Source organism: Hetaerina americana, unplaced genomic scaffold, assembly GCF_022747635.1.
Source record: "Hetaerina americana unplaced genomic scaffold, ioHetAmer1.1.p SCAF_8, whole genome shotgun sequence".
Classification (NCBI taxonomy): domain Eukaryota; kingdom Metazoa; phylum Arthropoda; class Insecta; order Odonata; family Calopterygidae; genus Hetaerina; species Hetaerina americana.
This window is the reverse complement of record NW_027287427.1, coordinates 63,095,329-63,239,507: the sequence shown is the minus strand read 5'-3', so window position 1 is coordinate 63,239,507 and position 144,179 is coordinate 63,095,329. Positions and strand designations below refer to the sequence as shown.

The 144,179-nt window shown below is 37.7% G+C and overlaps 1 protein-coding gene across 2 annotated transcripts; it reads left to right on the top strand.

The window, feature by feature from the left end:
- The first annotated feature begins 35,713 nt into the window (after positions 1–35,713).
- On the top strand, positions 35,714–111,955 carry LOC139698029 (uncharacterized). Of its 2 annotated transcripts, XM_071596886.1 has the most exons (7): positions 35,714–35,831; positions 36,627–36,786; positions 93,710–93,814; positions 98,678–98,902; positions 104,067–104,366; positions 109,658–109,915; positions 111,167–111,955. In XM_071596886.1, the coding sequence occupies exons 2-7, from the start codon at positions 36,679–36,681 to the stop codon at positions 111,230–111,232; spliced, it is 1,062 nt and encodes a 353-aa protein (XP_071452987.1). In that variant the 5' UTR covers positions 35,714–35,831; positions 36,627–36,678; the 3' UTR covers positions 111,233–111,955. The 2 variants fall into 2 exon arrangements, with proteins under 2 accessions (XP_071452987.1, XP_071452989.1); XM_071596888.1 differs by lacking the exon at positions 98,678–98,902.
- The last annotated feature ends 32,224 nt before the right edge of the window (positions 111,956–144,179 follow it).

The window sequence follows — 144,179 nt, the reverse complement described above, 5'->3', positions numbered from 1 at the left end:
ATAACTAAGTTCGTCGGTTCTGCTTTTATCTCCACTAGTAGTATTCTATCCGTTACCTGCTCTATGTTGACTACGCTTCTTCCTACCTCTTCATTTAATACTATGGCAACCCCTCGTTGGCTCTCGTCCCCACCGCTGTATATTATTCTATACTTATCACTCCAGTAACCCCCGCTATCTTTCCATCTCACCTCGCATAGACCTAAAATATCTATATTTCCCCTTTCCATCTCTCGCTTAACATTCTCCAATTTCCCTGTCCTCATTATTGTCCTAACATTCCACGTTCCTATTCTAACTAATTTTGTCTTCTTCTCCTGCGTCTTCTGTCCTGCTGCTGCTGGTTTTCCCTTGCAAGGGTTTCGTGGGATGACGACCGCGGAAGCCTTGCCTCCCCCGCTGCCGAGCACGACACACGGCCGATTGGGCCGAGCCCCGTGGTTGCCAGGACTCAAAATATCTCTATTGTCCATCATATTTTTCTAGGGAATGATAATTGAGGTGGTTTCCCGTTGCCTTCCTCAATAGTGTTTTTAACGTGACACCATCACTTACTGGCCGCCCCACTGGGGTCAGACGCCATTGCAGCCGCCTCACTGAGGAACAGACGCTGCGTGGACTACCTTTCGTCTGGCTCCTAACCTTCGACCTATCTGGCATGGGTGACCCTACCAGGAGCAATAATTATTACTCCCGCCAGCACAGCTCTAGGGGTCATCGGAACGCACAAGCCCTTCCACCACGTCAAGGTTGTAGTCCGGGGAGGGATATATATATATATATATATATATATATATATATATATATATATATTCATCGGTAGGTTCGATCACCGAGATAAAAGAAGAAGTGATAGACACCGTCCATTCTTCTGTTGAAAAATACCCAGTCGTAGCAATATCGAATTCAAACACCCGAATATATTTACTCGAGCACAAACATTTTATGATTTGATCAATTATTGCATGATGTATAATGCATTTATGTGTACGAATGATTTGTGTATCGGGCTGCGTATAAAGTCAGTGCCAGGAACTTTGTGCTGCAATTGCAGGGAACATACTCAAAGCACAAAAGATGGCCTAGGTTTCCTTTGAAAAGTAATAACTGGGGTTGATTTATGGGTATACATACTTCCATGACCCTGAAACAAAGTAGGTTCACGAAATAAAGGAGAATAAATGAGCTGATGACCATTCCGAAAAAGAACTTTTCCAACTGTTTTGAAAAGGTGAAGAGATGCTGGAATAGAGGCACGAGGCCCGAAGTAGTTCTTCCGAGGGGACTAAGACCTTTTTGCACTAGGGAGATTATTTTTCTCTCAACATATAGATACTTTTCGGACAGACCTCGTCTCTTATGTGACTATATATATATATATATATATATATATATATATATATATATATATATATATATATACTATATATATATATATATATATATATATATTATATATATATACACACACCCTGTATATACTTATGTAATATATACGGGTCACGGAAGTCTAGGGGTATCATTGGACTACTGACCGGAGGGCTCGAGTTCGATTCCTGGGCAAGTCTCTGGGCACCTGAAGCTCCACTCAAGCTATGTGATTTTTTGGGTACCAGATCTTCCTGGGAAACCATAACGGGGGCAGGAAAAAGAACTGTGCCCCCTACCCTGATGTGTAAATTTCACCCTCCGTATAGGGCTTAGTACTGAACTCTACCACCACCTCCCAAACCGACCTTAGGGTTGATCACTGTGTTCATGGCCACATACATGGATTCCGGATTAGAGTTTTTAAATAGGAATAATAATGTGCAATCATATTTAAATAGAATAAAATTTGCTAGAAATGACTATAGTGTTCATAATAGTTAGTTGGAAGATTAATTAATTTCAATAAAAGCAAGAGCTAAGAAAGTATTAAACATTTTTGAATAAAATTTCTATAATAATGATAAAGTAAGACAAAATTAAAAATTGAGTGAATAATGCACAATATATAAATATTTACAATTATATAAACAATTCAAATTGATAAATTCAATGTATGAATGCATAACATTAGTAAAATAATGACTGTAAGTCACATTTACGCAAAATGGAATTTTTACAATCATATGCACGATACTGTTATTTAATTAATAAGGGATGGAAGCATTTGCTTATTTAATTACCCTGCTCGTATGTTCCAAAAGTACTGATGATGTCGTAAGTTCTGAGTTACGTTGGCTCATTTTCAATTAAAATCTGAGGTGCTTTAATGTGCATATAGTTTTGATTGGTAAATTTAATTAAATGTTTTTCGGGTTTCCGTCAGGATGGAGAAAAAAACATTTGCGAGTAGTAACACACCACTCTCTCTGTCGGGAGCATTTCGAACAAGGCAGGACACGTGGAATCCGAGAATACTGATAGACGATGGGATGCTATAGATGGCAAAAGAGGGGAGAACGTTGATAGAGCGAGGCAAAGGGAGGAAAGAATACGCATTTTTTGATGGGACCAAGGAAGGTACAAAGTATTCAAAGCTAAATAATGAGTTATTGTAGCATGCATTATTCCATTTAAGAATACAGTAGAATGGATTTCAAGGGTCCATCATAAACCTATCACAACCCGGAAATGCTAACAGCAATAATTACTTGAACTAGTTCAGAGAGTCACATCATGAAAGTCTCAGCTATATGACGACACTGCATCTACATCTACATATCTACATAATACCCCGCAAGCCGCCGCAAAGGCGTGTGGCGGGGGTTGTTAGGTCACTACCCGTAAAAAGGAACAAAACCACATGTAAAAACAACACATACATGGAAAACTAAAATCCCTTTATCCCACACGCATGCAAACATATACACCATAAACCAACAAACAATTGAACTCCAGGATGCAACATGAAATCCATCCAACAACGCGCAAACCAGAATATGAAAAGTAACAAAGCCAATTTCCACTACCACAAGAACATGCAACATAAACACTGAATCTAGGCAACACTGATGCCTAGATTCAGTCTTGCCAGTAGATACCTGGATAAACTTGGGGTTATTGTCCTAGGATCCGTCGTTTATGGTTACTCGTACTTGCACCGAGTTACCGGTGCCTGGGTTTCGCATAATAGGCATCGGTACCCGAGATACGTATCGATGCCTAACAATTCTTTCCCTAGGTACCGTACCCTTTTCTTTCACAAGGTCCCCTTCCGTGACTTCAACTGCCGCTCTAAGCAAATGGAACCAAACGCACTGCCTTCAATCTGAATCCAAAAGGGGACATCCAAAGAGACAAATGAATGTTCTTACGTGAAAAACACGCGCATGGCACGCGGAAGTCAGAACTGATGAGTTTCCGCAGACTGATTATATATTTTCTCAACCAGTTTTGAACTCATATTCATCTGCTAATACTACGAGGTAGGTACGAGGTGAAAGGATGCCGTTTTATAAATTACCTATGTGAAAAACGAGTTAAAAAACGACTCGGTACGAGAAAAAATCCAGGTGAATGCGCGACGAGAAACAAAAAGGTTTAATATCTAATGCTGACCGCAATGTACTCGTAATTTCTGGGAAAAACATTTCGCTTCAATTTTTTTTACTCAAAGAAAGTCTTCTATGGCTTTCAAGTAATGTGTATGTGCACTTTACCGTGAACGTACCCATTAGGGAAACTAATAAATATATGTACCTTAAGTATAACATTGGAGAAGAAAAAATTATCGTTCCCGCGTTCATTAAATCAACCGTTTAATTCCTATAGATTTGAAATGAAAGCGAAATGCGTGGACAGAGATGGTGAAGTCACCAACCAATGATGGATAATTGCCGCATTGCCGAATGATGCATGCCGGTGCTCGTTATACAGAGTCAAGTTTAAGTTTATTCATATCATTCGATGTTCACTCAAACAGTAAAAGTCCATTCGAAAAATCGTCCTCACGATTCGTGCTGCAAAATTGCTGCAAAGAAGAGATTACCAAAATATGATAGGCACGTACTATATGATTAGCATGGGAACATTTGGAAACTAAAGCACTTCGAGAAAATTAAAGTTTATTTGTAGAGGAATAATGTAATTAATAAGGTAATGATGCAGCCATCGATATGTGTTCTTCGTGACATCTAGGATACCAGTATAATAAAAATCTCGTATATCGGCAGACCAGACAACTGCTGAAAAAGTATATTTTACTAATTAGAACAGGTCTGCCCTTACAAACTGCTTCCTTTCCTTTGATCTTCTAATTCAATCTGCCGCACGCTATAACAAGTCTGAGGCTTATGTTTAGATGTAGCTGAACCGCGTTTAAATTTATATTAATTGGTTTACCTAATGTTGAAAAGAGGCTACCGGTCAAGTTTCAATATTTCTCGGACTCGCGGACGAAACACAGTTTCATACCTTCGACCTGTCTTAACACGAATCCAAATACAAAAAATATCGCACAAAACACCATCATATTTTTATTATTAAATCGATGACAGGTATACGAGATTTCTACAAGATTCCCTTACGGGTTTTAGAAATTAATTTGGACGGGAGAGAGATTATTATTATTATTTTAACTAACGTATTTTTTATTAATTTTTTGAAGTACCCTACAAGCCACTGCCAGGGTGTATGGTAGAAGGGTCTACATCAGACTACACATCAGACTAATTTGGACCCGAATATGAACCTACCGCGGTCAGACAACGTTATTCTGATCCCTTATCGCTCGTGTTAAATATAATATCTTAAAACTATCTGTTCTACGCTTAATATCTCTAAAATTTCATCTCTTACCGCAGTACGACGGGGATAATTATATATTTTCTACATCACAGAAAAAGAGAGGTCCTTCCAATTTATCCAAGAGATTTGATCAGTAGTTTAACATTCACTCCGTGAGTAATTATGAGTAGTATGAGTAAGTGAATGTACTGGATAAGGTAAGTTTTGGATGGGCATAGGCTATACAACTGGGAAAATCAAAATATTATTCGGATTCGCTTAAGGAAGAAAAATGAAATATACATACATACCGAGGTATGGAAACTAATTCCTCGATGTCCAATCGCACCAACACAAGGTACGAGGTATTTGAACTTCAATCTCCAACGATTGGAATACATTTCTACAGAAATGTATTTCTTTAGTGTCATGTTTGCGGAGGCTCGTATAGAATGTTTAAGCCACTGTTTCTCAAAAAAAATGGATTTACCAACGCAGTTATAGGACTCTAAGAAATACTCTACTCTAAAAATAAGCTTATTTATCAAAAAGCGATCTCACCAATCCGCGACATAGTAACGTGGGTATTGTCAAAAAAATTATTTTTATCACAATACATTTTTGGGAATTTTCATATTTCATTATATAAATTTCTTACGTTAAAACTCGTATAACCACTTTCCGGCTGTCATTAGGAACAAACATTACGCCTTCTGGAAAATTGCGATCGTTCAATGAAAGAAATCAAAAATCCAAACTTCGACCAAGATGAAACCGGAAGCGTTAGAGTGTAAATAAAGGAGGTGACGTGATGCGTCCTTGGGTCACGTCAAAGAGTTGAAACAACCATTCTTCAATCCGTACAACTTAATTATTTTTTATTTAATTTAATGACAATACAGCAGAAGAAGAATCGAATATTCACGGGGTTCAAAGAAAGTGACTCTAGCTGAATATGTCCGTTTTTTCTCCGTAAGTATAGCCTTGAAAGGTGACAGGGAGGACTTTATTGCTGTGGGAAGAGCCACGAATCCCTTTCAATTCCTCGCGAAGAAACACTCTCGGGATTGCTAATTTAAGTATCTTGCATCACGAGGCCGTTTTGAGGGACATATCAAGGGATGATGAACGATTCCGATACTGTAGGGAAGCAGCAAACCACGCTCACGCTGGCAACGGCCCGCCGCTTAAGCTCACGTCGCGCGTGGAAACAATGCCAATTAAAATTTCAACGACATAGTTTAAATGGAAGGAATTCCGGGAGAAAAGTTGATCACCGATGGACGGAAATGATAATTTCATTTCCATATTCCTGCTATAATATCACTTCCTATCCCCATTGGGAAATACATAGAACTACTACACTTCCTCGGGCGGAAATGAATGGTGAGAACGGTCATGCTTCCAAGCGGTAATTAACTCGCGGCTATTTCCGTGGTCAAAACATAGGAAGATGTTTTCCGTCGATCGAGAAGACAAGAGCTTTGAATTCAAGCGTCTACGTCCACATTCTAAAACTTACCTGAAGCTCTGTACTTGGATAGTTTCATATCCGCAAAGTTTTTTGAAATTTAAAGCGAATCAGGTTGAGCTATCCAACATTTTTTTTGAAGAAATTATGTGAATGAATTGAGAAGAAAGGTCATAAAATTAGACATGCTAACTTTCAAAGCGCTCTCGATCCGTGCAATTTTATTATCAAGTTTCTTTTCCCATCGAACATACTCGTAAAATTTCCTACACTTGTGGGAATGCGTGCCTACGAGTATCGTATAAGAGAGAGTTCTGCAAACATTATTCGAGAAGAACTGGGTTCTGGAGTCGTTCATTGCTCATTATTTCATTCGTAGTTCATTGCATATGTTCATACGATTATTTGTACATTTATATGGTAAAATGATATATATAAATAAATAAATATATATATATATATATATATATATATATATATATATATATATATATATGCGGGATTTCGTGTTTGAATGTGTATGGCCAATGTGGCTCGTCTCTTCTTCTGGCTATGTGTGCCACGAAACGCACTGTTCTTATCCTATATGATGTTGTATGATCGCTATTCTACCACCTTTCTTCTTGTGTGTTTTCTATTTCTCCTTTGGTAGATAAAACAGCTCCCTAACGCCATCTCTTGGCCAAAGAATCGGGGCACTTGGTTGCATAAAGCATTGCAGATCTCAGTGTAAATTACGTTTCCTGGATAGTTCAAGTGGTTAAGAGCCACCGCCCGGCCATTGAACTCCGGAAAGATCCGAAATTCAAATCCCGGTCTAGGCAATATTTTTACATTCGTGATCTGCTTCATTCCGCCGTCCCCACCTCTCCTGTGTTCGTCCTTTATAGATCCCTATCCCTTTTCCTTATATCTGTTTCTATATAAATGAGTATTTGCTCGCCGTTTGGCGGGATTTCGTGTTTGAATGTGTGTGTGTGTATGTATGTATGTATGTATGTATGTATGTTTGTATGTGTATATATATATATATATATATATATATATATATATATATATATATATATATATATACATACATAATATATATATACATATATTTTTTTATATATACATACTTACATACATATATATATATATATATATATATATCATTTTACCATATAAATGTACAAATAATCGTCCTGGTCTCACAAAGCCAAAGACTTGTCCGACGATGCCAATTTATAGCAATGCACTTGCAAAATTGTTTCATGTGTTTTTGTGACCCGTCCAAAAATTAATTAAATAGATTACATATTTTAGCGCAAAATGGGATTGGAATTTTTGAATAAATTAATTTTGAGGAAAATTAATGATCGTTTTAATATGAGTTACGGAAAAAGTTTGAAAATCCATTGTCTTGAAAATAAGGTGGAAGGAAAATGAGTACTATGTATGTTTATACAAGACATACTCAATGGAAGCACATAATAAGAAGCGCAGTGGGAGTTTGAGGCATCGATGATCATCATTTTTGTTTTACTTTTGAAACATATAAGCATAAGAAGCCATTAAAAATAATTTTCCACACATGAATTAAATTATAGATAACGGTAAATGCCTCAAGGATAAAAACAACTTCACACTTTCAACAGCTCAAGTAAATTTTATACTCAGTGCATGTTATTCAAATAAATTCCCGAGTTTTACAGCAGTGGTAGTTGGGTGGCAACTGTCAATTTGGACAGTATAAGTGTACAAGTCATCCAGTCACCCGGTCATAGAAATGACCTTTTTCAAAATCAAACGCTTTCCGTTTAGAACACCTATTACGATTTCTATGATCTGGTACTTTCATGTCCCTTTTCATTACTGAGATTAGTAAGCATGCCTGCACGCGTATCGTTGATAGTTTAAACCCACCGCTTTAAAAATTGAAAATAATCAGAGAATATGCCATTCTTACTCTAATTCAATCAATCTTCGCTTTTAACTTCGTTCGGCAACGTCTTCACTTAAGCAAACATCTTGGTGGATTATGAAGTGATCGATCTGCATGCTAAGACAAAACATAGACGTGTGTCAAGTTGAGATTTGACGAACGCTTCGCGCGACGTTCTTTATTACGTGAAATCTCAGATTCTGATTCAAGAGAGGCATGTTGCCCTGTTAACTGCTAATTACTCCACTTCGCAGCATATTTATAAACCGTAGTTTGTCGATCCACCAATTAGTATCCACTCCAAATGCCAATCTTACGGCGGGGTAACATCCTCGCCTGGTAACCTAGAGGTCGCGGCTTCCATTCCCACCTCAATGGATCTTTCTTCGTGTAGGTCTTGGGATTTTTCCATTCTCCTTTTTCCTATTTCATGTAAACAGTCACATGTGCGAGACCAGCACTCAGCTATTTTAGGGTTAGCGCCCTCTTAAAAGGACAATTCTCTGCACTTGCTCCAGAAGGACAACACTTTGTAACTACAGGTATGTACGAGTACTCTTACGGCCTACTCGTAGTATTCCTTCTTGTGGTACTCCTATTGCTGATAGCAGTATTAACTAATTGGAGTACTGTCAGAGAAGCAATAAACTCAAAAATAATTAAACCCTATACATCGTGCTTCAGGTTATTCTGAATTCTTTAACGTACTCTGTGAGTGACATGTGGGCGCGTGGCAGAGGGTGATTTCGCATTATGTACGATGGTTAGTTTCTTAGTTAGGTCTGTATGTTCATGAAAAGATATATATTCGTTGGGAACAAGTTTCATTGAGGCTTTGAAGTTAACTGCAAACCTACTTAACTTTTCTAAAAAATAGACGTTCAAGTCTTAAGCACTTTTCTCAACGCTACACCAGCTTATTTAATCCCTAAGCATACATGTTCGACGCCTAGGAATTGGATTAGTTGACTACGTCGGTCTTGAGTGCGTCGCTTTCTTCAAACGTTTGTTCAACAAGTCATTTTTTCAGATGCAAGGTGAGGAAAGAGTCTCTAATGGTCATCGCCGTCTTGTTGATAGCGATCCAACAACGGTCGTCCTTTTCACATTGTTCGCTCTTTTTACTGATCACTAAGTATTTTCGGTACCCACCATTCACACATTTTGCGATATCCGAGAGTTTCGGTAACAATCGCATTAATAATGAAGGATATTTATCACCCAGAGTCATAATTGTCAATCATCGAGCAGGTGACAGTGCTTGGTCCACTTGTTGAACGATTTCGTTGGCCTGGATACTGGATCTACCACTCCGATCTGCGTCATGAACGTTTGGGCGGCCATTTGAAGTAACCACATAACTGTTTAACCTTTACTTTACTCATTATTGAAACGCCCATAAACTAGGGAAAGCTCCCGATGAATATGTGCAGCTGATGATCCTTTTGCACACAAAAATTGAACTACAGCACCCACTTTGCAACTCGCTGAAGAATCGATTTTCTTGGACATTGTTAGTTGAATTCACCAGCAAGCAAGTGACTACTCAATCAAAACATTGATTTCAACGACTTAGGAACAATGGACAGATGGTGCTGCATGCGTACAACTTTGACCAGACCAGATCCCCTATTGTCTGGGCAATTGCCCTCCGTTTAAACACTGCTTCGGTGTGACAACGTCCACCCCTTCAGCGGCAGTGTGTGTGCATTTTGCACAGGAAAAACAATGGCGAACGAAAGTGTAAATGACGAACGTGTACCTTTCCAGTGTTAATGAAGGAGAAACTGAAAGAAAGACCACTAGTGGGTTGGCAATTGGCCATTAACCTACAGGAAGAACTAAAATTACCTTGATTTTAAGGGCGGGAACATTTTGCCCAAAAACTCGTCAACAGGACGGAATAATATTTCTTAATATTAAACTAAAAATTATTTTTTTAACTCTGGTCAAACTATATATATATATATATATATATATATATATATATATATATATATATATATATATCACTTCTGTACTTTACCTACCATTACTTCTATATCTTCAGAGGAAGACGGATTGTTTCCGTCGAAATATCAAGAAAATACGTGTGTGTTCTCTTTTTTTGTGTTTCTATATTGTGTGTAACTGTGAATTGTACTATTCGGCACTTCCGTGTTACGTCTATGAAAGCATACATATATATATATACTACCTTGATCAAAAAGTTCCCGAAATAACCACCGTGTGGCGCTCCCATCGTTCCGATTTGAGTTCTGTTTTTTTTGTTAAATTGGTACATCTGTTGTTGATATTCCCTTTAAATCTTAGTGTCATAACTTGACATTTGCAAAAGTTACGTAGCCAAGAGTACATCTATCTCTGTGTGTGTTGGCGATTTTTTACAATTGCAGAAATGGATTTAAATTTGCAACAACGAACTTGTATTAAATTTTGCGTAAAAAACGGATTTAGTGGCGCACGGACGTTGGAAATGTTGGAAAAGTGTTTCGGCAACGATTCTCTAAAAAAAACGGTCGTTTACCAGTGGCACGAGCGGTTCAGAAGTGGTCGTGAGTCAATCGAAGATGATGAACGCAGTGGCAGACCATCGACATCGAAAGTCGGTGAAAAAATTGATAAAGTAAAAGAAATGTTGGTCAATAACCGCAAATTAACCATCAGAGAAATAGCGGAGGACTTGAACATTGCCTATGGATCCGCCCAAGACATTGTGGTTAATGATTTGGGTTTCCGTCGTGTAGCAGCAAAGTTGGTGCCAAGAGACCTCAATTTCATGCAAAAAAGAGACCGTGTTGACGTCGCAAAAGACATTATTTGCGAGGCTGAATCCGATCCCACATTCATCAAAAGGATCATTACTGGAGACGAGACGTGGGTTTATGAGTACGACACGCAATCCAGACATCAGGCAAGTGAATGGCGTTCACCAAATGAGCCGAGACCAAAAAAACCACGTCGTTTTCAGTCAAAAAAGAAGGCAATGCTGACGGTTTTCATGGATTACAACGGTGTAGTGCATCATGAATTTTTGCCAGAAGGCCAGACAGTAAACAAAGAGTATTATTTGGGCGTTATGAGACGTTTGCGTGAAGCAATTCGCCGAAAGAGACCAGAAATGTGGGCAGAAAACTCGTGGATTTTGCACCATGATAACGCACCGTCGCACAGTGCTATCATTATTCGTAATTTTTTGACGAAAAATGCAACAAATACCATCCAACAGCCACCGAATTCACCTGATTTGGCTCCCTGTGACTTCTTTCTGTTCAATCGAGTTAAAAAACCATTACGGGGAACGCGTTTTAGCAGCCGAGAGGAAGTAATGGAAAAATCGCAGGAAGCACTGATGGACATACCGAAAACCGAATATAAAAAATGTTTCGAGGATTGGATCAAGCGCTGGCATAAGTGTGTTGCAGTCGATGGGGATTACTTTGAAGGGGACAATATAGATTTAGATGAATAAACTTGTATTTTTAATTTTCTGAATAAATTCCGGGAAATTTTTGATCAAGGTAGTATATACATATATATATATATATATATATATATATATATATATATATATATATATATATATATATATGTTTATATATATATTTATATATATATATATATATATATATATATATATATATATATATATATGTATATATATGTATATATATATATATATATATATATATATATGTTTATATATATATTTATATATATATATATATATATATATGTATATATATGTATGTATGTATATATATATATATATATATATATATATATATATATATATATATATATATATATATATATATATATATATGTTTATATATATATTTATATATATATATATATATATATATATATATATGTATATATATGTATGTATATATATATATATATATATATATATATATATATATATATATATATATATATATATATATATATATATATATATATGTATATATATATGGAAGGAATGGAAGGAGGCTGCTCATAAGAGACAGTCGCAATGTCGGCTTTAATTGGGTAATGATCACTGGAGAGATCGGGAAGTGCAGTTGGAGTGCGTACAACTTTGGTCTGACCCGCAAACATTTACTAAGTATAGTAAATAAACGACAACGGCCTTTACTTTTCAAATGTGCCTCGTATCTCTGACGCTGTTCTATTTTCTATTTTTCCTATTCCTAATAATGGACACGTTTCACACAGTTAAGCCTCTGAGTGGGTTTTCCCTCTAATAAAAAGATAAAAATCTAATTTTTACAGTAGTGTCAACTACTTGGACGATGTCATAAATAGGTTGATGGTTGAAGGATTCTGCATTCTCGGGTTTCACCGCGTTGTTGTTTAATGCTGACAACAGTTTTGCCGAAGTTGCATTCGGCGTCTTCAGGTCGAAGATGAGGGACTGGGATTTTGGTCACCCTTATACGGGTGGTCCCGTCTAGTGGCTGCTCGCTGATTGGTCCGTTTCCGGAGAACTCTCTTCCACGCGTTGTGGAGATGGTAGCCTTCATCTCTGTTGATATTCTCTGGGTTTTTGGCGATCTCAATTGCTTCTCTAATGAGTCGTGGGTAATATCTACTCTCCTTTGCTATGACGTTTGCTTCTTGCAATAAGATGTCGTGACCGGGTTCACTCCATTTGTGTTTGGAGATTGCCGACAGGTGAAACTGCTTATTCGTTGTTGCCCGGTGGTGTTCCTTCATCCGAACTTTCATCGATCGGCATATTTCCCCGATGCAGGCTTTCCCACATGAACAGGGTAATTGGTAGACCCCTTCGTAGAGGTCTTTCGGGATTTTGTCTTTCGGTCCAGGGAGAGCGTCCGCTATTTTCTGTGTGCAGTTAAATCTTGTCACCACGTCATGCTTTTTCAGGACTCTGGCTATCTTCTCGGATGTTCCCGATACGAAGAGATAGTAGCGTATGCCTTTGGGTCCGGTTCCGTCTGCTTGATGGACTTGTCACAATCACGCAGCCATAGGTTGATGGTTGTTGCTGTTATTATTAAAACATCGTAATACTTATTAAATAGGGTAGGATATAAGTGATCGTAAATATTTCGTAACCTTCCATAATAATAGCCTTAGAGTGAAACCTGGCAAGCCCCAAGCGGAGGTAGCCTAAAGAGAAGTTTGCAGTAGTGCCATGTTCGCCATCATTCGTAATCTACAATTTAAGGTCTTCAGAATGAATGTTTCCCTGCGTCTTTCATGAAGTCGTCTCAGCTTTGGACAATACATTTAAATATAGGTAGCAAATTATTTGCTTGGAGCGCAGCGTTGCATGGATGGCGGTCGTTTTTTGCAATTTCTGCCTTCAGATTGTCCGGTGATGAGGTTTATTCGTTCTTTAGATATGCATATAGTCTCTGCTATCACTCTAATTTTGATTCGACGGTCGTCCAGGACCATTTAAGGAACTTTTTCGATGCTATCGGTGGTTGTCGCAGTTTTTGGTCGTTTCGCACGCTCATCTAGAGCCAAGCTGGTAGTCATTTGCGTATGATATTTTCTTTCATAAATAAATATTGAATGACAGCTCGATACTCAGTTTTTATCATTTTCACATAAACCAACGACTCACTCAAACGATTATCAAACAAAAACTCACTGTCCAAACTGGCTGAATGTACCTTTCAACACATGCGCAAACGACTACCCCAACTTCTATTGAACAGTGATACCATCTCATTTTGAGATCGGAAACCTTTTAGACAGCCCTTGTATTAAAAGGTAGTGGTATGCTGCAGATAGTGCTAGAAGGAAGAATGACGAGTAAGCTAGGTAGACGAGGGAAGATAATGAGCTTTTTAGACCGAATAAAGGAAGGTGGAAGTCTCGAATGATTGAGGAAGGAAATAATGTATGCATATGATTGGAAGTTCTCACGATACTTTGAAAGCTTATATATTATATTAGATAATAGGCGGTTGGGACCGTTCAAAAGTTGTCTTTCATTAGGTAGGAAACGTAGAATGGAATCAAATGGAACTTTTTGCCTTAAAAATCCACATTTCTCTTTCATGAAACATGGTATCATCCAGAGTTGGATCCAAATTAAAATAATGGCGAGTGAATTTCGCTATTTACTCTCATTAAATTTCACGTACGCCGTTGGCATTTAAAACGCACTAGGGCCAACAAAGCCGATGAATAATCCCTCGCCCATGATTGATGAATGAATACCAACAAGTCCAAACTGATTCGGCAGATTTTATCACCGACGTACTTTCTACAGGCCACGAGGAACGGAGAAGAGTGTTGTCTTGGGGTTGGGTGGGTAAGGGTGAGTGCGATCTTGGGACGAGAGGAAGAGTAGGGGATGGGGAAATTAAAGTACTGAAACTATCCCGTCCGCAAAATCCGTTTCACTCTCACATTTGCACCGTTTTTACCCCGAACACTTTGATTTCAATGGAGACTTCGGATGTATATATTTTTTTCTCTCTCTCTTTCTCTTGCTTCCCGGGGGAGTCGAGGGATGGTGCGGAATTTTCTCCGGCGGCCGGGGAGGGGAAGAATAGCCCACTCTCACCTTAGGCGACAGGACGGACGGGAATTGAATTCTCCGACCAGTGCGTTCGTTCCCGAGGAAAATTTCCGACCACTAGGGCACGCCATGCCTTGTGACCGGTGTAAATGACGTCCGGCTGGCTCCGCGTATTCATCAAAACGTTGTCTCGGAAAGTAAGTGGGCGGTTATCTTGGGAATTCAACCGACACAATACCTTATCCCCTCCTCCCCCCCCCGTGGAGACTTTCGAGTTGAGTAGATACTTAATTGTAAATAGGCTGCGAACCGTTTCATGGTCTTTAGTATGCCAGAGCGTTTATTGAGCCCTGCTTCCTATCTGCTTCCGGAATCCAAAATAGGCAGGCTAGTGGTTACAAGGCATTACAAAACTAAGATGCACGGAAATAATTTTATTTAAAAGATGAAATGGCAATGTGCTCGTGGTTGTGCTTCGCTGTAAGCTGCATTCAACCTGAATTTATTTCTCCCTTCCAAAATTCCACGTCATTTGTGTATGTCAGTGTAGCCATCTATTTCTTGCCTTGGTCCTCACTCATTTTGCACCTTACTCACCTCAATTCTCTCCGATCTTGGGCGAGGTAATTTACATGTTTATCACACTCAATTCTGATTATGAAGCAGGAATGGAAATCTTACAAAATTGTACGATTTATGCGCAGAAATTGGGCTCTTTATTTTCAAAAGAGATTTTCTTAAACTGAATGTTACACTGAACGAAAAGTACCCAAAGATCCACTTGAGAAATTTGACAGCAAATCTAATGGGAATAATAATCTCTTGCGTGAATTAAAGGAGATTTATTCAGGGATGATTTTGGAAATACATAAATACCCCAATAGTACTACGGTAGGGGATTTTATATCAATAAACTTTAAGATATTAAGTGTAGAACAGTTATATTTAAGATTTAATTTTTCTTATGGGTGATAATCAGAATAATAACAGAGACGAACCCTCTTGCAATTTTACTATTATCCAACCGCACTAGGGGGAAATTCCTTAATGTGCCAAAAGTAGTAGGGTGAGTAATCCTCACACCATAGCGGTAGCATTCAGGGTATCATGTAGATAGATAGATAGAAAACTCCGGGGGGGGGGGTATATATTTAGCCTGTGTTAACCCCGTTTAAGTTTGCTCATAGCTATTCGATTTTAGTCGGATCAAATATTTAGCCGAGTTAACTTGGAACTTAATAGTTGCACGCATAAGTTCACTCGTATACCTAAGAGTACACCTATTCATATCGAACTTTACAGATAACCAATTCCTATTTGGTTCTATAGAGTTCGCTATCTTCTACGACAATTTTTGATACTTAATTGGAGTAGGTATTGTGTGGAGTAGATTGTATCGTGAGTCGCGAAAAAAGTTTTGAAAAAATATATCCTACAGAGGGAATTAGGGTTTTTGGCATCGGAAACGATATGGCGCGAGAAGCCCTGAGGTTAAGCCTGAGGCTCTGATCACGTGATGGCTTGGAAAACATACTATGACAAGTACGTAAAGGGAAAACAATTATGATAGATGGTTCGACATATAAAAAACATGTTAAACTTGTTTTGGTGAACACCTTCAATGCGAAGAAAATGATCATTTTAACCGTTCATTCAGGTAATAAATTATTACTTTTTGACCAAGTGGGGTAATCCACAGAAAAAATGTTGGAAGACGAGGTATGTTTTAAGCTACGTCCAGACTCGTTAGGAATTAGGGATCATGGATTTACGTACGTGCCTAAATGTGAGGCGCCTAATGAAAATGCAGCTTGAGTTTGGACACCCTTTGCAGTAAGTAGTACTGCCATCTACGTAGCAAATAATAAGGAATAAACAAATTATGGCCGAGTGTAAATTTTAAATATTTGAGATAGCTTTTGCACACATTTGTGTAGTTGCAAAACCGCATATTGGTTTTTGCGTGCTTCTGATTTCACTTTACTATTCATTCGGCAGTCTTTTGTTAAAGTTTACCATTTCTTTCTTTTAATTTAGCAACTTGGGCTGTTTTTGGTATAAGTTTCGTATTCTTTTTGTCCTTGTCGGGCTATATTTAATAATAGATTATCAGTTTTCTATCTTGTGCTTTAATTATTAGGTTCGATAAAATTATATTTCAATAATTTAAAACTTTTTTCTGATCATATGGTATTTTACTGCAGGGTAATTTTTCGGTCATTAATCCTTGTAAATAACTGTTTTAAGATATGCTTTGTGTTGCCTGTAGTTAATTCATATTTATGCTCATTTTCTTGCTAAATGTTTCATTTTATTTCAATTAAGCTTGATATCAATTAAATATTTATCCTACAATTAGCCTCTGTCGGCGCTTTTTCATTTTTGTTGGCTTTATTACGATGTGAGCTTAAGTAGTGAAACGGTGACTCCTTTTGCAAAGGTTTTGCGATCGACCTATGATTGCCCAGTTGCATTCATGCATTTTAAGACATGCATTTTAAGCATGTCCGTTAATTATCTAATGCATTCTAGCATATTCTAAATTTACAGAAACTAAAACACCGGCGCACCTCAATCTTCAATACAATACCCGAGTATCTATAAAATACATCCCCTTAACACTGATGAAATGGTGACCTAGAAACAGGATTGAATGGGAGTAGAGATTTACTGTGTAACAAGATCTGGATCACTATGTCATAAAAGTAACTGATATTTAGAACAATGTCGTAATTAATATCTCTTCTACATGACACAGCACTAAATATGAGGGTATTAGTTCATTAATCAGCGTGAGGCCGCAATATCAACATAGATTGACATTCAATACTCCTTTACTCCCTATTTTTCTCTAAGTCTGTAAGCGAAAGGTTTTTAAGGAAATGATTCGAGAAAGAGAAAGGGAAATTGAAATAATGGAGAATGTTGTTAACCATCGCCGTTTCAAGGAGAAATTTCGAGTCTACATAGCAATTCTGAAAGAAACTCACCGTTCTTCCCAGCGGCAGAATGGCTTGGTGGAACGCATGGTCCATCGTCTCGGAGGACCCAAATAAATACAGCTGAAAAGAAACCAGGAGATAACTGAAGTTACTGTTCCTGGGAACTTACATGGAAATCAACACGAAAATCATGGTCACCGAGTGTTTTTCATTCGTTCCCGATACGCCGCACCGATCAAGAAGATTATTCTTCCAAACTTGTCGCAAGTGAACTTTCAAGACACACTGAACGAACTTGTGAATTTACTCCTCCGAAAAAGCAAAGATATAAATGCATGAAGCATCCATCGCCTACTCATTATTGATATCTCACGTTTTTAATATTTTTCAACAAAATTTACTCCTTCCATAGAACTTGCTGTGGCAAATTCTTCCCTCATTCCCGATTTTGCGACATACACTTTAAATAATGATTCGAGATCAATCCCATTGTAATTTTTCCTCAAAAAAAATGAAGCCTAATGAAGTAATATTATTGAAAATAGCTAAATTATGAGATTTTTTAATTTTGGTTGGAATATTTTTTTTTAACCCACAACTCTGTACAAGAGCATCTCTACGATAGAAAAATGCCATTATGGCAAACATAACAATAGAATTCTTGTGCAAAAGAATCTCCTAGTAGCCACTTTTCCATATAAGGATGTAAATGAGAGGAAAACACGATTACTTAATTACATAAAAGTATTTTGTTGTTCAAATGACCTTATCTGTAATTAAAACATTTCCCATTAATGGGGTTAAATTACCAAAAATAAATTTGAATGAACTGTGCCAGTGATGACGTCATTTTACTTTCCCAAAAATGTTTTTTCGTATATTCAGTACTATCTTCGAATTTATTTAGAAAACGATCAAATGATACCCTTTTGTTCATGACCGTTACCTTAAGGTTGGTTATAGCAATAATAATAGTGTTTGTTTAATTGTAAAAATGGAAGTTGGTAGACTCAAGTACGTGTAGTTTTATTAAGTTTAAATAAAGGAATCCATGCTCCAGATACGGATTAACTTTTTGAAGTGGGATTCGAGCCCACGACCTCCCGATTAGAAACCAAGAACTCTCCCACGGCGCCACCGAGACCGGCCATTTGAAAGTTATGATAAGATGTCAACCCTACGAGCTTAACATGATAATATACCAAAGTTCCCACTGAGGTCAGTGTGCCACTGCCCATACCATCTTATAAACATCATCATTTATTGGTCTAGCAGTAGTAACGCTTCAAGTTCTTGCATTTTCTTGGGGTTTTACGCGCCGGTGTAAATTGATACCTTAAATGGAAGGGAGCAATGGCGATGTTAAATTGAATTCAAACGCATATGAACGTAAGGGAAGGGACGTTATGCATTTGACCCAGTGGGAGTAGTAGATAGACTTACCTACTAAAAAAACTTCACTGGAGAAGATTTTCTACACGGTTCATGCATAGTTCAGCTTTACTTCATGAGGTCCGGTAATAAAAAGATTGGGGTCAGCTCAATATCATTCTAATGCCAATGCGTATTCTTCTATGCCTTCTATTCTTCTCTTATTTCCTAACTCTTTCTTTATTTGGTCCATGACCTTCCATTGGGAGCGTAGTTATCAAGTGAACAGAGCGTTTGGTGGCGGATCGTAGGGTCTGGGTTTGATTCCAGGTTAATATCAAGTATTTTGTCTTCATCCAAGCTGTGTTTTTTCAGTTCGGGGAAGTAACAGAGTAAAAGGAACCGATTGACTGGTAATGCTTTCTTTTTATTTATTCTTTACTGGTGATGCGATGCATTAAAATTTATAAATATTGATTTTTATATGAGCGTGGGTTTCATAGAGTATTCGTTTCATTAATTTGAGAATTTATTTGCTATTTCAACGCCGGACGATGTATTGCACATAACTTTCGGTATATTTCTTTCCTTCTTTTGGAGTTCTTGGAGCATGAATATCGAAGCCAAAAGTTTCAAAACGAGCTCTCTCCGAAACCTTGAATAAAAAAATATCTGTAGCATACATGTGAATAACACTTTCATCTTTTGGTCTGTGAATTCAGTTCAATATTTATGCTAGCACATTTCCTGTTAATCAATATTGAAATGTATTGTACCCTTTTAAAATACTATATTTGTGTCAAACGAGTACAGCTATGTCCTCTACCATCAAAACCCATCATCTTCGTCTGCTTTTAAAACATTATCAAGAGTAACAGCGACCTTTTCGCAAACAGTAATCTATGACTTTTCCGAAAAGTAGTGGATATGAGCAACTGATACAAAATCCGGATAAGTATCCACAACTGAGGCGAGGTACTTTTTTTTGGTACTCTCCTCATCTTTGGTTATTTTCCACTTAACATACATTCCTGGGAAACCGCAAGCGGATAGTCTAAGGTACTTATCCACGTAATACCTCGATTTGTGAGTGCCACGCATTGTTTAGGACTTAATACTTGGTTAGTTCTACCCTAAACAGGTCAAACTAAACTTTTGTTTAAACGCCATGGTTCGTTTGGTACTTTTTCATGTCCTTCAGCTTCTTACCTCCTATATTCCCTCCTGTTTTGTTCCCTTTCAAAAAGGAAAAATAGCTAAGAAGCATGGAGACAGATGGCAAAATTAGAGAGAAAGATCTCCGAACAGATACGGAGATCCAAGGATTCGTTTTCCCCCACCTAATTTATCGGACACAACAGAGAGAGGAAGATATTTAACACATTCAAACTCCTCCTCACCTTACAAACTTCTCACCCATAATTTCAGCGGCAGGTGTCCTAGCACCGACCGCAAAAGCATTTGCGGTAAATCTCGGCGGATCGCATGGAAGAAACAAATGCGTTGCGTGTCATAATGCGTGCTAACTCCAAAACTTCTGATTAAGTACCGGACAGTTTAAATTACTACCTGAAAACTGTGACCATATGCAAGCGCAAACAGGCTTTCAAGATTTTTTTAAATTTTATATGGTCATCAAATTTTACATGGCCATTTTCCTTTAATTCTTATGGGTAAAAAATAACAATGGAGATTAAAACGCATTTCTTTCCGCTTTTAAATGTTCGGTTGAAGGACAGAGGTATTCATGGAATCAAAATTTATTTTGAAATGTTTTCATTTATTCTTTCGTGCATTTATTTTCACCTTGAAAATACTATTTGGGTTTAATCTTGATGAAACTAAAGATACCGTGAAACCATAAATAAATAAAACTTTCCTATATAATTATTCTCAAGTATATTTTTTTACAGTGTTCCCATTACCTTTCATTGTGCCCAGTAGCAAAAAATGATCCGAGTAGAACAGAAATCGAAGAATGAGACAACTATCAATGTGCCAAAGACATTTCCTAAGCACCTTGACTTACAGAATTGAAAATCTGATACACTTAAATGTCATAGACGCTCTTTCCTCATTATTTTCAGAATTGAGGACTTTAATTCAATGCTTTAAATTTCATCACTGTTCTATTACAACGCGTCATTTAACAGAACCCGATGATATACTTGTCTTGCGCCATGTCAACAGCGATTTCTAAACGCTTATTGCCGGCATCGAGGCCAACTTGAGGCCCTCTCCGCAATTACCGATCGCCTCAAGTGATGAAGATCACGGTCTCATTAAAAACGATTCGTAAACGATAGACGTGTCAACAATTCCCATTTACTTTCATCGGGGCAATGAAGACCGCGGTTTGTATCTTTTAATTCGCTTTTCATCTTGAATTACCTCACTTTATTTCCCAATATATGGGGCTGACTTCAGTTACTTAATTTATTTATTTTTTCAGCACCAATTTTTCATATTACGACAGCATTTAACAAAACTGCATGGTTATTTTTCTTAAACACAAAATTCTTCCGAAAAATTCATCCAAATTCCTGAATGAATGAATCCCAAATTCCTCCTGGAATGCATGTGAGTCGGTAAGAAAATTACTTCAACCAATTTAATCACTGCGTGCAAATTTAACGAATAATTGATCGGACGAATTGACAGAGCGAAAATGTTTTTCAATCGTGATAGTTTCTTTGAATGTTTTTGTGGGTAATAATACTTCTCTATTAATAAATGATATCAAATTGCCAACTCCTTTCACCAAAAAGGGAGAGCATATGAATGGCCATTTGTTACGGACAAATAAAATTCGCGATTATATTGTATGCCAGTGACGGTGTAGCAAAAAGCTTCGGTGTCGTGTAATGGAAAAAGTATTACCAGATTTAGCGCTAAATATATTTCTGATTTTATGACATAGAAACTTTCTCTCTGAAGACATATCATGCACAAGAAATAAATATTGTTAATGACATTGGTTGGCGTTATGGGTCATTTTATGGCGTTACGAATTTCGTTATTAGATTAAAATGCTTTGGTTTCCGCACCATTGTCTCTATAGAAGAAAAATTAATTTGATTGAAAACTACAGAAGTCTCCCTCTAATTATATTAATTATTAATGTTTGCATTGCGGCCATGATATAATTAGAAGACAACATCGTAAAACATTTGGTTTCTAAAACTACATCAACCTTTGGTTCCCAAAGGTTTTGATTTCAAATCAATGAGAGGTTAAATTAGGTTAATAGCGACATTTTATTCAAATGGCTTTAAGAATAACGTAACCGTGCAATTTAACTGATAATTTCGGATCCGCGCATTCCGCATGGATTTGAAAATACGATTATTTTCGTCAATCGAGACTACAAGGTTTATATGAATAGTATCAGAAAAAATTATTTTCAAAAGTGACTGTACGTCGCAGCGCGTAGGCTCGGTGGTGGGGTGTCTAACTTTCAACCAATCGCCAATCGCCAATGAATAATATTATTATTCAGCATAGTAACTCAAATTTCGAAGAAATCTATTTTACATGCTAGTTAAAATAAAAAAAAATATCCGGTGTATTTCATCTACATTAGCATGCAAGGTGAAGAAAAGCAAGGTATATTCAATTCTCTGATGTACATAGTTTTACAATATGAGCTTTAAGCTCTTATATATAGAATTTGTTTCTCATTTTCATTTAATAATACCCGTTTTTGAGGACTTCGCACATCGTTTTTTTCCACCGAAAATTCGCCAAAGGAGGGAAGCGAGAAGCAGGGTTGTCGATATAGACAACTCGTAACATAAGTAGGAGAGGAAACCCTCGGGGGATTTTTCGAAGGGATTTTCGGAAATTGCGGTACTGAGTAGATTGAGCGGGAGGCTAAGATAAGTTTAGAGAGGAAGAAAGATAGGGTGGGAAAAATAACAGCTCGAACCCGAGTTTGGAAGAAGAAATGAGCACGAGTAAAGTATCTCACAGTAGGGGCTTATAGAGTTACATCTCCATATATCTCCATATAGGTTCCATCTCCATATAGGTTACATCCCCATTTATGGCTGGAGAATATCACCGTGCAGAAAAATTGACCGAGGCATTTATGGCGGCGTAGGATGTTTTTGCGAAAAATTGAACCGGCATCTTGACCTATTGTTAGTTTTTCCTACTTAAATGGCCAAAAATGTCGATGGTTTTTTCATTTAAAAGTTAAGTGAATCACAAGTATAATGATATTATTGAATTGAATGAAGATCCCAAGAACTACTCGGCACTCGGTCGTAATCAAATATCCATCTTTTCACCAGCGTCCACTGAATATTTATGCGCTCATAAAATATGCGAAATTCTGAACAAAATCAGGTTTTCTCAAAATTAAACGTTTTTTTCCGTGCTCAACGACCTTTAATCGATAATTTGAGGCTCTGACACTGCGATGACATTGGATATAATGACTCATTCCTACGTAATTACGTGAATTCATTGAAGAAATTAACATATGGAACATATTAAAAGAAACTTGAGAGTCCATTGAAACATATTTAGTATTTCGATAAGCTTTTTTTTCATTTTTCTTTTTCCCTTCGTAACATAGGTTCTCTGTAGTCTGCAGATTTTGTTTTATCAGAACTCAGTACAATTTTTAAAATTCCATTCACAAATCTAGGTTGTCGGCCTTGAAAACTTTCGCTAATTTCAAAAGCCAAATATAACTTCAATACATAAAGGAGATAGCTTCAGGCGTCACTTTGTGGAAACGATACATATTGCAAAGGAAACACTTGGTTTTTCCACATAAAATATTTATTCACGACCTAGGTTTCGACGCTCAGCGTCCTAGGTCGTGAATAAATATTTTATGTGGAAAAACCAAGTGTTTCCTTTGCAATAACTTCAATACTCCAAAAACCCACAATCCCACGCTTTCTGCATTAAAGAACTCTGGAGAAGTTTCCAAAACGTTTCCATAAACTGGCTGTTTCCAAAAATCATTACGTGCATATGAGAAATAAAATTCATAAATCAAATTGTTTATTCTGATATACAAATGTCGGCCATACACCGAACATTTTATCTCTTCCGCTGTTTTGCAACAACTTAAGCCAATAAAATTAGCAACCACCTCATACATCTCCTCATCAGCTGTTTCCACAAGAAGGTTTCTAGCGACCGGTGCAAACCTCAACATTCAAATCACTGTGATTCGATCGAAGAAAAAACGGACCGTAGAGTATGAAGTTATTTGAAAATCCTACAAAAACTATGGCATTTCTTAAGGTAAGTTTTTAAGCAAAATATTAATCATTTATCAAATTTTAGATCAGTACCAGAGTCCTGCAAAGGCGGTCCACGGCCTGCCCAAGCCCAGCCCACTCGCCTGAGCTGTGAGTATAGGTTAGACTCAACTCAGCCTACGGTACGGGCTCGGTATTGTTCGGCCCGCCCGCTCCGTGCGAGGGCTTAAGAACTCACGTATGCCCATTTCACATCATATTCTGGCCCACTCCAGCACACCGACGACTGTACAGGCATGTGAGCTATGTGAGCCTGTCGCGGGCCTACAGCTGCGCAGGCATGAGCTATATGCGGACCGCCGTGGACCTTAAATCCGAGTCCTTTACCGATGGTGCCTGAGGTGAGCATCAGGCCTGCGACATACTCCAATAGAATCCCTGTACAGTCGTCGGTGGGCCAGTATCGGCGCGCACGCAAAACCCTAGGCTCATAGTCGAAACACGGTCGATATTCAAAATTGGCCCACCCAGCTAAGGCCCACTCATCAGACGGCCCATGGGCCGGCTCGGGCCGCCCTGGGCCGGGCGGACTGTGAACTCGGGCGGACTCTTTAGTCCCGCGCAGGACTCTGAACAGAATTGGTAAGGATTCTGATGGATTCTTGCACGACATAATACTTTACTCGTAAGCTTTATCATGACACCAAACACATCAGCATTAATATTAATTATAATATTCGTGCCATAAGATAGAATTGAGTTTATCCTTAGACTCCACACTACATATTGCATCAACTGATTGATTACCTCGGCATTCTCTTTAAACTTCCTTAATTTCATTCCAAATACCTATTACTACCATCCGTCTACCTCAGTTTCTCCAAATTCTCCCCTCCATCTCCGCCTGCAACATCCCATTGCCTCATTATCACCTGCATTCCCTTCTCTTGCCTCCTCCTCCTTCGTCTAATTTCTCCCAACAGTTGTCTCTCTGACCCTAATATGAGCCTAGAACTTTCGATTTTGATTCATCTTACTATATTTATTCTTCTCCACTCTCGCATCTCAAAAAGTTTTCAATATACACTCATCCTATTTCCAATTCAACCAAGCCAAGCAAAACCAGCATTCATATTTATTTAGCTTCTAGTATTTTTTATATAAGGTGACTATAATTGGATTCCCACCCTCCTCCAAAATACAACCTGTACAAAATAGTAATAATTCTATTATAAATAGTGCCCTGTTTCCATTTCGGTCGTACTGTTTGGCTCAAATTGGGTTTGAAAATCAAAATGCTACATAAAGTGCGCCTCACCTTCAAAGCTTGCTATTAAGTGTGTGAAGAGATAATTTTTATCGTTTTGTTTAAATTTCAAGTGAATCGAGAGGAAAAATAATCGTTGACTGTATTTCCGAAACTGGCTTCTTTTAGCAAAATTCTCAAATACTGAATACTTACGACAGGAAAAATTATAAATGGCGACCATGTTTGCTTACAGTAGGAATAAGGTAGGAGTTTGACTGAGTAACTAATATGGTAATTTCATGGCACCAATTATTTAATTCCAGAATAGCAGCTCATTCCTTAAATTCATAGTGTGACAAACAAAATGTAAATTATTTAAAAAAATAGGACCTAGTTTAATGGATAATAGGCTGATTCGATTCGTTACTTCTTCATAAATTGAGATATAATTTATGTTTAATTCGTTGAAAAAAATCCGCTTCGCACTTTCATATTAATTAGGCTAATTACCAATTACTATTATTTTAGCATAATGTTTATTGTTAATGAAAAATGTATCAGCATTACTGTTAATAGTATTATTTATTGCAATAAACTTAGTTTAATTTATAGCTCAGGGTGGGTGTTCAGGTTTAATAGGGATATGTGAGTTTTTCTTGGGTGGTGAGTATCCATTCCAAAATTAAAATGTTTAAATACTGTATTTATTATAAAATAATTACAGCGACCGTTTGTAATCATTCGTCTCATCAATCAAGCACAATAAAAACGTAATTTTTCTCCACTAGAAAATTGTGACTTTCGTGAGAATTTGAAAACAAGCTGACAATTAAAAGCAATTAATTTCTGAATTAACATCCATTGTAGCAATGTCACATCCAATTAAAACTTGTTTATTAGATCGTAAATTTGGTGCTATTAATTTTATTTGGAGTAAATATTCCAAAGTTCCATATGCTATACTAATGAAATATCAATATATGTTAACCATATTAAGAGACATGTTGGAATTTCACAAGCGTGGAAGACGAAAAAGTGAGAAAAATGTCAATTGGCTAGAGATTGATGAGCCAAACTCACAAAAATTAATTTTTTAATAGTTGCATTCGATTCGCCTACCATTCTTGGTCGTTATCAATCATTGTTTATAATATTCAATAGATTATAGACCGATAGAATTCCCTTCAGATGAATTGCACTACCAATCGACAATGGTAGAGTGAAACTTTGGATTGCTGATGTTACTAAGAACGTGGCTTTGCAGTCCCAGATTTCATTCTTTGGAAGGCCACCTATTATTCCACTTCGCCGAGATTTTCCACCACTCAGCGTTTTTCCATTGCTCTTTTCTTCTGTTTATAGCTCAAACTGGCATTTAATCATTGACAAATTGTGACCGTTGCCGTATCTTGGCACGATAGATATTGCCGTTTTTTTTTTACAAGATTTCGAAATTTCTCTTTCAAAAGAAGATAATCCATTTTGAATCGTCCTAATACCTACTGACAAGAAGAAGATCTCTTCATCCCTTGTGAAACCTCAAAAACAATGGTTTCCAAAGAAAAAACAGCCACATGGGTTAAATGGTAGCCCAAAAGCTTGCCTAAGTACGTGCGAAGCAATTTTAGAAGTATTAAGCGAGCAGTCTTATTGCTCTTTCATATCGTTTGCCCAATCAGATTTTCTCCAACTTCTCTCCTTATCGAGCCTCTCAGAAAACCGCGCTCCCGTCTCATAACTATTTATTTCCCTACCACATAAATATTCTATCGCTTTTACTTTGCACGCACTTCAACTTCCCTGTCACCATAAATAGATCCAGAGGTGTACCACCGATGCTTCTCTTTGTATTCCATCATAGTTACGATGGCTGCAATTTAGATATCTCAGCACTTTCATCCCGACACTCTTCCAAACCATTATTTTCGCGTCTTCATTAATAATAGTTGTGCATGCATGCATAAAGTATAAATCCAAATCAATTCTACTTCAGATTATTACGCTTCGCTCTACTTAAAATGTCCCTACCCCTCCGGATTTTTCACTTCCCGTTTTGGAAGTGAACGCAAGCATTCATCGCATTTTCACTTTGTATATTTTTATCATCATCCAAATTATCGTGAGTTGAGGGTGCATACATTGTATTCATGCTCTCTTTAAATAATAAATCACTAAACACACGCACACATACTATATACGAGGTCTGTTCGCAAATTATCGAGACTTTCGTGTTTTTTCAAAAATTATTTATTTATTCATTAATATCTATTTTTTCCCCTTCAAAGTAATCCACATTAGATATTTTAAACTTGTGCCAACGTTTTATTTAACCTCGAAGCACTTTAAAAAAATCATTTTTTGTGATCTTGTTCAGCTCCTTCTTCGATGCAGTCTTTACCTCGTTAATCGTAGCGTAGCGTCGTCCTTTCATGGACCTCTTCAGTTTCAGCAACAAGAAAAAGTCACTTGGGGGCCAGTTCTGGGGAATACGGTGGCTGCGGCATCATTGCTGTGTTGTTTTTGGGCAAAAATTCGCGCACAAGTAATTATGTGTGAGCAGGGGAGTTATCATGGTGCAAAAGCCAATTTTTGTTCTTCCGAAATTCCGGGCTTTTACGGCGGATTTCTTCGTGCAAATGGCGCATAACTTGCACGTAATATTCCTTATTTTCGTTATACCATGTGATAAGAACTCAAGATGCACCACGCCCTAGCAATTGAAGAAAACTGTGAGCACAACTTTCACATTCGACCAAACTTGGCGTGCTGTTTTCGGTCTTGACTCGTGCTGCAGCTTCCATTGGGATGGTTGGGAATTTGGGAGTCCCCACGTCATAACCATAAACCCATGATATTTCACCAGTTATGACCCACTGGAGCAAATTTGGATCGTCGCGGACAGAGTTCAACACCTCATTAGCAATGTTAATGCGTTGCTGTTTTTGGTCGAAATTGAGCGATTTTGGAACGAATTTCACGGCGACCCGTTTCATGTCCGATTCATTGGTATAAATCGATTGACACGAGTCAATCGCTTAGATCCTCAGCAACTTCTCTAACGGTTATTCGACAATTGGACAATACTATTTTCTTCACTTTATCATTGTTTTCATCTATTGTTGACTTGCTCGGGCGTCCGGCACGCCCGAGCAAGTCAACAATTCGTCGTTCACATCTTCTCGGCCCTCTGAGAACATTTTGTACCACCGACAAACGTTGCTTTGGTCTGAGGTATCTTCTCCATATGCCACAGTTAACATTTGGAATGCTACCGCACACTTAATTTCGTTTTTCACACCAAATATGGTATATATTAATTGATCCATTTTTTGGAATAGGAAAAAATCGAAGACAGGCTATCAACAAGACAGGTGACACGACTATCAACAATTAACCAGTCATTTAAAATGGCCGATCTTTTCGGCATACGTGAGAGACATAAGTAACAACATAACGCCAGAAAAAAAATCTAAAATCAATAATATGTTACCCGCGAAAATTTAAAATTCGCTATACTTTTTTAACAAACCTCGTTTATATTATACATGTATTATTATACTATATGCAAAAAATTGAGTTTTCAAAAAAAAGCTTTTTCGAAATTAAATTATCTCTCTTTACTATCCTTCCCTCTATATTTATCAGAGTTGATTAGCGATTGCATGCGGATTTTATTTCTTAGTACTGGAAACCTTTGATAATTGCTCGAAATTCGCTATACTTTTTTAACAGACCTCGTTTATATTATACATGTATTATTATATGCAAAAAATTGAGTTTCCAAAAAAAAGCTTTTTCGAAATTAAATTATCTCTCTTTACTATCCTTCCCTCTATATTTATCAGAGTTGATTAGCGAGTGCATACGGATTTTATTTCTTAGTACTGGAAACCTTTGATAATTTCTCGAAATTTGTCCACAGTGAAAGCTAAAAAGCAACTTTTTTCCATTTAAGTGTCTCTAAAATTCAATTTAAATAACTCATTTGTTTTTACACTGGCCTTACTAGTTTTACTTCCATCAGACGAGTTTTAGGCATAATATTCATATCAGAAGCCTAAATTAGGCTTAACCCTTGAGCAACCTTAAGATGCCTTCCCTCCCTTCCACAATACTACTCTTATTTCACGTACGTAAACTTTATTTATAAAGTATGAGTCAACTCTTATTGACAGACAATTCACTCAGGTACTACGAGGTAAAATAGAAATACATTATAAATGGCCGTTTACAGGCCAAATTAGAGAAACTCCTTCAGGATTCTAGTGAGATCAAATGATGCTTAGCGTTTCCGTACAAAACTATTTACTATACGACCAAGTTCCGTCACAGAGCAACATCCGGTTCGGTGAAAAATTTAAAAGACCTGATGGACCACCAAAAAGAATCTGAGATGTGTATTAAATAGTTACTTTAGCAAAAAGTATTTATTTTAACTTACAATAAGTGCCTGAACTATGTGATGAATGATCTAGATTTCATCCAACTGAATCTGCAAATGATATATATATATATATATATATATATATATATATATATATATATATATATTGTAATCCTGAAATGGACTGAATTGCTTTCTTGTCCAATTCACTTGTTTGTGGAGGAAGGGAAATTAAATCTTGAAGCAAATTTCTCAAAAGAGGCTTCATTTCAAGAATAACTTCTTTCCTTTGGCGAATTGGATTCAAGAATCTGGCTGAAACGATATGTCCAAATTTGCATTGAACACTCCTGCGAACTACCCTAATGACAACCACACATACGACATTTTCCAACGGGTGCAATCGAGTTTTCCGTTAACAATGAGTACATTCTAGTACCCTGTCGTTCGCTGCAGGAAAACGATCGTACCTTCATGCGGTCGCGTTTGTTTTTGAAAAAACTATGCACCACAACTGTTGCGGTTCTACCGAACTGACGTTCTGGATTGCGAAACAGAGAAAACCTCTGCCAAACTGCGATAAAAGTTTTTGTTTTTGGGGATAACGGACTCCCTCTCCATTAAATTCTTCTAGAGACGTTCACTGGTTCATGGATATGACTTTCTAGTATCAGGCAGGAAAAAACTGCAATCAAATTCGGCATAGGTAATAAATTTTGCAACAAAATATTGATACCATTATCGACTTCCAAGGCATAGATGCAAATTATTCCCGAAAAATATACAGGAAATGTTGATTTTCAATCAAAAATGAACTAACAAATTGTTTAAAAGGTTGACATCAACGCACAGACCTAATCTTATGGCTCATTTTTATTAATAACTATAGCATTTTTCGAGCCAACATTTGTATTAAAATCAATTAATAAGGAGTAGCTGTTTTTTTTTAATATCACACTATAATAATGGGCATTTAATAATTAATAGCCATATAAGACTTTCATATAAGCTTCAAAGAAACCTCTTTTTTATCGAAACGACGAAGGAAAATCATTTCGCTCTCAACTGCCTTCATTATAACGAAGCTTTTTCAGATGGTAGTTCTACTAACACAACGCGTCGCGTCGACCTAAATGCCTGTGAAGCCAAAGGGCATGACAACACAAAGTGCTGACGATGAAAGGCAAAGATTTACGAAATCATAAATGCAAAAACAACCAACTATAAAAAAATTAGCCGTGTTTCTTAATGGGAATGTCGTAGTAGGTAAAACTGTGAACAAATGAAGTTTCGATCACTGAAATATCCTATGCAAGTCTTCTCTTTTATAAGATTGATAATACTTCCGTATAATTTTCTAACGCATTCAACTAACAAAAATCTCAAGGTAAATATTTCGGCATGGGAAAAGGAAAAATCCGTTGATTTAAAATATAAGAAATGAGATCACTTGTTGGCTGCCATTTATTGAAAACAGAAAATACCTCCCTCTAACACATCAAGAAAATATAAATAAAGTGAAATAGATGCAAATAAAAGATTACAGTATGAATGATATTTTCCAGGTTTTGCATGTTTTTCGCGATGTACTTTTAATCACTTTCCAACAGTAGAAATTTTCCTAAGTTTAATTTGAAATTTGAATTTAATGCTAAATTTGAAACTAATATATTGATTTAGAGACCTCAAAGCACCCTAAATTAGACAACGTTATACTCCAGAGAGAACAAGTATTTAAAATTAGTTTCGAATATACCCATTTTTTTATTTTTGATTCTCCTAAAACCAAAATGTACCCTAAGAGGTAGGAAAGGGTCATTTTTCCTCATGGTCCCCCTCATATTCTCCTCTTCGTCCAAGTAAACCAAATGAACCAGTCATAGTTGTCATCCAAAAATTCATTTTGGGATCAGTAACATGGTACACCCCTATTGAGAAAACCTCTTGAAATACCAACGTATTTATATTTATTAGGAAGCACCATTTACTTTTCGACCATCGTACATAGATTCCTATATGCCTCTTATAACCACAGCTATCGACAAAAATGCATTAGGTATGTAAGAATAACCGCCAAGTCGTAGGTGGAGGAAAATGCACGTATTCAGGGAAGTATTTCTAACAGTCCCTTCCTCGCAACGCCTGTGGGTTTTCGTAAATAACCACTATCCAGAAATGTCACGCATTCCGGGTTTAGATTTGAAGTGTTCACGGGCACCACTCGAATTTTACTGTTTATTCGGCTAGTACTATGAAAAGATCAACAGCTTGACACGTACTAAAAACCATGATGATCCTGGTAGCAGAGGATTGACCTAGTCATTGCGGATTAGCTCTGTTCAGAAAAATAATGAAAATGGAGTTTACGTTTTATTACGTACACATTAATTTAACCTTAGTTTGTTACTAACTTGAAATTAATCTTTTGCGAGACTGATAACATAATACTCTTTCCTATGATAACATTTTAAATGGTTTAATCGGCGATGGTCAATAAGATAAAAAGCCCTTCTCCGTCAAATCAAGTGAATGGTGCAAGCAGTGGATGATTTAGTCAACAGTAAAATGGTTGGTTAGCAGAAGTAAACAAGCCAGGTCATGCTGAGTGCAACTCTTTATAAATAACAGAGACAAGGAAAATAAAAAAAACGTTTCAAAGGACTTTAAAATCCATTAGGATAATTTTACTAACCTATCTTTTAATGTATCCTTCTAAATCTAAATATGAAGCTTAATGGCCAAGGTTTCGCCAAATTTTTTAATTAAATGTATAATTGTTGAATCACTGAGTTTTTTTAAAATAATAACCCATAAATAAGATATATATGTGTATATATATATGTACATATTTATTTATATAATATGTATGTATGCATGTACATATGTATCCATCTCCTTTATATTAGTAATATAAGTATTCAAAAGGTGCATATCGCTAAATCACTAGAGAAATCATGTCAATAAAAATTCAGAAACTATGTCTCGTTATGTTTTTACATATAACTACATCTTACCTAACAGCTTCGCGCATTCTCTAATGTAAACAAAAAAAATAATTCTGTGGCTAAAGGCAGGCATTGCCTGAAACGAGGGAGGGAATCGAAAAAAAATGTTTTTCTATTTGCTGCAATAAAAATTTTAGTTCAGTTAAAATATAATTATGAATAGAAAAGTCACAGAAAGTTAGAACTTTAAAATGGTCGGGTTAAAGATTCTATTGACAACTTGCCATATGAGAGCATTTTTTGACTCTACCTAAAGAAGAAAAGTATTGCAAGAGAAGCAGTAGGAATAAAATTGACAATAAAATAATTAACGCGTAAAAATTATTCGTCTTTGGGTACATATGATTAATGGAAGAGGTGAAAATTTTGATGTATCTAATAGTAGTGGATTTGATATAATTGATATCGCTTGTCTCTTAGCTAATCTTATCTTATCTTTAAATCTTGGCTAACCTCTTTCGGCTAAATCAAACATTCGGTGTAATATGTAAATTCCAAAATTAGGACAAAAAATAAATTTATAATTAGGCGCTGTGATGGGATAGGATATTGTAAGGAGCTGCTCGGGACCATACACATAATTCGTCTAATCTTATAATGAAGAAGTTAGGACAATTCCTTAAATTTATTTTTTGCTTTCCTAATTAGTCCGCGATGTATTATCACCTGAAAAATATAACAACCAGGAGAAATGGATTATTATCCATCAGCATTCTTCTATTACGAAACTTCCAATTGCCGTATTATACACATAGGGATATAAGTTATACAGATAAATGACTATGCAATAAATGTTAAATTATTTGGTAAAATTAGTGTAGATTAGTCTGGGTAATGCTACGCAATCTGCAATACGCAAAATGTTTGTCATGCTATTGTTCATTTAATTTCATCATAAATTTTGAGCCATAAATATCACAAAAATTGCGATATTATGGTACCTATAATTGCTAAACAAAGAGGTAATCCCGGTGGTATATCTATAATTTAAATATCCGCCATAACATGAATAACTGCTCCCTGGAAAATCTAATCCTATTTTTTGAACTGGTCCACTTAATTTAATCGAAATCATTTACGGTCACAGGCAGCAATACAGTGAATATTTATTATAAGAATATCACCGAGAAAAATATAATACGCAATCAATATTTTAACTACTACGATATAGCAATATGTTTTTTGTACCAAAGTCTAAGTGTCAAAACGAGAGAATCTTTCGTAGAAACCTACTAATGAAAGAACATCTTTGCGGAGGACCATGGCATATATCTAGCCCGATCCACTTTTCGCTGTAAACGTGCGATATTAGTAACATTCTGGTAGTTAGCATATGCCATTAGTTTAAATAAAAATGTAATCAGTCCACTTGATTGACAAGCCCGGGAGTAGGTAACATTTTACCAGGTGAAAGTCAATTGGCGGAGTAATCCGGCGGAAGGACAGAATGCCACTCTCTAATACGTGCACCTATCACTTTTCACATCAAAATTACAAAACACACTGACACAACCATTTCTTAGAAAGGCGCAACATCGTAGAGGTCAAAAGTATTCATTTCCGTGCAGACATTTCCCTGATATTTAAGAAACTCTGAATATGCATCGGATGACATTTTCGGGAGTTATTAATATCAACAGATTACTCTTTATTCAATTGATTATAATATTATTTTCCCGAAGTAAAATTTATTTATACTCGAGCATGAAAAAACGGAAAAGATCAATTCGTTGTCTTATTTCATATTTTAATTTTATTTGACACAATTGTCTGCTGCCAAAGCTTGCACATGTTTCAAAATATTTCCTAGTGCAACTGAAATTCACCCATGAGGTTCCGTACCATGAACTCATTCCTGGCATCCAGAGACAAATCATCATCATTTTTTCAATCCTTGAAAGATCACTCTATCAAGCTGAGTCTGTGAGTAACACTGAAGAGATGGAAGAATATTTGTTTCTGAAATTTTTCTTGAAAGCTAACATTCACACTGAGCTGATTCATTGCCGCCTCGTGTATTGCAAAAAAACATGAATTTCACTTGAGTTGACTTTTCTTAAGGTTTTATGAATTCAAATTAAAATTAATGGTTCTCAATTAGATACATTTTTATTTTTCATTGAGACGGTTCTGCGGTCACGAGTGACATTAGTTGATGGAGTCCACAGTCAAAATTTAATTCATACCAGATTAATACGTGTGAATAAAATATTAACGACTTCGTAAATGCGTAGTTGTATGATTCAAGTCTTTTAAAATACCTTGACTCAAAGATAGATGATGCTTGCAAATTTAATTCCTTTATTTTACAGAAAAATCACAATTTGGGAAACATTCCGTTTTTCAATGCAGATCTCCCTGCGTTCCATACAGTTTGCGGAAAATAGCGTATTGCACACTTTTGGGCTCACAAATAGTGAAATCGTGCGTTGCCTCGAAATATTTTACGCTATTTGTATAACAGCTGAGTATTACGCGCAGACGGCCTAAACCAAGAGTTTAAATTAAATTATATAATTCCAAGAGTGCAGAACGAAGTTTTGTTTAAAAGACATGCGTGGTTCTTCCATATTTTCCAAGGTTTATGACCCTAATGACCGTTTAAATTGCTCATACTGTTTAATTGAAGAACTTTAGTCAATGGGCTCATCACTTATGTCCGTTTACACCCCCGATGATACCTGCATCATTCTTCCCATCACCTCCTCCCGATTGAGTCGGCTTGTACTTTCATTTAGTCCTCATCTCTCCCCATCTCCCACTTCCCCTCGTAACCGCTCCCACACCTCCTCCTTCGCACCCCCTTTCCCGCCATCCCTTCACTCTCGCTTCCCCTCCCTCCCCCTCCCAAGCTCTCCCTCTCTTGACTACACTTCGAATAAAAGCGAGAGCGGCCCGAGCGGCCTCTTACTATCCAACAGGCGACTCTAAATACTCGCTCGCCCCGTCCAGCGTCCTCCAAGGGGAACTTCTAAGACTGTAAAAGCCCGGACAGACAGCGAGAGAGAAAGACTGAGAGGAAACCCCGTGAATCGGAAGGAGGTAAGAAACGCGTTTTTGGGGATTCAAGTGCAAAGCGTTGAGAAAACCTGCGCATACCGAGGATGGGAGTACCTGTGTGCGTCGATACATGGCCCATAAGTGGTTCGACTTGACGATGAGGATTATTTCTTGTGGTGCAACAATGACTTGGTGATGGAGTGTTGACCGGATGTTTCTGGATGAATGTTGTGCGTTTGGTATGGTGGCAGAATACGTGTACGTTGGCTGGACGCGGATAATTTAATCGGATAATGCGATTGCCGGCATGCAGTGCGTTTACTTAGGTCTGCTCTACCAGATAATTCCACAAAAGAATAGTTAAATGTGCCAGTGTTTTAAATTCTCGTACACCTGCATCTCCATTCAATCAATCTTTGAAAAACTCTAGACAGAGAAGCTTTTTCAAGTGATTATTTTCAATGAAATACCGTTTAGAGTTTTTTCACCCGTATATTTCTTCAATACGGAGGATGTAGATTAAATTATTGTATTTGTTTAAGACTGTAGGTATAATTTGAATCATTGACTCTGCATAAGAATGTTTCCTGAGACCAAAAAATGAAGTATTCTCCAAAAAACATGAATATTTCGTTTGTAAAAAACAAAATATTTAATCGAATTACCCTTTGGAATCGATATTCATCCGCCTTATCTCAACGCGTAACGAAGATAAAGTATCGAACTCTAGGTAAAAAGTTTGGTAAATTCAAGGGAAGGGTATTTTGGCAATAAAACTCAAAAAATAATCCCGACCAAATGTTATTTGTTCGTGATCAAGTTCATTTCCCTTCGCAGGTGTACTAAGTGTGAATATAACGGGAGAGGAGGCAAACGAAGAGTAAGGGACATGGGGTTCTTTCGGAGCCGCGCTCCATTGCTGCTGGCGCTGGCATGCTTTGTGGTAGCAGCACTTTCTTCACCCATCCCCGAAGATAACGCACCCGAAGCTGTGAGGGTGAGTTCCATATGCATAACGCACTGACAAATTCCACACGGCATTATATCTGTAGCGACTTGGAGACTTTAACGGCTGAATGGTGATATCAATGACTGCTGCACGCTCTCAACGGCCTTAATGATATCAAATAAGGAAAATAAATTTGACCCTTTTATGCTCTTTCAATTTTTCTAAAATATACGAATGGGATACGTACTATGAGCCAAAAGAATGATGCTATGACAACTAGGGTTCCGCAAGCCATTGAATAATCCTCGAAGGAGCTGAGAGTTTGTTCAAGTGCTCTTACTAAATTCCTATCCCCTGATAAAACATTCTAAGCACCAGCTACATGATCAATACACTCCACGACCTGTCGTTAACAATAAATAACCACGCAGAAGCATTTCATTTCGGTCCCAACGTGTAGCTTTCATAACTTTCATTTTCTCCTCTCAACTCCGTAGTCCTTCGAGAACCTGTCGCCATGGAGGCAAACACCGTGTTATTGTAAACGTCCCCCGGAACTGTCTTCCGGACGCTAAGGAGGAAGATAATGTTAAATTTTCTCTCATCGCTTGCATCAATTACGGACATTCCCTCACTTACGGAATATCCGGATGGACATTTTTCTTCAGTTGTTGAACCATTGCACTCGCTCTCCTGGTTGGCCGTCTGCCCCTCCACCTCCCTCTCTCCCTCCTCAATCCCTCCCTCTTCCCCGAACGCCTCAACCCCATGCCTCCTCCTTCCTTACCCCTCCCCACTGGCTCCTCTCTCTCCACTCCTCCGGTGGCCAATCGGGGCTGGCTTTCCCTTTCGAAGAGCCTCGTAGGGACACCGACCGGCCTCCTTTCTCCATGACACACATATCCCTCCTGGATACTGCCGCTGCCCACATCTAGGCTTTTTAATAGGCAGACCGGCTTCGGGACGCGCTCACCTTCGAACGGAGTGTAAACAATAACTAAAAACGTTCTTACAATTTCGGTATTCCCGTGTTTCCATTGGTAGTCACCCGACGCATCTTTTGCGTCCATTGGGAAGAAAATTATCAGCTGAGTGTCATAACTCATCGTTAGAATAAGATCGCGAGAATTGAGCGCTTATTATTTTTTAAATAATGGAACCACTTTCTGTTTAAGAAACTTAGGAAAGATATAACTTGGATATCATTAAGAATAATGGAAAAAATATGGAGTTTACTGCGGATTTCTATAATGCGTTCGCAGGTCGACGTGAATACGTGTGCCTGAACATCCTATTATGAAATAATTTATCGTAAAAACATGTATAAGCACCCTCAAGTAAGGAGAAGCATATTCAGAGGATAGGGCCAAATTAAATTCCTTTTCAATCAAGGAAGAAAATTCTATTTTATATTGATAATACGAGGTGCGAAAGATATTATTTAAATGAATTAAGAAATTTCATGCTACAGGCTCATAGTCAGACTAGAACAATTTCCAAATGTTCGAGTAAAAGACATGATAATACCAAATGATATCCGCGTATTTTGAAACAACAAATTAAATAGATATTACAATATCAATACGTTAACAAATTCTCAAAGGCTTTGGATGATATAAAATATGTTATTAAAAATAAAATATCAAAATTGAAAGAATCCTTTTAGGTTATTCTGCTAATATCAAACAACATCAAACTTTTCTTTGCTTATATATTTAAAATTCTCTCAATTTTTCAATTTACTATATTTCATATAATTTAAGGGAATCCATACTTTGCTCTTGGGAACTTTTGCCCGGTGTAACCATAGAGGCATAACTAAAATATCAAAGTAATATTATTGATTATTAACTAAATTCCCGCATAATATCTGGAAACACGCACTTAGGGACACTTTATTTACTCTCGCTATATTTGTTGATCTCTAAATATATTTTTACATCCAAAATTAAGTGTGTGGGTGTGCTGCCGCTTCCGCGAAAGATACATGATCAGAGATATCTACGTGAAAAATAATGCAGTGCCGCAAAGAGAAGTTTAATTTGAAGAATTGTTGTACATTTGGCTGCGATCGCCTAAGCTTAGTCATCCGAGTAAACGAGGCGCGATTTCTCCTCACTCATCGCATCGAACCCGTCTTAAGTAACGCGCGGTAAAATACATTACATTCCGTAGGGAAGCAGAAAGCCGGCATAAGAATACCAAACGCAGACGCCGTCAGAGAGCCAAGCTCCATTCGGAAGGAAATAAGAGTGAAAGAAGAGTGATTTCCCTTTCCGGAAGTCCAAACATTCATTTCCGGCGTGCGGAATCGACAGAAGATTTCCAAGAGCGCAAACAACGGCCCATCGGCCGCATGAGATTGGACGGGAAGGGAAGGAAGATCGTTTGATGGTGGGTGCCGTCGAAGATTAGAAAACGCGTCACGGATTCTTTTTGAGAGCCAATCAAAATATAATCTTGCACGTAGAGGTAACGAAATCTTGAATATATCTTCAACGATGTCGTCGGAGGAGAAAGTGCAATCATTTGACTGCAATAATAGCAAAAGCAAACTTTAATTTCTTCAGAAATGTGAAATCAAGTGATGAAAGTGAATTAAGCGTTTAGTTTTGGCACAGACTAAAAGCCATGAGTTATTATTACTACAGATATGATCTGAAATCGAAACAGCCAACCTTAGTCAAAAGCCCGGCTCGCTAGTTAATCAGAGACGAATCCTCAAAGTTATTACTAAAATTATGCTAAAACATGGCATTTTTTTCACGAAAATTTCCCAAACCAATATTCAACGTCAAAATAATATTTCTTGTCGGATTAGCAAAGAGGGCATGGAAAACTTGTCATATAATCTCAAGTTTTGGCATCATTGAACATTAGAATTTCTTCCTGCAAGTAAAGCAGAAAGCTATTAGGAAGGATTTCGTATTGAAAGTATGTTCAATAGGTTTGACCACTATTATGACTTTACCAATAAGAGCCCATATTAGATTTTCAGAATTATAGTCTATTGAGAAAATATTCTGTGACAAACATGCCCTTCAAAGCAATCAAACCGTCTGGTTCTCTAAAGGTCGACCACTCTTGAGACATTTCGAGCAGATTCTCAAGGGATGTGAAAGTGAGATTAAGGGGAAAGCTGTAAAGACGATTGGTAGGAGTTTTAAACATCATTATAATATCTCAGGAAGAAGAAAAATATGTAAACTTTTCTCTAAATAGAAATTCTGTATAAAAAAATTTACTTAGCTCAGAGATGTATGTTTTGATTTAAAAATGTTATATTTAGAGAGCTGAATGACTGAAAACATCTCTTTATTTTAATACTCTATAATATAGCTGCAAGTATTTTACAGACAAATATTTTTCTCTCTCTGAATAATGTGGTCATAGAGGACAAAAATATAAATATTTTATAGCCATTATTACTACCATAAAACATATGGCGTAAAGTGTATGTGGTATATGTGTGTATACTATCACCTCTTTACCGGAATGATATGAATACAAAATGCTGTCTGTTATTTTAATGAAAACATTGGAGGTCTCTTGAATTCAAGCGAAAAAAATTCTTTTGAATAATACGAAAAATGTCCTCTTAACGAGTTAAAGGAACGACTGAGGAACAAAAAATCAATGAGAGAAACTATACACTCGTAAATCGGTATTGAAGCATGCGCGTGTGGCACACACGGGTTCATATCCCTAACAAGTCAAACGATTTTCTTAGAGTATTAATAAGTAAGCAACTGGTCATTTTTATTTACGTATACAAGTCATTTTTAACCTAGTTCAAGATTCTGCAGTAGGGATTATCTTAGCGTTATTACAAGGAATACATGTATTTTCGTCGCAATAAATTATTGAAAAGAAATGCGCTACTTTTAATTTGATGAGATCAGCAAAACATCGATAGCCAAACAAAAAGGAACAGTATCTTTGTTAAATCTTATATATATATATATATATATATATATATATATATATATATATATATATATATATATATATATATATATATATATATATATATATATATATATATATATATACATACATACATACATAAATATACATATTACCCATGCTGTAATAATGTCAAGAAAACCAATCTACTTTCGGTTTTATGTGTTCATTCACATGAGACAAAAAGCGGCATATTCTTATTGTCGACATGGAACAGTTTATGAATTTATTACACCTCATTTTTTCCCCATTCCGCAAAGAGCATTTTGCGTTTTTCTCATAAAGTACTTCCTATAAGTCCCTCCAAAGACAAAAGCTTTACAAATCTTTCCAAATGAATTGAACCAAACACCGGAATATTAAACATTCTCCTGAACTGGCATGAATTCAAAGATAGATAACAACCACTCTGATATTTGAAAAAGAATACTTAGGAATTTCTAATTTATAAAAAAGAAAAAACTTGGTCTTGCTATAACCATGTTGCCATGTGCCTTTGATGCCTAGGAAGTATCCGTCAGGATGAAAAAAAGAAAATATGACTCGTGTTATGATGACGGAAAGTCGGTATTTTGGACAACCTCGTCCTTCGAGCACCATCAAACCTTTCGCTCCCTTGAGACTTGGAGAATCGCTCAAAACCCACTGTTCCTCACGACCACACCTCTAATAGGTGTGTCCGCCACCCAGTGCTTTACATTACCCTTTCCAAGACAAGGTTGACAAAAACGGCGAGTTTGCTATACCAAAAAAACCAAGAAAAACCCATCCGCCGACTACACACATGCATATGCCTACATTCCCTAGCCCCGTTCGCTTTTGCAAACCGGTCTTCACGCAGTTCCCTCGTTGCCCAACTGTTCAGTCCAGATCTGGGTCACATGGCCTGCACACACTGAATGTCCAGCTGAGGGAGCGAGAGCACACAAGCGCGCGCACCCTCGAGCGAGCACCGTGGGGGCACATAGGTGGACCGCAAGGGGCACCGAACGGCGACGGACAGTTTCCACGAGAGGTCTTAAACCGTGCTCTCGACCGGTGGATGGAAAGTAGGTTGCGAGTGGAGGAGAGAATGGCTTGAGCCGAGGAGATATCAGCCGTTGTGGCGCGTGGATTACTGCTAAGGACGTTCGTTCCATAAGGTCGTACAGTTTTTCAAAAACGCTGCAGGCGTTAAAGTCTCCGTTGCGTCTATGTTATGGAAACGGAAAAAAGCTCGAACCAAAGAACGGTCATCCGTATTTTGGATGATGATGAACCTCTTTGATCACAATCAGTCAACATCATTTCATTTCATCGAGTTTAGTGAGCTTACCTCAAATTCACAGATATAATTAACAAGAATATTTCCCTTATCTTTTAAACATTTCCCTGTAATTTAAATGAAAGTATAAGCTGTGTCGCGTACACTCATACCTAAAATTTAGCAGTGGCATAAACCCCAATTGTAGAAAAAGCTGCTTGCTTAGAAAAATCGGCATATAACTTTGGGAGTAGAAGTGTGGAGGAAAAGTAGAAAATACTTCCGTTCCGGGAATCAACCGTTTTACGTGACGACGAGGTTTGATCCTTAGATAAAAAGTGCTCATTAATCTAAAGAGTAATACAGGAGGAATTTCTTGCAATCATAATATTATCGTGTAATCGATCACTTGAGCGTCAAAACTCAATTCTTATTGCCATACGATAGAGAAGCGTTTGAATTTATTGTTGGGCAAACTCTAAGCTGTCTAAGCTACGGATGTCATTAGTAACATGTTCAACTCTTCATAAATACACTAAAATTTTCATTTATGTTTATACCTATCCATTTTTTGTACCATTAGAGCATCTGCAAAGTTTAACTTAAAACATTATACGATCACCAAGGAATTATTTTCAACCATCATTCTCACTAAGGATCCATTCGAACCAGATTAAAGGACTGGCTGGGACAGATCAAGCCCGTTATCCTAAGTTATTCTGAAATGACCGCAAAAGACGACGCAGGCTGTAATGTATACTCTGATACTAAATTTATTACTTTATTCGCTGCGTTAAGATAACTTCACCAGGTTGTTTACTACACTAATATGAGCCGCGGTTATCTGAATAAAGACTGGCCTACTTAAAATAAATGATAATATGACTTTACTAATTAGGTAATCTTAAAAATGTTTGTGGAATTCATTTTATTTTGCGGTGATGAAAGAGAAAGTATGACTTCACGTCATCGATTGCGGATCAGAGGCTAAAAAAACGCAAGTTTAAATAATTGAAGAGTCATGTATCCATAATTATCAAAGTTGCATGTAACACGAATGGTCAGTAGCATTTCTAATCATTAGAAAGAGCACAGTGCCTATAAGCTCTTTTTTATTGGTCGTATATTGAGACAATCTCATTGACGTAGACAGTCACGGAGGGATAGATCCGAAGGGGCATAGGAGAGTGATTGATGTAGATGTTAGGAGGGGGATAGTAGGGTGGGGTTTAGAATGAAGAGGGAAGTCTGAGTCATTGCGGTCAGCAGAACTACTCCCAGCCATCAAAAGCCGCTAGCCGCACCCTTCACGCCCGATGGTCAGTTGCCGCACAGATTCCGTCTCAGTGAACTCGGATAGCCTGGACAGTTCTTTGGCTGTTTCTAATCTGGGAAAATTAAGTCGTCAGACAGGTACTGGAATTATGAATGTGTTTGTTCAAATCTGCCATTTCCCGAAAAGAACCATAGTCATATAAAATACATCAAAAGAGGTGGTAGTATCCCCCATGAAACACAATGGAGCCGTTAATTAATGACACAAAAGTATATGGGTGCTGAAATCAAATAGTATTTTAGGCCGAAAAAATTACTTTAGTTAGAGCTGTAAAAACTGGTTAGACCATTAGTACTGCTTGAGTGAAAAATGAGATTGATGATGATTTTTTAGGAAATGATAACAAATTTCAAGGAAGTACTTACATAAACGAGAGTAATTTAATCAATCATATCACCGGTACTTTCTTCTTAGTTGTTATGGCTTACGATTCTCGCACTCCCTATAAATGTATGCCCATAATCTTCGACAGGTATTTCAAGTAATTATTTATAGAGGAGGACATTTTTATATTTTATGACACATTAGAAACCAATTCTAAATTCTTTTTGCGGTTAAAATCAATTTTTTAGCATATGGAAATAGTGCTATGAACTTATTGATCATTATTTTGAATAACAGAAGAAAGTTTTTCCATAGATTTATAACGTAAACATTATGAAAATAGATTTGATGCATTTTTTAAATATGATGTAACATTTTAATAGAGTTAATCAATTCAAGAATCATAAACAATAAACTCCGGCGCATTGCTGGTGAGTTGAATTCTTCCAAATGCAATAGATAAATCAAGATTAAAATATTTCAATCTAATTTCTTCAGGGATTTCCTTAGAGTAAAGATTAGAAAACTCGCAGCAAGGTTCCACCAATTTGAATTTTTTTTTCAATGGGCAGTTTCCCGGCTAGCCAGTCGAAAAAAAAACTTCGCGAGGTAATTAGCTTTGTAGCAACTTCTTTTACGGATTCAATTGCAAAATTTATCAGCGTAGGCGTTTAATCTCCCTAAAAAAATGGCGTTTTCCTTTGAAATGTATGTCCTGTAGTGATATACCACCCACGAGGCATTGTTCTCATTATCTCATACGATTTTTACGCGTCATTCTTTTGGAATTACGTCTGACCGATTTCTTGGTCTTCTAAACTGATTTCGAAGATTTAAATAACCTTATTCATGACTCACATGAAATATTAACTAAAGTCGAGAATAATTTTTGGTTTTTCCGTCTTGTGGACCCGAATTGGTTACGCGTATCCTTGACCTCTATTATGATATCCAAGATGAAAGATGCAATTTGACGGTAGGATATTCTACTCAAAGAATTTTCCTCAATTTGGCCGGTATGGAGAAAAGAACTTGCAAGGTAAGCAAACGGTAGCATGATCACTGATGAAATTACCGTTCATTGACGAGATAATTAAAATGTACGAAGTAGAACGCAAGAAACCACGATATTTGTGAATGGCACTGAAACCGTATCTGGGAATTCCAAGTAAAGGGCTCAATTGGTTTAAAACGACTATTAAAAATGGAAAAATATAATAAAAATTAGACTTTAAAGAACTTGAGAGCATTAAACTTTAAGAAAACAAATATAAGGAATTAAACAAATTAATCAGTTGACTTAAGACGTGGATACTATGGATATTTCATCTTAATATTGTAAAATTCACTGTGAAATACAACACTGCATTTTGTTAGGTGTATTACCGACTTATGTTATTAAAATTAGTCTAGATAACATATATTAGCGAGGATTAGCGATTGAGTTACCACGACATCAGTACTTAGCGACTCACAAGGGAAAAAAAATGTATCTCCTGAGGTGAGATCTGGTGTTTTCCTGGCGTATTTACTTGAAGAAGTTTTTACGGGTCTTCCACCGGGTCAGGTGTTCTATATTGGCCGACGCTTCGATGCTCGACTCTAACATTGAAGCGTCGGCCAATATGGAACCCCTGACTCGGTGGAAGACCCGAGAAAACTTCATCATTTACTCTCCTCATTCACCTATCCCCTTATTCAATATTCTATTCTTATTGAGGGTTTGGTCATTCTTCTACGAGGAATGAAATGGTAGATTTCTCTTCCAGTGAGGTGCCCGGAGAGTGTTATTGCAATACTCCTGGCCCACCGCCATTTCCATTTCTTCATCGAATCCACTTCGTCACTGAAATACTCCTTTATCTCCCTTCTTCTCCTTTTATCTTCTCGTCAGGTGGCGCAAGTGATTACGCACAGTTTTAGAAAAAACCGACACAAACACAAGAAATAAACTGCTTAACCTTTTACGAGAGATGTGCCCCACTTCTGAGTGAGCATATAATCCTCATTATTGAAAGGAAAGCTGCGACGTCTATCATGATGTGAATCCGAAACTCGAGTTTTTCTGAATGGTAAAATGATCATTACAAGTGTTTATAAAGTGTTGAAATAATGGGAAAAACAGGATATACTCCCCAAGGACATGCCATGAAACCTTGAGACACTAAAATTAAATCTAAAAAATTAAGCATTTTTAGGAGGTCAATTTATTTCATGGTTCACGCGGCTCTGATGTATACCCAATATTTTAAAATTAGGAGATTCCAATGGATAGCATTTTCGATACGCGCATATCTCTGCTCTTTTTTTACACTATCTTTTCTATAATAATGCCCATTCCTTCCCCCATCCTTCCCGATAACTCTTTTTCCATGGCTCCTTCCACCCGACAAGTTAACAACGTAAGACTGTAACACCTAACTTCGATGAAGTCCCTTTTTCATCTTTTTCCCTTGTTTTTACATCGAAGAAATTTCACGGAAATAAACCTTCCTACAAAAACTTTTATTTTCTCTCTTTAAAAGTTATTATTTTTCCGTGAAAACATTTTTTCACTGCAAAAAGTTATTCCTCGCCGAAAGTACTCAGTATTCTATTTCCACTTCGCTCGAGGCATTACTTATTTATCATCACCGACCACCAGTTACTGAATACCTCTACCACCTACGTGCATCTTCAATTTACAATTAGCATAACTCTGCTTTAATTGATTACCACGGTATAAGAAAATCGAATTCGATCGCAAGTATCATCAAGCACTGACAACATTATTGGCGTGAGAGATGACGTAACGGAGACCAGTTTTTTGCCCCCCCTAGAGGCGGTGCCGATCGGCACACCTTTAAATCCCATCCACTTTTTATTCAGATAGGTTGCTGACCTATCACACGTCCAACGGTTCCCTCCCACCGAAATAAAAGATCTCTCTAAGTGGAGGGGTGGGGGATCGACGCGGTTTCAGCGAAAGCCATGGCGAAAAGGACCGCAGGCTTTTACCTCTTCGTCGCATGCTTCCTACGAATGGGTTGTATTTGTCATGTGAAAACGCACACACAAACGCATGTCGGTGCAATTGACGAGAACTCCACGAAGCGGTGAACTGTGGAGTTTCGCTGTGCGAGGAATTCAGTGGCGTAAGGAATATTGTGCAATGTCTCCGGCGCCTACGTGCGAGACCTCCTTTGGATCATGATCCATACTTTCCTCGTTCTACGAAGGAAAAATATGTGTAGGAATTATGTGAAAAATGAATTAGAAGGATACCCAGGTCCGCCTCAAAGACGCTTGACTTCACAAGTGGGGTACAAGGGAAATTAAGTGAAAAATCAGGGCGAAAGGGTTATTTCACATTGTCCCCATCATGCGTTGCATCACGTCTAACGCGTACGTGCGCGTGGAATAAGTGGTGAATATTCGAGGTTCGGAGAAGGTTTGAATTAATTCGAGAGCAAAATTCATGGGGTATCTTCTTCATCTGTCAAATATAATTTTGAAAAGAAAGGATTATTATATCATAATTAAATAGGACATAATGAAGGATCGATTATTTGCAAATAAAATAAGCCAGAATATATCTTTTAGAAATAATGATGACAGTAAGGGTTTGACCAAGTGGTAAAGAGAAAGAATTTTACCTCCTACGCAGAAATATTTATTCTTTTATAACGCAATCTGCGACTTTTTCGGTGCTACAACGTAATTCAGCGTTTCCTCCTTTTTAATAGAAAAGGCACATTTCTTATTAATAATTAAATAATAAATAAATAAATATAAATTAATTCACATTCATCTTCTACAATTCAGATTCACCCGTAGTCATTTAGTTATAATTATCGGCCTAAACCCAAGGCATTATTCACCCGTGTGATTTGATATATATATATATATATATCAAATATATATATATATATATATATATATATATATATATATATATATATATATATATATATATATATATATATATATGAATATATATATATATATATATATATATATATATATATATATATATATATTCATTCACATAGATACACGGAAAAGGGGTAGAACATATATAAAAGAATTTTGAATTGATATTTCCTCGATAGCTCAAGTAGCTAGGTCATAAGCACGGCAAGTCGAAAGATCCGGTGTTCAAGTCCCGGCTAAGGAAATATTTCTGGACTTGTTATCTGCTCGATTCGGCCTTCCCTACTTCTGCTGTGTTCGAATTTTATAGGCGTTCCTATCCCTTTTCCTTATATCTATTTCCATGTGAAGTAATATTTGTTCGCCATATGGCGGGTGTTTGGGTTTGAGCGTGTATTAGGCCAATGTGGCTCGTCTCCTTCTTACGGCTACGCCTGCCACGAAACGCACTGTTCTTAACCTTTATGAAGTTGTATGATTGCTTTCATATTGTTCTTTCCTCATGTGTCGTTGTTCATGTCTCCTTTGGTGGGTAAAATAGCTCCCTAAAGCCATCTCCTGGCCAAAGAATCCAGGCACTTGGTCGAATATACCCCCCGCAGATATATGTGTGGGTTTGAATTTATATATAAATTGTTTTAGCCAAGATATAATGTACGGACATTTCACTCCAGAAGAAGATAAAGGCGAAAGCAATTTTGCGGAGTAATTTTTTTCCTGCAACTTGCCCTTCCTAAATTTTAGGAGTCCAAACAGTAAATGAAATACAAATTTACAATTCCAAAATACATAATCGATATTTTTTGAACATTTTTTCAAGTAAACATAAAAGCTATTTTTTAAATGTCAATTGGAAATTCAGAAGCAGGATTTTTATTTATTATTCAAACACAAATACACCTCTACCACAATTTCTTTGAAGATAGAGATATTCCCATCTACTAATCTTTAAATACTCACAGTCTGATGAATCTTTAATTGAAATATTTCTCATAATTGTTTTTGGCCTAAATACTTTAATCGTGTTTTCGCTAAATCCCTATCGTATACTTCGAATTTTTCACACATAAGCATGCATATTTTTCGTGAAATAAGTTAAAGTGAATCGAAGAAATTGGCGCACGCCCACAAAAACCAAAAACATATCAACGTGGGAAAGTAAAGCGCTTCCAAAATTAAAGACCAATGAATCTTTTGCAATGATATTCCAGAGAGCTAATGCCTCCTCAGTGTGTGTTACCCGTAATTTTTCCCGTTGGTGGCTCAATTGCTGAAAACCTCATTGAGCACGTGCCCGCTTTAACCTCTGACAATCCCATGTAAAACAAGAGCACAAACGTGTTTTTCGGGCGCGGACCCTTCCTTTGGCGACGCCTACGACAGGTCGCGCCCCTAACCGGGCGTGTTTTACACCGCCCAGGGCAACTTTTTGACGAAACAAGGACAACTCGAAGGAGGCCGTGCGAAAGTTTGGAGTAAAAACTCGAGAACTTACTTGCCACTCTTACTCTATGCACCATTTGGCATTGGGATTTAACCTCGTTGAATGGGTACCTACCTTCTTAACATTGTATACTTCGCTCCGAAGATTATCGGCATCGGACTTTACGAAAAAACCAACAGTAGTTTGGATATCTTCACAAAATGTTCATGCTCATCATTATTTAATTTTATGTTCAAAGTTAGCATGATAATACCCATTCCTTCATTTCCATGGCAAGCCAGTCCCTTTATGGTTCATAGAACAGTCACTTTATACACATATTATACACTTTATATACATTTATATTTTATTGATTTAATGATTTTTAATTGGAAATTAGATATACCCGGAAGCAATGAAGTCGGCTGGATTTACAATTACCTTAGGAGAATCACTCTGTAATTCATGCTCCGCTCCAAGAGTCACTCTCTATCTATTCCGACGACTTTCCGATTGTACTCAACGAAGATTATCATAACAGCGTTTTAAAAATCAACATTTTTGCAGCTGCACACGTCTTAATTCGACACTCGAACCGATTCCATAAGAATTCCATTAGGCCGGCCCGAGTTTATGTAAGAAGTATTCGTAAGGATCGGTTAAGAACTCAAATAAGCCATAGCACTCAGAGAAAGACGTGCGTCACTCGCACTGCCGCCCATGAAATAAATTCAGCCATTTACAGCCATTTCTAAGGTAGTCAATAGGAACAATCAGTCTTTACAGGCAGGTCAGCTTTAAGAACAAAGGAAGCCGTAAAAGCCGTAATGAGGTGAAATTTTACGAGAAAATAAGGATGTGGACGAGTTGATGGAGATTTCTATTATCGCTCGTTTATTAATTTAATTAGGTAAATTATCGTATAGAGACGGATTCCCCTCACGAATTGAATTAACTTGGTCTCAATGTTCAATAAACGAGTGTTATGTATGCATGTGTGTGTGTATATATATATATATATAGTACAATACACAGTAACACACAATATAGACACACAAAAAAAGAACACTCACACGATATTTCTTGATATTTCGACGGAAACAATCCGTCTTCATCTGAAGATATATCAAGAAATAACGTGTGAGTGTTCTTCTTTTTTGTGTTTCTATATTGTGTGTTACTGTGTATTGTACTATTCGGCACTTCCGTGTTACGTCTACGAAAGTATATACATATATAGTATATATATAGTATACATATATAGTATATATATATATATATATATATATATATATATTTACATATAATATATATATATATACACATATATATCAGTATTTTATATTTTTAGTCACCCGTGGCACTAGTGTGTCAGCCATGACTTAATGCTATTGAAGAATATAGGAATACGCTCTTGCCTGTGATTGGGTAACTTGTCGAAACGGCCTTAAAAAGATGATTATGGGCGTCATATAAGTGGTCCTATTCTCACCCATATATCCTTCAATCAAAATTTCATAAGATTTTTCAATCAATGTGAATCCGCCAATCTACTAGATGCTGCTCTACGTTGGTGTAAGTTGCTCATCTCTCAATTGCCACTTGGCCTAAGATTACGACGTCCGGATTACGTGAGGTTGCAGTATCAGATGTGGTTGGAAGCTATCCCCAGTTACTAAGTAACTAACTAAAGTAATAACATGAAGAATTATAATGTTTTTCAATCACGCTGAAGCTCCTTAGGACAAATAAAAAAACTCGTCCTTGAAGAGAAACCTCTAGGCCTGTCTATTGGATGGGGTTTCCAGTGAACGTTAAACAAACACAGTTTGCCACATGGGGAATCACCCATTGCACGGGCGGTAAACTCGCTCACGGATCTGCCACGCGATGGGTTTTCGTGTGTGGAAACGGTGGCCCGGCTGGAGCGTCGGAACGAGCGTGTGTGTTTTATTGCCGCCAGTCTCAAGAGTTGACACCACGTGGGCGTTATAGATTTCGTGTTACGGGATTGAGAGTTCGGGGTACCGGAGTTCCGTGGAAGAGAAGGAGGGAGATCAGTGAGGAATGGAGAGAAAGGGGAAGAGAGTCCCCGTTGAGAGTCGGTTGAGCGGCTTTAAGAGAGGAGGGGCCTGGGGAGTGTCTGGAGGGAGAGCCAGTTGCACGAGGGGAGGGAAAAACCAGCTCTCGCTCCGTCCGTCCCAACTTTCCCTTTTCACCCGAAGCGGCGAGGGCTCACTGAAAACAAAAACTCCCTCCCCGCCGCCCACTCGTATTCCCCCCCCTCTTCTCTCGACGCCTCTCTTCCCCGTCTTTCTCCGCCCTCGGGCCAGCCGTCTCCTGGCCACTCGACGTGGTGATCGCGGCCCGAAACACGCGAAATAACGCGTCTAAGAAAACGTTTGCACTTTGCCTAAGTAAAATAGTAATCCTGTGAATGTACTAAAATCAGTACTCTCAGCTGACAATATCCCACTCTTTTCGTGTTTATAACATTACAACATTCGTTCCTACTTTCGTTTATAGCTCGAGAAATATGGACGATGAAGCCTTCTTTGATAAAAACCCGTGTCTTATCTGTTGCGACGTTATTAGTGTTGACAAAATGTATGTTAAGCAACTTTAAAACGCAAATTTATATTACTTCTTTGAAGAAACTTACGGTTTCAAACGTAAACACAAGGATGGACAGGAAAGGATGAAGGGTGGAGAGAAACCCGGCGTTGGCATTAACCTACTCTTTCCGAAAGGCGCCAAGGGGTCCGCAGTTTAACGTCCCATCCGACGGACGGCGTACTCACCCAAAGTGCCCTCCACAAAGCACCTCAAGTAGGGATCGAGATACCTCTGAAAAATATTCAACACCGCCGGGATTTGAACCCGCACCTGGGAAGCCAGTACGTTAGCCCCCGCACCATCTCGATCCCCACACAAATGCTACTCTGAATTGTTTCGTATCAGATGGTCTCCAAATTCCAGTTTCAGTCCGCATTGAAGTATTTATTTGTTCCCGATGCACATAAAGATATTCTTCAACGATCATAACGCGATACTTTTGTCTCCGGCCGGAATTACTTGAAGTGCGACGATACTCAAGGTTTTTTTGTAATTCGCTGATATATATTACAATACAGGATGCAGGACAATAATCCGCGGTGATAAGATAATGCACCGTATATCTGTTACTTCATGGACTGCTGAAGGAAATAAAAAATTGAGCCTACGGGTATGAGTGACTAACATACTATATTACAGTTTTTTTCTTACAGAAGCTACGCCACGATACGTGGGCTTTTTTTAATATTAAAGATCCGTGGAAATTTCGATTTAAATCATGTCCTGAGATCCATTTAAATGCGATGGGATCTCTGTCCGTTGGTTTTGCAAGTTTTGGTGTTGATCAACCAATACGTAGCCTATTCTTCCGGAAAAAACCTATCACCGACGCTCGCCTCTTCTCCTTTCCATGCCCGGAAACGTCTCCTCAAGCAAGAAAAGATTGATCGGATGAGGCAAAACAATTGAGTAATGGCAGGTCGCTGGTATGTCATCATTATAATGATTAATGGACGTGCCGGAGGAAGCGCGAAAGCCGGATTTCTGCCGGTGAGGTCACGGCATGGATGTGGTCAGTCAAAAAGTGGCTGGCTAATATAGCGCGAAATACGTTTTCTGGGAAAATTGTTTTTTCATTTTCTTTATATTCTCATTTATCATCGGTACCTCTGCGTTGCGTGGTGACTTATACAAACAATGAAGAATCACAGTTTACATTAATTAAAGAATCCGGAAGTGAATTATACGCCTTGGGTCCTATATACAGTAAACGTCTTTAAGTGACGTCAAGTATTGACGTCCTCCCTGGCTTGATCGAGGATATATTGTTCTTAAGCAGAGGAGAAGTAGGAGGTCTTTACAGAAATTACCTTGAATTAACGCTTCTTACATAAAAACATCGTAGAACTTTATAAATAAGTGTGCTGTCTTGGAGACATGAGGTGTCTTAAACAAATGCGTTATCTTAATGGAAGCACCCGTAGCCAAAGAAAAGAGCAAAGACCCTTTTATAACGATTGAGTTTTTTAATATTGCTAAAATTATTCTATCTGGTAGAAAAACGATAGATTTTTATGAGCTTAGATAAGTCACACGCTATTAGAATATTTCGTAAATTTCTGGAATGAAATCAGAGAATTTCTCATTTAATAGTTTCATTGTTTAATTACTGCTACATGCAATATAAGGAACAATATTCAATATTGTAACACAGTGAGATGTGCTTTTGAAAAAGAAGGGTCTGGAAAATTTTGGAAATCAACAAAATCACATCAAAATTTTGTGAATCTAAGCACTCGTGTCATTTCTTTGGGCTTCTAACAGGACATTGCACTGACTGTTATAATTGTTATCTCACGTCACACCCATACGAAAGTGTAAATACTACAATAAATGTATCGCTTATATGGGATATTGGCATGGTAAAAACTTCTCAGTCTTACGTAAATAGGTTTATCTTCAACCACTTCAAAGCCAACTTGGCCGGCAATATAATCAATGCATAGACTCACCAGGTTGTCCTTTTACATGAATGGGGTGGGACTGGCACAGCACCACTCAACCACCCACATAGTATCCTTTTATACTCTTCCCTTTGAGTTAACGCCCACTTCATCCCCATTCACCAATTCGTATAATGAACTTGTTGGCTCTCATAAGGCATAATATCTGATTCATGAAACTATTACCAATAGAATAACACGTAATTCCTAACTATGTAGGGATGGAAGTTAGATCAGAAATGCTTTGCCATTGAAATACGCTACGCATTACAGTCCAAAGGGCCTCCGTACCAGTATGTAAGACCAAGAGATTTCGTCCCTACAGCCTGCTTCCAGCAAAAAATTGTTTCAGTGATTCGTCAACCATGGTTCGCTTCTGGTATTTTCTCACTCTGCAGACTATGCCATCGACCATATTTTTTGTGACGGGCCGCAAGTATGTAGAGATACAGAGATAAATTTTGTCATTTCGAAGCTGTAGCGTCATGTTTAGAAGCTAACACATAATAACAAGAGAAGATAACTCAAGAATCTCATGCAGGAAAGCCTTAGAGCTAAGCAATTATTTACCACGTCTCTCGATCTCCGCTTAACTTCTTGGGCGTTCTTTTCCAGAGCGGTTTTTCAACTGAGGTGACCACACCTAGTTTCTCCCATAGGTCACATATCTTTCGAAACAGGTTTTCACCAATTTATAAGTATATACTCCGTTTACACAGCAATAAAATTCGAAGAAGAGTTTCATTAGTTTAGCGAAAGAGGAAAAATGCACTAGCACCAGACATGGTGTCACAGATTTTGCAATAAACCTTCTCCGCATGATCACGGTAGGAGCAAGGGTAGCATTGCTCTAATTAGAGGAGGAAACTTCTGCTCACGAATAAGCATTAATTTCTTGTGACAAATCTCTACCAATAAGGTCACGCACTCTTACCTCACATTTATAATTTGCCTACACATGGTATAAGTTTATAGGAAGAGCGAAAGACTGCACAGTGCTTCACGTCATATTTTGGCAAAGGTATTGTCCATGGTATTCATTAAACTATTGTGTGGCGATTATCTTAGTATAGAGCTAAACATTTATTTGTAAAATCACGCTAGGAAATTTTTTTAAGTGACTAAAAACTTGAAGTACTGATTCGACGAAGTACCTCCTTTCATAAAAATACCCAGATACTTACGAATATTTATTTCTTTTTACAGACGATTTTTAAAATATTTATTTATTCCTTAAAATAGGATTTCTTACGCATCTTTCCCCCTTACCCTTATCTCATGTAAATATAACGCTTATTAAATAATAATTCAACATCGCATTGCTCTTGACTATTTTGCGAACTGAATACTTTAACCTCACGCTACAGGTGATGTAGATCACTTTGCTCTTACCACATACACACATGCGTTCGGGAGAGACTAGCTCACCGTTCTGAAGTGGAATGATGGTTGTTTTTTTTAGTAGAAGAGTGAGAGATGGGGAGGGAGGAATGGGAATGCAAGCATGGGAAAGAAAGTATTCAGAAAAGAAATGCAGGACTACCCACAGCAAAAGTACCAGAAATGACAGATGCACAGATATCCTGAGGGAACTATTTTAAAGTGCATGTAGGTAAAGCAGAGAGCTAAGTTCACTTTTGCCTGTGGTAAAAGGTTTGAAAACCTATTGGCACACCCATGCAGACAAAAGGCATGCATGCGGTTTTTTTATTAATTTTGGGTGGTGCCCTAACACCCCCCGCCACACGCCCTTGCGGGGTACTAAGTAGATGTAGAAAGGATGAAAAACTATTCCTTACTTCTTGTCCCCTGAAACTTTTATTTATTTTGCTTTTCACTATGGCAAATCTTTTTCGTAATAACCCTAATTTGATCAACTCTATTATTAATCATATAATTAATATTCAACCCATTAAAGATCCATTAAAATATTCTTTCTCAGAAATATATATATGCACTAATCAATAGGAACGACAATTAATACGCCTGTCAGCCCACCTTCTGAGGAGCTTGGATCATTCTAACGGTTGCAGAAAAGCATTCTTATTCAAACGAGAAAATTGCGAAAAAGATGCTCGGGTTAATATCGTCGATTACTTGAACCACATGTAAATAAAACACTCAAAACCATGGGTTACTAATTTTTCCTAGGCAACCATAATAAACAACAAAAACTTGATTTTCATTACTTTATGTAGAGGGCTGAGTGAGTGAAATGCCTTCAAACTCTACTGCTGGCTCCCGATTGAGCTAAATTTTTTTCGCATTCTTGTTTCCAGCCAATGCATTTCACGCCTGATGTGATAAATAGTTCCTCGCACCAAGAGACCCTGGAGCCGAAACACTCAATAATTGAGTGGAGATGAGAATTTCCGCTCCATTATTGCTTCGGAACTAGAAAGGCGTCCTTGATTGCCTCTTTCAAGATTCTTATCAAGTATCAAGACTAAAGAATGAACAACAGGAGATAGTCATTCGAAATTAATCTTCCCCAGACCCAATTTCTCTATTGAGAGACATTTAAAGGACGGCGATATTTATTCATAAACAAATACTTACTCAACCAATGGTAGTGTGGGTTTCACGGAATCCCATACTACCCAATCGTCATCCTATCAACTTTCGGTATTTCTTGAACTGCTTTAGCGTGCACGTTTCACTACAAGTGATACGTAATATATTATTCTACTCACGTTTCGTCACATCATTGCTTGAAATGATTTCCAATACATTCTACGTGATGAGTTCAATTATTCTCATTTCTTCCTTTGGAAATGGAACCGCACAAGTAACCGGAAGACTCATTTTTATTTTATACCGTAAATTCATCCAGTTAACGCAGACTATGCCATTTGTCATTGGCATTATTTTATGCTGTCTCTTATCATTTTTTAGTTTTTCCCATGTAATTTCTCGATTAATTTCCACAAACGAAGTTCTAATTTAACTATATTTTCTGCTTAACATGAAAAAATAGTTTTATACACAATTCCATTTTAGACTTCTTCAATTACGCATACTTTCTGTCTCCCTCCATTACCACTAAAAGCCTCATATTTTCTTCCCCCCATGTGTCGGTAAACCCGTATTTTTCCCTTTATATGTCTTCCAAATTCCATTTTAGCTTAATATTCCCTGCATCCATATTTTTTCTTCACATGAATTTCCCCCCACAACTTTTTCCCTTCCTATACCATGTCTAGGACTTCTTTAGTAATCACTTCTGACCACTTTATTATCTGCAATTTCCTTACACCCACATCAGAAAAATCACCATTTTACGCTAATACGGCATCAACGACCATGTTTCGAAGAAATAAAAAATTACGTTCCATTTCAAAGATTAAAAAAAAATCTTTTTTTTTGGTGAATTCAGATTTTATTTGCCAAATTTTTTTCGAAATAGGATGTTTTGCATGCATAACACATTATCTAAAAATTTTATGCCTAAATAAAATGACAAAAATAGTCGAAAAAGTTGAAGAACATAATAATAAAGTCTCTTTTATAAATGTCTAGTACCGATATTTAGTTGTTGATGCAAAAGTATGTAATATAAAAGAAAGTGTGCTGCTTCTGAATAACGTCCTGCTGTGAACGGGTATATATCCCTTAAGAGTAAAATATTTTATCCGGAATCACTGCGAAGAAAAGCCCATCGTATTTGCGAATCTGTATCCACAATCTGCTGATCTAATCTTTTCTCATACAAATAGCTTCACGGAAATGATATGAAACAAGCATAATTGGTTCCGCTTACTGCTTCCCGCTTTCGAGCCATGGATGCACTGAATCCTGAAGGCATAAGATGGTCTCAAAAGTAGCCGTGTGAGGGAAAGTGAAGCATCGTCAATAGGTTTCATGAGTCCAAGGTAGAAAACTGTATTTGTAACGAACCAGTTCTGCGGGTTACTTTGAATAAAAAGAAACGGTCGATTATGGTGAATGTAAATGGATTTCACCCCGCTTTCTTCCGCGATCCATATTGCTCGGTAAAAAGCTGCGAAGTCGATGACCAACGAAGTGAATTGAATACATGTTGCAAAATGTAACCGCGGACTTTGGGGACATTGCACGTAACTAAAGTGAAAGAAAACTGGGGAAGAGGCTTGTGTCGACATGATAAGAATTTTTTAGAGAAATAAGAATTTTCCTTGAAAATTTTGTTAAGGTTCAATTACCTCAATTTTATCTCCTCCATCCCCAAAAATGTTCCCTTATATTACGACAAGGTATAGAATATAGTATATTGCACCAATTCAATGATTCATCTTCATGACTTACGTGGCTTAAAATAAATTGACTATTGGGTTATAATTTTTACTAGAGCGAGAAATTTCGTTCTCATTCTCTGGCATGTCCAATTTATTAAAATAATAGGTACGTTTTCATTAATTTATCGTCAATCATCAAAAAGGAATAAGGTAATGACAGTCATAACATGAAACAACAGGGAGTTCTCAGGTGTAAAGGCTTATGTACTTCATAATTACGAGTATATTAAAATGAAGTCTATTACTTTTACTATCGATGGTAATGATTATGGGTACGGAATATGAGAACGCTTCGATTGAATAATAGTCTATTCCAGGAAATTCATATTTGTTACAATTGTTTAAAATTTATTTTACACATTATTCATTATAAATTTTCTGTATTTTTTTATATTTTTTAGGCATGGTGTATACGCCTAACAATGGAAACATTAATCGTTCAATCCCACATCCAGAATATCGTGAATATATTGACTACAAGATTTCACTCGCGAGAAATAAATATATTCCACCTCGTCTCTTAAATATCGTTTATTAGAGAGAAATATTTAAGCTCTCCTTTCAACGAGTCGTGTTGACATCATAAAATCCGTGCGATATTTATTGCTAAAAATAAGGCCAGCCGCGTTCAGGGAGGTGGAAGACTTATTTTGGCAAAACCCACTAGAAGTGGCAGAACTGGCAATCTTGCACAAGAGCTTTTCCTCGCTGCGACCTCGGTGAGCCCTTCGGCGGTTCCACCCAGCAGTTACCCCACTTGATCTCCACGCCTCAAATATAATTAAGCAAATCGCTGTGCCTCTCTCACCATTGTTCGATCTTCCTCGGTCTTTTAACCCGATCCCTCCCTCCTCTTACGATAAGTGTCTCCCACAGTTTTTAACGGCACAAACGGATACGAAACTCACGTCAACTGACAGCGAATGAAGTAGCTCCTCGCCACTCCATTCACAGTCAGAATCTGTTGGGAGAAAAGAATACACGCGTTAACGGTTTTGTTCTCGGATGAAAAACTAAGGCTAAGTTCAAGGAGGTTTCGAATAGACAGCTTCAGCAAGGTCTTCTCGGTTTTGGTGCAGCAATCTTGGGTTTGCTGCATCAGTGGAGGAGGCAGGAAAAACTGGAAAATAGTCCCTCACGGGCAGATTTAAACGCTGCTATCACATTGCTATTAAGTATGCAATCGAAAAACAGCAAAAAGGTCCTTAACATTTAAATTCTCCACCACAAAATTCAGGAAGAAATTTATCACATACATCTTTATAAAAACTTAAAATTCAAAATGTCTTAGTCGGTAGAATATATCTCATGCGATATAAAACTCCCTAACAATATGCAAGTAACGTTAAAGCAGGCACAAAACAAAAATGTTGTCTTAATACCGACTACGTTACGAGTAGTTGGGTGGATAACAAACTTGCCCGCTAAATCAAAGGTTGTGGGTTTCAGTCCCGCCTGGGTGCGAGTTTTTTGTCAACTCTGGTGGGTTTGATATGTGGAAAACCTTATGATAAACCACATAGTCGTCTGGATAGAAAAAATTTCATTAATTTATTATTTAAATGGAATCCTCCTCATTCCGATCGCTATATATGTAACATCAAGAAAAAAATATTGTTTGTAAAGGATGTATGATGCTATTAAATAAGGCGAAGATCAAATATTTTATTAGAGAAGGTAAAAGGATATATTTACTTTCGGCGAAGAAGAAGGAGCTTAAGGATAAGTACTGAAAAGAAGGAATGAAATATGAGTCGTTTATAAAGTTAAAATGACTAAACATGCACTAACCACAAGAAATATATAGGAACTTGAAGGAAATTTATGGAAAGAGAAAGAGCTAAGGCAAAATAAATTTTAATATGCTCCAAAATATTTAATTTGAAAATTTACCTATTTAAAGGGAAAATTCCTGCAAGCGGTCCCTGTTAAATGTATATTCATCAAAATCGGATAATAGATCAGGCTGCTTTGTTTACATCACTATACTATAAGCCGCTTCGGAAGCCATTGGGATCTTTTTTCATACTCGAGAAAAACTGCCCTGAAACGTGTCTGCTCTCCATTCTGTGTCTTTGAGCGTATATATTGATACCATTCACTGTTTTCGAGGAGTTTGTGATATGTCATTACCATCTTTAGAAATTGGACCCTCCTTCAATGCATTTTTAAACATATACTTTCTGTACATTGCAATGGCATTTAATGCGTGGGTGAGGGGTGCAGTAGTCAAGTGGAAGATGTTTCTACCACTGGCCGGTGTTCAGATCTGGGTGGCACTGAAGTTCATCAACTTCATCAAACACACGAGCAAAGCGGAAACCAGACTTCCTGGAAAAAGTTCAAACAGATAAACCCGAAGTTCGTACAGGTAAAGGAATATATACCCTCAATCCTGAATGATTTAATTTTACTCACCTCAAGGATTTATTAAAATCAAAAACAAGAAGGAAACTAAAATCCTTAGGAGTGGAAGAGAGAAGCTAAAGGCAGATATTACAATTCGGGAAGTGACACTATATAAAGCGGATTTCTTCAACTGCCTTGGCGGCTGTATAACTTATATCAGAAGCTCGACTGATAATATACGAAGACTACCTCAAACTAAAGGTAAGAAGAGGATACAATTACTATCTTCAAAGAAACTGAAATTTCCAGCTAGGAAACAGTTCGACAAAAGGTTTGTAAGGAGTATAGCACTCTACGGGTCAGAGATAAGGAGCTTTGGAAAAGTGGACCAGCGAAGAAGAGAATCCTATGATGCTGGAGGAGAACCTTAAAGATTAAATCAAAATACTAGGTGAGGAATAAGGGAACATTTAGACGAGCAGAAGCAAAAAGAACCATTAGGAGAACTCAAACGCAAAGGAGAACCAGTAAATTTGACCCACCTTGAGGCTCAATGGATTAGTAAGTAAAATAATAGAAGGGAAAATTGAAGAGACGATTCCGTGATAAAAACCAAGCGATAAGTTTATGGAACAAATTAAGGAGGACTTGAAACAGAATATCTATCAGGGTAATTAATACTGAGTAGAGAAGAAATGAGAGCAGCAATGTATCAAATATAAGAATGAAATAATGATGATGTTACGGGATCGGTACGAGTTGGGCTCCGTCCTCGCCAATCGAACCAAAATTTGGACTGATCCCCATTCTTTCAAGTTTTGAGTAGAGATGCCAAGTTGGCATCTCTACTCAACGCTAGCATAAAGAAATCGAAGAGATTCGGGTGAATATTCGCATACCAAACCACAGTGCTACCCAGGCGGAGGAGAGTACCTGCGTGTCCGGCGTGAGTTGTAACGGGGAGCATTGCCCATCCCCTTGCAGACTTAATATCCCACAGCATCCAACGAAGCGACGGACTTTCTTCTACCATTCTTCCCCTCCACTGTCCTCCTCACCCCCTCCGGCACCCCCCCCTGATACACCCCTCCGTCCACCCACACCTCTCTCCACTTCCCATCCCAGTCGACGGCTCCGCTCCGCTACCCACCTGTGCCTCTCACCGGCCGCGTGTAATTTTTTTTTATTAATCCGTTTCACCGTTAAGGTTCTTGCCTTCGTTCGGCATTGCGCGGTATACTTAGTGACCTCAAAAAAAAAATAAATATATCACGCGGTGAAAACTCCTCCACACCACCGCCGTCGCTTTGGGACGCTGCCGCCTCAGCGGGTTCTGCGAAGAGAGGGGGGGGTGAAAGAGGCAGACATACGGAAACCCATAATGAAAAACTCACCCAGAGCGAGCGGAGAGGGCGACCAAACTTGCCGGCCTAACCCGTGTGGGGCCCGCGTTACCGGTGACCTATTGGTTGGTTTGCCGAGACCAGATTACGCGACGACCCGCCGTAATTGATCGTAGGCAAGATTGCTGATGTAACGAGAGTTGCACGCTCTAAGGGCGTGGTCCCCGCGGGGTTAAGATCATGGACGACGAATAAGGGAGACTGGAGAAAACATATTTTTGATCCACCATCTATTGTCATCCCAGAAAAACGTAGTTCCTTACTTGAGGTGCCTTTAAAGCTTGTCGCCATGCAAACTATGCACTCATCGGGGAACACATGGTGTGGTATCCATCGTATTTTTTTGGCGCCTTTCAGGTCAAATAAACCATTTTAGTGAGCGTTTCATTTACCTGATGACTCAATTTATTATTATTATTATTATTAAAAATACACATGTGCTGATAGATAGTGTCAGTTGGCACACAAGTCCCAAATAATTACAAAAGATAATAGATAAAGTCAGACTTCAAAACACAAATCTCTTTAACAAAACAAGCGAATCCCCATCTCATTTACATCCATCAATCAGCAAGATTTTAGGTTTATGCCAGTAACAGTTGAGTATATTACATATAAAACGAAAATTTGTACTCATTTTGAAAATTCTGCGCCGTTTCTCTTATTGGCTCCTTCCTTCATTGGGTCAACTTTATGAAATATAAATCACCAGAAAACTTCTGCGAATGGACTCGCATCAAAATGTGCGTTATGCAAGACCTGATTGATATAAAAAGCCTTGGCGGGTTTCCAATGGTAGTAGTTATTATGCGAGACGACTTGTAGCTAATGCCAATTGCGTCACTGGAGATAGGTGGGTAATATGATAAGGATAGGATAATCAGGGGAATAGAGAAAGAGTGGAGAGAGACCCGAGGGCGTCATTAGCCTAAGCTTGACGATAGGCGCCATGGTGTAACACAACTTAACCTTTGATCCGAAGGATTGCAGGGTTCACTTGAAGTGCCCCCCACATGGCACTCCAAGTAGCTATGGGGGTACCAGTGACAAAATCCCTGTCACCCTCAAAATTCTAACCTGGGTCCTTGGGGTAGGAAACTAGAACATTAATCACCGCACCGTCGACTTTCGATAAGAACATGTACTACAAATCACAAGGAACAATAAGGTGAAGTTTATTAAACAGTTTATTTCAAATTTGATATTGACGTGCAGCGGAAACAGGAATGACCCAATATATTAGCTTCAACGCTGAAAACGGTCGCTTTGCAAAAGCAATCGTAATTGATAAAAATTGTCAGTTCTAGCACATTTAAAAATTATTTTTATAAACTGGCAAAATTTGTTTTTAATAATGCCCTTCCAAGAGAGCTAATACAATTAAATGTATATGGCTCTTTACAATTACAGCTGCTTCTTTTACATGCGCTTTGAAATTAGATACAAGACGTCAAGAGGCATCGTCAATTCTTATTTGGTGGTACGTGCCGGTTTAATTCGTCGTGTTATCAGTTGGCGCCATATAAATTGTTTTTTTCCCGCGTCTATACGTGTCTTTTTTACTATTCAGACATTCAAGCCTCAAACTCAATTTGACGACACGTTCATTCAAAAAGTATGAAGAGTATTGCTAAGTATTATTTCAATTCAAAAGTCCAAAAACTCGGTGAAATTGTATTTATCCGCTATCATACACATAAAATCCACTTATGATCTTTCCACGACATAGAAACAGCAATAATACACGATCATCAAACTGCCTTCTCTCTCTCGAAACCAGATGACAGATTAATGCCCTTTAACATTAAGCATCAAATACCTTCCAAATACCATCAGTTACATAAACAAAGTGAAACACCGCAGCAACCATGCTTTAAAACTTTTCCCGGCGATATTAGAAACACGATTAATATCGGTCCTTTGAGGAGGTTGCATCGAGCATATGACATTTCCATAAAATTTTCCGTCTTTGAAGTCTTCAGTGCGCTTTATCAAATGACGATTATGAAACAGGGTCTCTCCGAGTTGGTTTTTATGGAAATGGAAATCGGAAATCTATATACTTGATCTTATGGTAATGGGGGACTACCAGTAGAAGAATTAAGAATAAATGGAGCGAAAAAGCATTTCTGTCTCATGAAAAACTGATATCATGTGGGTGATTAAACAAGAGCCGAAATAGCGTTGACATAATAGAACCTACCCGTCCTTGTTCAAACCGTGTTTGTTTATGAGATGCGCATGTATGGGCGATATATATTAAATTCGTCACTCGTAATTAATAAATGAAATAAGGTGAACCTCGTGGAGCCAAGAGGAATCAAAATGGCAATTTGAACGTCACGAGGAAAATAAGATGTACACATTCCAAGAAATTGCGGGAGATGCCGCAACAGTAACTTTTAACGGAGTAATCCGCTAATATGCATTTAAATGCAACAATTTCAGTGTGTAAAAGTCATTCGCCTTGACCAGGATTCCAGTCAAGGGGAATGATTATTACGCTTAAAAAATTGTTGCATTGAAAATGTCCGCAGATATATTTGGTGAGAAGGCATTTCAATTTGTGTCACAATAGCTCTCTTGGCTCGTCAAAATTTTAAGTATGAAGAATGATTTGAAAATATTGAACTATTGTGGGAAATAACTTTATCCTCTGATTAAAAAAGTTTGTTTAATCATGTCTCACGATAGAATCATCATTACATATTGTTATATTCGACAATCATAATCCGCTCAACTACTACCAATTCAAATAAGTCTGCATAGTTTGCTTGAACCATTTCAAAATAATTCTTAGGAATGAAAAATCACTTCAAATTATTTAAAAAAATGCCAAATTAGTTTTTATACAAAACCTTGGTTGTTCTTAAACGTTGGATGAACTGAATAACCTCCTACGAGAGGTGATCTATATAATGATACCTTACGGCCGAAATTGTTAACTTAACAATTACCTCGATGTTCGATCGACGAGTGGACGAGAGTGTAGTATTTCCTCTCCAAATCGTGTACTGATTGATTCGCCATCCCTGACCCGCCTTAAGGGCGTGAAACCGTATGAGTTCGCCGCCTAAGCAGCGAAGCAAACGCCGAGGTGGCCAGAGAATGAGTTTATTGGGAGTGTTGGTCCCTCGGGGCTGCCGAAGAAACGGCGAAGTCGGCGGGCGGTAAGCCACCTCCCGTGCGGTTATCTAGAGAAAGCGGATGAGCGGGTGGGTGTGGGGAAGCCTCCGTGGGCATGCGGAAGAGGGGGTGGGAGCAAGTGTAGTCGCGGGCGAAGGGATTGGACGCGTGAGAGGAAAATGGAAAGTGTAGGAGGGCGCGCGACAAACCCACTACCACAATCCGCTCGCCCATTCCCCGGGCAGTCTAGGCCGCTCGAGGGAAGGCGTTTTCATCGAAGTAAGAAGGCCACTGGTGGCCGATCGGTCCCGCTACCCCTCCCCGGATTAATAATGGTATGCGAGTGAAATTAAAAAAATAAAATAAGCTTTCCGCGCCTTCCCATCTACGCCACGTTAGTGTCTAGACTGTATTTCTTCTCTCCCATCGTGAATATTTGCAGCGATGTATTTTCAGTGCTACCATTGCTCAGAAAGTTGGAAGGGAGAGATACGCCATGAAAGCCACATCAAGGTAGAAATGATTGTCATGGATCACCCAATACTGGAGACGAAAGCATTACAGAGCAATAAATACGAGCGAGCTCACGTAAAGATATTGTCAAATAGCATCATTTTTCCTTGACAATAAGTTTAACTTTATCCCAGTGAAAAACCGTCTGCACTAATTTTATCAAAGTGAATAAAAAAAGATTTTGAATTCCATGCATCTCATATTTCCGAAAATATTTCTCGGCCAAATATTCATTTAGAATCTTCATATTATCAATGCCAATTTGTAGCTAGATAGATGCAATTTCTCCGGGAGCAAGTCAAGGAGCATATGATTCTATATTTTCACCTTATTCACTTTCGAAAAAATAAAGGGTATTTGCCTGGCTAGACTAAATTTACAGATTATTCACAAAAGCATATCACAATAAGTATCAATTAGATCACAATATAGCAGATGACGTATGATCCTTCACGTAATCAATGGAAGAATTTAATTTCGGAAAAATGATTTTGCTAATATAAAATGCCCACTTGGTGATATAAACTTAGTTCAGTTGCTACATTTTATCTTTAACTCAAAGCATAATTTTCTTTCCATTGAAAATGAGAATAACCAAGTGCTTTGTCTATCAACAAAGACACATGCGAAATTGGTAACTTTGATGCATGTACAAGAAAATGGTACATCTACGATCATGTAATAATAGAACGACACAAATCAATCAGAGAGAACGGTACATTGGTCTGTAGAGGGAAAATAGGCATACTGATTTGCATCAAACAACGACGAGTTTAGATGATAAATAGAATAAAATTACGTATTATATATAAAAATATATTATATATATATTATATATTATATATATATATATAACATGTATTTGTGTTATATATGATATGTATATGTGTATGTATGTATAAAAATATATGTATATATATATATATATATATATATATATATATATATATATATATATATATATATATATATATATATATATATATAGTAACAGTGCGTCAGTGAGATAATGTTAGTGTCTATCTAATCTCTTACTCAGATCACTCCCTACAATAAAAGATACATGGATAAAAAACATATTACAGACGTTCATTCTAAATACGTGTAATGTCGATACTAATATCATGAGATCTCACGGAAGTTACGTGTCATTAAATCAGCAAAAATATAGGCATGAATCAAGTATAAGGGGAGAAAAAAACCTTGGTTTTCAAATTTGGCCAAACTTTTCCCCCAAAGGACTGCATTTCCTTAACTCTCCAAGACTTCGTTTTCACGAAGAAGTTGCCCGACCACTCCAAGAACTGCTTCGCACGTAAGAGATGACTCGCCTCCGATGAACTTCACGGGCCGTCACGTGATAATGTTTGCATCGTCTCGCCACGAGTGAAGTGGGAGAAAGTGGCGAATTATGAAGAGCGTTGCGAAAGGTTCATCCCAATTTCTCTCGCCGGCAGCCGGTGAAAGAGAAAGAAAGAAATGCACGTCCAGGAAATGGGGGTCGGACGAACAGGCATTCCGGTATCGCCGAACGCCTGGTGAATTTAGAAAAAAAATGAATCCCGAAATGCGAAACATTTTTTCTTATGCTCCTTCGTATTTCTGGGAGAATATCATTCTTTTTCGGACGCTAGATGATCCGATCTCACTGTGTGTTATTTTTTTCCCTATGATGTTTTCCGTCAAAGTGTTGATGTAATATCTGTCGCGACGTTACGCTAATCCGACGAAGATCATCTTTCTCCACCCCCGCTCCCACTTCTCTAAGTCTTGTGCTTGCATCTCAACTTCTCTCCTCCTCCGCCTTGTGCAAATAAGTTTCGCAACCTTAGACACTTGCTCGGCCCTCACAACTCTGACGGACGATTGTTGCTTTTGAATCAAAATGTTATGTAAAAGTACGTGCGTGCAGTAGATTGTCCATTCACGACTGTGAGCCAACGTTTGTTAGGAAGGAAAGAAATAAAGTTGGGAGGAGAGATTGTATCAAAATGTCTCTTGTATCCTACCTTTCCAAGAAAGAATCAACTCCTAATATTTATTTTTAATTATTCCCAAGTACGCTTGACTTACGAAAATATTTTAGTTTCATTTGAAAGCAAAAACATAGTTTTGGCTCTCCATGTAACCACAGAAATAGAGAATCAGGACTTATGGGAATTAAGGTAAATTCACATACTATACGAGTACCTTACTGGAGTTTAAAGGCATTAATAAAATGCATAAAAACTCACTGAGCACTATTATGGGGATTATTAGACTCCGGAGAATCGTCCTTGGGCACTTAATTATGATTCTCTGTCTCGGATTTAACCTCAGCATTAGAAACGTCAACTCGACTTAATACCCACTGACTCACGCCATGCAAGTTGGCGATCAGCGTTGATGAAAGCGCGATAGCGGAGGAAGGTGTGAATCACTAAGTGAATATAAAATTGTCGGAGCAAACAGAAGAATATTAAAAAATGCACGGATTCCAGGTGAGCGACTACGGCGAATAATTTATATGCATCGTATGGCATGCCATCATGCTTTTTATTATTGCTTGTCAATAATGACTACGGTATTTCTTTTTATTCATATTTTAGGTATCACTCTTTTGTCTAAACGCATATCACTTACACAAACACGTATCATATAAAAGAGACGAAAGATAATAATTAAATTTCTACAGTCTATTTTTTTCATTATTTGCTAAGGATATGGCGCGTTAAACAAAATCACAAAATAAATTAGCGGCAGATAGCAAGAAGTCTGAAGTCCCAAAAGACCAACATCCTTTGCAACAGTAAGAAAAGGTATATGTGAGACGTGAAATCATGTGTCTCTATTTCACTTAGTGGATCAAGTCCAGATAAAAATTTTTGCAAAAGATTTCATTTTACGCGACTAATTGCCTTTCATTGCCTTAATTGCACGATGAGACTTATTTGCGAATACGTTTTGTTTATTTCATTTAGTCCTCATCTAGTCTTTTAACAAAGAGATTGAATATTTTGATAGGCGCTCATCAATTTTTCATGCATAAAACTCTCGTGAACATCTTCCATGTACCACACCCAGAGAAGATATGACTCTTTGTCAAAGTCGTCACCTTTTTAAGAAAATTTCAGTTCTTTCAAAAGCATGCCAATAACATGAAGAGGGATAAGTGAGAAAGTTGTGCTTAACTTTTCACTGGTTTAACTTAAATTTATCTAAAAAAATTGGGAATCTTCACCGAAATTAGACGGATGGATATTTCATCAGCATACAAGCGCAAAAGCAGAAGAGATGGAATCGTTTGCCGGACTGAAACGACTGTTTTTCAACATTTTCCGTGTCCACATGGCGGAACCCCAAAATCGCGATGAATTCTGCTTCCAATCTCATAAAAACACAAAACAAATATCTTAGCACGATAAAAATCGCGACCAAGAATGTGTCGAATATAAAAATTTCATAACTCCTCTGATTATTCTGAATTCTGGCGGTACATTGTTCATGTTTGGTTACGTTCTTAACTTATTCCTCGTTAATAATCTTTTTAGATGCGTGAATTTTGATACTTCCTACGCGATGCTAAGTGACACAGAAAAATATTGCCATGGCAACTTTGTAAACTAATAGGTAGATGAGACGTTCTGCTTCAAACCTTTCAGGTTAAGAGAATTGTACGGTGGGATACATGACGTCGGAACGTCTTTCTTCTTAACGGTAAAGGAGGGAATCGTTTTCTTCCGACCGCATCAACTTCGACATCGTCGAAAGCGACACTTTTCTTTACCTATCACCGTCGACGTGACATAATATTTTTCACGACGTCCCGCCAATTGACTCTGGCAACTCACTCAGCCGGGAGGAGGTCTGCGGACGAAGTGTGGGATGGGGAAGACCCGGCTGCCGGTGTGGCAAGGAGGAGTGATGAATGCGAGGACGGAATTGAGGGGAGGGAGGGAAGAGGAGGAGACGGAAGAAGTACGAGTTGGAGAGGCGACGGGGTCTGAGAACGGCCGGGGAACGGGAGGGGTAATTGGCGGATAATAAAGGTCTTAGCCTTGACTCCTTTGGCGTAACAGGCTCTTGAGGAGTGGAGGGTTATGTTCGGAGGAGACTTAGAGAAATAAGGGAAGGAACTCATACAAAGCTCTCTTTGAGGACGAGCGCAACTCATGAGCATGGCTGAAAACAAAGTAAACGCACCTTGCGTAATACGAAAGGCTCCCTATGCAATTGGTTGCCCACGCGGACCCAAGGGTTTCCCGGAAGAAAGATAAAAAGAAGGAGAAACCGTCTCGATGGCGCATGACACGGAACCTGTGCCTGGATAGGTACGCATTACGTACGTATCATTTCAATGGGTGGACACCGAGAAAAATTGCGTTGCCACATTCCTACGGAAGCACTGATGTGATCCCCGGACAGAATTTCCTCAAATGTGTTATTATGGCAACAATGAGCGCCTTTTCACGCGGAACTTGGAAGACCCATAGAAAAAAAAAGGTGAATTGATTTCTTAAGTCCATTCCTTTCGATTTAAAAAAATGTTTGTCGTCAAATAATTCACCATTTCACACATTAGCCTCAGATTCACGATAGCGAGTTCTGTATGAATTAATTTTGATCTAAAATCTCTTAAAATATTGAGATTAATTGCCCAAAATTGAACATCCATAGAATCAAAACGTTTTGTTTCTCCACTCCGAGGTGTTTTGTTATATTATAACAGCATATCCGATATCTAATTGTAAATTTCAACCTTAAGCCGTCACGAGAGCGTGTGACAGGGTGTATTAGACCGCCAAACATTGGTGTCATCTGTGTTAGTCAGCTTTTGGTATTATTTTTTTCAAGTAATTAACATAACCATTTTTGGCGGTCTGTGTAGCTGTGGTCACGCATTGCGCTTTGGAGGAAAAGGACTTCTTATAACCCAGACTCCCTTGAGCAGTCAATTTACCTAAATATCTAGTTGAGGTCAACGCTACCAATATGATGCGATGCTAGAGTCATTCCAAAAATATACTGACATCGTCAGACGGCAATAGTTCCTCCACGAAACGAACAGTTTTGAGGAAGAGTAAGATATGCGCGACTATTAGCCGGATTGGTGGAGCAGCATGGTGGAATATTAAGCTGGACAATAGAAACTTGAGTATGATAAGAAAAAGCTGGCGAGGGGAACGGATGTGACGAAATTAAAAGTGGAGCAACGAAGAAAAAACATACTCAAGAAGAGTAAACATGTATTGAGTCACCTATAAATAAAAAGATTCAATCTACAGCCTAACGCATTCGATGAAGGACTAAAAATATTTGTAATTCACGCTTATGTGCAGGTTTGATAGGAGGACCAAACCCGGAGCCAATAAATATTGCTCGACCCCGTGGCGTTAATATTTTGGTATTTGGAAACTTATCTATACATCAATGGAAAACAGAAGAAACCAAAATTATAATTCTACTTTTTTAAAATCTCATTCGCATCACCCACTCCTCACCTCAACTATAACCAAGGGTAATGACTAACTAAGAAAACAACATAATAATTGAAAACATTAATGATGTAACATTTCTAAAGTCTACCTCATCATGAGTCTTTCCTTTATCTCTTATAACTAATGACAGGAAATTCCAGAAATTGATGCTAGATATCGAGCGTTTTATTCAAACCTGTACACCTTACTAAGTCGTTCGGTGGGCAGTCCACAGCACAGAGAGGGACCTTCTAGAGGATATTAGCAGGGCGTCTAGGCGAGTGGAATAATCAACCATTCCACCCCTCCCCCCATCCAACCTTTCCTTCCATCTCCACCTCGTCTCGTTGCACGGCGGAAGACGCCTGTCGGTTGTCTCGACGCGTCGTCGACATCGGCGGGGGTCGATTACGTGCGCCGGTTACCTAACCCCATCTCCCTGACTCCCCCACGTCATCCTCCCCTCAACCGAGTCACCGTCTCACGAGCATATCTCACCTCTTTCCCCTCTTCCAATTTCCATTTTCAATGGCGTGTTTCGAAACCCCCGTGACCTCAGTCCCATCCGAAGCTCGTGACTTCCCGAGCACGTGCTTGTGTTTTGTGGCGGGTCATCCGCGGAAGCAAAGTGACCCTCGACCAAGAGCGCGCGAATAAATCTTCGACTATAAACTCTCTGGAGTAAAGATTGGCGATGGACGTTGGATGTGACGCCATTGCTTGACACCTGACGTTTCGTAATGTTAAAACTATTAAAACTGATAAAATTATTAAAAACTAGAAGGCAATAGTGAGCTCTCAATAACTTGACGACTCAGATCAATCATTTTAGGGTAAAACAATTGTACCTAAGCTCATGCCAACTGTGTCGGTCATATCCTACGTTTATCTCAATGAATTTTTGTTGAGATTAAGTACCGTAATTTGCAAAGTGTAGCTTTACCCTCTACCAAATCGGTTAGCAGTGACTGAGCGCAGTTAGAGATATGATTTAATAGCATTAAAATTAAAAGGGTGCAAATAAGCTACTGAAAAAAGGGGCAGATATTGTGTGTTCGTCCACTGCAAACTGATAACGGATCTGTTTAGTCGATGGGGAAGGTCATCACCTACGCTCATACATTTGGTTATCTGTGTCATTTTTCGTGTACCAGATCTTTCGGAGAGACCGCTGCCGACAACAGTGAAAGGAAAAAGGCCGCCTCATAATTTATTTGCTAAGACAACAAACAATGAATTTAGATAATTCCCGGTGGTAATGAATCCAACGAATATGTTTGAAATACATAATCATATAAATAAGTTCATAATACGTGGCGAGAACAAAAATTAAACTAGCTTATTTGCTTCCTAAACTTAGACATGTACTGTGGAAGTCTCTTTTTAAATTCTTTTATTACTTTAAACAATTTTACTGCTTCAGATAGGAAATGCTATTCCTCTAAAGTCCTGTCTGAAATGGAAAATCTATCTTCGTCGTTTTTCTGCGCATGTTCTGCGCTTTTGTTATAAGTTTGTACTCATTTTTGCCAATTCGATTTGATTTTTGTACTGTACTAATTATTTCCTCTCATCCTTTCTTTTGGATACGCATTTCTTGCTTGGTTTATTTCCTAATAGTCTACACGTGTTCACATACATCTCAGTAAAGCTGACAGGGAGACTTTTTACTTTCGAACTCAAAGTAATGATTTCCTGAAAATCACTGTCACCTGCATCGGCATCACATTCCTTAGAGTACATTAACTCCGGAATACATTAAACTTACCTGAATTTTCCCACTAAGATGTATATATATTCCGCTCTCTTGGCGGTTATGCTTTTACATTCCTCGTTAAAATTCTGAAAATGCTTTATCCCGAGGTTTTTTATCGTGGCATTTACCATTTATTTCCATAATAATGAAAAGTTTCAGGTTTTTCTTAGTTCTGAGGTGAAATCCAACTGCCCCAAGTAGGTATAAGCGACGAAAGTAATTTTAGATATATTTTGAAAAATTATAACAATATTCAAATTTTGTGAATGATAATATTCATTCAGTCGGATAAAAGTTAAATGGAAGCGAAAGGTTATTTGAAAGAATAGGCTTAAGAGGCCCATAGAAAATGTATGTACATCCATTACACATAGAAATTCTTATATTTCTTGGCCATATTGTACGAATAAGGATCCATTTCTAGCGAATTCCATCGGAACTATGTACGTACATCCGGCCAACGGCTTTGACTCGAGTGAGAAAATAAAAAAAAAGTTGGGCACGTATGAAAATCTTGGTCAAAACCACTCGGGGAGGTAGAAAAATGCTCAATTTTTGTAAATAAAACCGATTGTTCTTTGCCTTCATCTCAGTCTAATTGATTTCCGTAAGGAAGTATTTCATTTAAGACCTAGGTTTGATTTACGAATTTCTATAATTATTAACGTTTGAGTTGCGAAATTTGAAACTCAAACTGAGATGTTCCTTGAATGCTTTAATACTTGTATTATACTCATACCTTTGCTCACCTCGGCTGAAAAATTAAATGATTACATCTCAAAAGCTATTTTTTACCTAATTCTTCGATTTTATGAATCAGGCAACCATGGACGCGGCAATTAATTTTTTTAAACTCATACTAATGAACTTGTTTCTGTTAAAAAAAATACGCTGTAAAGCAAATGTTCACTACTTCTTCATTACAAATTTAATTAAGTGAATAATTTGACACTTCTATTGTACTCATAATTTTCCGTTATTGTTGACGGGTTGTGAGATAATAATGTAAAATGTTTCTTGCCTTGACTTAATTCGATTGGAGTGGTTAAGACTTACTCACCAGGATGGATACTTTACGCATAGCCTCCCTTCATCGTAAAGCATGGTCACCCTCTCTCAGACTACGTTATCCAATTCATATTCACCAATTTTCTGCCTCAAAGGACATCAACGGTGATGAGTGTTAATTTAATTCCTCTTTCGTCATCACTTCCACGTGACGTCTATTAAAAATTTTCAAATGCCATCTTGAATATGATTGCGCAATCGGTGAGCGTTCCACTTCTCCCATCTGTGTGTGAATTCTTTTTTAAAAAGGGAAAAAAAAGAAACTATTCACGGATCGGTGGCCTTACCACTCTCTCAACTTCCGCAAAGTTGGTGAATTATCCGCCGTTGGTTCTTTTTTTTCAAACTTATTATCTATTTTAATTTTTTCGTATTCCCTACGACGCTTGTAAGGAAATAATAAGCCAATAAGGTGGTGTGCCCATAACACCATAACCGCCTCCAACAGCGATTGCGTGCCTATTACGCTGAAGTTTGCTACGTAAAAGTCACTTATACGCACCGATCGCCATAATATGGCCTTTTACCTCAATAAGAGGGAGAATTTCTCTTCCTCTCGTCCGCATATGGGAAGAAGTAACCCACTAATATTGAAATCAAAATGAATATGACCCTTTAAATGGTTATTATTTTGCGTCCATTATGCTATGAAAATGGAGGTTGGATTGAGGAATTCAAAGGATTTCGATTGGCAATGGGATGCTGAAGAACGTCATAAAGGGGAGAGTGTAAGTCAAGCAAATTAGAGAATAAACTTTAATTCCGCATCCTATGCGGAATTAAAGTTTCTGGAAAAATAACTTTTATCGAAACCAGACGCACACACATCGATTTTACCACCGTATTAAAGTATCACGAAGAAATGATACGTAAATACGTGACAGATACTATATTTCCCGATGTCTCCGCTGAACAATGAAAGTAGATAAAACGAGGGTGGTTCAGTAAGTACCCGTGTTTGAAAGGGCGTTCCTGAGGGAAGTTTATGTTATCCTCGTGTGCTGCCATCTATCAAACGACGGCGAAACAAATTTTAGACTGATTTAAAGGTTAGTTTGGATTTGGCAGCCATTCGAGTAGGACGTGTTTCGTGATTTTCGCTAAGATGGATAAAGAGCAGTATCGTTCAGTAATTCGCGTTTTGTTTTTGGATGGGAAGAAATGCAAGAAGATAAAAGCAAATTTGGATGCTGTTTATAAAAGGACACTTCGCCATCTATGACCATAGCTAGATGTTGGTTCAACGAATTTAAACGTGGGCGAACATATGTTTTTGATGAGGAGCGACCAGGACGCCCGGCAGACGTGGTTACCGAGGAATTCATTGAAAAAGTCCACGCCATGATTCTCACTGATCGACGAACGAAAGTGCTCGAAGTAGCAGAGGCCGTGGGTGTGTCGACCGGAACGGCAATTAATATTTAACATGATAAGTTGGCGATGAAAAAATTGTCGGCCCGATGGGTGCCGCGATTGCTCACGGTGGATAACAAGCTGATCCGGAGTTGTCGCCGCCAAACTGTATGAAGTACGTTATGAATTGCTGCCGCACCCCCGGTATTCACCCGATCTGGCTCCCTGCGACTGTTTCTTATTCCCTAACATGAAGAAATGGCTAGTGGGAAAAAAATTAACTCAAACGAGGAAGTTATCGCCAAGTAATAGACTAGACAATAATATTTCGCTTCCAATGTTATGCATTATTCTTCAGAATTTGAGTTAACCACGGAGAATTTTACAAAAAATGATCGAAAGGGCATGATATTAAGGAAAAATATATTCCCACTTACATTGAATGGATATCGTAAGCCCAAGCACTTTTTTAGTTTAACACTAAACATTTGCATCTATGATAACAAGAGGAAGACAGACGATGGCATCAAGCGCTGAGCAAACACACGAGATACAGCAAGAGTAACAGAGTGAAACATGGGAAAAGGGGGACACTTCCGCAAGTTTCATTTTTTTCCCTCTTATTTACGAGTGAGCGAGCAGAGGAATTTACGCAGCATGCAACCGAGAAAGAGCGCTCGAGGAAGCGTCACCGTTGCATCGCCGCGTGCTCCTTCTTACGCCATGCGTGCGTCCTCCTAACTCCATTTTTTATCCTGCACCTCTCCTCCTTTTCGCAACGACCACTCCGTCCCGAGAACTAACACACCCGCGCCGACGGGTGCGCGGTCCCCCGGCAAAACGTTCCTCCGATAGGCGGTGGCACTCTGGGAATGGTCGCGCACGAAGAAGATCGCGGGCTCCGGGCGCTTCCAACTCCGAAGGCATTTCCAGGAAGTGAACAACTTTCGCTCCGCGTCTCCTCCTCGACTCGGAAAAGCGGTTGGGGAGGAGGGAGGTCGTTCGCCACATCCCCCCCACCAATTTCTCTCAGCGTCCGCGAAAATAAACAAAACCAACGTCGAGTTCGCCTTTTTTCTGCCGTGTGTCGTGGGGGTGTGTTACACGTGAAGAATTCCACGTATTCCCGTCCCTAAGTTAAAACATCAATACGAGCCGGAAAAAAAGCCATTTCGAAGCGGCCTGCGTTTTTCATTTTTTTCTTATTTCCGACTCACGCAAAACGAGGCGTAATGGTGTACAGCGTCTGGCGTCTGACCCCGTGCTCGATTCCAGGTGACTTTGGGTGATTCCAGGTGATTTTTCGGATACCAATCTCTTCCTGAAAAACCAAGGCACTCATAAGAAAAGATGCTGGCCCCTCTTATTTCCCTTGCATGAATTTCACCCGCTATATTACCATAAGGTCAACACGAAACTCTCCTATCAAGCCAAACTTCGGGTTGAATACATTGGTCTGCAAGGACAAGTGAATAAGACCTTCATCTCGGTCTGTAAATTCAGTCCAACATGTCAGTTCACCAAAATTTGTTAATCCGCATTGAAATATATTGAACTCTTTTAAAATACTAAATTTATGTATAACAAGTGCAACTATGTCCTCTGCCAATAAAACCATCAACTACGTCTGCTTTTAAATTATTTTCAAAAGTAAATGCGATCTTTTTGCAACAGTAACCACTTCATTTTAAACAATGTCCCAGTAACTGACTGAAAACACTGGAAAAAGTGTGTCGACGCTCAAGGGATGTACTTTGAAGAATTTTAAACATTAGAGCAACATGTGAAATTCATCTATTTTTCCAAAAATTTTCCCGTTAATTTTTATGCAAACTATACAAAAATTGGTATTTACAGGTGTCTTAGAAGAGTAACAAATATCAAGGGGGCGGATGGAATGAATAACGAAGAATTTCATGGAAAGATGTCAAAATCAATTAATCTTAAGAGGTAGAGGGGAATATATCGGACGCTTTACTAGGTACGAAACCCAGAAAATAGGGTTGCAGATAGAAAATTAAGAGAGAGACACTGGATGATGTAAAAATCAATATTTGATTAGCATATGCTTGGAGTAAGGAGTGTTAGTGTGTATACATGTATACCCTTCCCTCAAATTTCCTCCCTTATCATCTTCGAAATCCTTCCGCCCATTCAACCCATTCAGCCTCGTCCTATTCCGATCAGATCTTTGGGGTATTTGGGAGAAGATCCCACACTCTTCCCTGTTCCTCCTTCTCCCCAGTTTCCCTCTACGCTCAGACTTTCCTTTCCTTCCCCCTTCGGCCCATTTCCACACCACCGCAATTACGATTACACAGTGGCCGAGTCCGGAATTCTTCGTACCTTGCACTTCGCACTCTCCAAGAAGTAGACCATCGTCTCAGTTTTTTTATTTGCGAGATTCATATCTCCGTGCGATGGCTTCTGTTAGATATTTTATTAGCACACAGGCCAGAAAATGAAATTAAGGGTTGAAATGCGTAAACATTTTATCCTTCGTAAAGAATCTAATGTGTCTGGTATCATTTCAAAATTCCTTCTCAAAATGTAAGCCATATTTTTCAGTTGATTAAAAAAATAAAATTAATCGTTTCCGTTTTCAAATTCATAGGACGGATGATGAATATGGATGGTTCTAGTCACTATAAGTCTGATCTTCGTCTTAAGAGCATGTGTTCACGAAAAAGTACACAAATTGTTTAGTGCGGAAAAAATTTTAAAATTTCCTTATGACCACTTTAAAACAATACACAACCAAGGAAGTCGGTCCTTGTTAAATTGCACAATAAACTTAAATTATTTCTCCTCTTACGTTAAGTATACGATTTAACACTTTTAACCGTCGAAAAAAAAACAATTTCTTTTATAAAAATACCAAAATATATAGATCAGCGTATGAAATAGAGAAATAATTTCATTCTTTATAGTGATAAGTTTCAATATTCAACATTGCTGTAAAGAAAACTTTTTCTTCACGGAAACTTCAGGAATGGCATTGCCAGGACTATTCCTTATAAGACGCTTTCCTTCTACATGGAGCACATTTCTGTGACCTACATTTGGTTTTTGTGACATTGAGAAGTCTTTCAAATTCGAAGTGAAACTAAGGGTAGCGATTATTTCCACCATTTCGAAAATAAGATTAAGTACTGACAATACCCATTGGTGATCATTTTTAAAAAGATAGTGATGGATGGTTACTGAAAAGGCACAACTGCATTCTTACATTTCGCTTTTTTGGCAGCAATTTAGCATTAAAATATCAAGAGTACAGTGTACTTAGCTGATTCAATTCAGTGCTGGAAGAGTACGCTAAAAGTAATGTCTATCGTTGTATGCGGAGTCGAAAGCATTTTATATCCTTTAACATGGCAAAAAGATTCCGATTTTTCTATGAGTTATATTTCTCTATGCGCAATTTTAAATGTCTAAATTTACCGAAAAGTATCATGGTAATAGCTTTGAAAAAATGCTAGATTTGATAACAGGCACCGTAAGTAACTGCAAAAAGAAAACGTTGGTGAAAATAATCATATAAAGCGTAATGTTGTATGTTTAGGAAACTTGGTCATTGAGGTAAGAGGATTGGAGACATTCAAGATATGAGTGTTGAGGAAAATGAAGAAACGAAAATGGGGAGGCATTTAAGATGGGTGTGTTGAGAAGAATGAAGAAATGTAAATGGACGGAAAGAAAACAAAAAAGGATTTCACAGCATGGCATAGGGAGAAGAGAAACAAAATTATCGATCAATTCGAAGAGGTGAGGACAAATGGACTCGGGAGACGCAGAGAAAAAATGGGATTCTGAAGGCGGCAAAGGAGTGCAGGATACTGGGAAGGCTAGGTAGGGGGGGAATTGTTATTTTGGTTGGAGATAATGAAGAGAGACAGAGTACTTAGACAGAGAGAGAAAGTATTCGATATTTAAGAATGAGTTGATGTAACAATGAGACTTTTTTCCATGGAGTTGCAGTTTTTTAAAGGCTCCTGATGGTCGGCGAGGCTCAACCGAGATCCGTTCTCTCCCCACCCACTGAACTAACGTTCTGAAAGTCGTCTGGACAAGTGGTGTGAAGCTAAAAGGTTTTGATTCATTTTCTGGGTGTCGTTTCAACGCGGTAATTGTGCTCCTCCGATGACGTACAAGGGGACTCCGTGATCCACATTCGTGAACACCTATAAAGACCTCCGCGATCCATCGGAGCACCCACCTTGATCCACATTTGCCAAAGCGGACCCGAAAAACCGGAAATTTCAGAGCAAATGACCCCGCTTCCACCTCCTTAATCTCTCTACTACTCCTCATCCCGTCACTGCGACAGAACTAATGTTTTAAGAGCTACCCGACAAGGTCAAGCCGCCCGGGCACTCCCTTTGCAATCTTGAGGCAAAAGAAAAGAAAAAAAAATAATTCTCAATTGCCCCGAAAAAAAAGAAAGAAGGTCGTTTGAGGTGAGGGATCCGGGACGAAACTATAACCACACGAGAAAGAGTTTTATCTCTTCCAAATTACGCAACGTCCCGTTCACCTGAGGGAAACGTCTGCATTTGACCGCCGAGCGCTCCCAATTGAGCAAATTTCGTTTCGGCAACTGTCCGTCTTTACCCCTTTCCCCCTCTCACTCAGCTACCGTCAATATTTTTTCCGAGTATTTTGTAATTCTCCCACACCCCCACGGCCCACCCTCGAGCACTCCAGACGCCGAAGAGGGGGATGGGGAGATTTTTTTTGACGGTGGAAGGGGAAACCGACTAGTATCACCTCGAACACCCTGCGACGATCGAAGTCACCTCGGATCTAGTTTCTTCAACCCCTCCCCCAGATACCTATCTCTCTCTCTCTCTCCCAACCCATACTCTCGCTGAACACTCAGTGTGTCGTGACGCAATCCTTCGGCTCGCACGCCAACCGACTCGCATTTGTGCGTGGAGGCGTTACGGAGGCGGGAAGATTAGGTCAGCGGGGAGGGGGATGCGAGGGCAGGGGTTGGGGGGACGGCTGACCCCCACCACATCCCCGTTGCAGAATAACCATCCTCAAGTAGGGCATCCACACTCGTGAGTGGAATGATACGAGCAGGGATGGAATTAGATGGAATATTTGCATATATATATATATATATATATATATATATATATATATGTATATATATATATATATATATATATATATATATATTTGTGTGTGTGTGTGGGTGTGTGTGTATACGATGAATGTGTGAATATATATGTATATATATATATATATATATATATATATATATATATATATATATATATATATATATATATATATATATATATGCACATACCATCTTAAGACGACTCACGCTCGTGTCTTGAGGGCCAAATTGGCCTCACACCTACCCACTAAACCAACCATCTCACCCGTCGACGTCTGTCGTGACATCTACTTGGAAGAATTAGGTCATAAACCGATACCTTCAAATCAGAGATCGTTCCCGAACATTTCATATTCAGACGTGCGGAAATTCGCCATTCGGCAAGAACCGGGATTTTCAAAATTTGATCTTCATCTCGCAACACTGGAGTTGAGGTAGACTACTGGTTAGAGCGTTGACCGATTTTTTGATTGAGTGCTGACTAGTCGGTTGTTCGATTCCCGATGAATTGGGATACAAGCGACTTCAATTGAGCGGTGTGATTTTTCGAGTGCTAGATCTTCTCGGGAAACTTCAAGCAAAGCAGTGAAATGCACGTTATTACCCCCATGTGTACATTCCACATGAGTTTAGCACGGGGTGAACGTTATCAACACCAATAAAATCAAGATTCAGGTAGATAATTTTGATTCTCCTTCATTCAATATCATTGGAGAATCCTCCGGTTTCCATACGTTATTTATTATAACAATCAACCGGAAACTTGGTAAACACTAGTTTCTGATGCATCAATAAGTAATCCAATGAATTTTCTATTCTGGTCATGTCATTTATTTATTAAAATTCTACGCATCATTCTACTGGGTTGAAATAAGTTCTGTTGACTAAAATATTCTGATGTACCATTTTATCGAAATTCCTGTTCAATAATCGATATTTTTCAAAATTAATACTGAACGCAAGTATCTTATTTGCTTAATTCCTTTGGACAATAGTAGATAATCAAATAATTATGCGTTGATCTTTTGTAGATCTTTAATAGAACCTAAACTTATTGAAAAATTGCATTGAGTAAAATTAGAAACATTTTACTTCGAATTTAAATTTGTTAATGTTTATTCTTAATAAAGTTTCATTATAATAATGTAATCATCGGGCTTGAGTTAATGTATATGACAGTTCCGTGCTTTTTTAAAGCTATTTTTAGTCAACATTAGAAATTTTCATCATATGATTACCAAATCTGTCGATTTTATGAATTTGAATACTTTCCTACAGTGAGCATCATTTGGTGTCTTTTTTTATAATTATAATGAAGTACAATTATACTCTCCCCTGTCGTCCACTCACGATCAAGAAGTAAAGTACTCTCCTCACCTCTCTGTCAATCCCCAACTTTATATGACTATATTTTAACATCACCCCACTTTCTCTTTTTTCCCTTTCTTTGCCTTTCCCCAAAGTCAGTGAGTAGGCAATTCCTATCCTCTAGCTGCGTTATCTCCTATAGACACCTGTCATGCTTTATTAATCTTAGCCGATTGACTTCCCTGATTTCGTCACGATTGGATACTTAGATTTAACGATATTAAAATTAAATGCAATACATTATTGCATGTCAGGCTTTGATTAAAAAATCAAATTACAATCCTTAAAAAAAAAATATGTCTGCTTCAAATCCCCACGAATTGGATGAGAATGTGGATGACGAAAGAGACATTTGGAAATATAAGTGCGGCTGAATGTGACTGAAATACGCAAAAAGCTCCACCGGCGTGGAATGAGGATATATAAGCCAAAAATTCCTTTTTCGAGAATACAAAGAGTTTTTATAACTTATTACGTTATATAATTAACACTATATATAGTACTTTAATAACTGCTATATATTTTCGTACGATGACTGTGTTCACGCCCTGGTGCATTACAAGCAAAATTATTTTAATTGTAGATTTTAACTTTATACGTGTATAAAAAAACATAATGGATTAAAACATGATAAAGCTAAAAGAATCATCTTTTAATTTTACAGTGCCTACGTATATCTTTTATTATTATTATTCAAAGGTCGCATTTGTGGGAATAACATGATTTTACCTTGAATTATATGAATTTCATTAAGAACAATGTTTTTGTGACATGGTTAGAGTGAAGTATAATGCTTTTTTGTATGATTCGTATGATATTTGTTAGTTGTGATGCCAGTTGAGTTTACGCGGGCGTGTCAGACGGTGGTCGGGCTTTTCTTGCCTGCTGGGATGAGAGGCAAAGGGGCTGATCCCGATGGACAACGTGAGTTGACACTCGGAAACAGTTTGAATTCCAAAGGTTCGCCTCATTCATTCGTTCGCGGTCATTCGCTATTTTGAAAAAGATGAAAAACGAATTCATTTTACCCCCATTGTTTTCTTTCATGAATAGAAATATTAGTTCCAAGCATTTCAGTCAGCAACGGTGTGAGAGAGAGAGAATTCAACTCTGTGATTTCACCGATCCCACACGTATTCTCAGTAATATCTCTTAATTTGTTTGAAAAAAAATCACACAGTGAACAGTAAAAATTTCACTCATTCGGAGAAATATTTGCACTTTCCCATTCAGATCAAATGCAGTCCAAACCTGCTTCTTTCACGCGCATGTCAGAGAGCGCAAAACCAACTCCAGCCAGCTTCAATGTGCGTGCAGGAAAGTGCCTAGGCTGGCCTCCGTGATGCGCGTTTTTTTTTGGATATTGATGTACGTACATTGAGTTGAAGAACGTTTGATTGTAGTGAGAAGTGTCAGGCAGGTTGTCTTGTTATAAGATAATGTAGGAATGTTGGGTTTATGGTTTTTTCATTATTTATTTTGTATCAGTCCGAAAACAGCACTTTAACCTTTACATCGGACTTAGAACGATGATATATGAATTTGACAATTACATATACCCAAGCCCTAAGTGGAGGAAAAACCACCTAAGCTGGAATGGAACCCGCGACCTCTGGGTTGACAGACGAAACCCAGCCACCGGGGTAGGTAATTTGTCTCCAATGTAAACCTATCTTAAATCGCAGACTGCCAATCTGTAACTAGCTCAATCTATCCCATCCTTATATGTACCAGAAAACTATTACGCACAAAATTAGGACAACCGCATACAAATTACCACAATTTCCTATGGTTGCTCTCGGATAATTGCAAACGTCCCACCATTCGATCAAAAATTAAGTATTTTTTAAAACCATTTGACCTATGGTATGCTCTTCAGTGAGACCAAAAAGAAAAACCTACTCGGTGCTCTTCCTGTGCCATCGCTCGTTGATCGGTTGTCGTCAAGCATCAATGCGAGAGTACACACTTAAATGAGTCAATAATTTCGATTCACCTTTGATCTTTGGGATCCGACGCGAACTGCTTGTATGCAATCAGTTCCGAGCAAGCTCGCTTAATGGCATTGCATGGCTATCGTCACCGTCGACGGAAAACAAAAGTGGATCTGCAAAGTGCGGTCTTCGGTCAGCGGCCCCAAGAGGCGCGTCACGATTTGACTGGGTCTGCAGAGGAACATTCCCCGGGGAAAGTGAAAGCAACTCTCCTCCGCCGAGCCCGGACTCCCTCACGCGCGCGCCCCCACTCCGGCTCATGGAATAGAAAAAAGTGACTATTTCCATCTGTTGGTTAAAGCATGAAAAGCCCAATCTTCGTTTACTGACGGGTTTATTGCGAACCAGTTTGCGTTGCGCGGTCTTTCCGATTTTAATTCATCCCAGAATCCATCATGGAAGAAACAGCGGCATGAATTCGAGTTGAGAAGACGGTACGAGTTACTTCGTGCGCGAAATTTGGGGGATAACATTTGAATTTTTTTTAGAATTTATATTCGTGGCCCAGCGAGGATTTCAGTTAATGGAAATAGCTAACTTTTGGTCTTAAAAAAATATTTTCGAGTCTTGAGAACAAGAAAGAGAAAGGAAAACTTGAATTTACTCAATTAAACTTTTATATTTAGAATCCTTACCGTCTTATCATCCACAGCAGACATTCTCGGACAGGAAGCTGTATAGATGTATGCATTCACCCTCAAAATTTGAATAATAATGAAAAAGTCGAAAATAGATAGAATTGGAGTCATTTAAACTGTATTAAATAGTAATTATTGTACTTTTAAGAAGTCACAACGGCCATACCAGACCTTTAACGGGTTCTCTACTAATGTCCTTGCAGTCCTACACCTCACTTAGACTCATGCCATGATTATGGTCCATCATCCTAGGATTCGATTGGTTATCCAGACTATTCGTTTTGAATTTTGCAACTCACTTTTTAGCTGAAAAACATCAACGATATCCTGTTTTGAATGAAAGTAACTGTAGTCATGTTATTACATAACCGGTAGCAAACTCATAAAAAATATCACCATCTCACGTTATTATGTGCACTACAAAATTTTTGTCATCCCATTTGCCGGTAAACCAAATTGTGTAAAATACATATCGCATTTGCTAGCGAATCGCATGTTCCAGTTAATATTCCTGATCCGAAATTAGTTTATGATTCTCCATACGCTTAGATAATGTAATTCATAAAAAGTGAAATGTTCATTACTTACACAAAATACCGCAGTCCAAATAATTGTGCCTTCTAACAATAAAATGAACACTTTTCAACATAGCTGGAGCGACGCTACTTCTTAACTAATTATTTTAATCACATTTTTCATTACCAAAAGGAAATAAGATGTTCTCAAGGTTAGTCGCGTGCTGCTTATGTATCACACAGTCAGAAAATTTAAGTCATAATATTGGGTTTCCGATAACTGTTATATTTTTTACTGTAACTTCCTGTTGCTCACTTTATGTTGAGGGAGTTATACGTACCATGTAGTATAACTTAGATTCCACACATTAATTCAGCTACCAATGTCTTTAAAACTGAAAATCTTTATGCCCATAAATATTTTGTTAAAATCGTTATGAGATCAAGGAATATATACATTTTACAAATATGCGAAGTTGTCCTAAACCCGGGTGATTGACAAAACATTGATTCTAATAAGTACAAAGCAAAAGTCTAAATCATGAAACTTCAGTTAGCTAAGGATGAATCGTGCTTAAGATGTCATGTTGGAAATGGATGAATTGTATATTATATAAAAATACATTTTTTTTTAAACTCGGTTGCGACCATTGGTCGGTCATTTATTCGGAGGTTTTATAATGCCAGAGACAGAAAATATTCCCTTTACTCTCAGGTCTGAAAATAATTTCTGAGCTTCTTATGCATTTTAATAATGCCCAGACAGATATATCTCGAGTGATGGAATGGATAAAAATGGTTATCAATATGTTGCTTACGATGTTCTTAAGTAAACATGAGATTAAAGCTTTGTGATCTTCCCATATGTGAACATATGGATTACATATAAGAGGATTTGATCACCCTTTTGATGGAGCTGAATAAAATATTAGATGCGAATTAGCTAATATAATTTTATTTGAAAAAAGGGAAATTATGAAACGTTGTATCAGGATATCATAGCATTTATTCTTTCCATTTAATGACAGCAATTTTAAAATAGCCGAGGAGCATAATAGAAAGTATTTTCCAGAAGATAAATTTATCTGCTACGTTTGAATACTTGATTTCAATTATAATACCACGTTTACGACTTCTACCATCCATTCAATGAGAAACCGCTTTTAAAAAGAGCCGAATGTGAGCTTATGATTTCCGGGTAAAAGAGAGAAATTATTTTATAAAATAGACAAACTCATAAACTGTAATTAAGTTCACTCGTTCATCCAAGAGTAATTTAAATCGCTTCTTTCAGCAGTGGGTAATCAAATGCACTTATTTTCCCCACACTTTTCCGTCGCAGGCAAACGTGGACGACAAAATAGCTGGAATGAAAGTACACACATTTGATTCAAGATGCCGGTGGAATTTTTTTTCATTATTTTAAAGACAAATACCAACGAATGTAACATTTTATTCGTTGCGTCAAGCTAGCAGTTATCTTAAAGCTGGCTTCCTTCCGTGACGTGTCTTCCCGACTAAGTAAATGACATTTCCGCATTGCAGAAAACGCGACGCTAATTAAAGCACTCGTCTATTTCAGCCCTTAATTTGCTCTTATTCCCCCATAAATGCCACAGTGCATGGCTCCATTCTCTTTCCCCTCCGCCTCAAAAATAGATCTCGATTCGAAAAATAAGGAAAATAATCACTGTCGAATCCCATTAGTGGTCCCATTCGCTCACTTTTTTTTTAATTTTGTGCCGAAATTTACGTGACTGGTGCCGTCAGCCCGTTAACGGGGAAATTGAAAGGTATTGCCAGCAGCATGGTAGGGAGGGAGTGGCTGAAATAGGAGAGTTGGGCTAAGAGAGAGAGAGAAGAAGAAGAAGAAAGCATTCAATGCTTCGCCGTCAACCCCCTCCCACCAACTCCTTCCCAACCTCCGATTGTACCTCTTTCAAACAATCAACGCCTCCCCTTCACCCGCTCAAAGCCTTCCATAGTGGTGACGGAAAGAAATTTGAAAATATGAGATGAAAAAAAGTCTTAAGTGTCTACGCTCTGGTGGATAGCAGTCTCTGGTGTGCCGGCATAGGAATATCTACAAGAAAAGCAACAATTACCGCCGATCGAGGTAGAAGTTGCGTCAAGTCGATTTCTCCTCGTTTTGAAAGGTTTTATATAAAGTCAAGAAATAATTTAAGGTGTTGTGGTGCCCACGGTGTTCATTTTCAACAAACCATAGTTATAATCACCGTCGGAAGTTCCCAGGATTTCAACTACTCCGTCTCTATGTGTCTTTTCGTACTTTCCAACCGATCAATTTCTCTTTCAGCACGTAACGAAAGATTTCCTTTTTTAAAAAATGTCCCCTATCTGAATACAATTCCTGAGTATTGTAGTTCATATGATTCTTCTTTATTTGTTTAACATAAGGACGTGGGTTTCATGTTTTATGCAGGAAATGAAAATTAACACTTTCAAAAGCTGTATATCCTCGATGAAAGTTTCATTTTGTCGAACGAGTTATTCTTCCTCATTTATCCTTTAGCTAGGAGAACTCAATGTTACCACTGTCCTTATTGTTACATCTTTATTGTTCTTTCAAATTCTACCGTTCTTGCTACACTATATACGTATCCTGCACTTCCAGAACGGAGCCGAGTTCAATGCACTTCCTTCATAAAACTCAGCTCTGTTGGATCAAAGATTATTTCCCAGTAATATTTCATGGTAGCAATCGAACCTTGTGGTAAATATTTAACAAATGATTTGCATGCCAACGCTATTTGATACTTTCATGATTTTGTCCGGTTTACTATGTATGACCGCACCAACATTCATTGAAATTTAGAGCCGTAAATGTCGTTATAAATGTGTCGAGTTCTCGGTTATATATGTATAAGAACTAATGCTTGGTATAGTTCTAAAATATTGAAAGTTTAACTACCAGATAATTAGACTGAAACAATGCCATTGCATACAAATAAATTGGAATAAATAATAGCAACATATGCAGATTTGAGTCAACATGCATGTGTGAATATACAGGAAGCTGACGGCAACTATTAACCAAGTTGAGTGCAGAACTAAAATAAAAGAGTAAGAAAGGGATGTTAATTATCGCCCGATCGATTTTTCAAGCGTAAATCAAGGATATTGTAATAAGCGAGAACAAAATAGATGACGAGTTGTGCTCAGATACACAGAGAGGATAAGCTTCCATACTCTTTCGGACGGTGTAGTCAGATAAAAAACTTGCAGATAGAAAAAAAGATGATTTGAGGAAACTAAAGCGAAGAAAATAATGTAGTCCAAATTCAAGATGAACCATTTTTTTAAAAATGCCGACTTAATAGGCGTCATTTGAACTTTTTAAATTACAAAACTCAGTCAACCCTCGAAATTAGGAAGTTAAATTTAAAACAGAAAAGGCGTACAGGAAGAAAATAGTACCTAGTATAGCGCCATGATGAATATTTTGTGTCAGAAAAGCATATACTGATAGCAAATACTACCAAAGTAGGCAGAGGAAGACGATTCATTGGAACCTATGGATAAAGTTAATTTTCCACGGAATTGAAAAATGGATAGCAGCAAAAACCGAGCAAATAACAGTACAAGCGATGAAAATTCTATGAATTTTTAATAGCATGATGATAGTATAACGAATAGATCATGTGAAAATTGGAGAGCTTCTAGGTACCCTTGAAGGGAAAAGTTTACGGAAGTCAAAATAAGAAGAAAGAACCGATTGTGCTCAAACTGACACATGATATTAAATCAAAGACTGTAGCAATATTAACAATGCAAAGGAATAATAATTGAATAAAATGAACATTAATAACAACAAATATAACGTAGAAGTAGTGTACAAGAAACTATGAAAAAAGAAATACTCAAAACTAGCAAGAATACTTAGAGAGTTGATACAATCCTGGGTGATAACCTATTATGATTGCTACCAAGAGTTAGTTTTATGACTGAAAGCCAAGAATAGGTTGTATTTCCACTTATACCTACCTCCTTGGTGATCAACAGCACAGATTTCAGTAGTGTATGTTGAAATAAGATTTTGACTTATAATGACATAATCCACCTAATGTTAGCTAAGAACCACAAGGATGCAGAAGAAGAGTTTATCTTCTAAGATTCTCGTCTCTTCTCCAACATCTAAACCTTTCTCCGGCAGAATCCATCTGCTAATGGGCCAAAAAGGTTCCCTCTCACCACCAATGACTCATCTATATCTCCGATCGCTAGAAACCCATCGTTTGCTTCGTTGGCGTAATGTACTTAACTCATTGGAGTAGTGCATCCCTCTCAAGAAAACCAGTTCCATAACACACAGTGCACCCAGGGCAAGAATAATGAAAGTCGCCCACGAGAAAGTTTCAGCGCGAGATCTCACGCAAGTCTTTCTTTTCCTTGAAGTTGTGAATCGTGATTCTCACTTTCCTCTCAATGCTCACAACTGGAATGTGCAAATGTGTGTAGCGGTTATTTGAACTTTCGACATTTCGCGTGCACTTTAAAATTAAGTGATCCCGATCTTTAACCGCTGAAAGATACAGGTTACTTAATATCTGCATGCAATTTCTGCATTTTACTATCGAGAACATCCCATGATCATATAGCAATTGAAAATAACCCGTGGGAATTTCGTAAGCAGAGACTGCACCCGGAAATTGGAGAAGTTTCAGAGAGATGTTGTAAAGATAGGTTTTATTAACAGTACAACATTACCTAATAAAACTGTTATTACCTTAACACGTTTTTTTAATTAAAGAAAAATATTTAAATTTAAAATTTCCAAACATTTGAACTTCTTATTTTAAGTTTAGTCAGAGCATAACTAAAGTTTGACTTAAGAGCATCGTAATCCACAGAGCTATAGGAAATTTACATTTATTAAATAACATTTACAAATCGTTGCTCGAGGAAAGTTCTACCAAAAGAAGAAGACGGATTAATATCGAAATAATGAAGCATAAATAGCAAAATAACATTACACAATCATGGTAAACTGTTAACAAAAGCAGAAAAGGATATCGCATAGAAATATTGTGGTTGAAATAGCGCAATAATTAACAAGCGAATGCAAAAAGAGTACATTCTTTCATAGGCATTAACGGATTTTACGAAGAAAATCGTTAATGTAATACTTTGCCTTGTCTATAGAATAAAACATGAAATGATAAAGAAATATACGTCCAAAAATATTGAGATGGGAAATAAAGGAAAATTAATCGGTGCTGAAGATGCCAAGCAACTTGCAGTTTCCTTATGTAATAATGCCTATCTCCTAAAAAATCTCCCCGCATTGTGCCGAGGAAGAGAGCTTTCTCCACCGTGTTCGCCGTCATGGAATTTCGCCTGCTTGCTAGCGGGCTTCATTTCAACGGGGGACGTTCAGAAGTGACAAGGTGCAGGTAGAGGGGAAGAGACTGAAATGCATGTGTGAACTCCGGTCGGCAGCATCCTCCCTACACGAAGATGGTCCCTAAGACGAGAGAAAGTGTGACGCGCCTGCCGGCGACGGCGCGCGATGCACGAGGGTCACGCGTATCGTATATCTTCACGGCGTCCCCCAGCGAGGGAATTGTGGTGCATCAGAGTGAAGGATTTAACGTGCAACCCCTTCCCCCATTTCTCCCAGACATAGATGTAGTAGGGTCACATTTGTTTTTTAACGACGGATGTAGGTGGATAGATGAGGAGGAGAAGAACCATTGGAGTGAGTTCCATTTTAAGTTCGGTTCAGTTGATTCAGTTCAATTGATGATTATCGTATCTCAGATTCAATTAATGACACGCAAAATGACCTTTTGGGTGGTTTTCTCAATAACTGTATCCTATAAAACCCGGTGACCAGGTATCAGACGTTTCGTAACAGTATTTTGCATCCAAGAGTAGGTTGGGAGCTCTGAACTTCAAAAATCGTCTTTAAAAATTCACACGAGAACCACTCATCCGTGTTTACGAGTATTTAGACAATTGTGTTCCCTAACCGGCTATCTGGGAGTTCCACATGAAAGAAAGGGCATCCACACAGGAGTAAGGTTTCTTTTAAAGTTTTCTTTTACCCACTATGGTTTCCTGAATCCAGTGTATATTTCAGCAGTGTGGGAAGTGGAATTTGAGGGAGAAAATGAATACATGCAAGATGGTAGCAAATTAGTTCTGCCAGATGGATGAGGACGATGGAATACAAACAAAATTACCGCAGATGCGTTGTAACTAGTCGTACCTAATAAAAAAAATTGGCGGAAAGATACCTTGTTTTTTTTACTTCATTGATAATGGATTTCCACAAAGTTAAACCTGAAAACATAGAATATAATAATACCATAGTTCGATAACGAATTGTGATATTATAGTTGACGCCGAAAATTAAAATTTTATCGAATCGTGCAAGTTGTTTTGGCTCAACACGGTGTGGAATAGGACGAGAAACTGGGATAATATTTCAGGATAAGATGCACAATTAATTTACCCTGTCTGTGAATGCCTATTGATTTACCTCGGGGTAAATTCATGTTAGTTCTTACTAATGCAATGGACAATATGCCTGAAGAGTGTGATTTGATAATAAAAGGGTATTATCATAAAATTTGGGAATATGTTTAAACATATTATACTCATTGCCAGCATTGTGATATTTTACATCTAATTCGCAAAAAATGTTGACATAAAGCCTCTGAAGAATTAAGGTTTCTTGGATGGTAACTGGTATGAATTTCCAGACGAGTACTATGCAATTAAAAATAAAAATCTCAAAGTGTCTCAAAATTACATTGAACCACTGTGGAAAACTTTTCGCCGAGTGAATCAGGGGAATTGGAGCAAAAAAATGGAACCGATTGGAAATGGTCTCGCTTGAGGCTTTTAATTGTTCCCTGATATATAAAATGTGACTTCACATTTGCTCCAGTTACAATATTCATTTGCTGTTTTTGTTTCCGTATCCCCATGAACTTTTCCGAGATAGTTGTGATTGGCGAGGATCTCGAAAAAAATGACCTACGACATGACTTCCGTGTTTTCGCTTTAAGATCTTGATCTTTCACGTTTTCCGAGATTTTGGCCGCGGCTCTGACGCCATACCCGAATAATTGCGTTTCCGCGATACAGATTTGGTAACATTTCAACACGACCTGGATCCTATACGCTTATTCTGATGAATTAAACAATCGCAGGGGGAAAATGTCGCGAATGTTTCCCTAAAGAGTCCCTCCTTCCAATGCCGTATCCTGTCAATTAACTTGGTCCACCCGCGAGTAGTTCCAAGTACTTATGTTTTTAAATGCCGAGATATTTTGATGGGGATGCGAAGGAGAAATCAGAAAAGACATGAATACGACGGAAAGTCATTCATTCCACCCTTCAAATGCGATTTTTTTGCTGCCTCGATGTTTTTTCCTGCACCTTCCACTTCCTACTCTTTCACTCGAACTGACCGACCCAGACGCCAAGGGATTGAGCGAAGTACCTTCTCTCTTTCACACTTATTTTTTTCATTCTTCTCGTTTTCACAATTTGCCAGCACACGCCCTCACACCGTGATGCATCACCATTCTTGCCCACAAGCATACACACACATACCCAAATACACACACACGACCGGGATTTGATTTCGAACGCCCAAACTATTCATATAAGATGGACACAGGTGAGCGAGGCGATACGCTAGAGGGATTTTCGGCGACTTTCACCGACAAAAAGTTTATGTGTAGAGGGGGGGAATAAAACAAAACAAAAAAATGCCCGCTCCGTACGTAACAAGAAACACGGTCCATTTCCGAAATTCGGGAAATTTGAGCAAATCTCTCGAGCGTAAAAACCTCATCTCCCACCTCCTTCTTGGTCTATCCTTGAGTTGTCGATCCGGGAGTGATTTTATGCTTTACGCTCCTCGTTAGGACCTCAACTCCTGCGCGCCGCAGGCGACACGCGATTGATTTACTAAGGACTAACTAGATATAATTTTGACAACTTCGATAAAGAAATGCAGGAGGTCGTGTTTTTCATTGAAAGAAAACCTGGAGTTAACCACATATACACTGTTTTCAAGGACCGATGAAATTGTGCGTGTCGCGATTCTCACGTTCAGCCGTGTCACTCTTGCAAAACTTCCCGTTTGGCGGTGGAAGCTCTCGCTATATCTGCACCAGTTCCTGGATTTCTTACATCACCGTAAGATTATAACTTTCTTGCATTAGCATTAGCAATGCCGACCGCTGTAAACTAGAATTACTTTATCTCAAAGTCACGCCCTAGACTAAAAATTTATTTTTCCGAGCAGTGAAAAGTAACTTCTTTACAGTCTTCCTCTACGAAGTTGCATTCGTTTCTATGATAAAGAATTATAATATGCTTACCTTTCAGGAGTCATGATAAAAGTGTGATTATTACTTTGATAACTAACCATAGTTTCGACCATATGTTGTTGTAATTATGATATTTAGTAACAACGCATTCTACAAAAACATACTCCACAGTGAAATACAGTATCCAAGTCTCGCTTTCTGAATATATGTGATTATAAAATATATATCAATTATGTACTTTTAAAACAAAAGTGAACGAAATTCTCACTAGATCGTTAGACACAACTTTTCGCCAAATATCTCTCTATGAATCAGAACCTGAAAGAATATTTTATCATTATATGATTCTCGGCCTTTCTTTCCTCTCGAGAAAAAAATGTTATGCGACTTTTGCACCAATTTAAATGGAAAATTTTCCTCAAAAGTATTGTATTATTCGTGCAATATTCATGCATATAATTTGGTATTTCTTATACCAGTCGGTGAAACCCACAGCATTATTTATTGGATCGCATCATCAACAGAGATATCATTTTAATATATTCAGTAATTTTAAAGGTATTTTACTGTCTAAATAAACTTTGTCACGACCCCTATTTATTTTTCAGTAGTATTAGAAAACAAAATGTATTTTTATTTTGAAATAATGAAATATCTTTTGGCTCAAGTATCATCCCACTCGGATAAATTTAATATCAACGCGTGCCGACGAACGACGCGTCAACTGACATTTACAAGAACTTAGTTATCATCACTTACAGGAGATAATCAACAACATACTCATCCGATCCTCGCTTCATGAGTTCTAATGTCTTGCATTTCAGCCACCCTCAAATGCGACGGCGAGAAATCAGTTTATTTAACTGTTCTCCTGACTCCCCCTTCAACTGGACTGAAGTCGAGCCAGGCGCGTTCCTTATTAACCTGTTTTGTTTCTTTATTACGATTTTTATAGGAATCACTGGAGACGCTGGACTGGGAAACGCCGTCACATGACCAGGGCGAGAGGAACAAGAGGACAATTGGGTTCCTGAGGAATCTCTTCCCCGGGATATCGGAGGTATAGAGGCATGGGAGTAGGACGACGATAAGGAGGAGGAAAAAATAACGGAGGAGGAGGGGGACCCCCATCTTTTCGATAAATAACGAATCGGACGGGAAGGCGCTGAGGTTCGAAAAACCCTCAAGGGGGTCTGTCGTTCATCGGAACGACAGACAGAAACGTAGCCATGAGGTCACCGCGAATCTAGATGTGACTATGCTGCCAAAGGATATTTTATTATGCCCAAAGTACTCTTGTAGTAACCTTTAATTTAATTTTTTATAATTTCGCGTTTTCGTTCTTTCTCTTTTGCCAAAGTATTCTTTTTTTATCAAATTCATGCGAATAGCTTACCGCGATTGAAATTTGATTGAACATACGTGGCGTGCCAATATCCAGCGGGGTGAGACGCAAAATTTTATCGCGACAGGAACCCGATTTCACAATTTCAACTAAAATTCAAACTACCCTCATCCTTCTGAACATTGGTTTTGACGATAAAATCTGTTTTCATTTTGTAAATATTTTATTTATACGTCGCGCTTTGTAGAAACTAATTAACTGGGTGACTATTTTAATGTAATAACAATCTTTTGACTGGAAAAAATAGAGAGCATAAAGCTTGAATAATATAACTACAATTTTAGCGTCTTTTTCATTAATAACCTAACAATCTGTCCCATAATACTAGAGATTATTTACAAGATAATGTCAACTATTAATGACGTTATCATTCTGAACTAAGAAGATATGAAATATATGCTTAAATTAAGAATAGGAGGATCTAGCAGGAAAGAAATCATTGAATAATTACGCACATAGCATAATGGTGTCCCTTATTTAAGTGAAATTTGAGTATTGAGTTGGCGTCATCCACTGACAAACTAAAGAATAACTGTTAGTTGGAGAGATATTGAAACTCTGTGACATAAATGGTATTTCTTCCAAGTGATCAAATGCTATACAAAACCCATGCTATACAAATATGCACTTGTACGAAAAACAAATATGTACTCGTCTAAAGTTTTAGACTTACCTTACATTAAATTTAGAGGAAGTTTACGTGGGATTTAACATAACTTTGCAGAATCTAGCACTGAATTTTACCATGATGACTGTATAATCTTATAAACATTAAACAGTAATTAATAACAGCCATCTTCGTGATACTTTGAAACGGTATTCATCAGAGACACAAGGTAATTGATAGTTTTACGCATGATAATGATGGGAAAGTTATCGATTTATCAAAATATCATTTTATCAATTAAACATTCGTACTTTTATTTGCGTAATACCAGTAAAAATTTAAGAAGCCACTATCTCACTACATCAACTAGGTTGAAAATTGGACATATATTTTAGAAATTCTAGACAAGCATTGTTCATCTCACTTACTTTCTGGCTCGCTCGCATGTCTTCATTAAATCTTCACAGGAATCCGAGGTACTTGTGCATTTGTCAACCTGTGGAGCAAATTTAAGCCCGTTAAAAATTTGAACACATTTTTTAAAAATATTCATAATAGTTGGATTTATAATTTTACTTGATTTTAGAACGCCATCAATTCGAAATATTAGCATGCTTGTTTTAAGTTATAGACTTTAGCAAATCTAAAATCAAAACCAATTACGTCTCCTCTTAATGTAACAACGTTTAGCGTTTATTTCAAAAAGAATAAATATGCTTCCTCCCGGGCCAAAACTGAAACTGTGTGCAATTCACCATGATATATAGAAGATCGGATATCTATACACCATCACAAAGACCTCCGGAGGATATTTGCGCACTCAAGGCCTAAATGAAACATAAAAAGCTATGAATCGTAAAAAAAAACCAGACAGCTCTCCCGCCAAATTTTATAATGCTGCCATTACGATATATCTCTCCAAATTACGATTGCCTCTATTCGATAGGATACCACATGATCTGCAAGGTCCTACGTCTTTTCGCCTTTTTCTTTGCTTCGTTCATTCAAATCGCGTTAAAAAATCTAACTGGAGAAAAGTCTGATTATTCAAGGATGTGAGGGACGAAAAAGGCTGCCTCAAAATGATTCGGGTTCGTTCAGAGAGATCTCTGAGATCATGGAGGAGGGCGTCTAGAACCCTTTGCCGTATCCAAAGGGATAAGTACAAATATAAATGGAAACAAGACCTACTGGAAGGATCGGAGGAAGATGAGAACCGTCGCTCAGGTTTAGGGTTGCGCTTGAGAACGTCAAGGGCAAAGGAAGGGAAATTTGAGACCAGAAGTGGGAGGAGGGAGAGTACAGGGAGAGGGAATCATTTTCCCGCCACAACTCAACCCCATGCGGATGCAGATCTCTTTTTCGGCGAGCGAGGTCAGGCATCAAAACAGAGAAAGAAAAATAATTGAGGAAAACCTTCGAGTCATCGAGACCAATTTCGAGGGAGAAGATTGATTATCATCGGTGGAAAGTTTGGTTGTAAAATTAGCGTTAAGGAGTCGGCAAAATGAGGTAATTGTAGAGATGCGAATTCTACATAAATTATTCAAGATTCCGTAAGCGAAATGGGCGAGGCGGGAAGGAAATGATTAGTTGACCGCGAGTGGTTACGTGCTTTCAATCACGGAGGGATTCAGTCACTAAAATGAGCCCGAGTCACGGAAGATAACAGAATATGCCGAAAGCGAGCGAGAAATCCTCAAACTCAAGCCTGAAAAGTGAGTAATTTAAGAATATTGATCTCCACCTGATACTGAATAACATATGCAAGTCGAGTAAGCAAAAAATAACGCACAAATATCAAACAAAAAACAGCAAGAGTTCCGTCAGGTGTGTTACTCTCAAAGCACATGAATTTATGTATATACACACCAGTTATAATTTGAGGGATACTTGGGCGTGCATTTGCAGTGTAAATTATGCATATGTGTAAGAGTGAACACTATATTTGAAATATACTATCATCATTAACTTAAAAGAAGCATTTAGAAAGAACGATGCCATTATATATTTAAGTTTTATCACGCCTTGTGCGAAAGAGAAGCAAAACGATATTAAAAATTCTCGGAAATGCAATCTAACGATGGCCAAAATATTTGCACATTGATTAAATGCATAAACAAGAAGACACCGTAGCACTACCATTTATAAAACAGTCATATTAATAAAATATCTCATGGATTTCTTTGGGTTCCAGCCATTAAATTGCATCCATTTATGTACGCTTTCTCGTGAATAAAACCGTGAAAAATGTTCGAGCGTCATATTCTTGAATAGTAGCAGTAGTATTTAGGGGAGGCGACCAACTGCTGAGGTCATTTGCGCCATTAGGGATGGACAGGAAAGGATGAAGGGTGAAAGAAACTCGGCGTCGGCATTAGCCTACTCTTTACGAAAGGCGCCTTAACGTCCCATCCGACGGACGGCGTACTCACTCAAAGTGCCCTCCACAAAGCACCTCAAGTAGGGATCAAGATATTACTGATAAAATATTCAACACCGCCGGAATTTGAACCCGGGCCCTCTGGGCGGGAAGCCAGTACGATAGCCACCGCACCATCTTGATCCCCTCATCCCATCACTAAGTATTAACATAGCTCTGGGTTGTTCAGTTTAATAGCTCATTACCGTTGGCACACATAGTAACCACTGAGAATTCAATTATATTGACAACGTAAATATCAAAATGCGTTCTTTTATTCCTTTGCACAATGTGTATTTCCGGTAATTTCAAGAGAATGTTAAATTTTAAAATATAAAATTATTTTTACTTTCTATGCATACCTCAGGCAATAAAGGACTCGATCACAATAGCTCATTGCATTATTTTAACATTAGTCTACTGATGAACCGGTTTGGCTATTATTTTCCAGTTACTTACGAAAGAGCCAGAACAAAAGGCTTTCTTGAAGAGTGGTAAATACGTTTCCTCAGAAATACTGCGGAACTATAGAACAGTTTCCATGTACTACCATGGAGTACTACCTAGTAACAAAATTGAAATATCTACCTCATTGTGACGCCATTTTGGAGGGTAATTTCCATTTCCAATCTATCCAGGCTCATAAAATATCTTTCGAGAAGTAGCTAAGATAGGGATGCAACTCTTCTTTCAGTGACCATAGAAAAACTAGTAGTTACAAACGGTGAGAAACCTAAAATAATCATTGAAATGCCTTATAATCGTATCTATAATTGAACACATTTCTTATATCTGTTTCTAATGGAAATGACAGTTGAATCATAAATCCAAAACACTATAAAAATACCCAGAATATTATCTGAATAGTCAAAAGAAAACTACGACTACTCTATTTGGTCGGTCCTGCGCATAACAGGGAGCGCTAGCAAATTCGTAGGCCAAAGATTCGAACTCAAACTATACTTTTATTATACAGTACTTTTCATACCACAATGTACGAAGGAAATGACATAAGGTATCAAAATGAGTGGATTTCAGAGATAAACAAATCCTACGTAGTTAACTGCTCCAAATTCTTGCTTGAAAATTCTCTGATAATAATTAAAAAAACCTATAAAAATCTTTTCCTCAAAACTAGCCAATTTGTATTATAATGTTACCTCTTTATTAAAAAACTTTGAGAAATTTAAAAAATGATAATAAAACCAAAGTGCTGCTTTACAGGGATGGTCTTTCTCCAGCAATACGTGTGTAGTATGCGCGATGGAAGATCAAAGTTTGAGGAAAAGAAACTCCGTCCCTGTAAAAGCAGTACAATATGGATCCTCAGTCTAAAAAGTAATAAAAATTAAACGGGAACATTCTCCTAGAAATTGAAATTATTGTGTTCTCACTTTGAAATCACATCATGAGGATGGATATGTGTGCGCGTGTGTGTGTGTTTGAACCTCCGCCCCCGTCGGCCTCTTCTCCTCTTTGTTCTTTATAGATAATCGATAGGAAATTGCAAAGCCTCACGAGGGTAATATTCCAATTGGTGGGTCGCCTGGTGCTGGGAGGCGGGGGAGGGGGGTCCCGCACCTCCTCCTCCTCCTCCACCGGCTCCTCCGACGGCTCGCGAAGGATCAGCATCACGCTTCCCACGTTCCCCCCAGACCTAGACGAAGAGACGGAGGATGAAGCACAGACAGACACCCCTCAGGAGAGCACATTGGTAACCGGGAGAGATGATTTTCATACATAACTGAGGCTATTCAAACGGAACTCGGGGGAATATCTTCTTACTTTTTACTATTGGATGCATCCCTTTTACTCATCTTCCTTATCAATATGTAACTTTTACATTAAAATAAAAATCCCTAAGCGGCACGAAAAATTAAAGCAAGTGATGAAAGGGACTGTACTTAATTATTTCTTTCTCGCCATCATAATCTCTCTTAGCTTTGTCCATTCTGGGTACTCTTTCTGATATGGTTTCCCCTCCACCTGGGAATCATAGCGTGAAACTCTGGTCTGTTTTCGCCTCTTATTAAATAAATATATTGCCTGCTCAATGTGTCGCTAAGCATGCTTCTCTTTGTGTAATTAACCCATACATCTTTTTGAAGGACCTAATTTTACACCAACAGACATTTATTTAGTGAATTTGAGCATCTTTTCCCATCATAAGTCTTCACTTAATATTTATTATCTGCATGCATTTAAACTCGTAACAGTTGTATCCGTATATTTTACAGTATAACTCATAAAACAATAGAATTGCCCACCCGGAATTAGTTCGTGAGAATATAAGTAGCCCTGGAAATTTATTATAACAAACATTTTGCATATATGTTCGGAATGATTTTTCTCGTTTCATCGTTAAGTTTTTCTCTGTTGTATTAATTACCTTTTACTAAGTGTTTAGAGAAACTTTAGAGCACGTAGTTCCTAAGTTTCGATTAAACCTGAGTTTTTGATCAATTCTTTCGTTAAACACTAATAAAATGGTAATAAAATGATTTCAGGAATAACATCAGGCCATAAAAGTTATTCTTTAACTTTTAGCCTTATTTCCACCCACAGAATAGGTTTCAACCATTCAAACGTAATATTCGATTGAAATTAAATGAAAATTCTTTTTTTTTTTGAGTTCCTTCAATGGCGTGCTGGCAACGAATAAAAAAAAATATGTTTAATTTTGACTTATCGTAAATTGGACTGTAACGGCATTTTCAGCTCGTACGGTGTTCTACCTAGGCGCTCGTGTCGAGGTCAATTACCATTAAAAACCCCAATTAATCTTATGATTTCCGGAGCTAAAAGTCACCGGTTGGCCTTCCAGAATCCGGTTAGCCCTTAGACTATTCCATGAACAACATTCTTGAGCCTTAAATGACACCTTTCTACGGTCAACGTTGGCTCGATGATTAAAGATATGCACGCAAAATATGAGTTTTGATTCCTTTTTAAGGACCATTTCAGTCTGACCTTGCTTTTATACACACTTATAGGCGTGCGTCAATTCTCAGAACCGAAGCATTAAATTCAGCTGAATCTGTTCCCATCCGACTGATTCGGGACTTTTTTTCTATTTTTATTGGCCATGTCTGTCTTTTTTTTTTTGAAGTTGAGTTCCTTCGATGTCCTGAGATGTCGTTCTCCTCCATTTCGAACTGCTTTCCCCGCTAGTCTTTTTTTTTGTTTTGGTTTGGATGAGGTCGTCCGGGATTTTTTTTTTCTATTTCCCTTACGATCGACAATTCTGCTTAACCCTCTCGCTCTGTTCGCGTCTCTTCCGCTCCACTTGTCTCTGGAGCAGCTGTTTATCCCCTCCGCCTGCAAATTAACACCCTCCTGCACGCGATGCACTTACTGTACGCTTTAAATGTGAAAATTCGAACAGCATTGCTATCATGACATTGCCTTGTGTTAATTTTTGTGAAACCCTCACACTTCCTCTCCCCCTCCCTTCCAGTCAAGTGTAATTCTTTTCTTTTTTTGTGTCTGTGTTTTGTGTGTGTGTCTGCGTTTGTGTGTGTCTGAGCCAAAGATTGTAAAATGCACGCTGTTCTGTTACCAGTCACTTTTTTTCCAGTATATGTTCTATGTTGGATTGCCGCTGTTCACTACTGCCTCTGTGTACGATCCTAGTGTGTTATATTGTGTGTTTGTGGTGTGCCGTCTCTCTCTCTCTCATCTTATTGACTCGCTGCAATCTTCTTTGAATACGAGCAGAGGTCTAATATGCAGAAGGAAATGACCCGGGGGGGATGGGTGGAGTCACCAGCACCCGAAAAGATGTGCCTATCGAAATGATAGGAACCCATAGAAAAGTAACAATTCCGTCAAATTTTAAATTATTATATTCTCCTTGTTTTATGTACCGGTATAGAGGGTTAAATAGCTCCGCGATCAAAAAAGTTTATCGTATAAAAGTTCTGTCATATGAATTATTATTTCTTACGTGTGTGTAAAATGCATCCAATAAGAATAGTGGGTTGATGCTACACAACCCCTGTAAACCTAAAAAGGACATTGCTTAAGCGAAACTTTCTTCACTAGGGAGCAGTAAACAGCTCTGTTTTCGTTTTCTTTCCATCAGCAATAATCATGCCCTCAGTGGATAAATGGTTAAACCAGTCCCGTTCTCAAAATGCTCACAAGTTCAGTGCAGGTGGTCGCAATTTTAATTGAAGCTGAAAACTTCATGTAGAGTCAAGAAATGAGATATGAAAGAAGTAGGGTTTTAGGTTTCATCGAAGAACTTTGCAAACATAAGTCATTTTACAACACGTGCAACAATGACGGACATGATAAAAACTTACATATAAGCATACGGTCACAGAACGCATACTTATAAGATCCCTATTGCTAATGAGTGCTTTGGAGTGATTTAACTGATAGCGCTTTTCAATCTTGTGGAGAAAAAATGAAACTTGCAGAAACTCATTGCCAGAGAATGGTGATTTGAGAAGATGACGTGCAAAAACAAAGGAGAAAGCAAGTCACTAGGCGGAAGGACATTCATTAACCGCAGCGTTCAGTAGATTTTGCAAAAATGGTCATAAAGTGAAAACGAGAATATTAGGGAAAAAATTGGCATCTTTTAAAAAAGAATAATCAAAGCTTTAAAATTCGATTGAAACTCACAAGACATTTTTTTCAGTAGAAAAATAATGCTCGGTGTTTTTGTGAATTAATTCAAGCGGATATTAAGAATATTTTAACCTTTATATCCCTTTAAGAAAGTTCTCATTGTGTTTAAGGGAATGTAAATCATTAACGCTGAAATGAAAAACGACAAAATAAATAAATATTGGAACTACATATTATATCCAGGTGTAATTATCCTTGAAAGGAAAATGTTTAATATACCATCGGAATATTATGCATTACTCTCACACCCTTGATTCTGATACACATTTAAAAGTCGTTGTTTTCAACCAGTTTTTCCCAAATTACAATATAATTCAACGTTTTAGTGAGTACGTATACCGACAAAAAGAGGACTTATCAGCTGAAATGACTCACTTTAAGACCAAAAACTGTGCAAAACTCGACCTGTATCCCCACAACTTAGTTTTGAATGTGCCTCTGTTACTGTTTTTTTGTGTTTTTGCTCTTACACCAACTCTTAAAGAGTAATTTTTTTCTCTATTGCAATCAGCCTTGAAATGTTACTGTAATTTGTCTCTACTTAAATATATGTATTGTTTCAGATGTCTCATCACACATAAACGTGAGCGCATGCTGGTTGTTTGCTATTTGTTTTGTGATTATTATTAATCAACTGTGTACATACTAATATAATTTTTTTTTCCATTTTTGGTGTTTCGTTCACAAAGTGCACATTTTTAATGACACATGATTCATGGCTTTATTTTTTAAATTAAATTAAGTTCTTTGCATTCAGGTGATTGAAAAATATGCAAGTAAACCCAAAATCCGTGACTCTATTTTTCAATTTGCAAAGAAAGTAAAATGCACGTAGAAAAAAATACATCTAAATTATATCCAATTTAAACAATTAATGCGTGTTTTAAATACAATTGGCAAATGACTATTCCATAATGAGTTTAATTCTAATATATGTTCATGAAACAAGAGTGAAAGAAAGATTTATATATGAAGCAAAATGAAACATATCTTAAATTTTATAGTATTAGAATCAATATTGTAAAAATATTATTGGTTATCACAAAAATGGCAAATTTGCACTTTAGAATCTGGTGGTTGATTGCATTCAGCAAATGTATGAAACAAAATTTTATTCTTCAATCTTTTATAATAAAAATTCTGTTCATCGACGGTAATCGGCAAACTTCTCATTGCGATAAGATAAAAAGGATGTAAACTATTAATTGTCCAAATTCTCCTCTTTATATAAAAATCCCGGATCAATGTGGAACGCTGAGTATTTTTCAATCACCTGAAGGCGATGGTTTAATATGTTGTTTTTATTTCCGCAGCCTTTGGTGTGATGGCGGTGGTCATAATTTTAATGCTATCTTATCATTTATGTATTTTTTAAGCATGAAAACATTAAAAATGCATTCCTGCCTTACTGCCTGGGAATGCCCGATCAAATGAATACCATCTTTGCTTTGCTTTGCTGAGAGGAACGGCTTGAGACCTACTGCATTCGAACATACAACTTCACTACACGCAATTGATTATTCCTTCACATACGAACACTGGAGGAAAAACTTGTGGAGGGGCCTAATGCTTTTTTGTTACTCACAAGTGTTGGAATTTGCTTGGCTTTCATGCAAGGCTCAATCAAGCAGTTTTGGTGCCAATTGCTGAATCAATTATCCCCTATAACGTTTCAAAATATTTGTGAATATAAAATCTACACCTCTGTACACCTAATGGTGAAGAGGAAGTCCTGGACATAGAGTGATTAACAATCAAATGCTTGTAAATGCTACAAATATTTATTCCTTAATGATTTTTGGCTGCACTTCAGTAAATAAAATTCTGTAAAAAGTTGGATAAAAATATTTTAGATGCCTAATAATTTTAATAAATTCTCTAAAGAAGCAGGATCACTCAGAGAAAAATGTTGATGATCAAACTTAAACCATCATTAACCCTAGAAAAACACTTCAATGCAATTCACTTTTCAAAGCAGAATTCTGCGATGCATTTTAAAGTTACTTCGGATGAAATATAAAGGAAAACATTCTCTTCCATCCACTCAAAAGTAAAACTCTCTCTCTCTGACCCGTTCCTCTCGGTCATGTTTCTCATTTCCAATTGATAAATACAGCCACTCCGTCCAATCTATCCCGTACTCAAACATATATTTGCACGCTAATTTGCCCACAGTCAAAATGCACGTTCTGAAATAATTCTTCATCACCGTTTCCCTCTCCCCGCATTGTCCCCACTAGCCCAGCGAAGAAGAGAACTTCGCCGGCTCCGAGTCGAGGGTCAACGAGGTGAGGGTCCCTTTCGAATCGAACAAGTTCGAGGAGGACGAGGAAGACCAGGAGGCCGAGGCGACGGGAGACGAGGCGTCTCCGTCGGTCGCGCGGAGCGAAGACTCATCTGCCGAGAGCGACAACGCCGCAGCCGCGTCCGACGCCAACGCTGATCGCGACAAGCGGTTCCTCTTCTTCGGCGGCAACGGAGAGTCCGGTTCGGGCGGGAGCGCCGGTGGCTCCGGAAACTTCCTCTTCGATATCATCCGGGTGAGGGAATAGGCCGGAGGAAAATACAAAAATAGGGTGCGAAATGGCCGATATCGAAGTTTTCTATTGGAAATTTTTTCCACTCTCGCGCGTCTAAAACTTTGTTTCTGACCCTGGAAATGATTGATAAGACTGTCTGCAAGAAGTGGACTCGCGGTTTGGCGGTGGTTAATATCTTCCTGCGGGAATTGACCTGCCGACTTTATGGATATGACAGACCTCTAGGGTTTTCTCATTCGTCGCTCCTTCATCTCTGTGAGAGAGGACACAAAAACAAGTCATCGCTCGAAAGATTTACGTGATGCGGTTTCCTTAAAGCGGCTTGAGTAACTCACTTTTAAGGAGACTGCCGCTCTTAATGACTCTTTATGCACTCGTAAACCGTTTTGGGATGCCGACAATTTTGTAAGCTATTTTGTTTACGTAAAGTTTGCACAAGTATGTGCGTAAATGGATAGTCTTTCTGCCACAAGCACGCCCATATGATCGTGTGTAAGCTTTCTTGTATTTTATCGCAATTTCATATTTCACATAGATGAACTCGTCTGCGGTAATTAAATCATCTCGTAGTGCGAGGAATCCAGTTTGCTTATATGTGTGTATATGTGTGCGTGGAACGAAAACCAAACGTTTCGTTGATTCCATACGGGTACAAATAGATGCTCGTCTAATCGATCTAGATTTAGTGGTGTCAACAGCCACTTGTATCTTTGACTCACAGATTCGATAGAAAAAGCATTTTATTACTTCCAAGGAATAGTTAACAGAATCTCTCGCAGCTCACGAAAAAAGTCTCCTTCGAGTAGGTGTAGTGCACTTATCGTCGCCTATGGGGAAGAATACCCATCCTACATTCGACTACAATTTTCAAGATAATAAATTAGTGCGGGTGGGATTGCTTCTAAATTTGCAGAAATGAGCTGCTAACGAATGGTATTTAATTATAACTTAATATATTACTTTCAAGCCAGTATTAGATCAGTTTTCCGCAAGTTCGTTTCCTCAGTAAACCTTAAATTTTCTTCTTCTCATAACTGTATGAAAATGTAACATTCGCAGTCCAAAACTTTTTAAACTTAACAATAATTCAACAAAAAATATATTATTTAAGGATTTATAAATTTGGACTCAATAGTAATTACTGTGAAACCTGGCACCCCAAATGACCGTATAAGTTTTATTTGGAAACATAGAATCAATCTCAAAGGGAAATAATATTTATATACTTAAACTATAGATATATAGAGCTGTTTTGATATAGTTATCACCTAAAAAATACGCAAATTAATAAAATTCTTTCACAGAAAAGGTGAGAAAACTTTTGAGGAAATGCTGTCTTATATCTAAACATGTGTAGGTAGAAAATCAATTACGCTTCTTGTATTTTTCTATTGCTAGATTATCTTGGACCCAAGTCTTATTCGATGATTAGACATGAATACTAGGAAACGGATTGTCTATAAATTAATTCCTGAAATTCACTGGCTGTTTCAAACAGTTTCACACTTTTTTTCTACTCTACCAAAATTTCCGTTCCTTACCTAATCCCTGTCTCATAATCAGGTATTTCTCCTTCTCCTGTTCCTTCAGCGCAGTCAACACAACCTACAAAAACCCAAACTTGACCATATATCACCACCTTTTTATCATCCTCCAAACCTTGAAAAATTGAAATCGTACAAGGTTACCTTTTCCACTGATCCCACATATGGATAACGCTTTTTTGGCGAAAAGATTCCAATTTTACCTCAAGAATGAAATTTTTTTGTTTCCACTTCCCCTTAATTCCTGGTAGTCCTAAAAATCAATTTTTTGGCATAGTTATATTCTAATCACTCTCTCGATCCAACTCACGGCGATGAACCAATCCAGAACCATCCAAGATCAACCATCCCCAAATTACCCATCTCACGCCCAATTCAGCAAGACAATGAATTTTAAACTTCTGAACTGATTCGATACCACACCCCATTTGACTAATCGCCGTGTTCCATTCCCGTACCCTGCCCAATCCGACTCTCATTCCAACCAAATATCCCATCCCTATCTTTTTACCACCGCCCTCACCCCCACATAAAAAAAAACCTCGTCTCCACACCCTTCCGTCTTCGTCGCGAAAAAAATTCCTTTGAAAAATCCTTTTTCCCCCGCGTTTTTTACTCCATATTCGAACGCTCCACTCTCTCTCTCGCTCTCTCAACGTCCTCCCGTCCGTCGACGTCTTTTCACCTCCACCCTTTTTTTTCTCTTTTCTCTTGTCTCTTCTCTCCCTCCTCTTCGCAACCCCTCTCGTCTCGCCTGCCCTTCTTCGCCCGACTCCAACCGATTAAGAGCGCGGCGACGACCTCCGCCAGGACGGTGGGCAGGCTGTATAGAGTGATCGCCGGCACTGACCTCGCCCCCTCGGCGGCGAGCAACTCGACCATCGTGGTCAGGTCAGGGGCACAGAAAAGCACGACGGTAATTGGGCGGCCGTCCCTTTGCAGCCCTCTTGCTTGTGCGCTTTCTTTAACCCTCTCCCATCACAGTCATCCCCACCATCTCTGTCTCTCTCTCTTTCTCCTCTTCCACACTCTCACTTCATACGAATAAACGAAAACAACAAAGCTAGAGAATAGGCAGACATTCATCAAAACATAGAGCGTTGTACTGAATACTTTTCTCTCATCTTATGATTTGAAAAATATGGGTGCTGTCCAAAATGAGGGAATTTTTTGCATTTAGATAGATGTCCATAATTTTTAATGGCAGTGAAAATTTTTCTTGCTTCAGCTGATTTTTATGAGGAAGCATTTTTACATTGAATTGATGACAAAAGTCAGTCTACAAATTTATTTGGACGTTCCGAACAAAATTTCAGCCCATTGTTCTTTAATACTAGTGTCAAAATGATCGTAAAACTACCCACTATTCTGAAGCATGGTTGTTTATTTAATTAAGCGGGAAAATAGATTAGTGAAACACTTTTATTACAATCGAGCTAAATATTTTCATCGATTGAAGTCCAAAACGTTATTCTACAAGTAACAATATTTATAAGCTGACGGCTTGACTAGTCTAAAAGCAAAACTAGTAATCAAGGCCATCCGAATAAGTGCTTGACCTCATACAAGCACCCATGTAAACAATGTACCCAATCAAATTTATCAGGAAATCTGTCAAACACTACCAAGGACAACAAAGATCCAAGTACAGGGACACGAAGAATTACTTGACTAACTTATCACGTCATGAGGCTAAACGTCTTCTTAATTCTCCCTGTCAGGTAATCAGCTGAAACACTTATAACTTCAATCTATTTGATCACGGATCACATATTTGGGGCTTGTAGGTACTCCTTCAGCAGCGAAATGTTAGAGTAAACTTCAAAAAGACGACCCAAAAAAGCAGGCGATTTTAGATTCCGATTTCGGTATCGGTTTTTCGGTTTCGGTATCCGATTCGGTAAAGGAAGTCATTTTATCTCCATTCAAGAGTAAGATGAGCCACTTAAACACCTCGGCAAACACGGTGGCAAAATTTCAATCATTTTGAACGTTGCTTGCAATTATCTTTCTTAACATTGCATACTCCGGAGCTATCGATAATGAAAACAAAAAACTTAGCTAATATGCATTGAAATGATCTAGTGAAATTTGAAAATTAACAGAGGGAATAACATTGAGCCATAAGCAATTTTTTTATTACATCAGAAAAATAGACAGATTTTGTGATCTTTTCATCCAATCGTTGGACTAACTCCTTAGGATAATAAATGTTCCCGAAATCGTGCAGAATATGAACTGTTCATTCGTCGAATCTCGTAAAAGCGTCAGCTTATCAGATCAGGGAATTACTGAGAGGTTACACAAATAAACAAATGCAATGAGCAAGAAGGAAACACAAGAAGGTGGATTAAAAATTTCTAATTACCGATTACACTTTAAATCATGCCTTACACTAACTCGTGATAACCCATCAGTGACCGTTTATATTTCATTTTTTTCTCTAATACTTCAACCTTTCTTCTGCATTCATTATCACTGCTATCAAAAACCACATTTCGTTCCCTGATCATTGCTTTTAATCTTCGTTGAAGCCTATTTCAATCAATCTGTATCAAACTCTATGGTCCCATCATTATTTCCTAAGTGCACAACACCCTACTGCTGCATATACGGTAGCCATGTTATTGGTACACCATTATGGTAGGTAATTTTGCAAATGTTGAGTTATTACCCTATGTAGGAGTTTTTAGCGTAACAATCGCACAACTTTTTTTTGTCTCGAGTAAATGCACGCTTGATTTTTAGGCTTACAAAAAATAGAGAGGATTATGTAGAAATAGACCCATGTAGTTATTTTTTTTGCATGCTTACGTTAACTATACATTAGATAGAAACAGGTTGGCTGGAAAATTATCAGTGTTAGTGCTTGTATTTTTCAAAATTCATACAATTTATAAAATGGTGTGTTTTCAAAATTTATCTAAGAATGTCTGAACAGTATAATACAATCAATGTTTTTTTGGAAACACAGAAAAGGTTTTGAAGAAATACATTTCCTAAATTTTAAACAGAATTTTTTCAAAAGTGCAGTTAATCATGACTGCGCTGTGCTTATTTCCAAATTGTAGTAAATTTGCATGCTAATTTTAATCAAGTTCTATTGAGTGGGGCGTAATTAATGATTCAGTTTCAGGTTGAAGTCAGTCTTTGCATTCATCTACTGCCAATTACATTCTTGGTCAAGCTTTTGCCATTAAAATATTTTGGATAGGGGGAGGAAAAAAAAGGAGGCGGTATTCATTTGAAAAGAAAATCAAACACTCTGAAGGTTCCAAACGCATGTGATTTTACAAAAATTAAAAGCTCTTTCCTCATTCACTTGAATCCCCCAGCAAATTAAACAAGGACTTTTTATCCTTGAATGGTTTGATATATAAACGAATACTATGCACCGAAAGAGAACTGCACGAAAATGAAATCAAAGAAAAAAAATAAAACACTCTGAAATCTTAAAATCCTCATTTGTCCTTCCCTCCTCTCCCCACCCCCGAATTCCGTGAAACCCTACCTTACACTTCCACCCCCTCCTCCGAAAAAAAATGAACATTCCCCATAACCACAACCTCAATCAACCAACAACCGTTACCATTCCTCCGGATTCTCTTCTTCTCTTTCTCTCTCGCTTCTCTATCTCGCCTCTCTATCTCTCGTTCTGCTCCTCTTACCACTCATCTCCATTCCCCCTCCTCGCATCCCCCTCCCCGCCCAAAACTCTCTCTCTCTCTGCCCTCATCTCCTGAGCAGCTGATTACCGGTAGCGGGTCCGCGGAGGGTGGTTCGGCCGATTCATCTTCCGGAGGTGGCGACGGCGGTGCCTACGCCAGCTTTAGCGCTTCAGTTGGCGGCGACGGTGCCAGCGGCGGCGCAGCGGCTGGTGCGGTCGGCGCACCCTCACCATCCGACCCCAACGACGGATACACCTCCGGAATCCCGGGACCACTCACCAGACTCTTCATCATCGCCAACCGAGGGATCTCCAACCTCCTCCAGGACCTCATCTTGGTAAGACAAATAGCCTTACAGACTCTTCAGGTGGTTCTGCCTGACCATAGTTCGAATAAACGCCCAGTTATTACAATAGTTTCACCTGAGATTCTTTCAGCTGAGCGTTCTGCATTGGACTTCTTGAATTCCATTAATCATCATTTGATAGTTAACAACATAATTGCCTGTGTCAACTCCCCCTGCCATACGTCCCCGCATAGTCTCGCAAGACAAATATTACGATGTGCAATATGAGTCTTATTCATTAGAATTTTTAATAACCCTCGCCCCCTGTGTTATCGTTACCCTTCCTCGACTGAAAAATATCCAACGTGAAACTTTATGCGTGACCTCAGATATACTGGTTAAAAAAACTTTTTAGCTCATAAATTATTAAAATTTTAACAAAAAGTATATATGAAGGTAAAAACAAGTTCCTTTGAAACTAGTGTGAAATTAATTAAAGTATTATTTTCTTTTTCGTCAAAATAATACACCCTCCCAAGTTTTAAAGGGATCTACTAGTGTTTAGAGTTGCAAACTTGTTAGCATTCGAATTTCTCATTGTGAAGGGGAAAATTACGCAGTCTAAAAAACGTTTAATTGAAGTTGATGCGTTCCTTAGGTGAAATTTAAAACTAAATGTTTCTTAATTGCCACAAAAATACAAATCTGTACTTTAGTGAATTAAATAAGATCAAATACTACAAAACCTCTCTCAAATAAACAATGAATGAAGTAATACTAGACTCCCTATTCTTCTGGCGTAGTTGTATTTGAGCAATTTGTTGGGGAAGCATTTTTAACAATTAAATAAACTCCATTGATCATAAATATATTGTCACAAAAGAATGCTCTACTTGCAATTTCATCAAAATACAAATGCTGAGTAAATACGGTCTATGGTCCTCATTCAAGCTATTGCATTAATTTACCAATTCCCGATTAGCGAAGATGAACAGAAATTACATTAAGCGCAATAACTTCATTAAAACCCCTCATCATGCATATCTGAATGACGACTTGCTGTAGTTTAAGTTAAATCTAAATAAAATATTCAAAACTAAACATTAATCACCCGTGAAATAAGAAATTGGGAGGTGTGGAATAAGAGATGTGGATCAGAAGTAGCTGGGAAATTTTTTTAGGAATTTTAAAAATTGTTTTGTTCTAAATGGATTAGCATTCTTAAAAAATCAGATTCAATTGCTATCCAAGAGGAAAATGCAATATTAAACTAAATTTATAATTCTTTCTCTTCCAAAACAGCGTTTGTCCCAGACCAGCGAGAGGATAGTGAACTTCAAGGCACGTCTCATCACGGCCCTCATTTAAGACAACCTTCGACCTATATAACTTCCATTCAACGTGGCACGGCTCACACATCGCTTTCTCAGTGCGCACGCGCTAAGAAAAATCCATCACATTTTGGCGGGAAAATTGAAGAAAGAGAGGAGAAGGGAGAACGATGGTTAAAAAAACTCGTGTGTTTTGATTTCCGGCGTCGAAAGCGGAGTGTGAGAAGTGGAGGTGTGAGAACACGGCGACGTCATTGCGCCGTTTCTAAGGAGCGGCCAATCAGGGAACGACATCACTCCGGCGTTGGACGAAGAGGTGTTTAAATTATTTTTTTTTCCGAAAACTAAGAAAATCATCCTAAAGCCACGCGTTGTAAGGGTGGCGTTATAATCAATACGGCGTGAATTATTTCTCCTAAGGTTCTGCGACGCGAACGCCCAATTTTTAACACCCCCGATGCGGGCAGTAAAGATATTTTAGACCAAAAACACTTTCGGCCAATGTAATCTACGGCGCCATCCCAAAAAGGGGTGCTGCTCTTCGTCAAATTTGGCATTAAATGAAATTCACAAACTTATTGCGTCATATTTATGAAAATATCAGTTTTTTTACATAAAATCGCAAATCCAAAATCCCTGTGTAATTATAAACCCCAGTCCCGTTTAACGCAGAAGAATCACTACCCACGGCACAAAAAATTATCCCCGTATTTGTTTTATATGTTGTACAGTAAGAACCAATAAATATTTCCCCAAACAATTGACCTATATTTTTATTACCATACTTCTTCATGTAAACAATGACCTGAAACTGAGTTAGAGTAGCAATTAAAAAGTAACGCAAAATTCCGCTCATGATGGAGAACATCATTCAATGCCGATGAAATAGATGCATAAAATTGATATTTTGGTTGTACTTGAAGTATTCCATTAATTTAATACGATGAGCAGCTTGAAAAAATACTATTTTCTAAAAATAGTAAAATAAAATTTCAAAATATAACAATAAAATGATAGAAAGAGATTTTGAAGGCTTATTAGTTAAGTGTATTGGTCAACTGCATTATAACTTCTATCTACTCTAACGCAGATAAGTATAAATAACTGTTATTAATACATTGATCTATTTATACCTTAGAGGAAAGACTTTATTTTAATGGTTAATTCTTGGGTAAACGAAGACTTACTAATTGCGTTTTTACTTTTGAGATTAGCATAAATGGTTTTACCTTTATGGAATATTTATGCAGGAAAAAGAGCACAGAAAATTGTAAAAATCTAAATTTTGACATTTGAATTATGATTAGAGCTTTTCTCGATTTCATACTTTATATTCAATCACTTAAAATAAAACTTGGGAAATTATTTGATAGATTTTATATCTATAATGATATTAAGGAATACACAAATGAAAATGGAACGTTAAAAATAATTTGCAAAGAAAACAACAACTACGCCCAAGAAATTTCTACAAGATAAGTACTGGAAACCCTCATCTGTACCATGGAATTGGAGGTAAGTTGGCATAGATCATATTATATTATAGTATATGTATAAGTGATGAAAGTAAATATTTTCGCACATTGGCAGAAATTTTCCTAAAAAGAACTAAATATGGAAGTTCATTTAAGTTATAAAATGAAGTTGATAGATATCCATCGGGATTTTCTTCAAATAATATAAAATATTTTAACTTTGAAAAAATTCATCGATGAGTATAAAATAATGTAATTATATGAGAAGCAGTTATTATATTAAATCGGGTCAATTATGTTTAATACATGGCGTCAAGGCGCAAATCTTGCAAATTGCGGTTCTTAGTATTCATTTTATTATATTTTTGATGCCATTAAAGTTCACCTGGATACTTATCTCTCACCCTATTTTAAATGGGTACATTCCAAAGCTAATTTCGGAAGTTGATCACTGGATAAGGAAAACAATAAATAATTTTTGACTAATTATAAAACGAAAGAGAGAACGCACTTACCGCGTCATTTGAAGGACATACACAACTTCCACGAAGTGAAGCCTGACTCTGGAATCTTTGGATTCTGGCTAGTTTGTTCACAGGTTTTCTTTCTAGAAAGAGTAAGAAAAATCTGTGTTCCGATCTGACGATAAAATAAACAATACGGAGTTAAAGAAATTGAGGCAGTCTCCCCAGTTTCACAGACAAAGACTCCATTGCAAAAGAATATTGACATTCGACCGAAATGATAATGACCATATTTCGAGAAATAAACTGAAAATATCTCCTTGGTGGCACTGAAACTGAACAATTTCATAGACCGCTCCTTCGGCATTTTCATTGGCATGAATATTGATCTTCCAAACCATGAGGCAAAAATTATTGAAGTTTATTTTAAACACAATGGTCAGTATTTTCGCCACATCATTTGGATTGAAGCAATGTGAAAAATGAAATCTAACCTATCCCTCAAATGCCCGAAGTCTCGGAAGCATTTTCGCCGCTAATACAGTACCCGTTGCATAATATTCTAAAATAGAAATCACAGAATGATTAACCTCATTCCAAGCACTTACTCAACAGAATGAATGAGCCGTGGCAATACACTCCAATAATGAGAACACCTTTTTATAGAATATATGTATATGTTTCATATACGTAGCTCAAACACTGAATATAATTTTTTTGACTTTCAAGGATGCATGGTTCACTTTTTAGAAAATCATTCGACTTGGTACGCTTACTCTCTCACGAGTCACACTTGTTTTTTTTTAAAGTCAGATCACGCACCCCGGGGCAGTTTACGTTATCCTTGATGTATTTTCGTTTTGGAAACTGCTTATGAAAAATCTGTTCCACACATTCTCCTTTCACTTTGGTCGCGAACGGGTACCTGCGTAGTCATTTCAGCTATACTGCCTCCAGATTCTGCGAATTTACTTTCCCAACTCCTACGACGATAACCGAAAATTGAAGGCGATAGGCTATTGAAGAAAATTTTTATTGCATGTGCGTGATACTTCACGGGACTATCAAGGGAAGAATTTATCTTCATCATGCATGGTATTTTTCCAAAATTATAACGATCGTCAAATATGTAGAGCGTGCATATAAATCAGGAGCAATAACAGAGGACCGAGAATTTTTTCAGATATTATTTAAGCTATCACTTAAAACTTTGAAAAAATTAAAGGATAGCTCATAGTGGGTATAGCTGTCAACACGGATAACTTCTTGTTGCCTCAATAAGAACTCATAATTTAAGTGTGTTTGATTAAAAGTTTTCAGATAAAGTACACAATAAATTTAGCGATATGATTAAAAGGATGTGAGAAGAAGATTGAGAAACAGTTTTCCACAAGAATCCAAGGAAATGGGTTGAAAGGAAGAGGTCTATCTTATATATCCACTAGAGCTCCATCTAACACCCTAAACTACGACAGTTATCAACGTAAAGGTGGGCTTGATACATTAGGGCTTCACCAAGTGCGAAGTCCAACGGCGGATGGCAACACATCTGGGTAGGGGAGCCAGATCCCTCTTCTATGCCACCTATGGCTTAACAGGAAGATCTAGTATCCGAAAAATAAGCAAATCCCTACTCACTGCAATACCACGTCCTCACCTAATACACCCCAAAATGTCGCAAGTTTCTGGAGTAAAATTGAAGCTCAAGCATTCATTTTGTGAACTTGACCCATGAGATTGAACTTAGAACAAGAAATTTTAAGTAAACATTTGATTAAACCTATTCCGTTCCAACTATCGGTACGCGCGCTCTAAAATAAATACTGATCAATTTAGCGCATCTAGCATCTTTTTGTGGAAGGCATATTCCATGAGTCAAATTCAACGGGATTCTTTCCTTGATATTGAAGGAAGTTTTCACTCAAAATTTGTTTTCGCTTTTAGCTAGAGATGACTCCACGTTGTGGCAATGTGGAGAATTCTGGTAAATAGATAGGTCAAAAGAGTCTTAGAACAACTTTCAAAAAGACAAATTATTGGCACATTTTAGGTTTAAATCAACCATGTATTTTTCTTGACAAACTACGTTTCACTTGGACCAATTTTTCTGCCCCTCTCGGAGTTCAACGGCCAAGTTCCTCTCTTTGCGTACCACATTTGGAAATAACACCGAAAGTAGTAATTTAAAACGCGAAACATTTATGTATTATAATTGAATAACGCTTAAGTCCGATGGTAGAGTTAAAAAAAACATGTAAACAGGCATTAGGAATGAGGAAAACATAAAAAAAGAGAAGACGAATTGTTATTATTATTATTATTGGTAATGTACCGGTTAAGGTAGGTTTTGGATGGAAATAACACAAACAACGGTAGAAAGATACATTCCTATTCCTCTACTAACAAAACACAACCTGAAATCCGACACTACAAGAAACCCTTCTTCAATTTGTAATCACAAGATGACAGCAAATGGCAAATAAAAACGCGTCTTTATTAACGTCTTGAATTCAGATCCTCGTCCTAAACCTTTCCCTACGCCCAACTGATATTATCCATTCCTCTTCATGCCCACATTTCATATGTACCTCAAATCAAAGCCCATTAATATTCTTCAGGTAGAGATGAAGGTGTTACGCTGCAACGAAACCTTGGTCGAAACAAAAATCACCATGTGGAAAAGCAAAGTGTTTCCTTTCAACATGAAGGATTTCCACCCGATGTCTGAAACTGCTTTACCCATTAATTTTGCCTAATGTTAAAGCCTATTATTACCTTTTAGCTCTCAGGTTTCAAATCTATACAGCATTATCACCATGCAGCCTTTGCGTCCTTTCTTGGCGTATCTTCGATCGATTCTTGGTCACAAAACTGTTGATATATCCGTTTTGATAGGTGCACGAAACAACGAGTTACCCACTAAAATGCATGAGAAACTTGCTTTTCCTCAAGAGCTTACTTTCCAGGAAGGAGACATAAGTATATTACCGTCCTTGCCCAGCCATTTAACGATCATTCTGCTCAAAGCAATTTAAGAGCACGCCCGCAGGCAAACAAATATTCGAACATTATTATAGTAAGTGAGTCGGTTGATGTGATCCAAGCGCTGCTAATTACAATGTCCGTTTGAAAGAATACCCCAGGGCACTCCTGTAGGTTGATCGCCGGTTGGAGATTGGGCAATGCCAACTCGACTGCTTTGACTGCGATCTAGAAGTTCCAAACCTGAGTGACTATATGCTCGACCCACTAGGGATATTTTTTTAGAAATGCCATCCGTCATTTACCTCGAGCGCAAGATGTTAGGGAAGGGTGTGAAGCCATTTGAAATCCGGTCAACTCATAATAATATAAGTGGTGGTGATGCGAGATGCTCTGGATTCTCCCTCGAGACGGAGCACGAAAGGTCAAAACCTGCCACGACCTACGGCAAACGATGGGAGCGTTCTCGGAGGCATTTGCGCTTGAGGGGCGGAGTCGAGGGATTGCTCGGAGCGAGAAAGCGGGCACGGGTGCGGTGAATGGGGATCAGAAAGATTTCCGAACAACGCAGGAGAAAGCGAATGCATCCGCGATTAATCACCCCGGATGACTGTAATACTCAGCCGAGGTGGAAAGCGAGATGCAGGGCGAACATGGTGCGAGCGGGTCGATAAAACTGAGACCACTCGGAATAGGTCGTCGGATGGGATGAATCGGCTTCTGATAACTTGGACCGATGCCACACCGTCTAAATGTTTAGTCGTGCAGAGCCGGAATGGGAATTTCTCGGCAGAAGGAAGTCTAAGAAAAATTTATCGCCGTTCTGAAAGACAGAGTTCTCCGCTGCACCTGGAAATATGTTCTTTCCCATTTCTCCATCCGAGTGTATATTATGCACTTAAGGGACTCGGACGCGATGTGGTGGAAACATTTCGCGTTAAGAACAAATTGCAGTTTAAAGGACTTTTATGCGCTCATATGTACTAAGAAGTTTTCCACATGGGTTTGGCATTAAAATAAGAAGTCGTGTACGCCTCGCTCCGATTAACCGAAGAAATAGGTGGCCAAATAGCTAAAACTAACTCCTTTTAGTATAATTTTTTACAAATATTTTAACCATACTTTATTTAAGTCTACATGAAGAAACTACCACATTCTACCGGTGAAGCTGGAGTGATACGTGAGGGAAGAACTAACGACGCAATAAGCAATATAGCGTGTGAAATTCCCACATTCAAGATGCAGAAGGACGATTCCCTTTCGCAATTTCGCACGCAGTTTTCTAGGAAGATCTGGAAAAAGAGAAAAATAAAATGCCTCGGGTTTAGCAGAGAGAGTCACGGGTATTTTAACTCGGGGCCATCTGGCAATTTCCTGAATAGAAAAATCCGACGATGTCACTTCTGAATTGTCAAGAATATCTTCATGAAAGATTTTCCAAATATGGAATATATTCCACGGATCCTTTTTTTCGTATCTCCTGCAGAATTATCCGCAAATACCCCATAATTAAATGCATAACTCGAGATTCCCTAAGTGCTAAGCACCCATTCAATATTTCCTCATTCAATTTTTTCTGTGAAAAGATGGCATTTTTTTCTGACTTCAAAATATATTACATTACCTCAAGGAAGAGTTAAGATTTAGGACTAAAAGTCGGTCAAAAATGTATACATATTTACTTGAAATCAATCGATCAAAATTGTAGCACATGACGCCTATTTTTCCTGTTGCAGTATACACGGTCGTTGGAGTATACATGGTCGCTGTACACACGGTCTCATACAACTTGCATAACCATTAAGAAACTGCTGTTACAGACAGTACAGGTCTGTTACAGACTGTATTTGTTTGTAGCTTGGTTTGTAGATTATTAATAAGTTGTTTATCTTGATATTGGTCAAACATACACTTAGATAAACTCAATACATATCATGCCACATAAATTTTTGAAAGGTAATGAATGAATAGTTGACCACGCAGCTGATTGAATATTTTCTTCATGAATTTGATCCATGGTTAAGGGGTTCATAAATATCCATTAAAACTCGAATGCATCAAGTGTAAACGCTATTAAAGCAATAGATCATTTTTTAATATTAAGCTCATTAGCCAAGGAAATGAAAAATTGAAAAAAGGGTAATGTAAAATCTTCATAATTAATGTCTTCGAGTGAATCAATATGAAATAAGGTACGTATCTAATTTCGTAACTATAATTTTTTTAAAATTTTTTCAGAACGTTAAGGATTGTTTCTTTGCAATACGCGATTTAATTTATTTACGATGTTACCCTTTATCGCCAACTCGATTGCTAAAAATTATAAAGTAATTCCATTGCTTCTGATAATTTAAAAAATATTACTTGCAGCATTATTCCACAGGTAAAGGCATTTTTTTCATGGAACCGGAAACTAAGCACCCTATCTCCTCCAGAACTTAACTCCAGGACTCCTCTTCACTTCACAAAAAATTATTACATCCGGAATTATAATGAACCATTTTCCATTTCCACATACTTTGTAAAAATGATAGCGGGTACATGAAGCAACGATGAAAAAAATCAGTAAAGACATTAATGTGGAGTAAAGTGTTTTATGGATGTAGTTTTGGTCTTTGAGGCAAGAGGATGATCGTAGATAGGAGGCATTTGAGATGTGGATATGCCACAGACAATGGGGAAAATAAGTTGGAACGAGAGGAAGAAAAACTCTGAAGTTTTAAAATGGTTGAACGAGGAGAATTTGGCGGGGGAAACGCGAAACAGGCAAAGGAAGATGATGGAGGAGATGTTGAAAGGTAGTAGCAATTTGAAAAGAATTGGAATGCCGAAGGCCGTGATGAGAACGAAGGAGAACATGGGATAAGTACGGTAGAGATAAGACTTTTATGACAGCATGAACGTAGGCACAAGTTACGAAGAAGTTCAGGAAGAAGTAATTTAAAGCAAAGAAAGATGAAACTTTCAAAATACTTGGAAGTAAATAGTGGATGGGGACTCTCCAAAATCAACCTTTAAATAGGTAGAACAACTTGAATGAATTGGTACTTTGTATTTTCCTTAATGGGCTTTAAAATGCTTAATATTTTCTTACAATATTTTGAGAATCATGGAGTACATTAATTTTTCCTCAATTTCAAATGTTCTATTATCTAATTCCAAAGAAACTGCGGGAGACGCCGCAACAGTAACTTTAAACGGAGTTATGCGCTAATGTGCATTTCAATTCAACAATTTCAGAGTGTAAAAATCATTCGCCTTGACTGGGGTCCCAGTCAAGGCGAATGATTTTTACACTCTGAAATTGTTGCATTGAAGTTCTATTATCTACTACCTTGGTTTATTTGCAGAACAACATCATTATCGTCCCCTTAAGATGATGCGATGAAACCAAGGTGTTGAAGAATCAATATCGTTTTGGAATTTGAATTGTATTTTACAGTTCTTTCAGCCTACCAATCGGAAGAGATTCCATTGAGTTATAACGTTTCCCGCCTCACCTCTTCGCCACTCTTCTTCACCAACATGAAATTATCGCATCTTCAACAACTTCAACACCTCACGTTTTTCGAGTCCATTCTGTGCCCAAGTTTTTATCTGCCATTTTTTAATTTCTCCGAACAACCATTTCTGTTACCCTACCCAGTCAATTTCCACTCGCAGATCTCCGCTTGTTTTTCTTTTGGTCATATTTCCTCATTCTCTCCCTTTCCCTGACACACCTCTTACAATCAATCTACTACTCTATGCTAAGGTTAATTTTTTAGCGCTCGTATTATTGAATAAAAGTGATCACGTATTTGCCTTTATTAATAGAATAATGGTATCTATTTTGAATGCCAATTCTATTTTTGATGTCTCTCTTCTCAGAGCATTCCTTCGTTTAATTTATTAAATATTTTGTTAATTTTCATTTATGATAACTATCTTCCATACAAGTTTATTGTATTTCCTTACTTTATTTAGACTATCATACTTTAATTTAAACTCACTTTAAATATAATTTCCGTTAAAAGTGATACTCGAGGCGCCGAAATGTTTTCGAGTATTGACCAATCTCCAAGTAAATGTAAACCTGCTCAGCATCGCTTCCTAAATTGAAAAATCCTCTAGAAAAAAAGCAAAGAGAATGTTGAAGACCGTAGAGGTTTCCCGTGAGAGCATCTTTGACTCGATTAAATTATTCGCCGATCACGATCGATTGAATAACAAGGGATGAGATTGAAATTTCGAAAATAGTACGCAATCGCAATTTGAATTATCTTGGAGCTTTCACCTCTCTCATCCTTGGATGGTATTGAAAATATCCCTTGGTAATAGGGAGTAAACGGCAGGTGATCTCCCAGGCGATCGATTGAAAAGATCCCGGCGCGAGTAATCTCAGAAGATAATGTCAATATTTGAAATCATCATAGTGAAGCTAAGGTGGGAGATATTAGGTTGATATATCAATTCAAGATAGCAATGATGTAGTATATTAATAACTATGGAGATATTTCTGCCGAAAAAATAACTCAAAAGTGTTCCAATAACATCGCTTTTTTTAACTTCGATTTTTGATTTTCACTCTCGAGGTTTCTCACCCCGATCAAGAGTTCTTCACACGATATTCACGCAGTATCATTGAAAGCTGTGCTTCATTAAAATATTTGCTGAAGGATTTTAAAAAGTTTTTTATACTCAATACGGAAATGATTGTTCTAAATTCACCTAGGAACAGTTTTGACGATCGAAATTTAAAGTATTGAAAGATGAACTTATACCTATATATGGCATTACCTTCATATAATCGCTCATATTTTCATCAATCCTTTCTCATCAGTATCCATCATTTCGAGGATTGATCCAACGCTCTCCATCATAAGTTTCCTAATGACTGGCCTATTTTATCACTTTTTCATCAGCCACTTTCTATTACCCTTTCCCTCTAATTACGATATTCTTTCCAGACAATTTTTCTTCAGCAGTGGTCATCTTCAGCTAAGCCATGGAACCTCAATTTGCTTCAGACGATTTTATCCGCTAATCATTTTGATAGCCTTTTTCCTTTTTCCAGAAATTTTCTAGAAGGATTTCATATCAATTTAATCACGCAATTTCAGCCACTTAAAATAGAAGCAAAGGCCATCCATCTTTACCAGGTACGACCATTTTTTGCCAAGCTATCGTCACATCTTTACTATCCTGTCTAAGAATCTCACCTCCCCCATACACACACAAGATATATCTTTCCCCACGATGAATTTGGGTTTGGATTATTGAAATTACGACCAAATTGGGTTTATGAATGGATAAATAGCCCTTAGAACCTTTACTTTGAAACAAAAGGAATCGAAAAATTAAGTTTCAATAATTAGAGGAAAAACCTAAAAATAAGCCCAATTATGTTTATAAGTATAGGTAAAATGATCAAAATGCCTAAAAGTAAGACACGAAAACCATTTGATATCATACTTTTATTTTGCAAAAATAAGGAAACCCTTACTCGGAAAATGTTCCATATGCTTTCGAAAAATAGTTCCAACAAATATTTACTTCACTTTTAGGAGTCGTTTTTTGAAAATTTGATTCAGGAATCCATCCATTGAATTACAATACGAAACACTGAAAATAAGGATGTCGTGTCCATAGAAAAGTATATGTGTTTATTACATGTTTATATTTATTCAATTAAAGGTAATCTACCTATTTCGGGTGCGTTCGGATTTTTATGTTCTGCGTATTGCGTGAACTATTGCGTGAAATATTGCGTCCAATATTATTGACTTCTTTATTACATCGCGCCTTCGTACCTTTTAAAAAGCCAACTCTCTTCTCTCTTCCACCCACTTTTCTAGCATTCTCCCTTCTATCATCGCCTTCAACATTCTTTTAATATAAGTAACACCAACCGTTTTCGTACAATGAACATTTCCCCTTGCAACATCCTCTCCATATCTGCTTAACTTAAAAATACAACGCTAGTTTTCTTTTCTGTCTCGGTCACTTTCCACATTCTTAAATATATCTATGGTTATGAATTTTTATTCCGTTCATTAAAGCTTAAGGAATAACTACTGGATCTCATCAAAAGCGAAACTTTTCTAAAAACATCCACCTGGACTAAAGTCACAACTAGAACAAGAGTATAAGGAAAGTAACAGCATTTTTAAGTGAAAGATCGCTCTATAAGGCTTCTAGGAGAGGGGAAACAACTTTCCTGTCGATTGAACTATCCACTCTTTATGCATGTTAAGAGACACTCCGTGCCATTTTTTTGCTCTCTTAGCTAGATTAGTCAATACCCAATTACTAACCTAAGTGGTGACGGCGGGGGGGGGGGATGCGGGTTTCGATTCACTTGTAGACTTTCTTTTTTATATTACAGGCTATTTGAGTGCATTCCTGAAATTACGAAACATGCAAAATTAATTTCAACTCTTTCGAAACAGCTCAGATATTATTTTATTGAAAATCAAAGCGTGCGAAGAAAAATATAAAAAAGAACTGCCCGTGCCATTTCCTTTTAAATCAAAGGGCACACATGGCCGTTAATCCAAGACAGAAACGTTTTTAAGCATGAACAAGCTTTGCTGAGGGGTATTCTGAAACCATTTCAATAATTTTACTTAGGTTAACGTAGCTTTAACTACGTGTATGCACAATGATAACTTTATGATTTTAAAAAAGGCACAATTCATTATTCTCCCGCTTCCAGTTACTGTATGCAATAGGAATGGATCACATTACTATAATATTAAATGTGCAATTAGGACAGAAACTAAATGAAATGAATGCAATTCGTAAGTTACTAAATTTTCAAAATATTTTCATGCATAATCAATTATAGTGAGAGTAACATTTTCGCTAAAGCTAAACCGAGTCCATAAAGAATTTAATAACTTGTATATTTTGAGACACGTGAATTATGGTTTAGGATTCAGGTTTTTGATACATCTTTTTTATATTAAGTTATTTATATAAAGACTTAATTGGGGCGAAATTTAGACTTTATAGCCCATTCTTCCATCTAACCCCTTATTACACTAAAGACAATCACAAACACCTAAGTCCTAGGTGGAGGAAAAGCCACCTAGGTGGAAATCGAACCCGCGACCTCAAGGTTGCGAGGCAAAGACGTTACCCCACCGTCACCGATACCGGCAAAAAAATTTCCCATACCGGGAATTGAACCCGGGCCTTCTGGGTGAAAGCCAGATATCCTAGCCAATAGACATCATTGGCCAGACTATAGTACAGTAAGCTCTAATTTGGCTGTGTAAGTACATTCCAGTAGTTCCAAGGTCCATAAAAAATCTACCCAAAGCCAGGAGACTACTGACAGTAACATGTATTAGCATTTAAGAGCAGCCAAATGAATTCCTTGTCATGTTGTGAAATAATACAAGTTTTAAAAATATTTAGAAGAATGTGGGGAAATCTGCTACACACCGACTCATACACGATAAACAATAAAAATGTCTCTAAAATTATAACAGTGTATGAGACCGTACCTGTAAATACCTTCCTTGAATAGGTGTGTTAAACATGTAAAAGAGAGCAGGCAGTTTATCACGAACGAACTAATGCCTTTTTTCCTTGTTCGTCATGTCCTTTCGTTTGCCATATGTAGAACTTTCATAAGTGCCTTGAGGCCTCATCTTGAATGAGCAAGAAAAAGAAACAAGCAGACACTTTTGCATTCCGAAGTTCAATGTACGTGGGGTCAACATCAATGTACATGCATACACATTATGTTACCAACCAATTCTATCCCTCCACCGTAAGTATCCTGAGCAGATGATCACCCCTTACGGCTAAATTTCTTTTTCGCCGTTCAATAAAATGTTACCTCAAAGGAACAACTTTTCAAATATCCTGCCAGCATCATAATTTCATATGGAATTGGAATATATTGGCAATCTACCTGGATCCAGGATGTAATTAAGGACCAATGTAACCAGGATTAAGTTGCTCATTATTATCCAAATTACTGACCGACAAATACCAGAAATTTCAGTAATGTTGACTGATAATTATCAGTATGAAAGAAAATTATTCATTGCTAGTGTTTTCAAAGCCGAATTAATTGACCCAAAACTTTGAACCTTGTTTTAAAACCATGTCTATAATGTTCAAATCGTACAGATTCCAAACGTACGGATCTCTGTATTTTACGGTGGAACATTTCCACTAAGGCCAAGGTTTTCATTTATCTTATCTATACTGCCCTAGGATTAAGAGTGAACTTAATCTCCTGCGGTCAATATGATTAGAAATTATGGTTTGAATATCGATAATTTTTTCAAACGCCGGCCTGATAAGTTGTGTGGGTAACGTTCTCAACTGATAATCAAAAGGTCGTCCGAGTCCCCCACGGGCATGGGTGTTGTGCCAACCCTGGCTCGACTCCTGGGAGATTTGATGAGAGAACAGGAGTCTTATCGAGATCCCAAGGATTGTACGGAGCATCAGAGTCATTCGATAACCTAAAAATAATCCGCATCAAATACCGGTTTATGAATATTCGAAAAAGAGTAGAGATAAATTTTAAGTTTTTATTCATTTTATTTTATTTATTTATGTTCCCTGCAAGCCACCACTGGGGTGCTTGGCAGGGGGTTATTACACACCAGACTTATTTTTACCCGAACATGACCCTACCGGGGTTGAACAAATTAATCTTATTCCTTATCGTTCGTGGAAAAAATGACATCTTAAATATATCTGTTCTACACTTGATCTCTAATTTTATTGGCATGATCTCTCCTGCCGAAGTAAGATGGGAGCAATAAAACATTCTCAAAATCACTGCTAAGGAGACGATCTTCCAATTTACAAAAGAAATTTAATCTGCAATTTAACCTTCGCTCCGTGAGTGATTCCCAACCTAGCTGCTCTAATATTTTGGATACGCTTCTAAGTTCATCATAGCTACGTTTTACAAATCTAGCTCGCCTAGCTAGATTCAACTTTGTGAGGATCCCATACATTTACAGCATATTCTAAATGAGACCTAACTCGCGAAAGATAAGCACTCTTCTGATAAATAATCATAATTTTTTGCTAGCTCGTCCACATACTCCCCGTATGTGTTTCACCCAGGAGAGGTCGTGAGTGAAGGTAACGCCTAGGTATTTAATTGAATCTACACATTCCATTTCATACATATACAAATGTGCATACATACGTACGTATGTACATATACATGTAAAAATCCATAATATCGAAGGTATCCATCGCTTAGCATCAGAACTAAAAAATAATATAAATACAAACCTCTAGATCAGTAAAATTTTGAAATTAAATTGCTCGCGTGGATAAAATTATGTTGGAGAGTGATTAGAAAATTTAGAGAGAACCGTCTTACCGAATGTGAAGGAGGCAAGCGACATTAAGGCTTTTAGAAAAGTTCAGAACACTCGAGTTCCTCGTTACGACACGTGTGTTATTATTCGAGCCGCTCACAATAAAGGCAACACATCACTGGAAAAAATAATTCAATGGAGAAGCATTTATTATTAATGCCAGTCTACCCTTTAAGGTACACTTTGATGGACAAATTGAATGACCTTGCCTTAAAAGATACACCTTATTACATACACACACTTAAAAGAAGACATTATATTAAACTCTTTAATTCCAAAAACTAAATCAAATTCAGGAATGAAATATTCAAGTGCCCTCTCTCCTTTCCTACGGTAATATACCTAAAATAAATTAAATCAAGTTTCGGTCCCACCCAGGCAGATAGTATCAAAAAAACTAATGGTATTGTTTTATTACGAATACATGCTTCAGCTTCCGATTGCATAATAAAAACAAGTTTCCTTCGCGTTCTCCATCACACGCCTCCATGGCAGGGTGTATTTTAAATGTAGGATTCTGAGACCACTCCCTGTTTCGTACGCCCCGCTGACCCACTCTTTCCAAACTGCGGCCGGAGAATGGCCGTCGGTACAGCGAGAGCTGGAGACTGCTGACACTAATCCTGCCGATTTCATTTCTAAAGCCCCGAAGGAGAAATCTTCCAGCATGAAAGTTGTTGCCCAGACTCCCCCGAGATGACGCTACTGACCTGCCATTGAAAAGCAGAGCGGCAGCGATGAAGCTGGGAACTTGATGGCAAAAAGGCGGTGTATTTTGAATTATGAAAAGGGGGTCAGGCCACTATGGAACAATATGTAATTGTTTACATGAGCGCAATGATTAGTTTACTTATGTGTGCGTGCGTGCGCGCGGGCGCGTATGTGTGTATGTGTATACATATATGATAAATTAACTCACATAGCCATTGATATAAGGAAAAGGGATAGGAACACATAAAAGACAAGACAGGAATGGTGGGGAAGGCGGTATTGAGCAGAATAAATAGTAAATAAATAAATATATGTACTTATTTATATTTTCACTAATGTGTTATCATATATTTATTTACTTATATGCCGGTCAAAATGTAAATATAGTAATGTATCGCATGTCGTTAATTAGGTCTGCAATGCCCTTCAATTTCCAAAAAATACAATGCAACTTCAGAGGGATTGAAGTTGTGGGAGATGACGCAATCCGCCCGGTCCTGGAAGCAACATGCACACTATCGAACAAGTGCCTTGTTCCCCAAGCCAATTTACCAAAGCCAAGTATTTCAAGCCAAGTATTGTTCCCCAAGCCAATTTACATCAAAATCAAAAAAAACTTTGCTTGAAAGGAAATTTACAATGACTTAATTATATTTAAGACGTTCAGCCACCTCGACGCATTTTTTTTCCAACCGTACTTACATTTCTGGCGTTCGGATATGGCTTTTCGCAGAGCTAGCAAAATGAAACGTGTGTTTTCGTATCGTTTCGTTATCGTATATTGTACTCGCCCCCTCATCCTCCTTCAGAATTTTATCCAATGCCTCTTAGTACTACTACCTTTTTAGTCCATTTAAGTCTCCTGTAGTCCATTTCCTTATACTTCTTCCCTTCTTTCTTCTCCTTCCGTTCTTTTAAATTTTATTATTTACAATTTATTGCCACTAATTTTTATCAAAATCCCCATCTGCTCTAGAGAAACTGTACCAAGTTTATCACTCCATGTATAAATATATTCCTAAGCATAATACAGGTACATCTGTATAGTCTAACTAATATCTTCCTATATCTCGTAGCTTTTGACATGGGCGCCCACGCCTACTATGGTGTTTAAACTAGGTTTATTTCCCCATCTCTTTCAACCCTTCAAGAGATAAAACCACTTTTTCCTTACATCCAACAGAACATATCAATACAAAAGACATCTACAGACAATCTTCATCATATACAATACTATTATCAATTGAATACTCATTCTAGTCCTACTAAGCCAACCAGTCCTACTTTGACAACAGGTGACACATTGAGAAAAAAGTATGAAATGTAGCAATTTAACAACTACATATTTCAATTTTAATTAAGCTATTTCTCCCGTACAACTCCATAGTTTTCTCCCCTTGGTCACTCCTCTCTTCTAAGCAAGTACTCTTTTACCACACCCCCATACGTCCTTTTGACGATCACCACATTCTAATCCCTCATCACGATCATGTGTTTTCTTCCAAGCATATTCGCAATCACTTCGTCTAAATAATCGCTATCAAAATCTACTTCTTTCTCCCTATGTACTTTTGGTCATGGAAGTAACTCAGCCTGAAAACTTAGAAATACCTGATTTGAACGACAGTTTTTTATTCTGAAAACCGGAATACAAACCATCGTCATCGAGTACAATGATGCCAGGGTGATGTCGCAAAGTTTTTTCGGTTTTAGTTGACACGTTCGTTCCCAGAATGACTTTCAACACTTTATCGTAGTTCCCGGGGGGGGGGGGAGTGTCATTGGCACAACCCATACAGCAGCACGTTACAATGTACAACGAAACGGCCCTTTTGGCTGGGCGAACGGGTTGGACATCGACCCCGCCGTGCAACCCTCCCACGTAATCCACCAGAGCAAAGGGGCATTGCAGCCGCGGCCCGAGCACACTCTCTGGGCGGCAACCCGGAATGAATCAGTCGGCGAGACACCGACTGGCCGTCTGCTCGGACGGCCGCGCCCACGGCGCGCGGACTCAAAACGTGCGGTAAACAAGATGCCGACGGACTTCGGAAGGAGCGCTGGTTACGCAGCCCGCCGCGACTAACTGAAACGATCCCAATCGATCCAAACCCGCCCCACCCTCAGGGATACGGGGACGTGTCAGGCCGTTGCATCACACGTGGGGAGCGCCGTGACAGGGAGCCAGCCGCGTCACCCGAGCTTCCGCCGAAGCACGTTGCATTTCATTCTTCGAGGCGTGTACCACAGACTATAGTTCGTCGCAGATGAGAGACGAAAGAATTTTTTCACGCGAAACTCTAAATCAGCTAAACCAACGGAACTTATTCCCAATCATTACGATTAAACACAATACAGTCACCAGGCATACCTTTGCGGAATTCCTTTATGATAAGGGTGGAGAAAGAAACTTTGCACTTCCACATAAGATTTATTACTTCATATGACCGTGGTTTCGATGCTGATTAAATGACAATATCTTATATACTCTCAAAACATAATAGTATTGTTAAGTTCTGCCACCATATGGAATAACTTCGGATAATTTTATATATATTTCACCAAATACTCGCTAAAAACGGCTTATCTATTTGAAGTCCGGAGGATTATATTTTCCTTCCTGTTTTTCCCATAGATAATCCTTCAAAAAGGATTACTAAAATAGGCTCTTGGATGACGCTGCTACATACTGCAAAAAATTAATTACTTATTATACGAAGGATTAACCCTCTATTTATAAAAACTAATATTTAACAGACAACTGAAACGCTTTCGTGTTTATGAAAAATATACACGCCTTTCCACGTTTCCTCGAGATAAATGAGTTTAAAACCCAATATTTTGGAATTTTTTGTCGTGAAAGGTGAAATATCACCTTGATTTAAGTAAGTTTGGAAATTTTTTATGCGTTCCTCTAGATAAAGTAAAACTGACCTGTCAATTTAGAGCTGCAGAGAGACTACCGCCCATTTTTATAATCAAACTACCTTCTTTCCGCCTATGAGTACCCAAACCCAGAACTGCGCCCGCTTCGCTAGCTCTTCCGCAACTTATGCACAGGACTTCTATTCTAGTATCACAGTTCTTTATTTAAATATAAATAACCAAATATGAAATACCAGAGTAGTGGTCGGCGTGGGTAAATAAAGAAGTAATTAAATAAATAAATCTTTATTTATTTCTCCATTGCTAAGGTTTGGGCGTTTTTCCGAATGGATTCTTCAACAATGTCATGCAAGCTAAGGGAACGCTTATCAATTGGCATTGCATTTTAGGATATTTAGCTTACGTTCTCCAAATTTTGAACCAAAAACAAAATTTTATAAAATTATTAGAAAGTTTCACTTAATTTTACTTCTTACGACATTTCTCTCGAGCGTGTAACACAATTATTTTTAGCGTTATTGTGCAAAATAAATAAATTGTGCGACTGATAAAAATGAACTTTACAAAAATTTCTTCCAGAATTCGGCACAAATGATCTAAAGTCAAACCTCGAAATTGAGTGAAAAAACTAGTTTATTAAACGTGGACTGACGACATTTTACGTATAATAAGCGAAGTACAAAATCTGTTCGACTTCGGGTTCTTGAAAAAACTGACCGTTAATAATAAACGTTCCCCTTGTATTCTTAGCCTTTTATATGAGTTAGGTTACGGCAGAGTGTTTGCCTCTTAGGACTAACTTTGGACATTTGATATGAGAATTATTGGCATTGATTTGTACCAGTGTACATTGCTGCTTTCTTTCCATGCAATTAAAGATGCTTCGAAGCAATGACGAGTCAAATTACGCAACCAGCCATGAGTTTAAACGTATTCTATATTTTATTATTCAGAAACTTAAGTTCTTGTTTCCAATTAGTATCAGTTAAAAACGCACATGTGTAACTTTCTGCAATGATTTCTCAGTTCTAATCAGCAATTCATGAAGTCAATGAAAAGAATATGAGTCCAGAGCCTCAGGAAATCAACTCAGATACTCATATAATAGTCAAGCCGAAGACAAAAGGATATGGTACAGGGTGCAACGCTTGAATCCGGAAAAATTTTAATTTGAATTTCCCGCCATATCGTAGTTCCACTGGAGGTCGTGATTATCGATTTTGAAAGCTATAGACATCTAGTAAACAGTCATAGCATCAAAATGGCCGGGATGATACGTACACGTGCGGAGTACAATCGAAGAGCTGCGAGAATCGACTTGTTTGCCGCCTCATTCTCAGCTCTCAGTAATTATGGTATACCGAATTAAGGTAGGTTTTCCATGGACATAACACTCCTAAGCCTCAAAAATTCGATACAGCTTGACAATCCAAAACTCTGCATCATTTCTGTCTTCCTCTATTCAATTCATCGTGGCTTCTATCTTCCTCCTACGCCTTTATCCTAAATTTCTCCCCTCTACGAGACCTACTTTCTCAGGTCAATAAATTCAGTATCATTTTTCTTTCCCTAATGTAGTCTTTGGAGACGCGTTAGTCTAGTAGGCGGAGGGCTATACTGCTGACATGAGGGCATATGTTCAATTCCAAGTGACGCGTCAGGGCACCCTAGGCATCACCCAAGCTGTGAGAGTTCTCGGGGAACATCTTTCTGGGAAACCCCAGACGGCACAAGGAAATGAATCCGCCCCACACCCCGATGTGTGAGTTTCACGTGCCCCTGGGCTTAGCACTGGGTGAGCTCTACCTTCATCTATCAAGCCGAACGTCGGGTTGATAACTTTGGTTGGTGGTATTCACAGTCTTCGTCGCCCATCATGAAAAATCTTCTCCCCTCCATCATGGCTATCGAATTCTCGTTTGTTGCCCTTTCCTTCAATTTTACCTCATCCGTTCTTCTCCGCGCTAAAGTCTCAAAAACCTATAATCTACGTTTATCCTCTTGCCTCAGTGACCAGGTTTCCTAACGGTACAAAACTACGCTGAGTATCAAAAGGGCAGATACGAGGATGGTCTGGAAAGTTTCCGACTTAAAAAAGATACAAGATATTTTTTTCTGAAATTTTCTGATATTTTCTGAAGTCGGAAACTTTTCGGACCGCCCTCGTAGATCGAAGGGTTGGAGCAGACGCAAGTTAATCCGGTCACCGTCTGTTTCTCAGTGAGGTGTCTGAGCCCAGCGAGATCATTTGAGGGGAACCATTTCATTTATTTCTCTCAGGATAAGGATGATATCATCCCTTACTCGTGAGTAAATTCACTCTGGGCTATCATTCTGTGACCCCAGAAAATTCGACCACTGGCTTCAGTGGCGAAGTACGAGGTCATCCGGAAAGTAGTACCCGTTCGTGCCGCATGAAGTGCTGACGACGCGAGTAGCCGCTGGACGAGGTCAGATAGCTTTAGTGGCTTGTCTGCCTTCTCTGAGCCAAGTTGCGTGACGCTAGCATTGCCTGTGTTGTTTCTGTGATTGTTTACAATGTTTAAAAAAATTGAGAACGCCGCCAGTTGTGAAGTGAGGGCAGTGATTAAATTCCTCAATGCAAGAAACGTTCGCCCATGTGATATTCATCGCCAATTAAAGGAGGTGTATGGAGACAATGTAATGGACGAGTCGTCTGTTCGGCGGTGGTGTCGCAACTTCAACATGGGGAGGGGGAACACACACGACGATGAGCGTTCGGGTAGACCGTCTGTCATTACAGACCAACTGGTGAGCTCAGTTGACGAATTCGTGAGGAACGATCGGCGCGTCACAATTGATGACATCTGTGAGCATTTTCCCAATGTTTCTCGAACAATTGTTCATGAAATTGTTAAACACCATCTGCATTATGCAAAAATTTGTGCAAGATGGGTCCCTCGCGTATCTCAATGAGCTGGCGGCGAAGGACTATGCAGCAGGAATACAGAAACTTGTCACACGTTATGACAAATGCCTTAATTTGCTTGGAGATTATGTTGAGAAGTAGTTTAAAGTATCCTCTTTCAAATAAAATTTTTTATGTTTGTTAATATTTACTTTTGTGTCTTTATTTCACGAACGGGTACTACTTTCCGGATGACCCTCGTACATGGTTTTACGTAATTATTTATTGAAGAGATGAGATAAGTATTTGGTGGCAAAGGTATTTGGGGATTAACAAAACGGATAAATTTTATCAGGCAGCAAATTTTGAAGAGTAGAGATACAGGAGTAAGGCGAGAGTTACGTGCGTGGCAATAGAAGGAAGGTCAGATAGGTTAAATAGAGACCATGAAGGTACTTTGAAACTTATATGAGAAAGGATTTCAATAAATAAGAATTTTAATGTACATAGAAGCTGTAATTGACCTGTGATTGGGAAGGTTAAAACTGGCGAGTAAAGACAGAATGGCAATAGAGAACAGATTGCGAAAATATGGAACTCCGTCTCACTATTTTACCAGTAATAAATATTTTGGACAATTCTCTCGACGGTGCATACTTTCTGAAAAACAAGTGCATTTGTAAAAAGTTCTAAATTGATTAATTCTAACTTAAACTTTTTCTTGAAATTGCTGTACATTCCTCATGATCCCACCATACCGTTTGCAAAGTATACTGGGATGTTAACAGAACTTTCTCAAAGGGAATTTTCCAATAACGAGATCACTGTCAGAAAAAACTTCGCAACTGTTATTTCTTTTGCTGGTATCAGTGATTTGGAACTTATTGATAAAAAAAATCACGTCCACGTTAACGATCTCTCTTGAAGCCACTAGACCGTGGTGTTCTAAAAAATTCCAACCATATCTCCTTTGCATGGAAAATCCATATCTTGTTGCTTGCCTTGAAGAACACTTGAACAATTGTCTCAAGTGTTCAATAATAAATTTCAATTGTTTATTTCGTCATAAAAACTATTCTACATGCAGACACAATCATGAGGTTTGGAGGCACTATAAAATTAAATAGAAAATTGTATATAAATGTACCGTAATGTTGTCATTCCGGTTTGTCGAAGCCATTATTAGAAGAAAAAGTTAAATTTCGGGAACATTTTCACGATTTTTCTTTCCACATTAAATACGGATTTAGTAACAGAAGCAACTCTCCCTAAAAATTTCATTTTTTTGAGGTGGCATTATTTTCTCATTCTCCTCCTCGTGTTGGACTTTGCTCTATTTCGGCGATTCTCACTCTTCAGTTGCTAACTAAATTAGTAATTTTCAATGACAGAGACCTTAATTAACAAATTCCAAAGAAACTGCGGGAGATGCCGCAACAGTAACTTTTAACGGAGTCATCCGCTAATGTGCATTTCAATGCAACAATTTCAGAGTGTAAAAATCATTCGCCTTGACTGGGATTCGAACCCAGATCCCTCAATATCCGGTCGAGTGCTTTAGCCACTTAAGCTACCGAGGCGTCCTCTTAAAAAATTTCAGAGTTTAAGAGGACGCCTCGGTAGCTTAAGTGGCTAAAGCACTCGACCGGATATTGAGGGATCTGGGTTCGAATCCCAGTCAAGTTGAATGATTTTTACCCTCTGAAATTGTTGCATTGACCTTAATTAACCTTAAAATATCCCTTCATAACGGGCTGAAGGAGATTTATCGAGATAATTTTTTCTAAAACATTTTTCAGTGTTTGGTAAAAATATTTCTGAATAATTTAGGCATATTTTTATACTTCAGAAGGTATGAGTGTTACTAATTACACATATTTCAATGAAGTTGACAACGAATTTTTTGCCTGGAAAAACTACCACTTTGGTTAGTTACTCTGCTGATAGTTCAAGGCACATATCCTTTACCAGCTCCCCATTTTCATAACTTCCAAGATTAAAAATAAACTAGGAAAAAAATAATAAAGGACAAACATGAAGAGTAAAGCTTCGAGGAAAAAAACGGCATTACTACCTTTTCCTGGAAACACCTATCCTTCCAAATGTCGCAGAGCTAACCCCGGTTTCGATGTTTGACTTAAAAGAACAAATAAGCAAGCCACTGAAACGTCAAAAATAGACTTGTTATTCGTGGTTAAAGTTTTTATGCACCAAATTTCAAAATCACAAAGAAAAAGAAATGCTAAGGATAATGTTGTGTAGTCTTTAACCTGACGTGGAAATATTAAAAATAGTGAAAGTGACTGTTTTTGCACTACCCCTTCTCCTTCAAGGACGGACTTCGTTGCAAGTCCTTTTTTTCTTACAAACTGTCAAAGGGGGCATAAGTAGAGAGGAGTTATTGCCAATCTGCGATCCCACAACAAATGCTGGTAAAACATTTACACGAGCCAAACCCCTAATAGCCTTCCGCATTGAAACGTTTCCCTTCCAATTCCGACAACACGCACAATTATCTGCATTCCGAACGCAACTTCTCTATACTTCGTCGTCCCTTACCCTTGAAAGAATTCCAATGTATGCGGATAATTAGTTTAAAAAATATTCGATTAAAAAAATTTCATAATTGCTATATGTTAGTGAGCAGCGGAAACAATAATCCTGATTTATGCGTTCAAGTTACATGCTCATATTTTTTTTATAGCTCGCAATTAATAAATAGAAAGCCCAGTGTTTAACTCTACGTTTGACAATACGATAATTCAGTGACAAAAATAGGTTATTTTCAGTAACCCAGGGTGGTATATGCCAAGGTTGTGTAAGACAGTGTCCCTTAAATGGCCACTAAGACTTCTAACAAGTAGATCGTAATTTGATATTAGTAGGAATCTGTAATTTGAGGACACGAACGATGTTTCTAATAAAATACTTATGCAAATGTAATTAATTGAAAGACATAATTAAATGACAAATAAAAAATAAATTAAAATTAAATAATAATTGCAAATTTACTACAGAAATTTAACTCTTACATGGAGCCATTACTGGACGATTATTAATTATATCTAGCTAAAAGGGTTTCATCGGATATACCCTTAATTAAAAGAATATTGGCTAAGGGTAGTCTTGGCTGAAGGCATTGCCTAAGCACTGCTGCATATGCCTCATCTGACGCGGCATAAAGTGACACCCCATTATACAATAGATTCTCCTTCAATATCACATGCATTTTACCTCACTTCAATCCGTACAACACGCCTTTTTATTCTCCTGTCTCACTTGTATGACGTCTTCCACTCTATCACAGACTACAGCAATCCATCTTTTCTGGCTGCATTGGATTTCTACCAACAATCCTTTCTCCAACCTCACCAAGACTAGCACTTTTTATTCGTTTTTCCTATCTATCCACCTCGCCTTTTCAATTGTGCACCACACCAACGCCTCAAAAACCTCCATTCTACACTTAATCCGTAGCCTAAACGATTTGCTTTATTAGCTATAGATAAAAAGCTAATTTTTTCTGTAATTACTTATTGAAGACCTCTGTTATCAACTCCCTCCACTTATACAAAGCTAAATTTAAAAAACCCTTATGCAAAAAAACTGTATTAACTAATTTTTTAATCACAAATAGTAACCTCTATGCGTCCACTATGGAGCGTCATGACACTTTATATTCAAAGAAATCACAACCTAATCAGCGACTAGTGTTCAAGGTCATGGGGAATGATATTTGACAGCAACTAACGCACTTTTATTCGAATTTTATGGGACATATTAACAAATTTCGTTACACACGCTCTAGGTTTCTTTCGATTTCAGTAAAGTGTTGTTGAAGAGCACAGACGCTTCGCATGCGTAAGTGAAAATTCGAAGGTAACCTATAGATAGAGAGATAATCTTATTTATTTTTGGACGAGATTAATACTGTGGAGTCTCTTCTACGGCCTTACCCCATGGCACATATTTACAATACTTAACTTACAGATAAATTACATTAATTGTACATAAATAGCAATGAAATTAATACATATAATATTTTAGGACTAACATACAGCAACGAAATACATTATATACCTAGTTCATTAATAACTATAACACAAAATACGCGCACACAATACTAACAAATACTATATATACACATACCAATACATGTAAAAATACTTTTAAAACAATATTACTAGTTATATTTACAATCACCAAACAAATTATAGCGATTTTAATACTATACTGCTAAAGGAAGGACGTAGGACGTCCATCTGATAAACGTCCCATCTATTTGAGAACCGCGGAGTGGATTTTCTCGCATCTAAGAAACCTATCCATACCGGAGAACCTCGCCCATCTTCCGAGAGATTTACCGTATCGCTCTTGTCGGGAGCGAGTAGCGGAAATCGCCAGCAATCCCGTTCGCGAAGCAGCGTACTCGCTGATCTCCCGGGCCCTGACTAAAATGGGCGACACATCCCTTAAAGGATATTGATTGAAAGAATCATTCGCGGCAGATGACCGCTCCGCTTCCCATCCTACAAATCACACAGAATTATAGCGGAAGGGATCAATTAGGCATCCGATTCACCGGTTATGTTATTCCGATGGATTGGGATGAGTGTCGAGTGGTCTCGGGTTAGCTGGAGAAAGACGTTGTTCCGTAACCGCGCCCCTACCCTATCACTTTCCTCCGCAATGACATTGATCCGTCAAAAGTCTTCGTCGATTGATCGTTCATCCCCGCGCACGTAGATTACTTCAATCAAATCCCAAGAGAAGAGGATGTCCGTCTTTCAAATGTATGGGATCAGAACGATTCTCTCAGGCTGGATCTCCACTAAATTCCCGCAAGAGAAAACGAGGACGCGGCCGCCTTGCGAAGCGATCGAGGTTGGGGTGACAAAATAAAATACAGCCAGAGCCAATCGATGACGATAAAAAATGTTATGCTATTCACAAAGTGTTAAGATAAAATGCATTAGCTCATTTTTTATTGATTTACGTGCCTACTACATCCCATTGAGGCCGGATATTTCACACACGCCCTGGACGTGTCACGACTTGCTTACCGGAGCAGTTTTCCTTACTGTTTGTACGTAATGTTAACATTACCGACTACAGGCTTGCTTGAAATTCAGTCCTACGAAAAGATAAGTTTTCTATTTCATCATTCGTACTATCCAATCTCAGGATGAAAATTTGAGAAACTCAAGTCAACTGTTCCACGTAGAATAGGACAATGCCATCAACTCGAAGGTTGGCTTATGTAAAAATTCAATAATAGAGCTTACTGTCCGTCGCACCCAATCGCATGTGAATTAAAGAATATTTAGAGAATTTAAATGAGTCCCTTTTCTGCAGACTACATTGCCTTGATTGATTTTTATGCAGATTGGTGCAGAAATCTTTATTTGGTCGCACAAGCCTTTAATTAAAAATTGACAATTTTTCACTGAATAAAATTTACTAATGCTGCCGGTTTCAATGTAATTACATCATATTCAGGTAAACGTCGTCACTCGGAGTCCAGTGTATATGCTGAAAAGCAAGTTGCTTTTCAGCATATACAACGATGACTGTAACCTGACGATGATGTAGTTACATTGAAACCGGTCGCATTAAGAAATTTTGTTTTGTGGAAAATATTTCCAATTTTTAATATTTTATTAATTATGATATTACACACAATCACGCCTGAAACCTAACTTTTTATTTAATTAAAAAGTGGTGTCGATATTACTTCTTTGAAAATGGGCGATCACTTGATTTAATGCATTTATATTGTAACATGTATTCCTGAATATTCTACATTAGTCGGTATTATTTTTATCTTCTCTCAACTCAATTTTTGTAACGTACCTTAAATATTACGTGGACATACATGTATTTCATTAAATGTTTATGTGAAATTTTTAACTATATGGTGCTTCAAAAGACTTAAAGTCTCAAATTCCCCTCAAAAATTAAGTAAATTATTCATCTTTATTTCTCCGAACTTAGCGGTAAACTAAAAATATCTAAATTTTATTGAAGGGTCTTAATGGTTTCATACGGCACGTAATCCAGAGTCCTCCAGGAAAGAGAGAGATTTTTTCTATTTAAATTCTAAACTTATGCGCTTGGAACTCACTTTGAAAGTGTTGGCTATTTAATGAACAAATATGTCATTATGAGTTTCATAATAATTTGACGCGCAAAGAAGCATTGAAAGGGAAAATTATAGCAAATAAAAATGCATGGGAAGTGAAATGCAAAAATAAAATTACCAATAACTCAACACGAAGCTACACTACTTTTTTAAAATACTTAAATTGTTTCGAATAAATACGAATATAACAAGAATGCAACTAAATTTTGGGCTGATAAATTTCTTGGTTCAATGGAGTGAATGTTTTCTATTAACTCAATTTCACACAAAAATAAATAAGATATTAAATAATAAATCACGCCTCAGGATCAAACGCTCAAAAGTTTACCGAGATTAAAGAAAAATCGAAACCGGTAACGCAGTTTACATGCTAAAAGAACAATTTAGATTGCCAGGGCATTCTCTTCAATGAAGTGAAGTTACGCATAAATGGAATTACTATAGGTATACCGTTAAATCCTGATGACAAGGTTGATTTTCATACAATCTATAGTTTTTAAGCATACGTTCAATTCCTTTAGGTTTTGATATCATTCATGCAGTCAGTCTTCATATGGTCAACACACTATTCAAACATTTTGCTTTTTATCTTGACGATTTTCATTTTAGTATTGGTAATTTTGAGATAGTATAACTATGACAATATCAAGATCCATAAATCTTGTAAAACAATGGCCGGTTTAGAAATATTACTATTATATATAATAGAGGTTATTAGGTTCTAACGACGGATTCGACCTTTCAGAATACCTTATCCCATCACCCTTTAGATTTCTGCGATTTTCCGCCCACAGGCAGACAAAATGAGACCAACAAACCATAATCTCGTATAAACACTCTGTAGGAATCACAGAAAATATTCAGCATGCCAATGAAAAAAAGAATTAAACAGGCAATAAACTTATCTAGCAGTTTTTTTGGGAAAACCTTGATAGGTTACTTGAGATCAAGTGCGCAATGCCTTCATTGAACTTGTCACACTTGGACAAAGGAGTCACAGAACAAATGCTTGCAGAAGCTGTAAAAAAAAGCCAGATCGCTCGAAGCCAACTGTCTGACATCGGCTCTATTTCTCTTGCCACTTGCCAGAAGGAGAAATTGCGGGAGAATCGCGGCATAAATTTATTAGTTGGGTAAAAATATTAGTAGCACTTATACGCGCGAAGGCCTGAGAAAGCAATATTTATTATTAGTCGAATGGCGCACGGATTTGAATGATGTTCATGCAATCCAGAAGAATAATCTCTACACAATTGTGCCCATTATTTATACTGTGTAGCATTATACGAATACCTCTATAAATATTTTTCGACATTTTCCCGGCCTATGTATAATCCTCAACTGTGTTTCTTAGATGTACATAGCTATTATAAAATGGTTGGAACCCCAAACAATTCAAAGTTGAGGAAAATTTCTATTACTCAAATCCCGGTTGGCTCGAAAACGTATTTCGAGCTTCTGACGAGGAAACCGACCGCATTCATGGAGTTTATTTCGAACATTTTTGTTCAAATTTCATTCAGGTGTGGCATTTAGCGACAGGAACTTTTATCGACCTTTTCATAACAATCTTTTCTCTGGAAATGTACAGAAGATAAGTCCTATTTCATGGTGACACCTAGTATATGGTGTCCCTGATTAATCTGGTATTAAGACGATGACAAACTTTGTCTTCAGCTGCGTGCAGAAAACTTCACATTAAGGTCAGATCGTCTGCTCGTTTATTTTTAAAATCATAGTAATGAATAAACATAATATAAAAATAATATAATTACGCTAGTCGTCCGTAGGTTGAAATTTTGGTGGAATTTATTGTGAAAATTTGCGACAGGTCCCTTATCCAAGGATGAAGTCATATTAAAGGCATTAACTTAATATGGTAGATCAAAGTACGTACTTGAAATCAGGTAGATAGATAGCAGAGCGGATTGATTTAAAACATCGTTTTTTTCTCGTACTATTACCGTTAAAAATATAAATTGATGCAGGCCTAAAGAGGTCAATATATTTGGTAGAGTACATATTTTGTCTCTTAAATAGACATTTTTTTAAGAATGTTCCTGAATGATTTGAATACATCTTATCATTGAATAATCCTGTTAATATTTTTGATTGTGAGTAGCTTCTTTCTGGGTGAATAACTTCGTTCGAGTTCATGATCGATCTAACAATTATGTAGAGATGTAATGATCGTGCACTTTGGCTGGTGACACTTTCCGCCACCCACCCTTGCGGCGGCTGCGAGGTATTATGCAGATGAGTAGACGTAGATGTAACTGTTAAGTAGTTTCTCAGACGGCATATGCAGTGCAGTTTCATTGAGTCTTTCATAGCAGCAAGAGTAGAAACATGGGATGAAGACTAGTAACAAAAAAACATGTAAGTATGCCCTGTAGGTATGAATAGAAGTTAAAGGCTAAAGCTGGAAGGAATATACTAGAGCAGTTGGAAGCATCCTTATACCTGCGGAGTACTTCGGAGACAACAGGGTAAAGTTTCCGAGATGATATTAGGAGAAGTACTGCGTTGAAAATCTCAAAGATAAGTAAGGAAAAATATTAATGGAACCAGGGAAGAAGACAAAGTCGTTGATTAATTATGTATGTTAAGAAAAGGCTAGTGAAACTTTCATATGTAGCGTGGTTTTGTACGTCTTTTGTAGGGCAAGGGATTTGAAATGTGGGTGTGGTAGATGGAAAATGTGACATAGAATATAAAGTAAAACAAACGAGGAAGTGCTAGGTACTGTGGTGGAGGAGAGGGGATTGTTGAGAGTAATCCAAAGGAGACAGGAAAGATGGGTGCAGAGTATTTCGATTGGCTATGGGATGTTGAGGACTGTTATAGAAAGGAAAATGTTTCGCGGGCGAAGAAGAGGCAGGAAGAGGATAGGGATGTTGGATGGAATGAAGAGAGGGAGGAAGTATATGGAGCCGAAGAGAGGCTTATTGTAAAGTTGTATTTCAGGTGGTGTCTTGTAAGGAGAGGTAGGTAAACCTATTCTTGAGCAGTTGTACAGAATGGGTCCATTCAAAACATAACTTTACCGGTAAAATGACGATAATATCGATGGCGTAATACCATTTAAAAGAAGTATTTGAAAAGTGTAAGATACCTATGACAAGTAGGCTAAGAAAACTTGTAGAGGTAAATACGTCTTTCATAATTAAGTTTAGCGCTCTATAGTTGGCAAATATGTTCGCAAAAGATTAAGATAAAAGGTGAATTAGGAATGGAGAAAACTTGAGGGAATGAGCTGCATAGAGTGGAATAATAAGCATAAAACTTGGTAGTGTACGAAAAAAAGCTAACAGGATAAATCCGAAGAAGGTAGTAAACGTGAGTGGAGGTCGTTCTGATTAATGCTGAATTTGTGAGAGAGGGTAGAGTGTCGGGTGAGCAAAGAAGAGGGATAACGAAAAGAGTCCGATCGGATTATATGAAGCGGCCTATAAAGTTTTCAAAATTAAAGAACCAAATAATAAGATTGAAAATGGTAATTCCCGCGCCAAATGCTAAACGTAATAACTTAAGAGACCGTCAGAAATATATCATTTATGGGAAAACTATCAGTAATGAAGGTATTTAGTCTCTCATAGCCCTCTTGGAATATTAAGACAGAATTTATCATTGAAAAATTGATTTTATAATCCCATCTTTTTATAATCAAGATCAGTAATTAATACATATTGAACACCAGTTTATTTAAATTTATTGTGAATACAATAAGCTGTGGCACTATAAATTTTGAGGCCTTTAATACCTATTAACAGATCTTGCACAATTTAAATGGTAAAAAATTTCAGATATTTCCATTCAGTTTTTTATTACTTTTGTAGAATATGTCCAGGGGTTAATACTATTTGCACGAGGCGGCTGATCGACATTTGATTTCGAATTCGTTATTTGCCCACTGGAAAATAGTATCACTGCATTTTATGCAAATTAACCATGAAGGTATAATTAATAATATGACCACAGAGGTCAGGAAATAGTAAATTTTACGTTAAATTGTCTCATGGAAAATTGAGAGATTAAAGTTAAGGCCCTGAAAAACTGAATTCACACAGTAATAGTCGTAATACTTCTCTTAAAAAAATCCTTTTTTTAGGTATTTTAGATAAGGTATTTTAATATTTTTGGACTAATTTTTCAAAGCTAATTTACATTGAAAAAGATAATTTTGTCATAACTACAGGAAAACATATAATTTTTAGAATGTTTCTTTTCCGAGAGTATCAAGATTGCATCCATTCATTGGATGGTAATTCTACTCCATTTTTTTGAGAGGGAGCCAGATCGACCAATCAGGCCCACGCTCTGGCGTTCCGCCAGCGGCGCCCTTAGCACCGGCTCCCGGCGCTCTTAGCCCCCGCGGTAGAGAGACTTTGTAGGCGGAATGCGGCATGGTTCCTCCTTGTGGGGACCACAAAAGCTACATCTTTCGTCCGTGGGTATTACGTATGCATATTGAAATCTGCCGATATTTAGGGCTTTCAAAGTCCAAATAACAGAAATACCATGCATATTTTTTCCTCCGTGTTACAGAACTGCACGAATATCCTGGCTCTCATTTCCTATACAATATAAGGCGAAATACAATCCAATCTATGTGCAGATAGCAAGCTCTGATACACGATTAAAGTTAAAAAGTCCCTATGCGAATAATGATTCTATTTTAAGAACACGCGGAACCAATTTTTAAAAAAATTGATTGAAACCGGACTTTCTTTTCCACTTTCCTGGAAAGCCAAACGTTTCCGTCCCACACGTTAACGCTATGCTGAAAATACGAACCTACTTGTAATACAGAGCGATTGAGAAAAAGTAGCGGTGATTATAAGTTCAAAACTTTTGAGCAAAAAGTGCCTCTAGTTAACTTCAGAAATGGAGTCACCATTACGACGGAAAACGAAGAGTGATTAAAGGCGGCCGCATGCAAGCCTACAATGAGGTCTGCCCAGTCGCATGAAAAAATTGTTGATGAAATATTCATCAGCTTTTGCAGAGATATGTTTATCAGGGAAAGACTTTCAATTTTTCCCTTTCACGTGCCTGCTATGACGTAATCAATTAAAGTATTAGATAACTCAAATGTTTAATGCGAGGCAAGTAAATAGTATTAATTATTTACCCAGAAGCTAGCTACATTAGATATATTTAACGCCAGTAACCAACGTTGAAAGAAATCCCGGGATCCCTTACCGATGCATTCACTATCCAAGTTGGTCGCAAGTTTTGTATTCATATTACGGTTTTTCGTGGGAATTTCTTTACGTGTCCAGCCTGTGAGAAGTTAAAATGTGAGAATTTATTATGAGACGTTTCAGATTCAAATATACTTTAAAATCTTGGGAGATTACGCTCTTCTGATTGACAGTAATCCTTACCCTAAAAAAAATGAAGATAGTGCGTTTAAAATTTCGAGTTAAATGAAGTATTTTTTCATATTTCATGCATCTAACCTAGCCTGACTTTTAATTCTAATTTCGAAATGATTCACTTTGATTTGTCATTAATACTCTGGGTCTTTTAGGGTCCCTTCTCCTCATTACCATTAAAAATACTATTTATTATGTTCAATAGTTTCAGCCTCAACTTTGTGGAAGTTCATTTTAATAAATGAAAAAGAAACACTTTGTTCCAATCCACCACTTTATTACAGGTACGACTAGTTTCGACGTTACGGCGTCATCCTCAGGTACAAAGTTTAAAGTCACAATCATTGTATAAATGAAAAAGAAACACTTTCCCACAACTCCCCCACCCTTTCCAGAAGAGGGTATATATACAATGATTGTGACTTTAAACTTTGTACCTGAGGATGACGCCGTAGCGTCGAAACTAGTCGTACCTGTAATAAAGTGGTGGATTGGAACAAAGTGTTTCTTTTTCATTTATTAAAATGAACTTCCACAAAGTTGAGGCTGAAACTATTGAACATAATAAATAGTATTTTTAATGGTAATGAGGAGAAGGGACCCTAAAAGACCCAGAGTATTAATGACAAATCAAAGTGAATCATTTCGAAATTAGAATTAAAAGTCAGGCTAGGTTAGATGCATGAAATATGAAAAAATACTTCATTTAACTCGAAATTTTAAACGC

Excerpts from the sequence above, each read along its gene's own strand:
- LOC139698029 (XM_071596886.1), top strand. The coding sequence starts at position 36,679 with ATGGGGTTCTTTCGGAGCCGCGCTCCATTGCTGCTGGCGCTGGCATGC. Across the intron at positions 36,787-93,709 it reads ACGCACCCGAAGCTGTGAGG|GAATCACTGGAGACGCTGGA; the intron begins GTGAGTTCCATA and ends CGATTTTTATAG. Across the intron at positions 104,367-109,657 it reads TCCTCTTCGATATCATCCGG|CTGATTACCGGTAGCGGGTC; the intron begins GTGAGGGAATAG and ends TCTCCTGAGCAG.